At 34.5% G+C, this 139,743-nt stretch overlaps 3 protein-coding genes and 1 long non-coding RNA gene across 5 annotated transcripts; all 4 read right to left on the bottom strand.

Annotated features, from left to right (window-relative positions):
- Positions 1–38,488: 38,488 nt before the first annotated feature.
- LOC101255810 (protein CTR9 homolog) lies at positions 38,489–69,459 on the bottom strand. 2 transcript variants are annotated; one of them, XM_069286950.1, is made up of 24 exons: positions 69,127–69,459; positions 68,479–68,545; positions 68,132–68,326; positions 67,246–67,346; positions 66,745–66,798; positions 66,406–66,526; positions 66,157–66,216; positions 65,615–65,829; positions 65,414–65,498; positions 65,009–65,109; positions 64,754–64,846; positions 62,911–62,979; positions 61,971–62,063; positions 60,337–60,675; positions 58,145–58,225; positions 57,829–57,987; positions 57,500–57,595; positions 42,785–42,886; positions 42,599–42,706; positions 42,285–42,509; positions 40,388–40,654; positions 40,237–40,308; positions 39,293–39,607; positions 38,489–38,979 (listed from the first exon to the last, which is right to left on the bottom strand). In XM_069286950.1, exons 1-24 carry the CDS (start codon positions 69,265–69,267, stop codon positions 38,851–38,853), a joined length of 3,288 nt encoding a protein of 1,095 aa, XP_069143051.1. In that variant the 5' UTR covers positions 69,268–69,459; the 3' UTR covers positions 38,489–38,850. The 2 variants fall into 2 exon arrangements, with proteins under 2 accessions (XP_069143051.1, XP_004243718.1); XM_004243670.5 differs by having other exon boundaries at positions 66,157–66,220; positions 66,410–66,526.
- Positions 69,460–94,232: 24,773 nt separating this feature from the next.
- LOC109120659 (uncharacterized) lies at positions 94,233–96,151 on the bottom strand. The gene is made up of 2 exons (XR_002028120.3): positions 95,945–96,151; positions 94,233–95,321 (listed from the first exon to the last, which is right to left on the bottom strand). It is a non-coding gene; the product is annotated as an uncharacterized lncRNA (long non-coding RNA).
- Positions 96,152–101,358: 5,207 nt separating this feature from the next.
- Positions 101,359–101,805, bottom strand: LOC138337509 (secreted RxLR effector protein 161-like). Its single transcript, XM_069287424.1, has 2 exons — positions 101,639–101,805; positions 101,359–101,533 (listed from the first exon to the last, which is right to left on the bottom strand). The coding sequence occupies exons 1-2, from the start codon at positions 101,803–101,805 to the stop codon at positions 101,359–101,361; spliced, it is 342 nt and encodes a 113-aa protein (XP_069143525.1).
- A 36,524-nt stretch (positions 101,806–138,329) lies between these two features.
- Positions 138,330–138,800, bottom strand: LOC101245563 (uncharacterized). The gene has a single exon (XM_004243892.1). It carries the CDS (start codon positions 138,798–138,800, stop codon positions 138,330–138,332), a length of 471 nt encoding a protein of 156 aa, XP_004243940.1.
- Positions 138,801–139,743: the final 943 nt, after the last annotated feature.

Genomic DNA, 139,743 nt, shown 5'->3' with positions numbered 1-139,743 from the left:
AGGTCCTATTACCCCCCTGAACTTATTTTATATGTATTTTTCTACCCCTTTTTAGCCTACGTGGCACTAGTTCAAAAAAAAGTCAACCATCGTTGGGCCCACAAGATAGTGCCACGTAAGCTAAAAAGGGGTAAAAAATTATTAATAAAATAAGTTCAGGGGGGTAATAAGACCTTAGTATAGTATAAGTGTGTCTCTGAGATTTCGGGCATAGGTTGAGGGGGTACTTGGACATTATCCCAAAAAAAAAACAAATTTCCAGCTTGCTGGAAATGTTGGTCTCGGCCAAAAATTTGAAAAGTGAGTTATGTTGTAAAAATTTTTTAACATTGTAAGGTATTTGGGAAGTGAACCCAAGACCTCACCAAATTCAAATTACATAAAAAGTTCATGAGAAAAACGAAAAGAAAACTAAATGTAGTGAGTGAGGATTGAACCCACAACCTCTTGAATAGATGAGAGAGTTAGGAGAAAAATAAAAAGTGGTTAGTGGGATTGAAACCACAAACTCTTGAATAGTGGTGAAAATTAGGAGAAAAAAAATGAATGAAAATAAATGAGGTGATTGGCATTGAACCCAAAACCTCTTGAATATATGAGAGAGTTAGGAGAAATATAAAAGAGAAAAATAAAATGAGGTGAGTGGGGATTGAACCCACAACCTCTTGGATAAAGCTAAGAGAAAAATTATGAGAAAAAGAATGAGTTTGTGGAGATTGATCCCACAATCTCTTTGCCTTAAACGAGACAGAGAGGAGGTAAAAGAAAAAAAATTCTATGGGGGTGATGGGGATCGACCTAGGGTCCCCAATATTTTAAAAATGCAAGTACCAAGTCCAATATCATATAAAGTGTTGTTCAAAAGATTCTAAATCGGGTTCCCTTGCCCAATTCCATATTGACACATAAGTCGTAGGTGAACAAATATTTCATGAATGTTGCCCCTAAGAGTCAAACTAAATATCTTGTCATACCAACAAGATGCATAAGTCTTGTATTACATAATATTGGGTAAGTATGAGTAACTTAGACGAATTATGAATGAAGCCTCATGGCTTGTACGTATAGATCCATAAGTCTAGCGTACGTTTAAAAATAAGCGAACCTATGATGGATGTAATGATATGATGTGAACCTAGGAGGTTTATGTAGGAGTTTGAAACATACTAAAAAGCCAAGTTCATTGGCATATGACGAAATGAACATTCACGTAAGGGGAGTGTAGAATAATGTAAAGTCAAATCTCAAGAATACTCCAAAAGAAAGTTTTAACAATGAATTCATAGTTAATATGTAAAGAAAAGAGTGACTACATGACTATAGACTAGTGCAAGTTAGATAAGTTGTATCTATGCCTAAAAATCAATGTCACAAAAATGAAATTTCTAAGAGAGTATATATATACTAAACGATAAATAAGCAAAGAAACAGTGGATACGTGATGATAGGCTAGTAAAAGTGAGACAAGATGTATCTACGCCTAGAATCAATGTCCCTCAATTTTAAACTCCAAGAGAGCATATGTATGTTATACGATTAAAAAATAATGAAAGGTGAGTAAAGATGAAACGAAAAGATTTTAAGATAGAACAAGGTGGTACAATGATATGAGGCTAGTGCAACTGAGACAAATTGTACTTACGCCTATATAAGGTCACCAAAAGTACTCACCTAAGAGAGTGTTTAATATTAAGAGACAAGTCTCAGTCACACTCTATATGCAAGTGTAAGGAAAATTCACACTTAATACGTAATGATGAGATGAGAAATCATCTAGTGAGGTATGTTGCCTCATGCTAGAAGCCATCTTCTATGATGTATGAAATGAATGTAATGGAACTTTATACTGAGCATCGATAGCCTAGCTATGAGTTGTGATTCCTTCTTTCGGGAAGGTAGAGGTTCGTGTAATTCTCATGAGATGAGACTATCCATCAAGATGGGTATCGATATCCTTATATCTCCTATTCTTTGAACCTATACTACCAATATAGGGTTCTAACATGGTTCGATTCCCCATATACGCTAGCATATATTGGTTCACTTTGGCCACTGATTCCACCGCTTTTCGGTGTGGGGTTAAACACTTGATTTTACGATACTCACATGATCTATGTCGGTTATGGTTAAAGTTACCATAGAAAGAATGAGGCCATCCTCAAGTAATGCTTATAATAAAATGAACGATACCGAAGGTGTTAGGATAGGATAATCAAGAGGTGAGCTAGACTTAAGTAATGACACTAGGTCATTCTTGGTCATTGCACAGCGAACCCGATGAAAGTCTTAGACTACATCCTAGGTATGACTAGTGTTTACACTAACTTATGAATGAATGAAAATGAAGTATGTGTGAATGGATGAAGCAGACTCTGTGTTTACTAAAGAAGGCTCCCTAGTTGAGATCCCATATGTTGAGCCCTCATTTTGGGAAGTCCTAATGTCAAGTCCATGATTCCAAGGTTTCATGGCATATGGACGAATGATATGAAATATGTTATGTGCTAATAAGCAATATGTTATGTGTTGTGTTCAATATGTTACGTATGATAATGCATGTTACTGTCATAGCACGACTTTCCTAATCCAATTTTGGCAAGTCCACTGACTTGGCTTTCCATAATTCATATCGTTAGGAGAGAGATCTTCTTAATCATGCATGTCCTTAGTGTGTGCTTGCATATATTCATTTTTAGTACAAGTGTGTACAAAACCCATACAACTCTCTACTTTTAGGCACTTATGAATTGACGATGAAGTTATCCGGACGTGGAGCTTTCATCCGAATTCGGTAGGCCCTCATGCTTTTGAGGATGCTTACTATTTTATTCTAGCATTAGACGTAGACATTAGCTAGTGGAGTATGTTCCACTAGTGTTTCTTTCCAACTTATTTTCAGATATAGTATTGGTGCCATCTTGGCAACTCTATGTTATATACAGATATGACTATGTATTTCATTTTATTATCTTGATATTAGATGGTTGTTGTGAAACGCTAATGAGTTTATGTAGATAGTCTTATACGAGTTCAATGCTTCTTATTATGAAGTCTAAGTAAACAAAAAGTTCAAAAAGTATTTCGCTAAAGTTAACTTAGATGATGTAACGATAATATATGTAGGCTTGTCTGCGAGCTCTGATAGGTCAACGATGCCGGTTTCGGCTAGGGTCTAGACTCCGGTCATGACAAGGATCTTCATAGGGGAGACCAGGGAATTGCCCATTAGCATGAACAATTTGAATCGTATTCCGTTTTAATTCGAACCGCACCTTCCCCCCTCCCCCCGTGGAGGTTTCCTAATACTCGATACCAAATTGACTACAACATCACGCACTGGTCTTGCTAGGATGATATGGATATCAGGAGGTACTCTTTGGTCATTAACATTTTCCAGATTATTCGGATCCTAGGATTATTCGCATCTCCCAGATTGTCTTGATGATCATTTCCACGATTTACATGATGTCCTAACCCTAATTACCCATGATTCATTTTTCTTCGCTGATGTAAAACTATTTCAGGTTCGTTGTAAGGATCAACCAGATCTCTTTTTCGAGCCAGACCAGAAATTCAGCTGCCTGCAATAAACAAGATAGAATAAAGTAATTAGTATTTGAGTATTCTAATTGTAGAGTTAAGAAATTGAATATAAATCAATTTCTATGTCTCCAGCAGCGGCGCCAAAAACTTGTTGTTCCCCAGTATAAACGCTAGTGTACATGGTCACGTAAGTAACATAGTTTCTCTTTGAAATGAGTTATCGTTCCCAAAGGACTTATGATTGACTTATATTCACACTTAATTCCACAATTAAAGAGAAAATTAACTACTTCGCGCGTTGAATATGTTATGGTTAACTAAGACTATTATGAACTCAATTTAAATTAAAAAATAGTGAAAGACTTTGATGTGATGTTTAATCCAAGATTAAAGCAATTAAAGAGATACAACATATAAGAAATGTCATGCATCATAAAATTGGCTTCGAAATAACTTCAATTGTCAAATTACTAGTTTATAGGGTTGATAGTATGATTCGAGTCAACCACCTCTTCTAGCCTACCCCAGTTAGCTATCTAACTACATCCTTGAGCGACAATAAGTAGACTAACTGGCGAGCATTTATATTTCCTCATATTTCTTAACCAAGCAAGATGTTCATCTTTTGGACATCACTCCTAAACACTAATCTCCTCCAATTAATGGGCGGACCGAGATTTCTACATTCTCTGGTCTATCTAATCTCTCTTATGGTCAATTGAAGATTTAGACACTAGATATATTCTTAGATGACCAGTCAATAAATTGTAAAACAAGAATATAAAAGTAACTTGAATTGACAACCGAAGATTCATTCATAAAGCTTCAAATACTCAACAATAAAAACGTAGCTATAGCCCCAGAACTAGGGAGTTTACCTACTCATGCTCATAATAATCAAGAAAATGTAATTTTTCATAAACAAATCTGTAAAATAGAAGAATTAGGATGATTACAAACTTGATTATACCCTTGCACACAAAAAAAATGTTGAACCCCCACAATGGCAGTCCTAGGATCTATTTATTGTGGTATATTAAACTTAATACACTCTAATTCAAATTTGAAATCCTAGTTAATGCTTAAAACTTGGAAAAGTCGAAATTCTCTAGAGGAGGTGCAACTCCATCGTGCCTGGCAGAATTTGGACATTTAATACATATTGGCGCGACACGCCACAATCTCACCCAACACCATTTCTGAGCGAAAGGCCTTGGCGCGGCGCGCCTACCAGTGCGTCTCGCCTAAGTACTTCCACACTTAGTATTTTTATTTACACGTCCGACTCTGATAGTATGATTCGGGTGAACCACCTCTTGTCGCCTACCCTGGTCGCTATCTAACTACATCGTTGAGTTCGATAAATAGAATAAAAGGCGAGCATTTAGATTTCTGAGAGATACTGAAATTTCTAACTACATGTGTGTAAGTGCTTAATCAATACAACCACAAATCCAAGTTAATAACTAAAGATAGTCCTTTAACAACACTAAAACATGGGCAGTTATAGACTACATAGGGATATAAATATGCCTAAAATCAAGATTCATAAATTCCAACTCATGTTCAAGAACGAAAACAATTAAATAATAACATTCAAGAACATTCAAAATCCAATCTTTTAGGATGAAATTATGTTGAATCAAACATGCTTTTGCACGTGGGTAAACAAACCAAACGTTATGAAAGACTCACATACCTTTTTAGGAATCACCCCGATAAAATCCATAAGCTAAAATTTTCCGTATTTTATTATGTTTATGTGATGAATGAATGTTAGTGGCTTGTATAGGAGATCTTCGAGGTTAAGTATGTCGTGTCATGACTTAGGGGTGCTCTCAAGACACTAAAGTCTACAATTTCTAAATCTACAAGATGTACTAAGGTGACTATCTGGGAGACTCAGATAGGACAATTTCTATATACCCGTCTAGCTATAACTAGGTGACCAACTAGAGTAGAGACTGACAAAAGGTTCTAAGAGAGATAGTGGAATAACATCAAACTTAGCTGCTATAACAGGTGTTATAAAGGAGAGGGTAGCCCATGGATCTAATAATACATACAAATCAAGGTCAAAGATGTGTAACGTACCAATGAATACACACAGAGAATCCTCCTAATCCTAGCGAGCATGGGAAACATACCATCTATTCTAGCGTTGACCACAACCTGTAGAGTTACCCTATTGAGTCAGGAGACCTGCTAACGTTGTTGATGTTGTAGACCAAGCTCTATCATTATTACCTCTTTGACTCTATCAGTAAGGACAGTCTCTTAACCTTTGACTAGACTGACCAACATCTAAAGAATCATCCATTTTCTGCAAGGCACTTGCTGAGATAGTTCTTACAATACTTACGGTAAGTTGGGTAGGTTTTGGTACTTGAAACACTTCCCTAAGACTTAGTGCATGATGCCCTACCTTGCTGATCATACCTACTCTTGGAGGATGGAACACTAGATGATAAAGGGGTTGGGTTTATACTTCTATTCGCTCTGCGAGCAATTTCCACCATCCTATTTTTGCTAAAAATACTCATAGTTCCTAGTCCTAGATTTCTTGTTCTCCTTAGCATGTTCCCTAAGCTTGTAACCATCAATATGTTGATCATGAGTCATAAGCCTAGAGATGTTCATATCTCTCAGCAAACATAGCATTTGTGCATTATGTCTTCACCAAGTCTGACACTTTATAAAGAAACTTATTCATTTGAGCCCTAGAATCATCAACCATGTGAGAAGCACACCTGGAGAGTCAGATAAACTTGATCCCATACACTTGGACTGTCATATTACCTAGACTCAAATTTATGAACTCCTGTGCTTTTGCATTCCTTAGATCTCTCGCAAAGAACCTGTGCATAAAGATTTCATAGAGAAACCCCAAGTGATAGGATCAACATTAGTACCTCGGTTCTCTTTCCACTAAGTATACCAAATATGAGCCACGTCCTTCAACTAGTTAGATCCCAACTCAACCCGATCATTTCCAGTGACCTGCACCACTTCAAGAATCTTCTTGATATCATCCAAGAAATTTTGGGGATCCTCACTAACCTTCAAACCCATGAACTCTGAAGGATTCATCCAAATGAAATATTGCACTTTAGATGTTGTTGACCCAAAATTAGAATTCGCCAGAACTGGAACCCGGTGATTCTTCTAGTTGGCCACACTCTTAGAAAACATTTGAATTGCATTCCAAAACTTCACATTCGATACTTCTTGGTCAGGGACAAGAGGAGTTGTGTTTGCTTCCTAACATTTTAGTTCCTAGTATTATATCTACGAAGAGGCATGATCTGAAATTTAGAACGTTAAGTTTGAATGGAATTAAACTCACCTTACACACGATAAGAGTAAAAAGAAAATGAAGTTTTTTCCTAAAAAAATTTGTAGACTTCCCCTCATTAGAAGTAGTTCACTTTACACCCATAAAAATAACTCTACTTAGTGAGTCTTTTTATACATCCTACAATACTTAAATCTAGTGCTCTAATACCAAGATCGTCACACCCCGAGGCTAACCCATAGCTAGGATCACGAGTGACCCCAAGATAACCCTACAGGCAAAAATATGAGCATATTAAAGATAAACTAAGAAATAAAAGTGTGCGAAGCTAAATCATAAGATTTACTGAAAATTATGGGGAATACCCATATACTATTTGAATATATAAAATATGAGAGTTTTAATATAGAATATATATAAAATTCAAATACTAAGCTGAATCTAGCTATGTTTGAAATAAGCCTCTCAACTGACTAAAAGTGTTGGGACATGCCCTACCTAAATCTAGAAAAACTAAAACTAAAAGACTGAAAGATATAAAGATAAACATTTCACTACTACTTGAAGAATGAGGACTTACCATGGATATTGTTTTACTGAATATCGGGAATCAATGTATATGTGATATGACTGCGAAAGACCTGAACCTATATCATGAGAAGATGTATCACAGTATGCTTCAATACTTGAAAGGTTCTAAGCATAAGGGATAGAGTAATGCTTAAATTAACATAACTGAATAAGCACTAAAACAAGTATAATATTCTGAACATGATATAGATACAGAATATTGAGCTCAACTTAATACAATGACCAAATTTATAAGTTGTTGAGACTGAATACTTATGATACAGTAAATGAGGGAAATGTAATAGAATTTGACTAAATAGTAGGAGCTATTAATAACCGACAATAAAACCACATGAGCTAAATGTGAATTCCGATGCATACGCCCCATCGGGAGGACCTAATATACACAGACAAGGGTATATAGGTAAGATGGAGTGATCAATAAACTGATGCCCAAAGAGGGTACATACAACCTACGTAGCTAGTAGTTCTTGGACTATATATGGGTACCATGAACCCTAGTCCAACTTGGTATTATGCTACTACCAAGGAATTTAGTGGTTAACCCATTATGGTTGAGTCTTTGTAATGCTAAATAGCTCAAAATTGAACATGCATATTGTGAATGCAACATTAAATTTGGTAAAGATCCATTAATAACTGAGACATGTATAACTAAAATATTTGACCTAGCCTATGTCATTCATGAACATGAGAAATACAAAGTCAGGGTTCTGAAATTAATACAATAAATTGAGTACTAACATGATAACCTAATTCTGAAAATATACATAAGTAATTTATGAAAACTTTTTGAAATTCTAGAAACCCTAAGTGTGTTCATAATAGGGGAATCAAGAAAGTGACTGAATTCTAGGGACCTAATGCGCGAAAGGAACCTCAATTAAATCCCACATACCTAGGGATGAATTCCATTGAGAAATATTTTTATATAGAGGATGGAAGTGGTGGAAACTTTCTGCGTTCTTGAACTAGGGTTCTAGACTTCTTTTCTTCTCTAAAGATCTAATTTCTTTAAGTGTAATTAATTATTTTACTTGGGTAAGTTCTAATTATGTTTCTGGGGAAAAAGTAACCAAATCCAAAAAATTTAGGGTAAAAATGACAAGGTATAGAAGTCTAACATAAAATCGAAATAACCATGACTTAAAGATGCAGACGCGCTGACCATGATATCTACACGAATCGTGAAAGTGACTATGGACCATGAAGTCTGTCGTAAACTATACTTAGTACTAAAAAGTCTAAGGGTCTGGACTCGGCCACTAGCATGGACCTTGTGGAGGACCACAAACCGTGAAGGTCCCCATGGTCCTCACTTGGGATGAGGTCTGGAGGCTTCACTTTTGGAGTCTACTAGTTAGACTCCACTTAAGCTCCCACGCACGTATAATAGACCATAAATTGTGAAAGTGTCTTTTGAGTGGTTTGACAAGGGAGGCCACTATCTAATTTTCACGGGCCCTCCCAGGGTCCGTGTTAAAGACTAAAGACGGTGAAAGTGTTTGTGGTCTTCACACACACCTGGGAAATGTAAGGACAAGTTGGGGGGGGGGGGTAACACTTTGAAAATACAAGACGAGTCTTAGAGATTAACATAGGTTTCACGGGGTCTAAACCCTGTTTTAAGACCTATTTTAGTGAATATAAGTCATTTAGGAAGTTTAAGAACCAAAACATCCAATAACATCCATGACGTTCCAAAACAAGTGTTAAGGGGTACTAGCGTGCCTTAGCCTATTTGACTAGTTTTTATTAGTCGGAAGGGTTTATAACCTATATTTACGATGATTTGTGGTCAAAATTTCTGGGTAAGACTCCCCAAGGACCAACCAAGGTCCCTTGAGGAGGACCCCTACAGGTTGAGTCAATACTGCATGGGCAGTGTGCATCGACGGGACAGGCTACGGTTCATGTGTGGACTGACGGGGCATCGATGCCACCATAATCCCACGCTTAGAAAATTCATGGAAGATCCTTACCTGCATATTCTCTGACCAAATCAACGGATGTACAGCACGGATGCATGCTTGGTCCGTCAGCTGACCTACGATCCGTCGATTGTGGTGTCGTCTGTGACATTGCCAATTTCCCGCACATTTTATGTTAGTCTCAGTTATTTAATTAAGGGGTTATGTGGTTAGTTAGGAGTTTAAGGAAGTCTAATTAAGTTTATTAATCCCCAATATAAATACCCTCAACCCTTATTGATCTAAACACAACTCACTTAATAAACTCTCTTCCTTCTATCTTCTTTCTCTCTCTATTGGAAACCACCATTGAAGACAAGCTAGGGGAGGTTTGGGGGGATGGAAGGGACAAATTAACCAGCAATTCTTAATCAAACATCATGATATGGTATCTAATTCACCTTTGAGATTTTTTCCTCAAAGGTTTCCTTCTAAATGGATTTCAAAAGTTGAGTTTCCATGTGGGTTTCATCCAATTACGATATTGATGTTGTGAATTGAGTTGTTTATGGTTTATATAGGATATAATTGATAAATTAACATGTATTTTAACTTTATTATGATCAATTGTGATGGTTTGGTTCAATTTGAAGATTATGATCCTTAACCCCTAAATATAGCTTTGATCTTGATGTAAATTGGGTTGTGATTGACTCAACTATTAGATGATGTTGTTACACTTATCCTTAACCAATTGGAATGAATTGTTGTCTTTTATGCTATTCTTGAGAAGTGATCTAGGTCATGGAAATTGGCCTAAGAAATCTTGTTTTAAGCATTAATTTGGTATCGGATTATGGTGACGTAACTATTCTAGTATTGTTATCATGTTGATTATTGAAATATGAGGTTGAACATATAAATTGTCTTGAATTGAGGTTTTGTGGTAAGTCCTATATTATAAACATGAAGGAGACTTGGTAAGCCTTGGAATCTTTATCTTTACTTCCAATTGTGATTAATTCTGGTTAAGTCATGATGATATATTGGAGTATGTCTTATATTAGGATGATAGGGTGGTATGATGTTGAATTGAAATGTCTTGACTCTTTTTTGAGGTTGATTAAGGTGTATGTGATATAAGGAAGGTGAGAACTATCAATGTGCCTTGATATGCTATGAAATGCTAATGTGTTAACCTCACTTATATGAATTGTGATGAAAGGACTGTACTCATGCAATTCTTATCAAGATATTTGTTGATGATAATAATACAAGATGTAGACCCTATAATTTAAAATAATCTATGATTGATAATTAAATGCTTAAATACATTTCAATAAAGGAACTTAGCTTAGAACCGAGTGAACTTGACAATGGGAGGTGATGACTTCCCAAAGAGGAAGATTCACCCTATAGTTCTATATGAGATATTGACTTCCCAAAGAGGAATATTCATCCAATGGATTCCCATGAGAGGATGCCAAAACTACCAAGTGGTATCAAGATGGAATATACTATCTCTTAGTTCTTGAACTCTGTTGCCCCCATAGGAAGACTAGCTAGTGGATCAACCTAGAAAGCTACATTTATGTTGGTTTTACTTTGCCCGGTAGACCACCTTCCATCGGTGTAAGGTTTTACAAAACCGGATTCCACACTTAGATCTTGTGGTCTATGTCGGTTAAGGAAAGTGTAACCTAAATTAAAATAAAGAAATGAAGAATAAACTAACTAAGGTGACTTGAGATGTTTAACTTAGCCTAGGTAATGGTATGGGACTCTACCTATGCCTTGCACTAGTTGACGTTGAAGGAAGATTTAGAAAGTTATATCATGCATATATATATATATATATATATATATATATGACAATGATGTATATGATAATAACATGTTGATACTACAATATAAAAGATATTATATGATGTTGGTTATCCTCTTGAACATGTAATGGGTTGTAATATTAAAGTATGATGTTAGGTGTCCTTAAAGGTTATGTTATGTGAAGTTGGGCATTGGTCATAGTTTGTTGTTTAAGTTAGTTGATTGAGTAAGGTTTGGGGGCTTTGTTTGGTCATTTCACTTGTTGACTTGATAAGGATCCATGAGTAGTTGTCTTGCTTTTTGTGATATAATTCACTCTTAACCATGTTTTTGACACTATTCCTTAATGATATGGTGGTAGATCATCATGGGTTCAAGAATGATTGGGATACATATTTACTTGTTTGAGTTAGTAAGCATGTTTTCTTGGTTGGTATGACTTGCTTGATTATGCATGAGACTTTTAAAAGGATAAATTGGCATGTTCTGACTAAATGTCCCTTTTTAGCATGTTTTGATACTATATGTGCATATGATCTCATGCTTAGTACATGCGGAGTACTAACCCCATTTTCTTACCTTTTTCCAAATATTTTAGGTTCCAATTGTTGAAGGCTCATTCAGGACGACTTGATGTAGGCTTGGATATTCTCTATTATCCATGTGGGTAGGTCCTCACTTTCCGAGGATGATTCCAATATCTTGCCTATGAAGTTTCCTTTGTTTTTCTAAGACTTTTATATTCATTCAACTTTCATGTTGTACGACTTGTATAAGCCTATATGTTGCTTCTTTATACTTGATGTAGGGTTATGCCCATATTGTGATGATCGTTTAGATTGTGTGAGATGAGACAATCTTTGAGACTACCTTTCTATCTTATATAGATATGTATGTACAATAAAAGTAGAAGGCTAAGTAACATTCCTATATGAAGTCTCTATGTATACTCGATACGTATATATATTATGTGTATATAGAGGTCTATGTAAACCTCCAAGTCGATGTAATGAAAATTTTTAAATTTTTCCGCATTTTCAACCTATGAATGTAATGACATGAGACTAAGGGGCTAGTCTTAGTCCTCAAAGAGGACGACAGTGCCAGTTACGTCTAGGGGGTAAACCCGGATGTGACAGAGGGTCTACTCGTGTGACACCACGAACTCCACCATAGACAATCGTCGTTACCGTTGCCCGTGAAGGGTCTCTTGGTGTGACTAATGGGTCTTGTGGAGTACGAATACTCACCATGGTCATGTGAACAGACCTTGGTCGCTATCACGGTCCGTGAACCCTACAGTGGTTCACTAATTCAAGTAATTTTTGCAATTTCTTTCTGGGTCTAATTTTCGAGGTGTTACATCAATGGAAGGAGTTATGTAGTAAAAGGGACCTATTTGCGGAATGTTGAGCTACATACCTCTCGTGGATCTTGTTTTAGTGGGTGGTTTCCCACTATAGCGACTCTCAAACACTAGCGGGGTAAGTTGTCTCTATAACGGCGTCATAATAGCGAGATAGGGGTTGCTATAGAGACAGAATAAGGATTTTATGCACAAAACTTCCCAAAACCCTTATTTTTTCCTCTTTGAGTTCTTGATATTTAAAAGGGCTATTGGGTAGTCTTCATATGTTTTCCAGGAAATTTATTGATAAAAGTAGGAATTTGACTCCACAATATTGCAAATTGTTTTTTAAGCCTTAGAAACTAGGTCTTTGCTATGAAGGGAAGGTTTTTGCATGATTTCATGGAGGGAAAGAGCCCTAAGTTAGGTAAAATGATGACATTTTTATTGGGGTTGGGATTTGATTATAAACTAGGAAATTAATAGGACACTAGAGATTGATTATTGTTTGTATTGCTTATTTGAACTAAGAATAAGGTGAGGCACTTCACAAGGGAAAATATGGGCTATTTAGAATTTTCAAGAGGCTTCATTTGGATAACTGATGTTTGTATGTATTTATTTAATTATAAGTGCATGTCTACTGATTTTTAGTATCATATCTTCAATGTGTTATAGGGAGGCATATGAAATCACATTGTGTGTGTACTCTTATGTAATAAACTTGTGCGACTTGGGATTTTTAAGTGGTCTTGTTCATTGTGATTTATGATTATACATGTTTGTTTGTGATTGGTGGTTGGTTCAGGTACCATACTAGTATACAGTGTTGTTGGTTGAATAGAGTACCACAGTGGTACAAGATATATGATTGTACTGGATACCACGCCTCGCATGACACTAACAGTTTTGTTTGGGTTCTGTGAGAGGAATAAGGTGTGTGATAATGGTTCCATGACAGGACCAAGATTTGCATTATGATTATATGGAATATATTTTATGCATTGGTTGATCCATGACATATGATTGTATGTAGTTGGTAATTGTTGATATGTGCATTATTATGTATTATTATTTTGTGGTGAACTATTTACCTTAACAATCATGGATTGGCCGAGTGATCCTATTAGTACACAATTGTTTTTGTACTATTGCTACACTTTGTTCCTTTCTTGTTGAGTGTAGCGAATTGTCAAAAGACTGATCCAAGACCTGAGTGGAGAGACGTTTAATTCCAACAAGAGTAAAGACTGAAAAGAAGTTTGAAAGAATTTTGAGGCTGACATCAAATGTAATAGAATCATAAAAAGTCACAAAGGAATGTGTGACTTCTAACTCTAACAAGACAAAATTTTCAAATCGAAAGACTCGTAACATACATTGACCATGTAAGAGAGCTATTGATCCTATCGAGTCTAAAGAGCATGAAACTTATTTTGACTCTTTCTTACATCAGAGCTAGATGTGGTATCAGGTAGAGTTATGTGACTTACTAAAGCACTAAATTGATTCAACTGATGAACATTTGTACCTTGCTTGCAATCAATGGGCAATCCCTCAAACTATGACTAGTCTTACCACATCCAAAGCAACTACTTGTACCATTCATGCATTATTTTGTATGGTTTTTACCGATCTTCTAACAAGTAGGAAAAGAGTGTCCATTGGAAACACGACCCCTTGACCAAGAGTTTGGTACCCTATTATCACGATCCAAGATTAACCCCAAGACATGACATGGTGCCTAGATTCACGAGTGACATCAATCTATCCACATGGAATATCATGACACTAGGATATCATACAAAATAGAATAACATGGAAAAGTTGAATAGAGTCTCCAATTACTAACATAGCATAAAAGAGAAATTTTAATACAATTACTCATAGAAGAGAAAAATCAGTAACGTATGAAGAAGAAGAACTAGTGTATGCATTTGTTTTATATTTCTTTAAAATTAAATGCGGTCATGCAAGCCCATTTATTAAATAAAAATTCAATGCTTATATCAAGGCCCTAAATAATGACCCAGTACAACAAGCCTTCAAAAGAAAAAGAAAATAAAATGAAGCTACTAAAACTAATCTAGCCCTTGTATCGATAATTCCGCCTCTTCTACTTTCTTGTGAAATCTCAAGCTTGCCAAGACAACAATGGCGATATCGAAGAATGAAATTAGGATTCTATCATTAGATTAGAGAAACACAATACAAATATCTTAGCTTTGATAGAATCCACCTTAAAAATTGAAAACCTCAAACAAATGTCATGACATCTGACTCTCTTAAAAAATACTTCAACTAGAGCAATGTGACTGGTAAGCTTCTTTTAGATTTAATGTGAAAAACTTATCAGATGGGTAATAAATGTTCCAAGACTCGCTTTCTTTTTCGAAGACTAACCATCTCTAATATCTTTTGTCTACAGATGGATCTAAACGGTGATGTCGCTATGAAAGAATATATGTCATGGTAAGTAAGTCATCTACAAGAAACCCTTGTTTATCTCTCATATGTTTCTCTTTTTACCTTTTTCCATATATAATAATTTATATGGAACAATCTGTAACTTCAAGAACTTCAAGATTTTCTCATCAACAATACAAAACTTGCTGAATTAAACATATTGGTGTGTGGGTGAATGAAGCCAACATATTGCTGAATTAAACATATTGATTTGTGAGTGAACTAACCAAACATAGAAAGATCTCACATACCTCGATAGGGATCACCCCCTACGAATTCCACAAGTGAAATCATACATTCTTGAAGAATTCTTTATCTTCCTCTTCCGTTCTCTTTTCTCACAATCCCTAAGTCTTAAATTTTCTAAAACAGAATGTGGACTTGGATTTACCCCTAATAAACCCCTAAAACGAATTAGGAAATACTAAGGTGAAAAGACTACTTTACCTTACTCAAATCCGATTGGATTTCCCTCAGTCCAACAACCCAATTTTCAAAAGGCATATCTCCCTTATAGGACATTGAATATGCGTAAACTTGGCGCCGTTGGTAAGATCGTCCCAAGGGCTTTCCAACCATATAAAAATCCGCCCTAACTCCCCCTGAGCTGGAGTTATTGCCATTTGAAAATGACCAAAATCTCACTTTTATACTTAAATTTTTTTTCAGATTTCCCTATTTATTTCCAAAAATGATTATTCTCTGTTTCTTAGCTCATTATTAGTTATTTCAAGTTACGAGATGGTTTAATTTAAAGGAACATAAATTGTTCCAAAAGCATATTTTTAACATTGATAAAAGAACTAAGATTCATGATTAGTATGACAAATGAGTATGTCATCAATGTTTAAGTAGAATGGCATCAATGTTTATGCAGTATGACCACCTGATCATCAATGATCAAATCACAATATGATTTTAGATATTGTTTTCATGATTACAACCTAAATACTTGTTATTTCAACTTCAAGGGAACTTTAATGGTCCCTAATGTATCATATACATTTTGAATTAATGTTTTGGATGGTATTTTAAATAAAGAATCAAATGGTTTCATATGCATTGATAGTTGATAGCAAAAACAGCATGATTGATGTTTTTGAATGTAATAGTCTCTTTCTTTGTAAAGGGTGACTGAGCAAAGCAAAAAGTAAAGTAATAGTTTCTTTCTTTGTAAAGTGTGATTGAGCATAATTGATATTGATTATTTTGAGAGTAGTATCGAGCACCAAATTGGGTTAGAGTCTATTATAACTCAAAAGTCTCAATGAACTATATAATCAACATAGGATAAGATACAACTGATTCTTTGTGTATCTCCTCACTACCTCTAAGAAGGTCTATTAGATTGACCCATGCTTATCCTACATGGGAGAAGTATTTTATTATTTCTAGGATCATAGTAATGGTTGTAAGGTTAGAGAAACTCCCCACATAGTAAAGTTCATTATTTTCATATTGAATTTACTGCAGATCTTATAGTAATGCCTAAATGGTTTTCACTTCATGAAGTATTGATTCAATTTAGTTTCTTTTAGTCAATTATTTCAGTTATTTGCTTATTCAGTCTTATTACATACTCGTACATTCCATATATTATTGTCATTCGACCTTCATCTTATTGTGATGCAGATAAATGTGTTTAGGATCATCAACAAGATTTTTTGTAGATCATTTTACACTTAATATAATTTGGATGAGACTTCTTACATTCAAGGGGACTTCACATTTATTTTCTTAGTTGTCTTGAGGTACCGTAGATCTTGTCCCGAAATCCATCCTGAGTTATAGAGGCTTCATAGATAGTTATAGTTTATGAACTTCTCATTATGTTCCATTCTGTTTTGAGATCTTGAAAACTATTACTTATACTCTATTTATAGTTGATGAACCTCTCAGTGTGTTCCTTTCTGTTTTGAGATCTTGAAAACTATTACTTATACTTTATTAACTATTTTCAGACATTTAATTGAGTTGATATTAATTATGCATTTTTAAAATTCCTTATTTTCTTGAGTAAGTCTTCTTGGATTTCTCTTGTGGACCAATAATGATTTTCGAATGCCAACCACGACGAGAGTGTACGCTGGGCGTGAAAAGTAATACGTTATCTTTTATTTTTTTATCTTACTTTCTAGGGAGTGAATAGATTGTATTGTTCTAAAACATTTCTTAGACAAACGTAGCGTATGATAAATGGAGGAAGATATTTCAGCACAAAGGAGGTAAAAAATCAAGGATTTTTGGTATGAATTCATCAAGACTCGCTCAGACGGATCCAAAAGCTTAGGGTAAAGTTCATCCTCAATTTCTTAGCACATAGGTAGGTCAGGCATTTTTAACTATGTACATTAGACTTTTTTACATTGCTTGATATTTTTTAGATTGATGAGAAAGTGTATACCTATGCATGCGGGCATGGATTTCGGGTGGTTAAAGTCTGTTGTTTATTATTATTAAAGCGGGATAATATAATGATTAAGAGGTGGTACACTAGTTCTTAATTGCACACTTTAAGTTCCTTTTTAGGGTGGTTTTGTCCTAGTTGTAAGCTTAAGTGTTATGGAAATTTTAGGTTATTAGCTAATTTATGGGGTATGGGGGTAATTTATAAGGAAAAGCAAAATATTAATTCCTGAGATTAGTGTAATTCTCGAAAATGAATGTGTACTCAAAATGGAATCTAGTTCTGGAATATTGATATGTAGGTGATGGCTTGTTTATCTTCTGAAGTATATAGTGTAAGCATGTTAACTGCTTGTTTTATTATTTGTGTGATGCCTATGGGAGAAACAAAAGGCTAATGTGAAATGAATTCAGGTAATAATCTCATGCAATGAACATGCTATATTATTTTGGTTTCAAGTTGATTGTTCATTATGGTAATGATCGTGCATGCTACTTACACTTGATAGCTTGCTCAGGTACCACACCGGTATAGAAAACTAATGTTGACTTAGATACTATATCTAGTTTAAATTATTAATGATTGATCCGTGGTAACCACACCAGTACACTACTAGCTTATGTATGAGTTTCATGAAAGAACTGAACTTACATGTTTGTTATGTAACTGGAGAAAGTTTCTTATTTATGTTATGTTTATAACTAGTTGAAATTTGAGTGGTTTGGTTGGTGTATTTTAATATATAGGGGTGGTTCTTATATAGATCGAAAATGCATGTTGACCACCATAGGTTATGCCTTAGAGGATCCTTGGATTGTTCGGGTTACTTGAAAGATGAAAGGCCTAATTGTATGTATTTTGTGATAATGTGGAACATGTTTCATGTATTAGTTAGATCAAGTTGTCAAGTGGAGTCTTATTTGAGTTGTTTACTTACACGAACGATATATGTTTATTGGAGTGGTCTAGAATATATCTGATAAAGGGTAGGTTTGGAAAACATAGAGAATAAAGAGGCTCAATGTTTAATGGTGGAGTTGGCAGTAGACGAATGTTGGAAGTGGGACTTATATTTACAAGATTATGGGTATTATACATGAGATGGTACAAGGAAAGGGGTAAATATTTGGGGTGGTGTGACTTTCATATTGCATTTTTCCTTTTAAATGTCTACTTTGTATTTGGTTGTGGATTCAGATCAATCGATGATGCCTATCATTAAGTGTTATTTAAACTGATATTTTCTTGCTATGAGACTTTGCATAATCTAGTTGCATTCAATGATGTTTCATAAGTGAATATGATGATGATCTTTGACATCTTCTACTCTACCTTCCTTTTGGTGGGAGTTATATTTCATTTCTTTTTATAAATGTGTACTCTTTGATGTTCTTACACCTTTTTAAACTAATTATTTGGAGTGTTTGTGTGTTTCTTTACAAATAAATTTTGGTTTTGAATCAAGTTAATAGTGATTCCATGATTACATACGATGTTAGATTATGTTTAATTTCTTTTATGATTGTTATGATTAAGTTTGGGGTAAGGATTCCCTATCTACTTGTGAGAGTATATGCATGCCTACATGACATAGTGAATTGGGTCGTGACAGTTTTTCCTTATTAACTATGTTTTCTCAAAATTATTTACTTAGCATGGATAGGATTAAGGTATCTTACATATTCATGACACAAGAAGACTTTGAGGGTATTCATAGTAGATTTCTACTATGATGTTGTAACATCCCGGAAAAATTTTTGAGCTAAGACTTGAACCATCTTTCGTAGTGAGTAAGTTTTAGCCAAGGAATTTAAAATTTGTTTAATATTAAGTTCAATTCACTATATGAATCATCTTGAGTTCTAAAAAAACTAAATTGAAAATAACAAAGATCGAAAAATTTGGAGAGTCAAGCTAAGTATGAGTTTTTGATCAACTTCAAATGACAATAACTCCTTGCACAAGATGAGTTAGTTGTACTAGATATCATATGAAAGATATTTGAATTATCTTTACAAATCAACTGAGTTTTATAATTTTCAAGTTTGGATGAGTGAGATATGACCTTTAGAATTTAGTTTTTCAGTTAAGGAAAGTTAGCCAAAAATAGTAGGGTATTTTGTTTTTTTTCTTTATCTAATTACATTTAATTTGTTTTTAGTTAGGTTTAAAGGGTATAATCCTATTAGATTTAGTTTTATAATATTAATATAACCTAGGGTTTTATTTGAGGGTTCAAGGAGATAACAGAAGATTAAAAAAAAAAGAGAAAGGAGGAGTGTTCATTCAAGAAATTCAAGATTTCACCAAAAACCTAGTTTTTTGAGGTATGTAAGCTTCCATAGTGTTGGGTTTTTTCACCCACATGTCAGTATTGATTTATCCAGCGTAATTTCTTTCTTGAAATTTAAGGATTTAAGTTCTTGATGAGTTCTTGATAAGTGTTCTTGAAGTTTCATTATGTTTTGATGTAAGATTATACTTGGGTCAAATTTAAACGACCATATCTCTTAGAATATTACGAATTACGTGAGCCATAACCTATCCAATCAAAGGTAATTTTGTGTAAATCCAATTTCTAAGTAAAAAATTATAACTATTTCAATAACCTACACAGTGCTTCTATGAATTAGCCGAGGAAATAATATTTAAAATAGTTGTTTTTGTGTTTTTACCTCCAAGAAAACCATACACGAATTTCTTGACTACTAAAAGTCTAAAAACAAAAAGATTTTCATGTTCACTAATGAAAATCATAATCCTTTGGTCATAGAGATTTCAAGAAACTAATTCAAAATTTTAAAGAAAGGATTTTTTGATTGTTTACCTTCAAGCAATGGTTTAAACGCTTATAATCAAGTTCTTCTTCAAGATTCTTCAAGATTATTAAAGATTTTTCAAGATTTTTCAAGAATATTGTTATCCTAGGTAATTAAGTCTATCATAGTGTTGGACTATTTTGTCCTCACGCCCTACATCTACTTTCATATCAGTAAAAGAATAATCTAGGATTCTACTTTTAAGCCTTTTGTGTATTGTTAATTATCTTCTCACTTTCGAAGTTAATGTTTCATCTGCTTTGATAATACTTTTTCTTGACTCGTGTTAAAGCTAAAAGAACAAGAAGTTGTCCCCTTGTTATTATATTTAGCACCTTATTTACATTAGCATGTAAATTAGACTTCTAGGCCAATTTTTGGTACTAGCATAACAAAAATTCAGATAACATGACTTGCAACATTATAACAGCATTCTAAGTCTCTTGGCTAATTAGTTTTACTTAATTTCCTCTAACTTTTTCTTGGTTACTAGTTATACCTTTGATTCTACTACTATATATATGAATACGTAGAATTTTTAGTTGTTTAAAATTATTTTGTATCTGTGCTTTATTTATATTTTCATATTAGTGCATTTCTACTGATTTTTGCTAGAATGTATAATTAGTTTCCTTGTTGAACTTGTCTGCCTCTTTTCTTTACTGCCTAAGACTTGTTTATATTTACTTATTGACTTCTTCAACTTGAATTGCAAATTCTTTATTTCTTTCCTTCTTAAATTCTTACCTTCTTTGTACCTTTATTTCAGCTATTTCTTTATATTGCTTTTTTGCTCCTCTATTTCTACACTTTAATATTTTTTTTCTTTGCCGCAATCTCTCAATTTTATATAGGTTGTTCGCATTCACGTTTAAGAACCTGGTTCACCTAATAGAGTACACATCAGACAACAAGTAGTGAATCGTGTTCACTTTATCAATCGTCAAAATTACTTTATATGTCCACCTACTTCCTAAAATTTATTAGTAAGTATAATATATCTTAGTCTTGCAAGTATTGATTTTTAGCACATTGCAAAACCTTGCTTTTTCCTGTGAGAAATTAGTTTGACAAGAAACGATATTTATTTAACTTGGTTAATGATACATGAACTTACGACTTATCCACTTGCATAAATGAATGCTTATCAGTGTTCAATATTTTACAAATACTAATTTTAAACTATTTTTTCAATTATACAACTAAAATTTCAGGTGTAGTCTTTCTTTAATCTAATAAATTAAAATTAATTTTCACTTCTTCTTACTAAAGATATTTTTCAACCAATATATTGGGAAGATGTAGCCTATAAAGTAATTGGAAAATTAAGGTTTATTTTATAAATTTTGTGAAAGAGAAATTTGAAGAGTGAGAGGAAGTCAAGAAGAACCAAAGATAATGAAAAAAGAAGTGAAAAGGTGTATGTTTACTTCTTTTGTCATTTGAAGTAGTTTACTGCTAGAGATATTTTTTAAAAAAATTTAATATCATTAATTATGTTCTGTTTTTAGAAGCCAATGATTTTTTCTCTTTGATATTTATTTTTGTAGACTGATTTTAAAGTTAAAAGAAAAAGAAGTTAACCATGTGCTATCATATTTAGAACTTGGTTACATTAACATGTAGTTAGACTTCTAAACCAATTTGTGGTAGTAGTATAAATTTTTTTGGATGATCGAACGATTCAAAGTCTCTTAGCTAGTCCGTTTTACTTAATTTCCTCTTTTAACTTTTTCTAGATGATCATTTATACCATTGATTCTACTTCAATAGATATGAATAATTAGAATTTATAGTTGTGTATGAAATTATTTTGTATTTGTGCTCATTAGATAGAGACAAATATATATGAATAAACAACAAAAATAGTAAAAGTAGAATCAAAGGTATAAATGATCTCCCAAAAAAGTAGAATCTTAGAAATAAAAAGTCATGTATTGAGTGATGTAGTACTCATTACGACCAAGTAAATGCTCTATAAAAAAAATCCTTGAGATTCGCATTTGATGAACCATTTTCTTCATAACTTCCTTAGTCAAATACCTCCATTTATTAGCATTCTTTCTCAATACTTCCCCTTTATCATCGGCTCCCGTCACGATCTCAATACAACTCTCAAAATTCATCTCTTTCCATTACCCCCTTCATCGACATTAACTCTAACTCTATTCTTTCAAATATCTTAAACAAGCTTTGCATTAAAATATTGATCATTCTAGATCGGATACACCATGATATCACCCCAAAGCTATGCTCTCCAAATCCTAAATTTCACCCTTAGTGTGTTAGGAAATAACCAACAAAAGGGTATTTCAAAACTTCCACGTATGAGCACCAACTCACTATCTTCCTCTTGTTTTTCCTGCTCCTCTTTCTAACTCAACTTCTCCTTCATCTTTTCTCTGTTTTGCCCTTCCCTTATCACCCACAAAAGATGACCTCATACATTTCAACAATATTGACCAACCTCCTCCCACAATTGACTTGTTCTTGAATAACTAAAATGTAATGTAAGTCATGAAAGCCAATAAATTTATATGATTTTAAATTAATCTCTAGCATATCATCTCCAAAAGAATTATCATCATGAAAATTTGAATGAATTGAAGGTCCAATTCCCATAATAGTCACATTATTTAAAATTCTAAGCATCAAATTCTAAATCATCAAAAGGATTCACAAGATACAGCTTATTCACTATTCACTATCTTAGTTTGCCTCTTCATTGACTCAACTTCCCAATTGTTACTCTCTACATCACCAAACACAAAAAAAAAAAAAAGGAAAATCGATTGGACTAAGTAGTGGAAATCTTGGTAACTCTATTATTATATCATTAGAATCAAAATTTTGAAATAATTCAATTTAGTAAATCTATAATTATAAATACCAAAAATTATGGCTGGATGGATCCAAAATAGCATAATGGGATATAATTACTTTGGTAAATGAACCAAACCTATACATAATAATAGTGTAGATCACATGTGAAAAGGACGTACTATTTTTTGCATTTGATTGGATTAAATTGAAAACAAATTTTGGTCATGATATTCTATAGAATAATAAATAATCCTCTCTTATAACATTATTCTCAGGTCAATGCCAAATCAATCCATCTCTTCAATGTTCCAAACAATTAATTAAATTAAGCATTGAAAAGATTAATTAATTTCTTGAAAAGTTGAAGAGATAGATTAATTTGGCATTGACATGGGAATAGTGCTATAAGATGGGATTTTTCATTCTTCTATAACCTCTCAAGGGTAAGAATTTTATTTTCAATCTAATACAATTAAATGCAAAAAAAAAAAAAAAGTTCCCCTTTTCATATGTTATCCACACTATTATTATTGATTGACCTGGTTTCATGGCCCAAAATTCAATATTCCACTTACTGTATTTTGGATCCAATCAGTCATAGTTTTTTATATTTATTATAATTTTAGATTTACTGATTATTCGGATTATTTCAAGAATTGTAGTTCTAAGAATAAAATAACAGAGTTTCCAAGACTCCTAGCACTAAGTCCTATCGATTTTCCTTCTTTTGTGTTTGATGATGTGGAGAGTAACAATTGGGCAGTTGAGTCTAGAACGGACAAATTGTGACATGAAATAGTGAACAAAATTTAAGAATTCATGTGAACACTTTCGATGATTTGGAATTTGATGCTTTGAGGTTTTTAAAGAATGTGACTATTGTGGGAATAGGGTCTTCAACTCCTTCAAATTTTTTTAAACTAATTCTTTTGAATTCATTATGATAGAGATTATTTCAAAATATGATACGGATTTATTAGATTTAATGAGTAATTAGTTAGTCATTTTACACAAATTTTCATAGTTACTCTAAGATATCAAGTTGATTGATGGAGGAATTTTTTTCAAGGGTTGTTGAAATGTAAAGAGGACTTTTTTTGGGTGATAAGGAAAGGAAGAACTGATGAAAATACAAAGAAAAGTTGAGTTACAAAGATAAAGCGTAAAACCAAGGGAAAATAGTGAGTTGGTACTTGCACATGGAAGTTCTGAAACACCCTTCTCTAGATTATTTTTTGACTCATTATTTGTGGAATTTGACTTCGGAGAGCATAACTTTTAGGGTGCCCGTTGTGGTGTGTCCTGTATAGAATGACCAAGTCTATAATGCAATGTATGTTCAAGGTGTTTGGAAGAACGGATTCAAAGTGAATGTCGGCAAAGTTGGTATGGAGGAAATATATTATTTTCATTTTTTTTATTGCATATCTCATGGTAAAGCTTAAATTTTTTTCACTTCATATTCATGTATTGATTCTTTTGAGTTTATTTCAATAATGTTAGTTCAGTTATTTGCTAACTCATACATATTACATACAGGATTTTCATTAAGATCACTTTACACTTCAGATAGCTTGGGTGAGCCTCCTTGCATTCCGGGGGACTTCACGTTTATGTTCTCGATTGTCTTGAGTTGTTGTAGGTCTTGTTACAATATCCATGTTGAGTAACAGAGGTTTCATAGATAGTTAGAATTGATGAATGTCTCAGTATGTTCCTTTATGTTTTGGGATCTTGAAAACTATTATTGATACTTTATTAAGTATTTTCAGACATTTAATTGAGTTGATATTAATTATGCATTATTAAAATTTCTTATTTTCTTAAGTAAGTCTTCTGCTGAGTAGCTAGCCGGGCTAGTCTTCTGCTAAGTAGCTAGACAGTACAACGGTTCGCTTGGGGATCAATAATAGTTCTTGAGTGCCATCATGGCCAAAGTGCATGCTTGAGGCATGACAACTAATACGTTATCTTTTTTTTCTCCCAATTTATCTAGGGAAAGAATAGATTGGATTGTTTTAAAAACTCTTCTAAATCAATTGTAGCATAGGATAAATGGAGGGAAGATATTTCAACACAAAAGAGGTAGAAACTCAACAATTTTTGGTATGTGTTCATCACGACTCTCTCACATGGAGCCAAAATCTTAGGGTCGAGTTCATCCACAGTTTAGACTTGTTTTCATTGCTTGATATTTTGTAGATTGACGAGAGAGTGCATGTGGGCATGGAGTGCAGGTGGTTAAAGTTTATTGTTTATTATTATTAAGGCGGGATAATATAATGATTAGGAGGTGGTACCTAGTTCTTAATTGCACACTTTAAGTTCCTTGTTGGGGTGGTTTGCTTCTAGTTGTAAGGTTAAGTTTTGTGAAATTTTCAAGTTGTAGCTAATTTTTGGGGTATGGGGTGATTGAGGAAAAGCAGAGTACTATTTCATGAGATTATGGGTAATTCTTGAAAATGAAAGTGTACTCAAAATGGAATCCAATGTTGGTTATTGATATATGTAGGTGATGGTTTGTTTATCTTCTAAAATATGTAGTGTATGCATGTTAACTGCTTGTATTATTATTTGTGTGATGCATATGGGAGAAACTGGAAGGCTAAGTTAAATGAATTCATGTAATAATCACATGCAATGAACATGCTATATTTCTATGGTTTCAAGTTAGTTGTTCATTATGGTTATGATCATGCATGCTACTTATAATTTATGGTTGTCTTAGGTTCCACATCGGTATAGAAAACTAATGTTGACTCAGATACTACGTCTTGTATGAATTATTAATGATTAATTCGGAGTAGCGCGCTAAAACACTTATAGCTTATGTATGGGTTTCATGAAAGAACTAAACTTTCATGTTTGTTACGTAAATGGACCAAATTTCTTATTTATATTATGTTTATCACTAGTTGGACTTTGGGTGGTTGGGTTGGTTTATTAATACATGAGGGGTGGTTCTTATAAAGATCAGAAATGCATCTTGAACACCATAGGTTGTGTCTTAGAGGATCCTTGAATGGTTCAGGTACTTGAAAGATGAGAGGGCCAAGTGTACATATTTTGCGATAATGTGGAACATGTTTCGTGTAGTAGTTACATCCGATTGGTCATTGGAGTCTTGTTCGGAGTTGCTTACTTACATGAACGATATATGTTTGTAGGAGTGGTCTAAAATATATCTGATAAAGGCTTTGAAAAATTAGAGTAGCAAAAGGGTTGAATGTTTAATGGTGGAGCTGGCAGAAGAACAATGTAGGAAGTGGGACTTACATGTACTTGTTTGTGGATATTATAGATGAGATGGTACAAGAATCAATTGCACATTAAGAAAATAACAATTCCAATTACACTAAATAAAACTGCTCACTACCACCAGCCCTTTTTCAGTTTTCATGTGAACCCAAAATATGTCACATAACACAATAAATTGAAAGCTTATAAAATTACCAAAACAGTGAGCACAATCAGAAATAAAATATAAATAAGTTTCACATACAAAAGAAAGTATATATAGTCATAGGTGAAAAAATGCACAGAAACAATAAAAGTAATCGTTCATCTTTTTCGCAAGTAAAATATAAAATAGATTTCACAATAATTTACCTTATTTTCGAGAGAAACAAACTCAATTATTTTACCTTATTTTGTTTACTTTGCTTCAATATTTCAATGGTAGAACAATCGTGTTGATAGCGTGTTGTAAAACTAAACAAACTAATAATATAAAGATAAAGAAAAAAAGAATATAAGACAATAGATATAGAAGATGAAAACAGTAGAAATAGGGAGACAAGAAGATGAGAGTTTTTCTTATTCAAGTATTCACCAAACCTTCAATTCTATAGAGAAAATTAAGGGAAAAGTGTCAAATAAGTATCGTTTTTGTTTTTGATGACAGATTGACCAAGTACTGGTCAAATCCTCTTTAAAATGTAATTAAGTAAATATGGGACCAAATTAATATTTTTAAAACTTTTTAATCTTTTATAAAATACAAAAATGCACACTTTTATAATTCAAATCAAATCATTTAAAAAGAAAAATCTTTTCATATTCCCTCCTCTCTTCTCTATCTTCTTTTCTTCCTCCCTTGGAGAATGTTCTTTTTCTTCCTTAGAAATTCGGAAATCCGTTGTTACTCTTCCTCTCCATTCATTACTCTTCCTCTCCAGTCCTCCATTACTCTCTCATCTTCCTGAACTGTATCCTGTTCGGCTAGAAATGGGTAAGTTATTTTTTTGAAATATTTTACAATGTTCAAAGTTTTTTCTCGGATTAATGAATGATAAAACATTCTATGGATGTAAAAATTGAATAATCGACTTAATGGTGTGTATTATTTATTATTTTTGAAAGAAAATCAGCCAACTCAAAAAATCCTTATTTTGAGGAAATGTATCTTCATGCATTTGTATTTGTAATGTTATCATTCAGTGAAAAGTCATTTTCTGTTGCTGTTGTTGTTCTTTTTCTTGGCCATTTATTTGATATGATTTTAGAAATATAGTGTTGTTCAGGCATCCAAAATATATTTAGTGTATGTTGCCACATTTTAGTGATATGTTGGTCATCTGTTGCCACATAAGATTCAAATGTTGCAAATAATCTGTACAGATGTGTCAACATATGATGCATCTGTTGCTACATAAGATGTATATGTTGCGACAGCAGGTACATATGTGGCAAAATAATGTTAATTTATCGCAAGACTTTTCATCGGTTGCAACATTCTGCTATTATTATTTTATAATGAATTGTAAAATCTCAATATTTTTTTATTTACCTTGTAGATAAAATGATACAAGAAGCTTCATCCATGACAACAACTGAATCTTCTAACATGAAATGCTCTTTTTGTCTATGCTAAGAATGTTAGCAGCAAAATCATTATTTTATTAGTCGTGTTAAAAAACTCACTGATATTTCTAAGGAAATGTCTCATAATATTGATGTGCAAAGATCCACGAAGACTTCACAGCCTTTGAAATGTAGGAGGTTGAAAATATCTATTTCTCAAACACTTTCAGTGATTATTGAGAAGAAAGAAAAGGATAAGAAGGCAAAGGAGGAGAAGGAGAAGGAGGAGAAGGAAAAGGAGAAGAAGGCAAAGGAGAAGAAGGATAAGAAGACAAAAGAGGAGAAGGAGAGGGAGAAGAAGTCAAATAAAGAGAAGGAGAAGGACAAAAAGGCAAAACAGAAAAAGGAGAAGGAGAAGAAGAAGAAGAAGAAGAAGAAGAAGAAGAAGAAGAAGAAGAAGGAAAATGAAGAGAAGGAGAAGAAGAAGAAGGCAAAGGAGATGGAGATGCAGAAGGAGAAGGAGAATGTGAAGCAGAAAGAAAAGGCGAAAGCGAAAAAGAAAGGGAAGAAAGTCGAAGTTGCCAGTTGTGATGTGAAGAGACAATATCCATTTGAAGGTTTTAATATTGAAGGCGATGGTCCAACTAAACTAATGCCATCCTTCTCGCAATGGATAAACGAGGGTCTTTACAAGCATCATACAAAAAAGTAAGTAAAGTAAGGTCGTTCAACTATTATTAGAATTTCTTCTTGTTGTCTAATAAATAATGATTTATAATGATTACACAATTGCAGAGGAAACAAGGAGGATCACTACTTAGCTAATTTCTCAAAACTTGAATTTGACCAACTTGATTTAGTAGTTGCATTTCCAATGAATAAGGAGTTGTTCAACGTACTGTCTCAACCCAATAGGTGCTGGAATAATGAGGTAAATCTATGCCCACTTTTATATGTATTGTTTAGTATATGAATATATACAATTAAATTGATACACTTATTTCATCTATGTGTGCAGTATGTGGATGTCATATTTTACTATTTGCGTAAGAAGTCAAAGCAACAAATTTATTTCAAATATCAATATACCACCACTAGTTGTTTTTCCAAAACATACATTGACAATTCTAGTGAATATGAGGATAAAATCATTGACATAATGAAAGGGTATGCTATATCTTCTGGAAATGCCTTGGCACTTGACGGATGATGTTTATGTCCATGTAAATAGTAATGCGGAATTCCATAGGGTCTTGGCAGTCAATGCATTAAAGGAACGGTGCATAAAAGTGTATGATTCCATGTCCTCAAATAGGTCTAATAGAAAACTATCCTCCGAGATTCAAAAGATGGATACAATATTTCTAAAGTACTTTGATTTGAGTGGATTTTAAGCAAAACGAGCGAACCAACTGGTCAGTTCTTAAATGTTACCAAGAAAAGAACAAATCTCACCCATTCAAAGTCAGTCATGTTACTGGTAATACCCAACAAGAAAGCAGTAGTCTGTAAGTATCACAATATTATTTTGTCTTACGACTATCGAAATGTGAAGTTATTATATTTTTTTATTGATGATATTCCATACAGAGATTGTGAAATTTTTGTTGCTACATATACTGAATATTTGAGTGATGGATTACAAGTACCATCATGTGGAATTAGTGCTGACACCCTTCGCTTGAGATATGCTTCACTCCTATGGAAGTATGCGATTGTAAAGGCTCAAAATGGTTATGTTAGTGACAATGAAGACCCAGAGATGCGTAGAACTAAAAAAAAGCTAAGATCGATGAAAATGTTATGTTTACAACCATTGATTAGATAGGTGGTTATGTATTAAAATGCTTTTTATGATTATTTCAATTTTGTTTAAACAAATGTCAATTATGTTGGAAAAGATTAAAATTATATGTGCCAATAAAGAGAATCATCTATAACAACAGATAGTATATTTGTCGCAACATATGTAATTTTTGTAGTAATAAACATGACAAGATTATATGTGGCAACAGATCGTATATATGTAGCAACATATAGTATATATGTGGCAACATATGTCATAGTTTGAATTGTCCTAATTAAAAAATAAATAAACGGCTTTAATTTTCATTTTCCCCTCTCTCCTCCTCTCTGCTCTCTTCTATAAATGTGTCATTTCGTATTTCAAGATTTATTTATTTATTATACTTATAATTAATTTTAGTTTTCTCCTCTCCTCTCCCTTTGCCAGTACAGTACACTTCTCCTTCTCTCCTCTTCTCTTCTTCTCTTCCTTCTTTCACAGATCATCTTCTACAGCAAAGGCGGTGTTGTGTTGTCCTCATAATTTCTACTTTATCGTTGATATATATCTTATCAGGTAATATTTAATAAGGGTTTGAAATGCATTTGCTTGTTTATCTCTTTATTTCCCTGTTTTGACTTGTGGTTGTAGCTCATTTTGGGGCTTTCAAATTTTTTATTTTTGTGGTTGCAGATACAAATATAATGGCTCCTGTCAAAAGAAAACTTTATATTGATACATCTGACCAAACAAAGATCCAGAACAAGGTTAGGTCTAAAATTACAAGGAAGAGGAACGAAAATACTACACTTATAGAAAATCTTACAACTGAAGCAGTTTCTTCTTCTCAAGCAGAAGTAGAATTTTGCCAAAACGAATATGAACAAAGAAAAGTAGTGGAGGATGAATAAGATAGAAAACAAGAAGGATTTGAGGAACAAGGGAAAATAAATAAAGTTCAGGAAGAAGAAGGAGAAAATACAGAAGTAGTAGTTGTGGAACTACAAGAAAAAATAAATGAAGTTCATGAAGAAGAATAAGAACTTCTTGAAGAGTTCAATGCTAGTGGTGGTGATGGGACTAAAATCATCATTGCAGACACTTTCCATGTGCATATGCAGCCTGATGCTAATGGTAACAGCATTATTAGGTCAGTCCTGGGAAGACCTTTCGTCAAATTCAGGGATATCCTCAAGAGAAATTAATTGGAAGATTTTTTCAGAAATAGTTATTTTGGTCATTTTCTTGATTACCCATTGATCCACTTCCACGTGTTTAAATGACCATCGTGTATGAACTTCTGAAAAGAAAGTTCATTTTTAAAAATCTCAATAAGTAAGATGAGATTCTAATTAATTATTGTGGCATGCTAGTTTTCTTTGGCATAAGAGAGTTCTCCATAGTTACAGGGCTAAAATGTCATCCTCCTGTTGAGCGCATCCCTGAATACATTGTTAAAATAGAACCACGAAGAAAAAAAGTAGTTAAAGAAGTAAAAGAAGCAGGACAACAGTCACTGCCAACTGAGGAGAAAGACTTGATGTCCCTTGTTGGCAAAAGCTTTAAAACTCTGACTTATTAAGTTTGTTGGAATGGGTGGATACACCAAGGAAGCACAAGAAGTCATTGTGCTTACTTTGGTTTACACATAATATACTTTTGCCGAAGGATCCGGGCAACAACATACTTTTAAAGTATGTCAATTTCTGTTTTGATGTTGAAGCTTTCAAGAACTACGTGTGGGGTCATGAGAGCTTGTATATAACTATCAACTACATGTTGAGGCCTTTAGTATAAAAGATCAGTAACTTGTTTGGTTTTCCATGGGCTTTCATGGTAAAGCTGAATCTTTTTAATCCTTTTATATTTATTAAGTAATAATTCAACATTTGATTATTGACAGGTTTTCCTTTTTTACAGGCCTGGGCATTTGAAATTATTCCTTATTTGACCCATAAAGTAATTGAATAAAAAGAGAGATCATCCCCAAGGATGGTGAGATGGTTGATGGCAAGAACAAAAACTACCAAAGAAGGGTATATTTCAGATCTTTTTAACCCTTCTTTTGATGCAGTAAGTTATTATAAGCATATTATAGGCATATGTTGCTACATTTGTGTCACATGTTTCTATAGATTATTCATCTATTGCTACATGTGACACAAATATTGCTATAGACGAATCATGTGTTGCGACATGTGCCAAAAATGTTGCAACAGACGAATCATGTGTTGTGACATGTGCCACAAATGTTGCTACAAATGAGTCATTGTTGTGACATGTGACACATGTTCGCAACACATGATTCGTCTGTAGCAACATTTGTGTCACATATTGCTACAGACGAGTCATGTGTTGCAACATGTGTCACATGTTGCTTCAGATGATTCATCTGTAGCAACATTTGTGACACATGTTACAACAGACAATTCATCTATAGCAACAGATAATTCTTGCGGATGACTCATTTTTACAATTTTAGGTTATCCATCTATGGATTACCCCAACTGAAGAGGAATTGCAAATGTCATATCTAATAACTCTAGGTTTGGTTGAAATCATTTTTAATTCTGTTATGGATAAAGTTAAAATGGTGTTGGCTGGAGCAACAACCATCAAAAGAGAGAGAGTCCTTGATGAAGTCATTAATGAATTAGTTGTTTTTGATGGTACTGTTGTTGATGATGGTGTTGGTGTTGGTATTGATGATGGTGTTGGTGTTGGTGATGCTGGTGTTGCTGGTGCTAGACAACACGAAGGGGCTACCTCTTGTACACGATGTTGTGGCTTTCTCTGTGAGAAGTGTAAGAAACATGATGAAGATTCTATCATGTATCTACAAAAATTGAGTGAAACTGTCAATGAATTAAAAAACAAGAGGGTGTGAAGGGCATTGTATCAAAGAATGTGCGGAATGCATATACTCCAAAGGCCAAGCGGGAAAAAAAATCATTTGTCAAGGCAATGCAAAATTTGAAGAGGAAGATGTTTGGAGAAATTCCAAGGACCGTAATGGAGAAAGTGGTGACGGAGTATAAAAAGTTGTATATTTATAGGCTTCACTTTGTAGCTGAAAAAGAAGCAATAATTAAGGTGACTAGTTCAAAGGAAATTCGAATGAAATACGGCATGCGTGTTTTTACCGGTCAAGATTTCAGGAACATGACAAGTCTAACAGTTTGGTCAGAAGACTGGTAATCCTACTTTTTATATTATTAATTATTTCTTATGTCTTTTCAGTGACTACTCTTCCTAACTATTTGATATTATTTTTTATTTCAGTATATTGACTAAATCCTTAACCTCATGCGTCAGAGGCATTGGAAATACCCAGACTACTATGATCCAAGAGATAGAATCCTTGATCTCAACTTCTATACAAACTTCTACATAGATATAATCAAATTAGCGATGAGGCAACAATGTTAGGTGGTAAAAGCATGAGTCAGTTACTAGATGACTTTGTATGGAATGATGATATGATTGACTATGTTAGGGATATTAGGCCAACTCCTAGAGGCATGGATTGGATTGATGCAAAAAGGATTTTGACAGTTATGAACACGTCGGGTAACAATTTTGCTACTCTCGAGATTTTCTTGCACGAGGGATTGATCAATGTTTATGACTGCAACCTAGTGATTACGAAACATGACAAGTTTTTCACACTCATACAACATGTCTTCGAGTTGCTACCTAAATTTCTAAAGCAAAATGGAATAATAAATCATTTTCCAGAGAATTTGCTCACTCAACCATGGGAATTTAACAGTCGAATAGAATCTACGTTACAAAATGCAAGTGGATCAGTGTGTGGGTCATATTCCGTTGCATTCATTGAGCATTTAATTAGTCGAACAGAATTGCATCAACCCAGTTTACTGTTATGTGACAATCTAATTGAACGGATGCAATATATTTGGGCTTATGGGATAATATCTCAGAGCTTAAAGCCTTGACATTATGCTTATAATTGAAGACAATGTTTAATTTATCAATTATGTTATTTTATTTAATCTTAAAGACAATGTTTATTTTATCAATTTTTCTGTCACAATATTTGGAATATGTCACTACAGATGAATCGTCTATAGCAACATTTGTTACATATGTTGCTATATGTAGCAAAATTTGAGTCATATGTTGCGACAAATGATTTATGTAGCAACATTTGAGTCATATGTTGCTACAGCTGATGCATATATCGCAACATTTGTCCGTCACAATATGTGACAGTTGCTACATATGATTATCTGTAGTAACATTTGACTCATATGTTTCTACAGATCATTTTATGTAGCAAAATTTGAGTCAAATGTTACTATAGCTGATTATATGTTGCAACATATTAGTCATATGTTTCTACAGATGATTTTATGTAGTAACATTTGAGTTATATGTTGCTACAGCTGATTATATGTAGCAACATTCGTCCGTCACAACATGTGGCATATGTTGCTACATAGGATTATTTGTAGCAACATTTGACTCATATGTTTCTACAGATGAATTTATCTAGCAATATTTGAGTCATATGTGTCTACAGCTGATTATAGGTAGCAACATTTGAGTCATATATTTCCACAGATGATTTTATGTAGCAACATTTGAGTAATCTGTTGCTACAGCTGATTATATGTAGCAACATTCGAGTTATATGTTTCTACAGATGATTTATGTAGCAACATTTGAGTCATATGTTGCTACAGCTGATTATATGTAGCATCATTTGTCTGTCACAACATGTGGCATATGTTGCTTCATATGATTATCTGTAGCAACATTTGGCTCATATGTTTCTACAGATGATTTTATGTAGCAACATTTGAGTCATATGTTGCTACAGCTGATTATATGTAGCAACATTTGAGTCATATATTTCTACAGATGATTTTATGTAGCAATATTTGAGTCATATGTTGCTACAACTGATTATATGTAGCAACATTTGAGTCGTATGTTTCTACATATAATTTTATGTAACAACATTTGAGTTATATGTTTCTACAGATGTTTTTATGTAGTAACATTTGAGTCATATGTTGCTACAGCTGATTATGTGTAGCAACATTTGTCCATCACAGCATGTCGCATATGTTGCTACATAGGATTATTTGTAGCAACATTTAACTCATATGTTTCTACAAATGATTTAATCTAGCAATATTTAAGTCATATGTTGCTACAGCTGATTATATGTAGCAACATTTGAGTCATATGTTTCCACAGATGATTTTATGTAGCAACATTTGAGTCATATGTTGCTACAACTGATTATATGTAGCAACATTCGAGTTATATGTTTCTACAGATGATTTATGTAGCAATTTGAGTCATATGTTGCTACAGCTGATTATAAGTAGCAACATTCGTCTGTCACAACATGTGGCATATGTTGCTACATATGATTATCTGTAGCAACATTTGTCTCATATGTTTATACAGATGATTTTATGTAGCAACATTTGAGTCATATGTTGCTACAGCTGATTATATGTAGCAACATTTGAGTCATATATTTCTACAGATGATTTTATGTAGCAATATTTGAGTCATATGTTGCTACAACTGATTATATGTAGCAACATTTGAGTCATATGTTTCTACATATGATTTTATGTAGCAACATTTGAGTCATATGTTGCTACAGCTAATTATATGTAGAAACATTTTGATCATATGTTGCTACGAATGATTATATGTAGCAACATTTGAGTCATATGTTGCTACAACTGAAGCGTATATCACAACACTCGTCCGTCGCGACTACATAATAATTTGTTATTTGATCATGAGTGCAAAACTACGTCTATTTAATTCCACAACTATGATAATTGTATTGGTGGTACACAACTACATAATAATTTTGTATCCTTTACAAAAATTTTCTTGGTATTGCTTTAAAATACAAGAAAAAAAAACAAAGAACAACAACATTAGCTTCCAGAAGCTACAACATTTGGTCCTTTTCTTCTCCTTCATCCCCCATTTGGTGCTTCTTTTGATATGACTTTCATCAACAGTGTCCAACTCCTTAATTTTGTTTGTCAATCGGAGAATAACGAACTTGGATAGTATATCAACATCTTCATAATCCCTCCATCTAAAGAAGTTGCATGAATTCTCTTAAAATACCACAAAGAAATAAATTTTAACAACATAAACTGCATATGTTGGGAATCTAACAACATAAACTGCATATGTTGCTTTTTTCAGATGAAAAATCAAGGAGACACTAATAGACGATTTGATCGATTTAGGAAAGGAAAAATGAAAAGTTGAACCAAATTTTAGTGATTTAGAATATAAATAATCAATAATAATAAGGTATAACATTTGGAACAACGATTTAGAAGGGTGTTATATAAATATCATAAGGATTTACTAGGACAATGTATGATGAACTAGTGAGATGATTGTCTTTATAAATAGGCTAAAGTCATCTATGGCCCCTTAAAGTTGTCTGCATATTTTATTTAGACATCTCAACTGAGGCTAGTACCTATTGAACACCTTACATGTTCAAAAGTGATTTCTATTAGACACAAAAAACTGACATGTCAAAAAGAGTGTATTTCACACTCTTAAAGCGCATGAAGGAATTTTAAAATATATTTTTTCTTTTTCTTTTCAACTTACACCCTAATTAATAAATACTAATAATAATTAATTAATTCAAAACAAAGGAACACTTATGTCTTCTCCCCCATTTATGTGTGTGTGTATATATATATATATATATATATATATATATATATATATATATATATATATATATATATATATATATATATATATATATATATATATATATATATATATATTGAAATTGCGTAAAATAAATATTGCAAATTAACAAGCCATAATGAAAATGATCATAATTTAAAAGTACTAAATTATGTTAAAATAAGTTCAATAAGTATTAGTTCCATGACTAAATATTAAAGGAAATTAAAATTAGATTATGTATTTCAATTGTCTGAACCAATGTAAAATCATTATATTGTCATTCTTAGTGTTAAATTGATTTCCTTTTTGCATTAGTATTAATTTGTTTTTTATTTAAGTTTTATTTTGATTACCAACACCTGTGGATCATAATCTTTATGGAACCATCCAAAATTCTAAGTTTCAAACTTGAAAAAATATACTAAAAGATAAAAACTATGAAAAAATGTAAGAAATATTTAATATCATATCAAAGTAAATATTTTTGTGTAAAATAAAATTTTAAAATTATATATATAATGTCGGGTTAGTTTGGTTTCGGGATGGTTTTTTTAGTTAAAACCAAACCAATCCAAATATAGTTGGGTTTTTTTAACACCAAACCAAGTCAACCAAGTCAAACCAACCACTAGTCGGTCTTTTTTCGGGTTGACTCGATTTGCGATTTGTTTGATTTTCACTTCGATTTTGTACACCCCTAGATTTTGCATATAATGTAGAAGGTTTGACCGTTTGAAAAAGTTTAGAATATTCAATAATGAGAAAATCAAAATACTAAAAGAAGAATAAAAGTAAATATAAAAACAATAATGTTTGTTCATGATAATCATCAAAATATAAAGGGAAAAGGATCTGACATACCCCTCAACTTTGTCATTTGTAGCTGATATACCCCTTGTTATGAAAGTGACTCATATATGCCCTTTCCGTTTTACAAACGGCTCACATATACCCCTTCCTTAATAAAATGGCTCACAATACCCTTCATTCAACAGAAGTTAAAAAAATTAGTTTTAAACTTATATTTATTACTTTAAATTTTTTTAAAAAAGATTATTTAGGGATATTATGATTCTTCTATCAAAGTTCAAGGTATATTTTAATTTTTTTTCATACATATATTATTTTTTAACTTCTTTTATTATAATTATTTGAGTTTCTTATTCTTATTTTATTATTTTTTAATTCCTTAGTTTAAAGAAAAAAAATTTAAACTATTTTTTTGGTCTATATTGTAATTTGTTTTTTGTATTCGAAGAAAAAATTTTGGTCATCTATAATAAGTTTTACAAGAATATTAGTGAAACATAAATAAATTTGATTCTCAAAATAATAATTCTAAATTAGTCATTGAAACAAAAAAAAAAGGTCAAAAAATATGTTTGACGAAGATTAAATTTACTCATACGGGATTATATTTTTTAAAAAAATAATAATAAAAACTTAGATTAAAATTATTATTATTTTCATCTCCGTTAGAGGAAAAGAATATATGTGAACCATTTGTTTATAAGTAGGGGTATATATGAGTCACTTTCATAACAAGGGGTATATCAACCCTAAATGACAAAGTTAAGGTGTATATCAAACTCTTTTCCCAAATATACATAAGGGAACAATACAGATAACAAACATAAAAAATGATGCTACAATTAATTAAACACTAATACATTCTCAATGATCCCTATATTAAATGAGGTGAAATATTATTTATATTTTTTAACGAAAAAATTCTTTCAAATTCATCAAGAACTTTTTATTACTATATATATATATAAAAAAAAAATTAAAGCAATTGCTTTAGTTACTTCGAGATGACCCAACATACGACCATAAGTGTGACATCTATAACTTTGGAATCAAAGAGAGTCCAGAAAATCATAATTATATGAAATACAAAAAGAAACAGACATCTCATTTAGCAAAACTATACATGCACTACATTTTATATTAAAGTGCCGTGAACTTTTAGATATTAGTAATACTAGAGGTTTTAGCACATGCACTAGCATGGTTAAAGACCCTATTGCCCCTCACAATCTTTTTAACATCTTTTCCACAATAATTGTGAAATGTATTTTTGTAATTATATATATTTTATGCAATGAATGTTATTTTTACTACACTAAACAAACAATGCATAAGAAATAGTCTATGTATAACTACTTCCAACATTAATAATACGAACATTATTAATGCAAGCATTACTATTACTAATACACTCAATTTAGCATTTTTCTTGTACACCCCTATCAAACAACCCCATCAAAACAAATGGGTAGCTGTTAAGCTTGTGCATTTACAGTATAGCTGTTTGTCTAGAACTTAAGCTACATTTACCATTTCTTCCTACCAATAACCCAGGCTACCCCAGGAAACAAAAACTATAACGCAGCCAGGCCTAGAAAGAGGCAACAGAAATCCCACTGTGTTTGACACAAAGGTAAGGAATATTGACAATCTTGTCATCAACCAAACTAGGAATTGTTGATGTATTCCATCTTCATTCATCATCATCTGCAGCAACATTTTCTCCATCTTCTCCGTCACTTCCCTGCCTCTGCAATGGCTCGTCCTCATCTGATTCTGACAGTGCCTGCCTTCGCCGACTTGCATTTGATGAAGGTACAACCTTCAGCAATCCAAAAAAAGAGAATCAGTAAACCAAAACAGAATAGATAGGCAAGTGAAAGAGGAGTCACAAGTGTTAATGTTCTTGTTTTTATTGACAGATCAGAATTTCCAAGTACTCAAGTTTAGATAAAAACGAGGAAGTAAATGCCCTTTGCATCCTTTCCAGTTCTACCAAACCACTTAAAGGAAAAAAACAATTGCCCAATAAGATGAACAAGCATACTCCAAACTACCCTCTCCATCCCTTGTACCAAACGTGTAACAGTGGAAAGAGAACATATATACACCCAGAGAAGAGAGATTGAGATTACAGTGTCATCCTCGGCATCGGAATCTTCAAGTCCAGCTGCTGCAAGTAGATCCTGTGGATTATTCTCTGCTTGATCATCATGATCATTTGTTTGATCATAAGATTCTTCATAATTTCTGTTACGGTCAACATCATCCATTTCTTCCTGATCATCCATCTCAGCTTCTGCTTCCTCATATTCGTAATGAGACTTCTTGTCCCTCTTTCTCCGCTTCCCACCTTTCTTCCTCCTCCTCTCACCATGCCCGCCCTCGTCATCTTCATTCTGGGGCCTGTCTTTCCGCTTAGAGGCAGGAGTACTGCTTTTCCATTGTTCCTAGAGGCAAAATATAAGTATTAAACTTAGTGCAACTGAAGTTCCTATTCTTGAAGAACTGAAGAGAGATGAAGAGCAATGATATGTAAACCAACTAAAGTACAATTTTCACATTGCAGTTTAGAGATCAACAACTGTTTCCTAAAACAGATTATATTCTCTTATGCAATTTATCGGCACATATATACTCAATAAAGCACAACTTTCGACCGCTCTGTACACCTTAACAGGTTTATACCTTCCACATAACTGCTATAGCGTCTATTTTAGTATTTTTATCATACATCAAACATTATGCCATCAACTAAACAAATAAATAAACCGGTCAATCCTTTAGTTAATAAAAATAGGGTAAATGCCATTTTTAAAATAATCTTAAACCAACTGATTTCTTTTATCCAAAAGTACTCAGGTGAAAAATTCTATAAAAAAAATTCTATCCCGAAGTGAAAAGCTCAAGGACTAGAACCTGAAATGGTATCCATGTGGAGAAAGTGAGGCTACTAATGTGAAGATAGTATAAATTTTTCTTCTTTTGGATCTCAGAAATTTATTACAGTAACTTCTCTGAGTAAATAGATGATGTGACACTCGCAACAATTGTTATAGCAGTGACTACGAGAATATACCTTAATACGCTCTAAATGCTGCTCTTGCTGCATCACTTGCTTGAGTTCATCCTCTTGTTTTCGTCGCTCAAGCTGTTCCCAAAAGACATGCGAGTAAAAAAGCATGCAGCAAAAGCTATAATCATAAGATGCATTGCTATAAAGAACTAACTTGATATTTTCTCTGTTCCTCGGCTTTTCTACGATTTTCTTCAGCTAATGTGACCTGACGAGCAAGTTCTATTCTCTGCTTATTCTGTTGATCTTCACGCTCAGCTGCCTCGCAATGAACTTTTGCAGCCTCAAGCAAATGCTTGCAGTATCCAACATGAGTTTCGATTTTTTTCTCATCAAATCCATGAACATGAAGATTTGAAGCTGCAGACAATAGACTGAATAAGCGAACTGCATTCTTCAGCTCTGCAACTGTTGCCCTCACCTACACCGTCAAAAAAAGATAACAAACATAAGAACTGGAGTTGCCCCTTTTTCTTTGTTTGTGATCTAATTATAGAATGTATGGTAACATATAGCACCCGAAATTTCAAACTACCTGTAAAGTAAGCAAGCAAATACTCCCTTTGTTTCAATTTGTTTGTCTGGTTTTTTACTTGGCACGTACAGTTCAGGAAAGTACTAAAAAACGGTTGGACCTTGTGTTACACTATAGGTAGGTAAAATGTACTGAAATGTCCTTTACTCTTGTGGCCTTAAACAAGTCATGCGGAAAGTTGCAATTAAAGAGTTTTCAAAAAGGGAAAGAGGCATTTCTTGAAACAGAAAAAAAAGGAAAGACAGCCAAACAAATTGAAAGGGAGGTAGCAATACATTTAGCCGAAGTATCAATATATGAGAACCTAGGTGGTGTCAAGACAACTTGGCATTAATTAACTATTTCCTAAGAGTAAGCAGCTGGACATAATAGACCGTGCAGCAATCACATTACTCCAACCAGGCACAGGTATCCTGACTTGAGAAGGTCTCCCTTCTTGGTTCTCCAACTAAAACTTTAAGAGCTTTGGGTTTAGCTAAGATTCAGCTGTCACAAATATTATTCCGACTCTCTTCCTCGTATTCAACTAGGGTCTATTCTTCTTTCAGATCTTAATATGTACATATCTTTTTAGTAACTGCTTCATTAAACCTAGTAGTGCTACTCCCCCTGCATCTTTTTCAGCTCCACAGACTACAACATACCCAGTGTAATCCCACGAGTGGAGTCTTGGGAGGGTACATAGACCTTAACCCTACTTTGTAAAGGGTGTGGGGTAGAGCGGTTGTTTTCAGTAGACCTTGGCTCGAAAGAAGTGTAATAACAACAACAGATTGTAAGGAATAAAGATGGCAAAGATCAGGATGAACAAAGCATCACATAGTAGTAAAAATGAAGCCTAAGGTATACGCGAATACAAACTAGTACTGCTAAATAATGAAAAGATGAGAAGAGAGAACTAACCCCCCCCCCCCTCAACCATAAAGTACAACAACACTCACCTACTCTCATCCTCGACCTCCATACCTTCCTATCTTGGGTCATCTCCTAAGTAAGCAGAAGATGAGTCATGTCTTGTTTAATTATCCCCCCCCCCCCCCAACCGCATTCTTCTTCGGCCTATGTCTACCTTTCCTCAATCCTGTTATAGACAATCTCTTACACCTCCTATTCACATGCCCAAACCAGCTCAGCCTTGCTTCCCTCATTCTGTCCACCACAAGGCTTCAGCTTCGAATATGCTTATTCAATATAGATATGTGGCACAAATATGTCATTAAAGGCCTATTGAATAGGTATCATATGTGCACACGATGGACTTGCATCGTATCTAGAAAATCATGAATTCATCACAGAACATGAACAAGGAAGAACAGTTAAAAGGAACTAAATCACTCACTATCAGAAAATCATGAAATCATCACAACATATGGTATATATATATATATATTTTAAAATGATCACAAGGAAGAGCAATTAATGGGACTAAAATAAAGGAACCCATCCATTTTAGTTTGACAAAGGAGAGGATGAAAGAGGAAGGAGAGTAAGAAAGGAGAAGATCATTGCAGTGAACCTCATCAACAGTCCGCTTGGTCTTTTGTAACGTTGAGGCTGAAAATTTCTGTAGTGCCACACCAGTGTCAAATCTCAACGTATAATTTGAAGGTGCTAAGTGGATGGCTCTTAATAAAGTCTTTTTACAATCCTGCCACTGTTCAGCTTCATAATGTGTTCTTGCTAAATAAAGAAGCACCTGACTGTCGGTATTATGATAAAATTTCCGCAAGCAATTTTGGTACTGCAAGAATAAGGCATCAACATATTCAGTGCTGTGTAAATATACAACCTGAGAAATAGCTAAAAATTGAAGAGATCACAAGAACATACCATTTTCACTGCCAATGCAAAGTTGCCTTGAGCAAAGTGAACATGTGCAAGATTAATCCACACATCAGGCATCTGGACGAAAACATTTCCACTGGCAGCTTCTTGAACCTACGAGGATTAAGATCCAGCAGATACTTCATAAACTTGGGAGTTTTGCCTCAACCATGTAGAAGTAAGTTAACAGACCTGTGTGAAAAGATCCTTTGAAATATCAAATTGACCTTTTTCTGCCAAAACAACACCAGCACCATTTGCAGCATAGAGATTTGCATTATGCTGGAAGAGAACCTGATTAAATGAAACAGTATTTCTACACATCAGACAACTGAAAATGTTCAACCAAGAGTCTTATCAAAATGCAAACAGAAAAATCCCAAAAAGGAAGTTTGAAGCTTAAACAAAATGAATTCCATTTCAAAAGACTGTACGGCATACAAAACAACTTATGACACGTTAAATAATTTCTTTTGACGTATACAATAATCTCACTAAGAACACCTAGACACATACGCTAAAACAAGAAATCTAACATACACAAATTTAAATTACTCCATTATCTTACTTAACACATTCACAGTAATTTTTTATGGTCTTCCCGTAAAGATACACAAAACTCCATAAGCTTATCTCCAAAAGTTCAAAAGATAATAAAATAAGCAAATAACTGACGAAGTCAATTCACACACTTGATGCACTTTTAAAGACTACATTGGACAAGCAACTTGTGAGAAATCAAGGGACAGAAATTTATTGTTGAGATGTGTTACTTAACTGCCTTAAACAAAGACCTATTTATATACACACCTTACACCGTCCTATATACCTATTTTCAAATGTGGGACACTAAGCATAGCATTTTGTAGACGAATTATCTAACTACCCCTCCTAAGCCTGTGCATATATGTCATTTGTACCAAACAGTTGCAAATGTAACTAATACAAGTCGGGGTGGGCATATTCTAGATACCGAATACCATATCAAAACCAAAATGTTTGATACACAGTTTCGGTATGATGGTGTTTGGTATCCATTTGAATCACGTAAAGTATTTATATAAAAATGCTGAAATACCGAATACCCTGTCGAAGTACATAGTTACATATAAAGTTCATATAGATAAGTATAATTCTAACAAATATATAAAATAGTATAGTATAAAACTAATTATTTAGATGTTAGAACTTTGACTACTCTTATCTCGATTGAATGTCCTTTTTGGGTGATTGATTAACGAAAGGAATTGCTTGTACTTTCTTGTGAATATTCTACATGAGAAAGGTGTAAATATGATATAATTGAGTCATAATTACTAAATTAAATAGTATCTTAATTGTCCTATGTCCTCCTATAAATTACTCTTTCTACAAGCAGATCCATACTAAAAAGAGAAATAGGCTTGAGTTTTAACACCTCAATGATCTATCGTTCATCAAATATAGTAGAACATTGGTGTGGCAGTACAATGCTGGCATTACCATTGATACAATTTTGTTGGATAATATTGATGATGCAAATGAACGGTTAACTGGAGCACCCCAAAATCAGGAAGATGAACAAGTACACGAAGGAGAATGTCTCACTTATGACTTATGGTGATGTTGCTATGGCAAGTAGTGTTGAGGAGAATATTTATTGGTTTTAGGGGGGTTCTTTAAGGGGCAAGGAAAGAGTAGCTACAGGTTGAGGTTCAAGTCCCGATTCAAGTAGAGCCCCTTGTTGATGAGCCCTCTGATGATGGAGAAGATGAGGACCAAGTAGAACCCTTGTTGATGGCACGTCAAGAGTTTGAGGATCTTGTTGAAGAATAGGATTTTGCTCCATTTGTGATTTGGTTATGCATTTGTTTTATATGTTAAAGACTTGTGAGAATTATTGACTATCTATTTCTAGAATATATTATTTACTTTTTAATCTAAGAATTGAAAGATTTGTTTAATATGTTACCTCTATCAAATTCATGTTTATTTATCTATGCATATTTAATATATTTTATATTTATACTAAATAGTGTTTTATATGAAAAAAGTGTGTGCTTCGCTTCAGGCTTCTTGCTTCTGTGAAGCGAGCCCTCGTCACATTTTTCCACTTCTCGCTTCCCAAAACACGGGTAACAATAAATTACACAAAAGTTGGTATAGGCAATACCTAAGAGAAATAAGATGATCAAAAGATGTAAAGTAAGGTCAAGCTCAAATAATCTAACATCAGCTAACATAAGATACGACGAAGGCCAGATGAGTAGCAACAATACCCTTTCTAAACTCAAAAATAACCAAGTAAGACACTCTTGAGAGCACGGGGACGAAAAGGAGTTGCTCGAATGGTAAGCACCCCTCGCTTCCAACTCGAAGGTTGTGAGTTCGAGTCACCAAGGGAGCAAAATGGGTGAGAGCTCCTACGGAGGGGTTAAAAATAATAGCATTGGGAAGTCATAAACAGCTAAACTAGGATAAGTATTCTATGGAATTATTACTACAAAAGAATGAATAGTAACACCAAATTGATTTCATATTTCAGCAAAAACTCGAGTATAGAAAACTTTAAAGGTCTCCAGGTGCATGATAGCTAGCGTGTGCCAGCCATGGGCAGGAGGCCAAAGATCACAAACCTGCCGAACCAACAACCGTTTGCACAGGCCAGTAGGGGGAACATCCAAGGGAAAGAACGTACAAACTCCAGTTAAGGAAAGGATTGTGGAATGGACGGAGAATACAAAATCGCAGGATACTAGATCAACGAGGTCCTGGGCAGATGAAGTCGACCAACAAGATGTGAGGAAATCGGGTACGAAAAGTGCAGGTTCAACTTAAACATGGGAGGACTTTGATATCTCAAAAATAACAAATGTTGGGTTTAAGCTAGAATTTGTTAATCCGAAGAGTATTGGAAACCAATTGATTGGGGAATTGAAATTGAAGATATAAGTACAGAAATAGAATACTGGCAAAACGCAATTGTTTGTTATGTACTTGGAGCGCATCCACCATTTGCAGTGTTGAATGGTTACAATCAACGAATTTGGGGAAACATGGAATAAACAAGATTCACTATGATGAAAAATGGCATTGTGCTAGTGCGATTTGACACTGAGATGGGAAAGTAGAGGTCATTCAGGGAGGCATTTGTCACTTTGACAATAAACCATTAATTGTCAAAGCATCGACACCAGAGATAAATTTCACCAAAGAAGAATTGCAATCAATGCCTATTTGGGTCAAGCTACCGGGATTGGACTTCAAATATTGGAGTGCTAGACTTTTGAGTAATATTGGGAGTTTAGTGGGGAAGGCATTGATGGTAGACAAACACACAAAGAAGAAAATTGGTCTGAATTTTGCTACACTACTTGTGGAAGTGGAAGCAGGGGTTACACTTCCGAATGAGATTGCTTTTAGGAACGACAAGGGTATAGTGATTACTACATATGACTGGAAACCGTCAATTTGTGAACACTGTCATAAATATGGTCATGAAAAATACAATTGTAGGAAACTCAAATTTAATCAGAAAGGTGATATCCAAGGAGGAGGTGATAGGGAAGGAAATACATCAATAAAGGGAGTATCACAGGACAAGCCACATAGGCCAGAGGGGTGAGAAGCAGAACAAAGGCAACACACCGAGATCGAGAGGACAATGGAGGAGGAATGTGATGATAATAGGAGGGCATCTCAAATAGTTGTTGGACCAAAAGACAATCTGGCTCAAATGAAGGAGATAGACTCGAGGAATTAATGGAGGATTGCAAACCATTCAGGTTCAAACGCAGAATATTGGGGGACAATGGACATATGTTGGAAGGTATAAGGAAGGGGGAGACTCAACTATCCCATCTAAGGATGGTTATCATTCTTTGTTGGAATGTGAGGGGCCAACAAGCAGGAGGTAAAACTTCTCCACAATGAGCTGGACGTATGTTTAATTTGTCTTCTAGAGACTCAAATTAAAAGTAATAAGATTAATGGGATAGCTGATAACATGTTTGGAGGGTGGAGATCTTATTCCACCAATCCCATTATAATGGGAGGATTTGGGTTGTATGGAGAGAGGATATATATGAGGTGAGTATAATTAATGAATCTGCGCAAACTGTAACATAAACAGTTGTCGTTCTTCCACAGCAATTGAAGTTTGATATAACTTTTGTCTATGCTTATAATAAAAGGGAGGAGAGAATTGAATTGTGGGAAAGATTACAATACTTAGGGATGGGGTGTACTAAACCTTGGCTAGTTGTTGAAGTTTTAACTATGTTCTGCATATGGAGGATAGGCTGGAAGGGAATATGGTGACCCTAGCTGAGGTTGCGGATTTCCAAGGCTGCTTCGATAGTTGTGGGTTGACTGAACTACCTAGTTCAGGCTGTACATATACTTGGAATGATAACCATGCTACGGGCAGAATCTTTTCGAAAATTGATTAGTCTTTCGTGAATGACGAATGGATGGATATAATGCCTGATTGTAAAACACAATTCTTACAAGCGGGAGTGAGTGATCATAGTCCAATGCATATGAATTTCCTATATGATAATCCGAGGAGAAGGAAGGCTTTCAAATATTGCAATATGTGGAGCTCACCTCCACAATTCAATAAGATTGTGAACAAAGTATTGAATACTCAAGGAGTGGGGTGCTGTATGTACCAAATTGTGACCAAATTAAAGGCTTTGAAGGCTAAACTAAGGGGGCTGCATAATGCACATTTCAACAACCTGATGAATGAAGTGGAAGATGGCAGGAAAAAAATTAAAAATTTGCAAGAGCAGTTGCAAATGGATCCTCTGAATAATGTTTTGCAGGAAAAGGAAAGGAGGCAGGCGAGGGAATTTAAAGGGTTAGCTATCTAGCAGAAATGTTTCTTATGCAAAGAAGCAAGGCAACATGGATTAAACTTGGGGATGAAAACACTAAGTATTTTCATTCGGTGATCAAGCAGAAAAAATTACTTCAAGCAGTTACACAAATCCAAGATGAAGACCAGCAGACACATACAGACCCAGAGAAGATAGCAGAAATCTTTGTGCAATATTACAAGCAATTGTTAGGTTCTACTGGAGATACATATAGGAGGAAGGCTTCACAGTGTTTCTTCGCTGCCGGTAAGAAGCTAACTGTAGACCAACAAGTCCTACTTATCAAAGAGTATACTAGAAAGAAGGTGAAAGAAGCGATTTAATATTAAGCCTACTAAGCCTCCTGGACATGATGGATTTGGGAGTGGTTTCTTGAGAGATTCAAGGGAGACTACTGGTAGCCTGATCACTGATGCAGAGCACAGGAAAGTTGTTGAAGCAATTGAATGCGACTGTGATCACATTAATTCCAAAAATCACGAAGCCTGTAAGAGCTGCCCAATTCCGTCCCATCTCATGATGCCATGTAATGTATAAATGCATATCTAAAATGGTGTATCGCAGGCTTAAAGAGGTGTTGCCTAGTATAATTAGTAATTCACAAGCTGCATTTGTTAAAAGGAGATCCTTGGTACATAATATTCTTATCTGTCATGATTTGATCAGACACTACAGGAGGAAAACTTCCCCGAGATGTTTGATGGAGATTGATTTGAGAAAGGCTTACAATATAGTGAGATGGGAATTCATTGCAGAGATGCTACATGCTTACAAGTTTCCCCCAAAGTTTATTCAAATGGTCATGGAGTGTGTCACAACGACAAAGTTATCGGTTAAAGTAAATGGTGATAATCATGGGTATTTTGAAGGAAGAAGAGGACTACGACAGGGTGATCTATGTCGCCTCTTTTGTTTGTCATGGTGGAGTATTTATCTAGGGTGTTGAACAAAATGGCCTTATTGCCAAACTTCAGATTTCACCCTATGTGTAAGAGACTAAGAATGAAAAGTCTCATCTTTGCAGATGATTTGATGATTTTTTGTAAGGGGAATATCTCTTCTGTACAGATATTTTGATGGAGGCGATGTCACACTTCTCAAACAGTACTGGGCTGGTGGCAAACATTGAAAAGTTGAATTTGTTCATGGCTGGAGTAGATGCTTCAACAAAAGAAAAGTTGTTGAACATGACTGGGTTTTCTGAAGGAAGTTTTCCCATAAGGTATTTGGGGCTACCACTATCACCTAAAAAGTGGAGTAAAATAGAATGTCACCAGCTGTGCTTGAAGATAACAGAGAAAATCCGTGCGGTGTCCACACGACATTTATCATATGCTGGCAGGTTGTTGATCATTAACCGTCTTATTTTCTTTGCATAATTTCTGGGGTGCTGTATTTATTCTGCCCCAAGGTGCTTTGAATGAAGTGGATAGGAAGTGTAGGGAGTTCCTTTGGGGTGGCACTGAGGAAAAAAAAAGTTCCTCTTCTGGCATAATATGTCGACCAAAAAAGCAAGGAGGTTTGAATATTAAGGGTTGTAAGCTGTGGAACATGGCAGCAGTGGGAAAGTTGATATGGCAATTAATGGAGGAGGACATACTATGGGTAAAGTGGGTGAATGAGTTGTATATGAACAACAATGAAACTTTTTGGTCACATGTCCCAAGTCCAAATAGTTGCTGGTAGCCTGGTACTGGAGACAAATAAGAACTACTCAATATCTAGGGGTTACTTGGACCTGCTCTTGAGTTACCAACTGCTGAATTAATATGGAACAAGATTACACTGCCAAAACATAGGTTCATACTACAGATGGCTATGCGTAATCGACTGCTAACCAAGGCGAGAAGGTTGGAACTGGGAATAGGGTGTGATAATAATGTATGTCGTCTATGTGAGGGAGACTGGCTTGACGATGCAACACATATTTTCAGATCGCTTGTGGACACAAGGAGTATGGAAGGCAGTGAAGACTTGGACCGGAATAGATCTATCTAACAAGCACGTGTCTGTGGCTCTATTGAAGATCAAAATGGAACACTGGAGTAGATTTAAAAAGGAGACAATGACAGGTATATATGAAGCTACTATTTATAACATTTGAATCGCTAGAAATCAAAAGATTTTTCGAGGACGAAGTGTAAGTAGAGAGTTTATAATACAGCTTATCCAAAACATAATAAGGGAGAGATCACAGTTGTTTAGATACTCGAAATATGGTAGGAGGAGTGAATAACTGACCTATTCTTTATGTAATTAGGCTTTGCTTTGAGGCTCACTAGACTTAACAATCTGAAAGGAGGTTGAGTCTATGGGTGCTCTTTACTTGTACTTGAATTTGTTTTGGTGGTATGGTAATATTTCACAGTCTATTACCAAAAAAGAAAAAAGAAAACTTTAGAATGTTTTTACATTAATAAAACCCCAATACATCTGGAATATTCATCCATGAAACCAACAAACTAATGAAATCCTAAAGTTGATCCGACTCTACTAGGACCCCAAATATCATAATGAACTCCTAAAGTTGGATTTCCCCTTCCCGTGCTTTTGGAGCCAAAAGCATGAAACTCGAAAGACATTTGGACAAAAGAGAATCTAACCAAATTTTAGTCAATGTTATCAACGATACGCTTAAGCCCTGAAGGAAGCTCAAACATGTTGAGCGCTTCACCTCGCTTAATGTGCGCTTCAGTAAGGTTCAGAGACATACTTTTCCTGGCCATTACCTCTTCCAAGGAGACGACACTAAGCAATTAATATTTCACTTTATGGTAATAATCTTTCAATTTCTTTATTCTCATATTTATCATTCATGCTTATAAATTATTAGTCTTGGGCGAAATATATATATTTGTATTTTTCTCCATTTGCACCTTTTTTCATTAAAGTACATGCTTTATTTGCACTTGAAGCCCCACAAGAACTTGGAGCTTTTTTGCGCTTTTTGCTTTTGATGACACTGATTTTAGCAAACAACCACAATTTTTAAAGCTGACCAGAGGAGAGAATACTATCAGATCTGCCTGAAAAACTTCCCAAAATGACTAAGAAGTTGCTATTTGACTAAAGCAGGCTGAAAGAATTTTTAAACAAGTTGGACAAGGTATAGAAGCTTCATCTGATTCCCCCAGTGTACGTGAAACTCAGAAAAGCCACCGGAAAAGCATGATTAAAATCTACAGAACAATAGATGAGAGATGACTCGGAAATCTTAGACGACCCAAGGAAAAAAGATCAGTTTTGGAAGATGGCCTAGAAAGGTCTCATGCCCCTGGAGCGCGTGTCAGACACGTCGCTGGAGACGGAGGCTCCACCAGCACATGATGGTGAATCTGGCGGATTATTTATCTGGGGTTTTCTCGCTGGAATTTCCTCAAGTAGTGGACCCATTGGAGAAAGAGTGGCATGATCTGCCTGAAAAATCACCAAAAAGAAGGCACAGTGATTGTCCCAGACTTGCTGGCTACTGCACAGCAAGAATTCCTTACCAAGGCTCTGATACCATGTGAGAAATAAAGGCATGGGAAAAACATTATTGAAACATGTTACTTAACTGTCTTACACTAAGCCTTTAATATATACATACATTAAACAACACTAAACACGTATTTTCCAATGTGGAACACTAATCATAGAATTATATGAAGTAACCATCTAATAACCAAAATAAGAATTGGGAAAGGTCACCAGGCCTCATGGACAAACAAATTTGAGAAGTCTATGGGACTTCCAAAGATCCCAAATAGAGAAACTTGAAAATAAAAGCTGGATAATTTGGTAATCATTTCAATGCAATATTAGTCTCATTTTGAGCCTATTGTCCATCTTCCTCTAAGGTATTACAACCTCACTTTAAGCCTATCATCAAAACATATCAGTTAGTATGTGGCTTCAACAGATAGCAACTTACAAAGAATTGGTAAGCACACAAATTATATGGTAAACTGCCGTACATGAGTGAGGCTGGTAGAGGACCTCTACCACCAAACTGTAGGTGGAGGTAGCAGTCATGTGGGAGGGTAAGTGGGAATAGTGTTGATCCTCTTGGGCGGGATTGTTGAGGGTTGGGTGAAACCTGAGATTTGAACTAGTTACTGGGAGAAGAACAATACCTTTATATAAAAGTAAACATAGCATAGTTTTCAAATGCTCCCAGGCACATGTCCTGAGGTAATTCTCTCTCCTACTTCCTAGGGGGGAAGGGTCTCTCTTTCCGGCACTCTCTCGCCAGAACCTTCATTTCCATTCCTTCCCTTTTTTCCCTTTCATTACCTTTCTGAACTATTAGCTTACGTGATAGTTTCCCGAGATTCAGTTCCTTCTTTCAGACTTTGCAATGGGTGATAATAGGATTTATTTCAATGCGGGTTTCAAATCTTTTGACATCACTAAATGGAGCACTGGCAGCTCTGTGTGGTTCGAATGGGTTGAGAGGACTAGAAAGTTGATGAGGAGATCTTCCATGAGCAGCAAAACCATGGAATGGATCTGCTTCACTCTCAGAGAAGCTTCCAGCGATCAGAAGAAAAAAATCAGAAGATGGAAAATTGCAGAAAAAGAGGCGGAGCATTTCTGTACTAGGAAACATAATGAACATGGAAGATTTATAAGTATCATTTCCATCAATAATGGGGGTACGTCCATACTGGTCATTCCAGAATTAGCTTTGAATGCAGGATGGCATGACATAGCATTTAAAATTGAAAGGTTCATTAAATGCTCTAAAAGAATGGAAGTACCAGGACCTCCTAAATTAACTAAAGCCAACTACCCTTATGCAAAGGCAGTTAAGGATAGTAAATGGCAATCAGAGACTATAAACGAGGCAGAGATTACGAACAATGCTAGCATTATTGAAGTCCACACACATGCTGAAGACCAATAGAATGGGCTTCTAGAAAAATGCCTAGTAGTTCATCTAGAAGGACAGATGAAGGAAAAGCCAACTTTGCCTGAGATAAGAAGATGGGCATCAACACTCTGGAAAAAGGCATTTGGAATTAACATCTATGAAATGTATGGAGGTATGTTTCTGTTTGAGTTCCCTAACATTAACATGGCAGAACAAACTCTCCAAGGGCAGTGGAACTAGAAGAATCACAGATTCAATCTTGAATGGTGGAATCCGATGGTGGGTTGTCTCCCCAATAATACTCTGAAGAAGGAAACATGGATCAGAATTGTTGGAATCCCCCTTCATCTATGGTCGGAGAGAGTATTTCAAGAAATCGGAAACTTATGTGGAGGTTGGGTGGCCACAGAGGAGGAAACAGAACTAAGAAATCATATGAAGTGGGCAAGAATTCTGGTTGCCAATGATGGAAGAAACATTCCCAAAGAAGTTTTAATCTCCAGAAATGGAGTAATATTCCACTTTCCAATACGGTTTGAGTGCCAAGTAAGAGTAGAATTACAACCGGAATCTTTGCAAACTGAAAATAGAGTCACCGGATAAGATAGAGCACATGGAGAAGATAGAGCACAGAATTACCCGGTACATGCCTTTACACAACAAGCTGAAGGTGGTAAAGGTTGTGGTAAAGTCAGTAGTAAAGCCTGTGGAAAAGTTCAATCCCAGCAGTTGAAGGATTTTGCATCAGAGGAACAAATGGATACAGCTGTAAAAAGAAGAGAGAGGGGGCCACACGTGGGGCACACATCTCATTTAATTGAGGGAGAAACTTTGGGCCATCAACAGCCCAATAGAAAGAGGAAACTTTACAACAATAGTCCTGATTTTTCAAGTCAAGTCATTTTTAATGACACAACTTGTAAAAGCCCAATACCACACAACAGTGGTAATTTCCCAGAACTCCCAGAGTTGCAATACAATCAAGAAACAGAAAGAACAGCCACACAGAACTTGAATCAAATTGCCATGCAGAGGAGGAGATGGCAAACATGATCGGGGAATCAATTATCAAATCTCAACGCCAATTAATAGAGATTGATGATAATGAACTAAGGGGGAAGATTTCAGGAAAGGAGGATAATGGTTCAATCACTCTCATGAAGGACTGGGAGATTGACGAACCACAACCGCAGCAAATTCTACAGAGAGACTTCAAACTGGGTTCAACAAAACTTGATCAAGTTGGGTAAAGGTTTGGGTGTTGACTTCCAGGGCCATGAAGAGGAGGCCTTGGAGCTACTACTTCAAGTAGACAGCTCAAGACAAGCCGGAAGAATGGAAGTAGAGGCTGTATGTAAGAAAACAAGATGCAGAGGTTCCCAAGAGTTAAAAGGTCTAGTAAGCTTTGATGTGAAACTTAAAAATAGTGGAACCAGGGGTATGGGGAGAAACTTGCTCATTAGTGGTAGATGAAGTTTAAATTGGTTACTTGGAATGTAAGGGGACTGAATAATAAGGATAAGATAAGATTAGTCAAAACTGTTATGGGGGGATGGAATGCAAACATCATTTGTTTGCAAGAAACTAAGTTAGAGGGGGATGTGATAGAGGAGATTAGGCAAATTTGGGGAAGGAGATGGGTTAAATATGCATGTCTGGAAGCTAGTGTGACTAGAAGGGGGAATTTTAATGTTTGTGGGACAGTAGAGTGTGGAAGGGGGATATTCTGGAGACTGGAATCTACACTATAGCTTGCAAATTTGAAGCTCAACTTCAAAACTTCAGTTGTCACATTACAGGGGTGTATGCCCCCAACTGTTATGTAGAAAGAAGGCTTGTTTAGGAGGAAATAGGGGCGATAAGGGGTTTAATAGAAGGGCCTTGGTCTGTGTGTGGAGATTTCAATGTGGTGAGGTTCATCTCAGAGAAGAGAAGCTGTTTGAGAAGAACAAAAGACATGAGAGAATTTTCAGATTTCATAGAAGATCTGAAGTTGCTTGACACTCAACTAGAGGATGGCCAGTATACTTGGTTCAACGGAGACAATCAAAACATTGCCTCCAAAATTGATAGGATTCTGATATCAAAAGAATGGGATGAAAGCTTCAACAACATTAAACAAATAGCATTACAAAGGCTCGGATCAGACCACACTCCTATTGCATTGCTTGGGGGAGTGTGGAACCAAAACAAAAATTATTTCAAGTTTGAAAACTGGTGGTTAGAAACAGAAGGGTTCACAAACAGAATCAAAGAATGGTGGGACACTTTCAGCTTCTCTGGGAGACCGGATTCATACTTGCTTCAAAACCTAAGGCATTAAAAGAAAAGCTTAAGGTCTGGAGCAGGAGTGATCAAGCGAACCTGGGAGCTAAAAGGAGGAACTTACTCAAAGAGCTGGCTGTTTTTGACGAAGCTAGTAAGGGTAGAGCACTAACAGAGGAAGAGGATGAGGTAACAAGGAAGAACTCTAGATTACTAGAGTTCGAGGAATTGCTCAAATATGAAGAAATTTCATGGAGACAAAAATCAAGATCACTATGGTTAAAAAATGGGGAACAAGAACACTAAGTTCTACCACAAATTGGCCAATGCACACAAGCGGTACAACAACATTGATGAACTAGTAATAAAAGGAGAACTAACCCAATATCCTGCAAAAATTGAAGGAGAGATAGTAGACTTCTACAAGAAGCTATATACTGAGACTACTAACTGGAGACCTGCCTATACTGTTGCAAATTGCCCCGGGTAAACAAAGGAGGAAAAGGAGAATCTGCAGAGGAACTTTGAGGAGAGTGAAGTCCTAAAATGTCTGAAAATGTGTGCAATTGATAAAGCACCTGGCCTGATGGATTCACCATGGGTTTTTTCTTAAAATGTTGGGAGGTGGTAAAGGAGGACGTCAAGAAAGCTTTCCAAAACTTCTATGAGCAGGAAGTGTTTGAAAGAAGTTTGAATGCAACATTTATTACTCTCATCCCAAAGAAGAAGGGTGCTAAGGAATTGAGAGATTTCAGACCCATCAGCTTAATAGGCAGCATCTATAAGCTTTGTGCTAAAGTTCTTACAGAGAGAATGAAAGGGGTAATGGCTAAACTTGTGGATTCCCGACAAATGGCTTTTATCCAAGGAAGACAAATCATGGATGCAGTGTTGATAGCTAATGAGGCAGTGGATTCCAGACAAAAGCAAAAGAAACCAGGAATACTTTGTAAGCTAGACATGGAGAAAGCCTATGACCATGTAAATTTGGAATATCTTTTGACCACAATGGGGAGATTGGGAGTCGGGAGGAAGTGGATCCAATGGACCAGACATTGTATCTATGCTGTGAGAATCCCAGTACTTATGACTGGATCCCCTGTTGGTTTCTTTAGTGCAGAGAGGGGACTAAGGCAGGGAGACCCTTTGTCTCCTTTTCTTTTCCTACTTGCTATGGAAGGGCTGAACAATATGATCAAATCAGCTAAAGTGAGGAGATGGCTTAGAGGTTTTGAAGTCAGCAGACTTGAAGTTGATAATGTAGAAATTACCCATCTACAATATGTGGATGACACATTGATATTATGTGATGCTGATGAAGGCCAACTAAAGATGTTGAGGGTGATCCTATTGTTGTTTGAAGGGTTCTCTGGTCTACACTCTATCCAATTAATGAAGTACACAACATGGAAGCTTTAAATGCGGTTCTGGGAGGGGAAATTGGAGCATTGCCTACATCATATCTTGGGATGCCTTTGGGGGCCAAATCTCAGTCATACGAAATCTGGAACAATGTGGTTGAGAAATGTGAAATGAAGTTAGCAAGATGGAAATCACAATATCTCTCCAGGGGTGGCAGGTTGACCTTGATTAATTCTGTTCTTGATTCACTACCAACCTATATGATGTCAGTATTCCCAATTCCCAAAAGTGTAATCACTAGGTTGGATAAAATCAGAAGAAAATTTCTTTGGCAAGGAAACAATGAGAGGAAAGGCTACAACTTGGTTAAATAGGATGCTATGATAGTGGGAAAGAAGCATGGAGGTCTCGGAATAAGGAATTTGTTGAATCAAAGCAAAGCCCTTATGATGAAATGGTTATAGAAGTTCAACAATTGAGAGCAGACCTACTGGAAGAAAGTCATTAAAGCAAAATATGAAGAGGAAGATAACTGGATGACCAAAGAAGTGACTACATTATATCGGGTTAGTGTATGGAGGTCCATTAGATCTCTGTGGTCCGAGTTTAAGGCTAACAGAAGATCAAAGTGAGGAATGGAGAAAAAACAGAATTCTGGAAAGATGTTTGGCATGAAGCAGGTAGGCTAGAGGCCTTGTATCCTGATATATACTCTCTAGTATCTCACCAACAGAAGACTATAGTAGATCACTGGACTCTCAAGGGTGGAACTTCATCTTTAGAAGACAATTAAATGATTGCGAGATTCAAAGGGTAGCAGATCTTTTCAACACCATTGGGCAATTTAATGGACTGGAAGGAGGTCAGGACATTTTGTGGTGGAAAGGCAATCGAAAGGGCAGCTTTAAGGTGGGTTGTGCATACAACTGGTTGAACCACACCAATCAGCCTCAAAGTCACTGGCCATGGAGAGGAATCTGGACGTCAAAAATTCCATCAAAGTGGCATGTTTTGTTTGGTTGTTAGCCAAGGAGGCTGTACTGACTCAAGACAACTTAAAGAAAAGGGGGATACCATTATGTTCTAGATGTTTCTTTTGTGGGAAAACTGTTGAGACAGTTAACCATCTCTTTCTACACTGCAAGATCACAAGTCAACTATGGAGGTTATTCCTGAGTCTTAAGAGTATGTCATGGACCATGCCTGCCAAGATCACAGAAGCAATTCAGAGTTGGGAGGAAGCAGGAAAGCAATCCAAGAATAGAGACAGATGGAGAATTGTCCCAGCTTGCATATGGTGGGCAATATGGAAGGAAAGGAACTCTAGAGCTTTCGATAGTGTTGAGAATAGTATGCAAAAAGTCAAACTAAATTGTCTTATGCTACTATGTTTTTGGTGTAATCAATTATACTCAAATGATACTATCTCCTTAATTAATGTACTAGACTCAATTTAGGAAAAGATAGTAGAATTTGAAGTACATGTTGTAAATACTGATCAGTGTACTGACTTTTGAGGAATAGACAAAGTTACCATTTTCAAAAAAAAAAAAAAAACAATACCTTTGTATATAGTTCCTTAGCCTTCTCTAGATGAGTAGCTTCCAGTTTCGGAGCTCTTTTCTCATTCCGAATCGCCGCAAAGTAATTCCAATTTCCCTTTAAAATACAGGAAAATTTAATAATAAGCCGATGTCCAGGATCTACTATAAGGTTAAATAATAAGGATAAAAATTGTAGTGATAAGTCAATTATCTCTAGAAATCAAGGAACAAGCAAAGACAATAGGGTGACAAGAAAAAACGTGTCCTGATGGGTATCATCCAAATCGCAAACTAATAACAAAAATCATGAGATGAGAAATTTAATCAGCTTCAAACAAACATATGCACCAGACAAAGAGTAGCATAAGAATCATTTCCATCAGTTGCATCCTTAGCAGCCCGAAAAGTTTCTTTTGCCTTAACCCAGTCATCATTCTTAAGTTCCAAATCACCAAGCATTAGCAGTGCATCTGGATACTTCTCATTCACCTTTAGCGCATCACTAATCTGTAAACAGACAACAACTACGCCTTAGTCCCAAAAGAGTTGGGGTGGCATCAACATTTCATGGTCAATGAAAATCGTTTGTAGAAGGGGGTTTTCGGATAATTGAGAGTTAACAGAAGACAGTTTGCAAATATCGATACAAGGAGAGAACAACAACCAACTCATTGCTTAGCTGCACATTATTTCGGGCTTTTGCAATGGACGCCAGCCTCAGATAAGCATCTGCATACTCTGGATACTGAAATTTAGGAAAAGAGGTTACATACGGGATTGCCAAAGATAACATAAAGCCAAAGTGCAAAAAGATGCAACAGTTGTATAAAATCTCCATAAGATTCATGTTATTTGCATCTTCAGACTGACTTTCAAACTGTAAACAGAGGAAATCATTTAATTGATTTTCGGGCAGCAGAATCCCCCTTCAGCCTTCAGTGGTGTTATCTACAGTTAATGAGGCACCATCAACAGAGTTATACACTGCACTGGGCATGAATAGAGTCCCGACTCTTTGGTTTAATTAAGTTCTAGAAAGTTAAAAGGCCCTGATTAGCCCACTATGACTCTACTATATTTATCAATAATCTATTACTGAAAGATCTATTGTTTCAGATAATAATATATAGTAAGATAACAAATATATCCATCGCTATAAAGATCAGCATCTCTGTATTATATAACTCATATCCAAATGTGAACTGACGATTAAAGAGTGTAATCAACAGAATGTTTTCACCCCCTCCCTAAAGTTGTTTTCTGATGATGTCTCTGGGAGAAGTAACCACTCTCCTTCTTTCTTCAATCACTCCATTAGGGATTAAGACAAAGAGGGATTATCTTCCTCTTTATACTATTCTCTGCCTTTTTGTTCCTGATTACGTTAGGCAGGTAGTGGCAAAGAAGCAGCTGAGGTAAAGAAACTTACCCCTTCCATTTAGATAGGGAGATTCTCCGGCTTATTACTATTGACGTCATGCAACCACCCTATATCTACCATCTTTAAAGGATTTCAGAAAGAATTAGACAACAATATGACCAGAAGCATGTGACTATCATTCCATTTTTATTTGGAAATAGGTTCTCATTAAGCTTGCAAGATATAAACATCAATTAACTTTCTAAATAAATTAGTAATAGTTTTTATACAAGAATTGTTAAATAATTCACTTTTTTATGACGACGATTATCAATTTTAAAAAGTTAACTTTTTCATTTCCATCAAAATTGAAAGCAATGTTTGAATTTACCTTTTTTGGCTCAGCAAACAAGAATCTATGATATTCATATTCTTAAATTTTGATCTTCCATTTTACATGTCTTTGATAAATAACTCAATAGCCTTTTGTTTAACAATTTTATACAGCAATGATAGATTAGAAGGGGCAGCGCGGAGCACAAAATACCCCACATTAACATAGGGTCCGGGGAAGGGCCCGCACTAAGGGGTGTGATGTAGGTAATCTATATTGATGCAAGCGTCAACTGTTGATTCCACGGCTCAGACTTTTAACCAATAGACCGTACCGAGATAGCTTTACCGTTGCCCCAAGGCTCCCCGCTCCCCCTTCTATACACCATTTGTAATACTAAAATTAATTCACAAAATTTAAGGAATTCAAATTAATGCTTCCTTTGTTCCAAAAGAATCTGGGATTCCATTACAAGCTTCATTGCATCAAATTTTCAATGTGAATCCCAACACTGGTTTCTTTTGATAAATAAGATTAATTGAGAAACTAGGTAAATTTACTATAAATCACATTTTTTTATAGCTTGAAAGAATCTAACAATTGCTGAAAGAAGTGTAATTTGAATTGAGAACTAAATTAATATGTTGCCCTCGACATTTAGGTAACGACTGATCAAAGTATAACGACATTATCATAATTTCACAGCAAAAGAAAAATAAAAATCTTAAAAAACAAAGAGTTCTTGTTGACCCTAAGCAGTTATTAACCTTTATTCTTAAATGGCAAGTGGCAACATATAATTAAGTAAGCATTCAAATCAACATATAATAATACTATCTTAGTCTTACATTATTTTGACCTTGATGTGACAGGTCATAATTTTTTAATACTTAATCTTTAGATTGAGGTTTTCTTTCTGTCTTTTACCTGTGCAGCTCCTAGCCTCATACTGTTACAATTTTTTCCGCATTGGTAAATACCCAGACCTTTCCAATAACAATCTACGAATGCATATGGAAAAAATTGAAGGGCACTACTTCTTAGGAGTCCAACCATCTTAATCATATAACAACCAAGAACAAAAAAAAATCATCAATATTAGATGTCACCAATAAATCAGTTCTAAGCAATCAGATAGTGCCAACTGGACATTTGTTCATACCTTGAATAAGATATGTCGGTAAAAGATGCTGGCAGTTTCTGTGTCATGCAACTGCTCCAGTAATCTTGCCATGTTAAAGAGTGTCGAAACTTTGTTCCAAGGAAGTTCCACAGTAATTCCTTGTTCCTCAAGTCTATCAAATAGCTGGAAGTCCTTGTATTGTCGAACAGATGCACTGGCATCAATTGGATATTGTGCACTTTTTAACAGATCAGATTGTGTTTCACCATTGCCATATAAAAGCCCTCCAGAAGTTGGATCATTAGACCGTGCTTTAGCATCAAGGAACCTAATCCATATGCCATCACCTAAAGCTTCCTTAAAACTTTGTGTAGCAAGCTGGAAATCATTAATCAGTAAAGGTTAGTGATATACATTATAGAATGCAATGATAATCTAAGGGCATCTCCAACCCTACCCTCTATTTTACTCTCCAAATATAGAGTTTTCTATTCTTTCAGAGAACCAACTCCAATCCAATTCTCTATTTTTCAATTTAAAAGAAGAATATTCTTCTCTCTCCTCAATATAATATTATTATTTCTATTTCATTCTTATGCTCTTATTTCATAATATAAATCATTTCTTCTTTTTGCAAATAATCACCCTAAAATCTATACAATCTTCATGTAATATAAATTTTTATTCTTTTCAAATTCTTCAGTTAAGATAAAATTATATTTTATTCTAGATTTCTAAATAATATAAATTGCAACAAATATTATATATAAATGAACAATACAAATAAAAGTAAAATCATTGACGAAATGCAATTACATAATAAATATTGCATCATTTACATAAATACTCAAATTTCAAGACTATTACGTTGCTTTTATAAACGCTCTATTAATGCATTACGAAGTTCAAATGAGCAAATTTTTTGTCCTTATTTTTATACTGTAGCTAAAAATTGTTTAAATTAACAATTTCATCTTGTATCCAATTATTTCATGCATGTAGCATTTACTTCTCCTATTCCATTTTGAACTATTGCATCAAGTAATTTCACGCTCATTAAAAAGTGTAGTTTAATAATTTATCACTATAACATAAAAGTAGATTGTTTGAAATATCATGTAAATTTTGTGCATTATTCCTAGTGAAAAATAATTATTGCTTTAAAATACATATCTAAAGTGACAATTTTTAAAAAGAATTGTTAATTCAGGATGGAAGTAGTATACTTGTCAACAATATGTTTTAGATGATATATAACTTAAAAATAATTACAAATATTAAAGACTTAATTAATAGTATTATATAATATAAATAATTTTAAATTACATATTTAAAGTGACAATTTTTTAAAATAATGAAATAGAAAAATCGTTAATTCGGAATGGGAGCAGTATACTTATCAATAATATGTTTTTAGATGTTATATTACTTAGAAAATAATTACAAATAATAAAGACTTAATTAATGATATAATAGAAATAATATTAAATTAATCAAAAAGTGAAATAGATAGGTAAGTAGTACATCTCTATAAATGGAGGACACAGAGTAATATGGAGGTGGGTTGGAGAGGGCATTCTATATTTTACCCTCCAAGAGGATGGAGGATAAAATAGAGATGGTCTAAACATGCAAGCAACTTGAAGTCACTGACAAAAAGGAACTTTACAAACCTCAAATTCTTCCCTTTCAAAATGGAGGACGCCAATATTGTTAAGCAACTCTATTGGTACTTCTTCATTTGATTTCTTAAGCAAATTACGCGCCTGCAAAATGAGTTACGTTTTACCTTAAGTGTACAAAAATCTTCTTTGAGAGGTAAAAATATGATGAACAAATTCAAATATGATGATTTGTGTTGTGCAAATTTCACATCCACCTCAGAAACTCATGGCCATCAAAAGCAATTTACAACAGTGATGCTAGACAAAGCAGTAACTACAGCAAGAATTCTGGATTCCCAATGTTGCTGCTACTTACATGTAAGCATGCCATATATGCATCTCATCTATGTGAAACTCTAATACCTTGAGTCAGACTAACAAGTACTTTCAACAACCAACTATTTCATAAACAAGTTAACCAACAACTAACTACTACAGGGAAGAGTTAAAACATCTTGAACATGAAAATAAGACTTATTTATTGAACAGATGGAAGTGAATAGTAGACTTGCAATCCATAAAAAGAAAGAAATTTTAAGAAGCAACAGAGAAACAAGAAGGATGAATGAAATTTGAGCAACTTTAAAATTTTGAAAGACGGAAAATTAGGAATCAAATTTCACGATCAAAAAAAAATTAGGGAGAAAATAATTTCTAACTCTTCCTTTCAATTAAAAATAGATTGATATTGAAGTTAAAGCAAAATAAGATGGATCCTCAAAGTATTGAAGATCAGAAAGACTGGCTAATTTGAGAATATTTCCATTGAGAACACTGATTTTCTTTTTTTTTTCATCAGTAGAATAAGAAACCTCTTATGCTCAACTGAGTTCTACATGCCATCCTCATCATTCCTTCAATAATACAGAAGTACATTCTGCTACCAGGAGCATAAGCAAGTGAATTGACCAAATATACAGAGATATATGGAAATATACAAGGCCCTTACTGTTTTAAAGGCCTCTAAAGCAGCAGCAGGATCATTTGAAATTAACAGTTCTCCTATATCCAAAAAGGCCTGCAATGAAGCATGAAAAAATATAATTAAAGCAGCTACTCAGGAAGAGAATAATATCTCACTTAAGATGTCATGCCATCCTTGGTACAAAATCTTTTGGCGAAGAAAATGATTTTATCAATAGTGGAGAAGTCCCCATAATACGAATAGTACACCAAAAAGTAGAGACATCTAGGTCACCATTGTAGTCTAATTTTTAAATGGATGAATTACACCCCCGTGATACAAGATGGAACAATAGAATTTAACCTTTTCTTTTTGCATTGTAAGTGGACTGAGGAGCTATGGAGAATGTTCATTTGCCTGAAAGGAATTAGGTGGGTGAAACAAGGAAGCATCAAGGAGTTCTAAGTAGCTGGAATAGGGATGGCAATGCTTCAAAGGAGACATGGAAGATTGTCCAAGCATGCATTGGTGGACAATTTGGAAAGAGAGGAACAACAAGAGCTTTGAGAAAACAAGATATTTAGCTAGAACAAAAGACATCTTTGATGTACTAGATTGTCTATAGGCATCAGTTTGATAAAGCTCAAACCTTCTGTAAGATGTAATACTTTTTTGAAGGGGGACTACACTTTTGGTTGTAGTATACATGTGGATATTAATAGACCAAAGTTAACAGCCTCAAAAGATGGAAAAAATGATTAACTTTCAGATATAAAGAGATTACACAATCCCGATAACCAAGTCAAAAAGACCCACTAGACTACCTTCTTGAGGCCTTTTGAAAAATATTTTCTTCAACTAGCACCAACAAAATACACAAGTCAAATTAACCTCTTAACTCTACGTCCAATCAAATATTATCATGTAAAACAAAACAGATGGTCAACTTTCATACAAATTGAGATATTAGAGAAAAAGAAAACTTCCTATACATTGGTAAATTGAATCAAACCAACCCAAAATAGAGGATTTACTATATATGAAAAACTTGAACACTATGAACTCCTACATGAATGTATGGAAAAGAGTATTTTTAGTGTTTCAAAGAACAGGGAAGACAATCCAAAAATTCACCTTACTAGCATTTCTTTCGAAAAATATGGCAAAGTAAAAGTTGTCTCAATAATGATGGGGTGAACGTCAAGTCTTTTGAGGCAATTAGGATATATGGAAATTAATATTCACCAAATATGGTACATAAACAGAAAATTAGAATATTATTAAGACGCAAAAGAGAAAATTTTCCAGTTTTTAAGACGGTACATGTACAAAGCCATTAGTCATGGTGTTACTCACACCACCATTGCATAAGGATTATATAGATATTCAGGTGTTGTAAACCAACAATTTCTTTAAAAAAAACAATTGAGTTCATTTTATAAACAATAACAGCAGGACAATGGTATTACACTTTAAATCACATTCTAACAGATTTATAACTCCCACCCTCTATTGCTCAAGAGACTAGGAGAATTGCATCAGCATCATATGCCCTTTTTTCAGAAACTATAGGAGAACTGCATCAGCATCACATGCCCTTCATTCAGAAAGTATCTTTATTTGTTAATTTTTCTTTTTTTCCCCTATTTTCTTTAGTTCTCTGTTCCTACAAAGGGCTTTCAGAAGATATTATATAAAATAACCGAAAAACAAATGAATCTCCTTTCTATAACAACATATATCCTACATACGTAATCAGCATTTGATAGATTATCCAGCACCGAGCAATCTTATTTATTAGTGGAGGTTCGGTTCGTTAGCTTGTACTTGTTTAGTCATTCAGAGAGTGACTGGCATTTTTTTAGATGCATTATACACATAAAAATACCTGGGGATCACGAGGATCAATTTTTGTGGCTTTCTTCAAATATTCCTGAACCTTCTCTGCCTGGCCAAGCTGCACATAAATGTGTGCAAGAGCCTCCAAAAAAAAAAAAGATAAACTATTCAAATAACAAAAGCAAAATGTTGACAATAGTCAGAACATAAAGCAATGACCATAATAGTTGTCAAGTTTCTTAATAGTAATAAAATGTTGACAATAGTCAGTCTCAACAAAGTACACTATCAAGTATCAACTCACTTTCACTGCCTCGCAACTTTCAGGATGAACCTCCAAGACTTTCTCAAAATTCGCCAACGAACTCCGAAGATCTCCCAACTTCAACTGTACTTGTCCCAATCCTAACTTAGACAAGCAAAGAAAATGGTGAAACAGATAAAAAAGAATGATCTAGTTGGCAAGTTTTGTTTCCCAATTGACAGCCTAAACCTTCTGTTGCACGGTGTTTGGCCATGAAAATTGTGAGTATTTGAAAAAAGTAGTTTTTGTTTTCAATATGGAAAAATAATACTTGAAAATAAGTTGTGTTTGGCCATGAAAACAAATTTGAGTTGTTTTTGAATTTTTGTGATTAAGCTGGAATAAAACAGTTCTTTGGTGTTTTTCAAATATTTAGTGACAGACAGCAGGAAAAAGATCACTTACCATAATAGGGTAATACAAAGTCATGTGGCTTACTGCTTTCTTTCACAGATGCCATGTAGTACATTCCAGCTTTCTCATAGTCGCCCTTAAGTCATGGGAAACAAAATAAATATCATCAGAATAGAGCTTCAAGGGGGAATCATAATCAAGAATCATCAATTACTGCTGCGAAAACTATTAAAGAGCCGTGCATCTTCAGACCTTGCTGTGGTAGGAGCGTGCCAAATTGTAGTATGAATGAGACTTAGTTGGCCCATGAGTGGTTACAGCAAGTGCAGTCTCAGTCAATTGCTCCACAAGGAAATGCTGGCCAGTGAAGAAAAAATGATTGGCCAGATAATTTAGAGCCATTGCACAGTAAGGATATATCTCAAAGGCTCTTTGCATCTTTTCCATTCCTCTCCTAATACCAGAAGCTGTACATACAGTGCTGACATTAAGTTAGACAACAGTACTGCAATAAACTCTATTTTTACATAACTAAAATCAGGATACTAGCAAAACTATAATTCCTGAGAAATCTCAAGTAGAGCTTTTTTAACAAGATAAGTAATATCACAATGACACTTTGCAGATACACGAGTCAGAACTATTTTTCGCTGAAGCAAACTAAATCGTATGGGTCATTTTTTTTCTCTAACTACAGCAATCTGGCTTTTAAGTGTATCGCCTGCCTAGAAGGTGCAGAATTAACTTCAATCACATATACAGACTCGACACATCAATCTAAGGGAAAAGCGTACCTTCATTGTTTTGCAGATCCAGAATTGCTAGTGCCACCAGAGCGTCCACATTTTCTGGATCTAACTATACATTTCGAAGTAGTTACAAGAAAGTCACATCAGTTGAAAATAAAAATAAGGGGGGGTCTGGTGACGAAGCGTCCTACGTTCCCTCAAGGAACGGGGAAGGGCCACACCCCAAAGGGTTGTTCTTCAGTTAAGCCTGACAAAAAAGAATCATAATAAACTTATCAATGCAAAATTTTACACTTGCCTGCAAGACACGACAAAATGCCTGTTTTGCCTTGTCAAATTGGCCCAATTTGTATCTACAGAGACCTATTCCAAGCCTTACTGCAGCAGGACAGTCAGGATACACTTGCAAGGCCCTCTTCCAAATACATATGAACCACAAGAAAAGGCAACATAGAGTCAATATCACTTCTTCTAACAATATCTAGAGAGCTATTTAACATACTACATGCTAGATTAGTTATGATGTTTCCCAACTGGATTTTTTTTTCATTTGGCATGAAGAAGGGGAAGCGACGCCCATTCTCCTATCCAAGGCCAACGACTTAGCCTATAAGTAATGGATCGACGATGAACCTTATATAGCTCCAGTGAATCAGAATATCGTCCACGGCTAAACTGAACACAGGCCTGCAAGATTGGGGTTGCTATGAGAGTCGATACAAAATTATGACACTTTGGAATTAGCATATCCTTAGAAGGATCTTGCAGCGGGGCACAAAAAGCAAAAAAAAATCTTCAAACAATTTCCTATATAAGGAAAAATTACATCATACAATACGTGCAATTGTTCAGCTAACTATCTGTAACATGTTACCATAGTCATCCACTTCACTGTTCTTGTGCAGCAGAGCACATGATATCATTCAAAAGCTGTAGTTCAATTATTATCCTTAACATGTCACCATGGTCATCAACATCACAGTTCTTGAGCAGTAGATTAATTTCACTTCCACCCATATTGAAGGGTTTTAGCAGGTTTATGTTATAAGCTAGGTCGTTCTTTAACTTCATAACGAGTAAAAAATTGACATACTTAATGTTTTTGAAACAACAACAAGCATTGAATAGGCTTACCTGACCCAGGAGAGCAGGAACATTATCACGATCTCCATCAAGTACAATCTTGAAAGCAGCAAATGCCTGTTCTATATCGCCCTTGGCAAGTAAAAGCTGACCTGTAAAGCATGTGAATGCACATCCGATTGGTAAATAATTACTATGATACTATTACACTTTTTTTTTCAGCTTATACAACATTATATTCTAAGGAAGTGTTGGAAAAGTAGGGTTTATTACAAATGTGATGAAAAACTCACTCCCTCAAACACAGGTCAGAAACTCAACAACTATGCTTGGCAGAGCGTACAAGCTCCTAAGAAATTCAGGCAACCCTCTTACAAAAGTTAATAGCAAGGGGGGACTCGATGTTTATTTTTTTTCTTCATCAAAAAAGTTAATGAAGCAATTTTACATGATAACCAATACGTTTTTAGTAAATATCAAGCAACCCTCCTTATCAAAAGAAGTAATTTCAGGCAACTCTTTTTCCAATGTGAATAAAGGGGGAAAATCTGAAGTTTGGAAACCCTGGTTAAATAACATAAATTCAGCCCTTGGAACGTCTGTAGACTTAACCAAACAATAACAACAACAGCATACCCAATGTAATCCCACAAGTGGAGTATAGGGAGCTTGGTGTGTATGCAGCCTTACCCCTACCTTGGTAAGGTAGAGAGGCTGTTTACTTTACCAAAACAATTAAGTAGGATAGTCACATATCTGTGAAATCTTCTATATGTTAGAGCCTTATCAAAAGACATGTCTTATCAGTTACAAGTGTCCAATTAAATATAAATTGCTCCACTTCAGAAAAATGATTTTAAATCTCAACTGCAAAAAGGCATTGATTCACTTGTTTCAAGAAGTAATATCCACAATAGAGAAATGAAATTCTTGTCACCTTTCCCAACCCACGTGGAGGGCTCGTGCATGTCAATTCTGGATGCTTTATTATAATATTGAGTTGCCATTATAAAGTGCTCTTCCTTTTCTCTTTGTTTTGTCTCAATCTTCCCAAGATAACTGTAATATGCACCTAATGCATTTAGAATGGCAATCCTCTCATACCTCACATCTGCATAATATTCATCAATCTCTGCACCATAACAATGTGCAATAGGAATTAGTCTTTTTCAAGAACGAAAGACAGTACATGTTCTCCAACTTTTCAGTGAGAATTGATAAATACCCATTCAATGCACTTAAATGTATCAGAGTCAATCAACTAGTATAAACACAAATAAGTACCTGGGCTAGACCCTTCTTCCAAGATTTGCCGAAACTGATCGACTTTGCCTTGTTTGAAATATTCCCTCTGAGAAAAAACCAGTATATATTTGTAAGGGGAGGAATAGAGAACTTTTACAACAACAACAACATACCCAGTGAAATCCCACAAAGTGGGTTCTAGGGAAGGCCTTACCTCTAGTTCTTGAAGGTAGAGAGGTTGTTTCTAAAAGAAACTCGGCTCAGATGGAAAGGGAAAATAGGAGTGAAGATAAACATAATAACAAATAGAAAAGCAACAAGGTGCGATTACTTAAACATAATAAACATTATATGAGAATATCAAAAAGAGAACTTTTAGAAAAACAACAACCAAATGTTGTAAAACATGAGATTATCATGCATGTTATCATTATAAAATTTGTAAAAAGTACTCTTATATCATCAACCAACACTAAATCATGGGCTCAATAGTTAACCAAACACAAAAACCCGGCTCCTTTATGTATAACCAAACAAAAAACCCTGTCAATGCCCATACATTCGCATTTAAACAGATGTAAAGACATATATCAATAGCAAAATTCAACAACACAAAAAGTTCAAATGAAACTCCAGTAACAAACTAAACAACATAAATCTCATCTGTATATATGAAGTGAAACTTACAGCAATTATAAGCCAGAGATCAAGAGGAGCTTGTTCTGCCTTAAGAATGTCGAGAATGTCAGAAGCATCCCTAGGGAGTTGGTCCAATGCTACCCTAACTTCCTCTTCCGAGTTCTGCACTGGAATGTACACAGACGCCATTGGATTCAAAATTCAACCGGTAACAACACAAAACCCTAGTTTTCTTTGAGAAGAAGAAGGAAAAGAGCTTTCAATTTGGACAAGTTCAAAACTTCAATTTCTGTAAAGAACTGAGCAAAAATGTGTGTGTTCTATTTTATTAACATTAATAATAAGAGGAGCTCTCTAATTAATCAGTATCTGTTTGTAATTAATGATACACAAGACCTGGTTTTGTGTTTTTCTTTTCTGTTTCTCCAGGGCCCGTTTGGACGGATTTAATAAAAGTAGCTTTAAAAAAATAATATTGAAAGTGTTAAAATTTATTTTCAAAATAAGCAGTTATGTGTTTGGATAAAAGTGTTGAAGTTAAAAAAAAAATTTATTGATGTGTTTGACAAAGAAATGCTGAAATACCCTTAAAAATTGTTAACATAATAAAAGTTAATTAATATATATTTTATAGCCATAAATAATTATTTTTTACTATCATTCACATATTTCTTTCTTATCACAAATTATTTATAAGTGGAATATGAACTTATTATAGATTTTAAAGATATATAGTTTGAATAGATCAAAGAATGATTTAAATCTAATTTTATTAGATAAATTTACTGTACAATTTTTCTCTTTTGGTAAAATCTAATTTTATTAGATAAATTTACTATATATTATAAATTATAAATATATTAAAATAGAAATAATTTTCGCTAAATGTTCATAAATTAAAAATAATTTTCAAATTGATAGTCTTTTATGCTTTTAAAAATTAAAGTCAAATCAGAACAAAATTATATTTTAAAAAAAGAGTAAAGAAATGTCTTAATTTATTTTAAAACAATAATGTATTCATTTAATGTATCTATCTCTCTATATATTAGAAATAATTTTCCTTAAATGTTGATGTACCAAAATAATATTCATTTCAATTGATAGACTTTTAAGCTTTTAAAAGAGTAAATTAAATCAGATTAAAGTTATTTATTAAAAAAAAAAAAGGATTAAAAGACATGTCTTTTGATTTATTTTGAACAAAATAATATATTCATCTATTTATTTTTTTGCTAAATATTAATCAAACAAAATATTATTAAAATATTTTTCAACTTTTATGTCTTTAAAAATTTAATTAAGGATGAAATTGTAAAAGAAGGTATATATATATATATATATATATATATATATATATATATATATATATTTAAAATATCCTAATTTACTTTGGATAATAATTTATTGTTAAAGAATGACAAAAGTTCCACATCGGTGGTTAATGAGATGGGTGGACTCGTTATAGGCTTAGGCAATCGTCCTCCCTTTGAGCTAGCAGGGCCCGTCTCCCCCGATGTTGGGACTCCCGAAATCAAAATTGCCTACGCACCAGATGCTAAGCATTGAGCGTGAGGTGGGTGTTAAAGAATAATAAAAGTCTTACATCGATGATCAATGAGATGGGTGAACTCGTTATAAGGTTTGGGCAATCTTCCTTCCTTTGAGCTAGCATTTGGAGTGTGAGTTAGGCCTAAAACCTAATTTCACATTTATTTAATTTGTATAATAAATAAATAATACCAAAGAAATTTCATGAGGTAAAGAAGTATGCTAAAGCGCATTTGTACCCTAATCCAAATTCATAAGAATGAAAAGAAAAGTCTAAGTAGTATTTTGGAGTGTGGCTCTTTAATTTGTAGTTAATAAAATAAAAAATAAGTATCTTTACAAAATAATTCATTTGCTCTATATTATATTTCTATTGTAGAAAGAAGATAATAAAAGTTGATCAAACAAGATAAAGTTCTTGACAAGTATTTTTTATTTTTTTGTTCTTTGCAAATTACAAAAGAGTAAAAAAGGATTAAGGAGATTCTTCCTACTCAGGCTTTTATCCTAAATATTTTATTATGTTGTAGTGTTTAAATTCTTACCTTTTAAGGTGTTGTATCTTTATTTCAAGAGAACGGAAATGAGTTTAAAATATTTTTAAACTATTAGAAACAGCTCAAATTTATCCTTAAACTATATTTCTGCTCAAAATTATCCTTTCCGTCAAAAATTGGGTCAAAAGTACCTTTCTTTTTAACGAAAGTTATGCATGTCAATAGGGTTCCACTGCCACATAGATTAAATCCCTAAATCCAAATTACGCTTTTTCTCCCCCTTATTTTATTATTTTCCCGAAAACGATTTCACCCCTTCTCATTCATTTCGCGACTAGGGTTTTATGATTTTCTTCGTGGCTGAGTTTCAAAGTGGATATTCGTGGTTGTAGATTAGTAAAAAAATATCTTATTTTATGTATGTTATATTGAAATTTGGCATAAGAATAATTTGTTTTGAATTCAGAACTTATGTTATATTTTTACTTTGGAGAAATAATATGATACACCCTTATACTTGTACAAGTTTGTATTGTGGACGCTTCTATTTAATTTTTTTACCGATTGAACTCTTAAACTCAATCAAAAGAAGATTTTTGCACTCCTCCAACCATGTGAGTAGTGCACTCTCTTAAATAGATGACATGTTAAATTCATGTCATTTAAATAATTGACATGTCATAATTATATTCATTAACTATTTTTAAAAACTTATAAATTAAAAACAATAGTTTCAGCAATCTTTTAACGTAGCATTTTAATTAATAATTTAAAAATATATATATATTAATTAAATAATCTTCTTCATTGTTGATAACCTAAGCGTCGTCATCTTCCTCACCATCTACCTCTCCCCATTTCCATAGTGAAACAAAGGACGCCACCATCAAAGGAAGTCGCCCCCCCCCCCCCTCTATACTATCTTCTCACCATCTGCATCTTTGTCGCACACCCTTGTCATTTTCCTTTCCTCATTCTCTCTCACCCTCTACTATCGACGAGCGCACTCATGAAAAAAAAATATGATTTCTTAATTTATTTATTTTTTTCAATTTATTATTTTATTATTTTAATTTCTTAAATTTAAATATTGTATCACTCGCTTGTTGAGGCGTGTGGTCACACACTCTTGCAATTTCAGATATTTTAATACCACGTAAGCTTAGTCAACGGTCATAGGAGTTCAATATATGGTGTTCTACTGAATTTTAAGGGTCCAATTGATAAATGTTTAAGTCGAAGGGTCCATAATACAAACTTGTATGAGTACAAGGGTTCATCAGACCATTTCGTCTTTTACTTTTATTTGTTTTAGTAGTATTGACTTGACACTTCACATTGCAAGTCATTTATTTGTAGTTGGATTTGATATATTATCTTTTTGTCAAATATTTTAATATTTTATGGCATTTTATTTATAATATTAATATTTCTGTCAAAGTATGTATTTCATGATATTCATAGAAATCTTGTACTTTTAGTTTTTATGATTATTTCAATTGAAATATATTATTTTGAAAACTATAAGTCATTTTTTTTCTTCATATATTAGTTAAGAACATGTGTGTATTAGTAATATATTTTCAAAAGACAATATGTATCTTAAATATTTAATTTAATATAATTTATAAAGTTGCTTCTTTTTCTAATATAAAATTTAAAGAATTAACTTTTATTTTTCAAATTAATATAACCTTATGAATTATGATTGCAATCGTGCATGTAGTTACACTATATCAAGCAAACATATCAGTGCAATTACTAGGTTAGTAATTACTATCCTAATAATTAGAGCAGTTCCAATTACCAAATGACTTTTCAAATATACCCTTAATATCCTACTTGACTTGGCTTATATGTTGAAATAATTTAGCAAGTTTAATATTTTTGGACATAACTTATCTTTCAAAAAAAGAAAAGGGGGGGGGGGGGGAGGGAGCGGATAAACTCTTAACAAGAGGGCATAATTGTGACGCTACTGTAGAACATTCACTACTTGAGGTAAAAACTAAGGCTCTATTAATTTCTAAATAAACAATAAATATTTGTATATTATTTGATAATAAAAGAATATTGAAAGAGTAGTTCTGAAAGACTTGGGATGAACAAGTATTAGTGGATAAGTTTGGCATGATGATGACCAAATAATTGAGGATTAACAACAGTTAATGATAAACTAATCATTGAAGGGGGTATAGAATGTAGATAATTGACAGAAGGTTTAATGTTCTGTGTTTTGGTTTTTTCCCCTCTTTTTGGTGGATTGATAGTACTGGTTTGCGTAAGAAACTTGACTTTGAGTTTGCAAATTTTTGTCGAGTTAGCATGTTTGATTCCAATTTTGACATATTGATACGTGTAATTGAATATTAGATACTTTAACGACCCTCCGTGTAATTTTCTTCATTTTTCAATATTTTCTGTATTTTAAGCTTTCTTGTAGTGACGACAAGTCATTTATTAAATGTTAGGACAGATAGTTCGATAGTTAGGTCATTTATTTTTATTTTGTGCAAACTTTCGTATTTTGGAGCCTTTAAAACTAGTCAAAAGTCCAAGAAGATGACCTCAGAAATGCAATTCTAACGATTTTATCGGTTTCGAAAAGAGCTATTTTAGGCTACGGCATGGTTGGTTCATGGCCCCAGACTTCTTGCATGAGTTTTTGTCATTAGATGTTTTAACTTTGAAGCTTAAGTCAAGGATTGACTTTGGTCAACATTCTTGGTGAACGTGCTTGGATGAGATTTTGGTCAGCGTAGTTAGCTCCAGGATGTCTACTTTGATCTAGAATGACTTTTATTACGGTTTCTTAGGCTACCCGTCTCATTATGATCCTTCATATGGTTTTTAGCTTAAAACAAATTTTGGGTGGGGGACCTGCTTTTCATTGAAATGGCCTCGCATGGAAGTTTCGATAGTTCCTATGACACCTCAATAACTAGTATGCTAAACTAGATATTGACGTGAGTATTAGATTCGTAGATATATATTCCCATACTTAAAATGAAGGGTTTAGGGTTAGAACATCAAGGTACTATCCCCTGAGGACCAACCAAGGGTCCTTTGAAAAGTTGCCAAAAATAATACCTACGAAGGGACCCACACCCCATAAGGTGGTCCATGCTCCGTGGGTAAGGGGCTTGTGGATGCCCTATAAGTCTCTGACCACAAACCACGCCCCACCAGGACGGGTCGTGGTCCCACCCATGGTCCATGGGTCGGGAAGTCACGGGTCAGGTCAGGATAAACAATTTTGTTGTTTACTCCTAGGTTAAAAGTACTTGAGAGTTGGTCTTCCCAAAGCCCTCCTTCCGATTTAGTTAGAAATACCAACTCTAAATAGCTTTAGCATTTCATGGACCAAGATCTGCTTTTATTATATGGTCGATACCGATCTACTTTAGTAGATCATATGGATGTAGAAAAAGCAACTAATTTAGGGTGTTTTGGAGTATTAATTAAACATTAAGTGGTATTGTTTTAAACTTATTAGACCATATATAAAAGGTTTTAGACCCCTAAACTAATTCATCCCGCTCATTATTTCCAAAATCAATTCACAAACTCAACTTCCCTAAATATTACTCTTTTTATAACTTCAAGTAAGAAGAAGGAAGTAGGAGGTAGGGTTCAAGGAACAAGGTTTTCTACTCAAATTCATAGGGGATTTGTCATCAAGGTATGATAGCTCTTAATCCATGGATAACCTTCATGCATGGAGCCCCTTCAAAACCCCAAATTCAAAGATAGAAAATCTTCAAAGTTAGGTTTGATTCCGAAGCCATGGGTTCCTTTAAAAACATTTCTAATATTTGAATTATGATATATTAAGTATTGATTGATGATTTCCCTATGTTTTAATGATAAATTCCCCAAGAACTCATAAAATCCCAATACTTTTCAAAGTTGATGATATGATGTGGGTCTTTAATGGTGAAAGGTAAATGTATGAGTTGATGTATGTGGTGATAGATTCACATGAAATTATGATTGAATCCATGTCTAATATAGTTATTCTATATGTGTTGATTGAATATGATCTTTGATCCTTAAATTGTGAAGTATAGATTGTGCTTGTTTATGAGAATTATGTAGATGCTTTAATGATGCTTTGAGCGTAAAGTGTTGCTCATTATGATTACATTGTTGTTGTCGGCTGATTTAAATGTTGTTCTCACATAGTTATGGTTCTAGGGTTGGAAGAGTTTCTCTCACCTAATTAAATCAAAGGCTAAAAATTGTTCATAATTAGAACATGGATGGTGATAGTTGCTCACACATAGTCTATAGAGTTAGTACAATGAATTAACTTTGATTGAATGTCAAGGACATCTTCTATGAAACTTAAGTCGCAGTAGGGACTTAATAACTATTAAGTGGATATTGAAATGAGATCGAGGTTCCCATATAGTTGAGGACGGATTTCCAAAATGGGAACTCTCACCTAGTAGAATTCGATTTTCCCAAATTATGTCTCATGAGATGACCTAGTTTAGTTGGGTGTCTTGTAGCAATCTATATATCCCATAAGTACATGCCCTGTAGGAAAGTTAGCTAGCGAATCCAACTATGCTAACTAACCGGTTCTACCTTAGGCAAGTAAACCAACCGTTAACGATGTGGGTAGCTTCGGGAGGAATCATGTGATAGCTCATATGTTCTCATGTCGGTTAAGGCTATATACCAATTAGAACTAGGTTTATAGTGAACTGAGATGTGCTTGAGAAAGCATCTCCTAGACTTCAAGCCTAATGAACTAAGATATGCTTGAGAAAGCATCTCCTAAAGCTTAAACCTAATGAACTAAGAAAATATCTCTTAGAGTTCAAACATGATGAACTAAGATGTGCTTGGAGAAAATCTCCAAGAGTTCAAATATAACAATGAACTAAAATATACTTTATAAGTATTTCGAAGTGTTCATCATAGTGAGGAACTAATATGTGCTTAAAGGAGTACTTCATAGTGTTCAAGAGTTTTAAGAGAAGATGAAAACGAGTGATGGCCTAGAGTGGTACTTAGAATGGGCGAGATTATGAGGTCTCATTCATTCCATGCACAAGTATGTTTGAGGTCATTCATGAAGTGTTCCGCCTGTGTTGTGATGAGCTTTGTTGTAGCTTAGTGTGAGTTTAAAGGCGTAGTTGATTATGATGACCTAAAAAGGTTTACTTAGCATGGGTGGAATTATAGGATCTTAATCATGCATTGCACAAGTAGACTTTGAGGGTATATGTGAAGTGTTTCCTTTATGTTATGATGATTTATATATGGGCTATGTGTATGAGCATGCTTTCAAATAAATTGTCCCTTTTAGCATGATTTAAAAGTTGTTATGTATGGCTATCATACTTAGTGCATTTTTGTACTAATCCATATTTTTCTACCTTTCCTCTAAGTGTAGTGTTTGGTTCTCAATGAGGTCCTCATTGTGGCTAGAATCTTGGATTCGACTATTCTCCAAGTTTGTTGGTGAGTCATCATGATTCGAGGACAATTGTTATCATTGTAGTTTGTTCTCTTGTATATTCATTTTGCATTATGTTGTAAGTTGTGACCCTCTTTTATTCAAGTATTGTAATATATGTCTATATTGAGACAAGTCTAGACTTTCGCTTGATTTTATAAAGACTTAAATTACATGGAAAAAGTTTCTGCATCAATTCTATCTACTTTATGTTATGATATGCTAAGTGGCTTATGTTAGACTTTTCGGGGTCTAGTACGCCATGTTACATCTAGGGTATACCCCTAGGTCATGACAAACTTGGTAATAAGAGCATAAGGTTCAGAATGATTCTATGATGATGTCTCATAAGCCACGTCTAGTAGAGTCTTGTTTATGATGTGAAGTGTGCCACATTCACGAATAAGAGGCTACAAGATGATTAGGAAACTACACTTCTTTCATTAGTATAAGTCGTGCTACAGTGTTTAAATCTATAATGTCCTTCTTTTAATCCTTTCCCGGTAGTCTACATACTCAAGAAGTTTTCACCGCTGGATTTGAAGGAGACAAGGTTGATCAAGGAGCTTCTCTACAAGCTCCTCAAAATCTGATTGATGAAAAGACTAATGAGAATTTTAGGTTTGGTTTCCAATTATTGCCTCAAGAAGAGATAGAAACTCTGGAATTTTATGGTCGAAGATGGAGGAAAATCCTCAAGAGTTTTGTAGATGAGGTCTCTAAAATGTTGGACTTTGTGGGAGTGACTCCGGTTTAAAAGGAGGAATTGGTAGCCTACTGAGTGAAAGATGTTTCTCAACTTTGGTTTAACCAATGGAATGAAGCAAGGCTACTAGAAGCAGGACTCATAGAGTAGGAAAGTTTTTAAATTGGGTTTCTTGACAGGTTTTGCCCTTTGGAGATGAGGGAGGCTAGGCTACTTGCATCTATTAACCTCTGGCATGGTGGGATGGGTGTTGAGGAATATTCTTGAATGTTCACTAGGTTGTAAAGATATTCTCCACATATATTAGCCGACCCTAGGTGGATAATGAGTAAGTTTGTGTCGGGTGTGTCGACTTGGTGGTGGAAAAATGTCGTAGGGCTATGCTTGATCATGATATGGATATTTCTCGTCTTATGATTTATGCCCAAGGGGTTGATGAAGAGAAACTCAAGGAGAGGTTTTTGGAGAAAAATAGGTTTAGAACAGATGATCTTAATTCCCCTCAAGGAAGGTTTTCTAAATAGTGTCCTTCTAGGATTTCCCCTACGATTAACAAAAAAAGGCTATCCAACCCTAAGTTTCAAGAAAAGTGTAGTAGACCCCTGGTTCTTACTTGTCTTAGGTGTGGAAAGAGGCACAAGAGTGAGTGTCTAACAGGCACAAATGTTTGTTTTGATTGTGGTTAGAGTGGTCACAAAATAAGGGATTGCCTACCGAAGGCAAAAGGAGAGAGGCCACTTCTCTTAGTGGTTCAGATACTAATGCTCCAAAGCAAAGTATATTCTACATTCCTTAGGATAGTGGTGTACAAGAGTATCCTCCTAATATTTCTTACCAGTATGTTGAAAGTTTTTCAATAGATGTAAATGTTTTATTAGATCTCAATGCTATTTGTTAGACTTTGTTTTTATCCTTTGTAGGGTTCAGACGCATTGTTGTTAGACCTCTATTGATTTTAGAACCCAAAATGGCTATTATGAGTTCTTTGTTATGTCGTTGGGATTTCTTGAAAGAAGTGGTACACTTGAGGAATTAGTAGGGGCTTACTCCCGTGGGAGATAGTGTGCTTAGATAGAAAGATAGTTGAGTGTCCCAATATCCTTATCGTTCCTTCTATTCTTATTCTAACTTGAGATTAAAAAGTTCCTCTTGAATGCTTTATGTTTTGGAGTCGTGTGTATTTTAGATACTTTCATGATGTCCTTATGTTATGCAATGTTCTTGAGAAATTCATGTTTAGTAAGAAAATGAGTCTCATGATTTATGTGTTCCTCATGTTGTTGTGCATTTAGCATGAGTTCCATAATTGACTTCATGAGATGAGTTGATGAACATGTTTTAGTATGCTTTTGAGAGTAATTACATATTAGCTTTATAATATTATGTTGAGCATACTTTTAGATGGAGAAGGTAGTTCCTCCTATGAATATGTGAAATGTTGAGATTTCATGATAATGGGTTGTTAGATATAGTTCCTACTTCCTTGTGTTGCAGCGATCATGTTTGATATGCAGTTGAAGTTTCCTCCTTTGAATTTTTCAATATTTTGATATTGCATGCATGATGGGCTGCTAGTCTTCAATTTGAAATTATGTAAGCTGTCTAGATCGTTATTCTAGGACGGATGTTCCCAAGGGGGAGATAATGTAATACTCGAAAATGAGTATGCTAAACTAATGCTTGACGTGATTATTAGAGTCATAGTTATAGATCCCCGTACTTCAAATGATGAATTTAGGGTTTGAACATCAAGGTACGACCCTCGAAGGACCAACCAAGGGCCCTTGAGGAGGACCCTAGGAAAGTTGCCAAAAATAATACCTACGGAGGGACCCACACCCCGTAGAGTGGTCCACGCTCTGTGGGTGAGGGACTCGTGGATGCCCCATAAGTCTCTTACCATGAACTACGCCCCACTAGGACGAGTCATGGTCCCACCCAAGGTCCATAGGTCGGGGAGTCGTGGGTCAGGAATTTTTTTTTTGTTTTTAAGTCTTGAGAATTAAGTCTAGGGGTGTTTTGGGGTTTTAATTAACATTAAGTGGTATCATTTTACACTATATTATACCAACTATAAAAGGTTTTATACCCCTAAACTAATTCATCCCTCTCATAATTTCCAAAATCATTTCATAAACTCAACTTCTCCAAATATTTCTCTCTTTAGAACTTCAAGGAAGAAGAAGGACGAAGTTAGAGCTAGGGGTCAAGGAACAACGTTTCCTACTCAAATTCACATGGGCTTTATGATTAAGGTATGACAGCTCTTCATCCATGGATAACCTTTATCCATGGAGCCCCTTCAAAATCCAATTTTAAAGATAGAAAATCCCCAAAGTTAAGGTTTAACTCCAAAGTCATGGGTTACTTTCGAAAACGTTTCTAATATTTGAGATATATTAAGTATTAATTGATGGGTTTTACTATGTTTGTATGATGAATTTCCCGAGAACCCGTGAAATCCCAATATTTCTCAAAGTTGATATGTTTTGGGTCTTTAATGGTGAAAATTGAATTGTATGAATTGATGTATGTGGTGATAGATTCACATGAACTTATGATTGAATCCATATCTAAAGTAGTAATTCTAGATGTGTTGATTGAATATGATCTTTGATCCTTGAAGAGTAAAATATGAGATTATGCTTGTTTTATGATATCAATGTAGATGATTTTATGATGCTTTAAGTGTGAAGTGTTGTTCATTATGATTAGGTTATTCTTTGGGCTGATTGAAAGGTTGATCTCTGATATACCGTGGTTTCACGGTATTATTAATACTTTTTCCTTAAGTTTAGTGTGTCCAAAAGCCTTGTTGTGCTAATTTTTATATAAGTTTCTCTTTATTTTGCTGGAAATTTGTCCAAAGATGAATGCAGAGATTTTGAGTGAAGAAATGCAGAAGAGACCACCTAAGGAGCTTGTGACGGTCTGTAGGTGGCAGCGTAGTGCATCTGCTGAAGGAAGATGGGGAAGTCTGACCAAGTGGGGGGTTACGAAGCTTGTGACGGTCCGTCGTGTCTATGACGGTCCGTCCTGCAGGTTCGTCATGAAGTTCAGAGAAGTAATCCCAGTACCCATATTCCAAGAGTTGAAGTGTTTTGGAACGAAGACCCTCGACGGACCGTTGTGCCTATGACGGTCCGTCATACCTGCCACCGAGGGTAATGAAGAGAGCAGCAGAAGAAATGCATAAGTATGGGACGACGGATTCCATGACGGTCCGTCGTGACCACGACGATCCGTCGCGAGTTTCGTCGACCCAGCCACGTTTTGACAGATTTCCAGCAAATAGAGTCCTTGTTTAATTAGGTTTTTATTTTCTATAAATAGTTTGAAAAACCTCATTTTTGAGGTGAGACTCCGTATTGATAGACTCTGTATTGTTAGACTCCGTATTGTTAGACATCATATTAGTAGATACTGTATCATTAGACTTTTGAGAATCATTAGACTTTTTGTGAGATTGTTGATTACTTTGAGATTCTTGCAAGTGATTATTGATGATTAATCAAGCAAACTTTCGGATTTTACTCTTTCTCATTGAAGTAAGTACATGAATTCTTATTTAATATATTTGAATATTGTGATTATGACTATGGGTAACTAAACTCCATAACTAGGGTTGTGGGAACCATAGGCAAATAATGAGATAAAACCTAACTAAAATAACGATTCTAGAATAGTGTCTTGCATGTATTAATAATTCTTTCGCTTAGAAGTCTTTTTAACGGATGGCCAACGTTAGAACTCGCCTTAATGCTACTTGCCGGACCAAGGAGGTAGATAATAGGAAAAGAATTATCAACATAGATTTAGTATATACTATCTAATAGGCTAGTATTGATTGGTACGAGGTAATAACTTAGTCAAATATCAAATATGATGCTTAATATGAGGTAAAGATAAGGGTTAGGAAAGCAACACACGTAACCGGATCAAGGTGCGGAGTGAGATTTTCTAGATGCCGGACCAAGGATTTAGAAATACATAACTTATCACTTTGCATGCAAGATACTAGGAAAGAATTGTTATAGTTAGAATTATCAAGTTATGAACCTGTAGGGAACACGTAAACCCTAGTTACTTTGATTAATTGATTAAAATCCAACATTCAAAGCTGTTAAGTGTCTCTTTCAATTTAGGTAGTTATTTTCATTTATTTAGAAATAGAAACCCCCCTTTTATTGTTTTTACTTTCCAAGGAAGTAATTGACTGAACAAAAGTAATAACAGATTGAAGTTAAGTCTAGACTATTTTCCTCGTGGGAACGATCCCAACCTCACTAGTTGGGTTATTTACTTGACACGACAGCTTTACTTTGTATTTGAGAAGTAAGTTTGAACGTATCAAATTTTGACACGACCGCTTTACTTCTTATTTAAGTGTGAAGTGTTGTTCATTATGATTAGGTTATTCTATGGGCTGATTGAAAGGTTGATCTCACATAGTAATGGTTCTAGGGTTGCAAGAGTTCTCCTCACCTAATTGAATCAAAGGCTTAAAAACCTTCATAACTAGAGCATGGATGGTGATAGTTTCTCACCCATGGTCTATAGAGTTAGTGTAGTGAATTAACTTTGATTAATGTTAAGGACATCTTCCATGAAAAGTGAGTCGAAGTAGAGACTTAATAACTATCTTCTAGGATTTAGTCCTAACATTGAGTGGATATTAAAATGAGATGGAGGTTCCCACTTAGTTGAGTTCGGGCTTCCAAAATTGGAACTCTTACCTAGTGGAGTCCGGTTTTACAAAAGTATGTTTCATTAGTTAGAAACCTTCACCTAGTGGAGTTGAGTTTCTAGTAGCATTCTCCGTGTCCCACAACTACGTGCCCCTCAAGAAAGTTATCTACTAGATCCAACTAAGCTGACTAACCGGTCCTACTTTAGGCATGCAAGTAGACCAACCTTGACAGTGTGGACATTGAGATTAATCATGTGATAGCTCACATGTTCTCATGTCGATTAAGGCTATATCCCAACTAGAACTATATTTATAGTGAACTAACATGTTGTCACACCGGGGAGCACCCCTAGACGTAACCGGCGTCGTCGTCCTCTTTGAGGACTAAGACTAGCTTCTAAGCTTACATCATTACATTCATAGGTTAAAAATGCGGAAATTTTTAAAACATTTTCATTACTTCTTCATTAAGATTTACATAGACCTCTACATACACATATTATTTATATAGAGTATACATAGACCCTTCGTAAATGAAGATTACATAGTCTTCTACTTTTATTGCACATAGATATATAAGATATAACATAGTCTTAAATGAATGTCTCATCTCATAACCATCTAACAAGAGTATAACAATTTGGGCCTAGCCCATGCATCAATGTAATAAGAGCCACATATAGGATAGACAATCTTTAGTACTCAAATGAAACGGAAAGAACATAGAAGTCGTAAAACTAGAACAACATCATAAGCTTGATAGTGGCATTGCCCTGGGAAAGTAAGGACCTACCCAACTTGGATGAATGTCTTCCTTAAAAGTCGTCTCAAAATCCCTTCAACGGCCGGAACCTAAAATGTTGGGGAAAAAGGGAGAAAATATGGTTAGTACACCACTTCTACTAAGTATGAGATCATATGCACACATATCGTGAAATCATGCTAAAAAGGGAAAATTCATTAAAATATGCAAATTACTTTGAAAAGCCTTATGCCTATTTAAGAATACCATGCCAATCAATAAGACATATTCATTAAGTCAAAGCATGCACATCACAAGACCAACAATACTTAAGTCTAGTCAAATTAACATGCATATCACATAATTGAACACATAGTCAAGACAAATCTATAACCAAGTTATAATAGCAACAAGCATGGATAAGAGTTCTTTACAACACAACCAAAGCAAGACAATTACCCATGAACCCTTATTAAGTCAACTAGTGCAATGACCAAGCAAAGCCCCATAACCTTACTCAATCAAGTAAACCCAACAAGAACCATGACCAATGTCCAACTTCACATAGTATATCATTAATGGTACGTATCACCATACTTTAGCTATAGAGACCAAACGTAGATTCATAACTGAATCCAACATCATAAGATATCATCAACATTTAATATCATTATATACATATTATTTACATTTATAAGCATATACATATATAAGAACATCCTCCTAATACTTCTCTGAAGGCCAACTAGTGCAATGTATAAGTAGAGTCTCATACCTCTACCTAGACTAAGTCACACCTCTCAAGTTATCTTAGTTAGAGTCCATTCCTTGAGTTCATTTTTATCTTTTGGGAACATCTAGCCTTAACTGACATAGACCACATGAGATAATGTGGAATCCGTTATCATGGAACCGTACACCGAAGAAAGGTGGAAAACTTGCCAAGGTAGTACCAAAACATGAGCATATCAACTACGTGAATCCACTAGCTAGTATTCCTGTGGGGGCAATATAGTTCAAGAACTAGGAGATATAATTGTGACCCTCTTTATGCTACATGCATTATAGTCTCCAATCTCAAGAATACATTAGTGATCCTACCTTTCCTATGTGGGAAGGGACACTCTCTTACACTAGTTCACTCGGTGCTAAGCTAGAGTCCCTTTTGAAATGTCTTTAATGTTTTTATTAATCATCATAGCTTAGTGTAGGTCATAGGGTCTATCCCTTATATAATTTTCATCATCATATCTCAATAAGAACTGAATGAGTATAGCCCTTTCATTACAATTAATATAAGTGAGGTTAGCACATTTACATAATCACATCTTGATAATGCACATTGGTAAGTCATCACCATTCTTATAACATTTACATCGTAGGCAACACCTCAAAAAACCATAGTAAAGACATTTCAATTCAACATCATACCAACCCTATCAATCTTAATACAATATATACTTCAATACAACATCATTACTTAATCACAATTAACCATAATTGAGGTAAATAGTTGAGATCACAAGACTTACCATGTCTCCTTCATAATCCACCATCAAGGTCTTACCATAACCCCTTAACTCAACTCAATAAGGGTGTAATATAATCACATAACAATAACCAAAATGATAACAAAGCCAATTGAATGACTACATCACAATCCATCACTAATTCATAACTTAAGATAAGAAACTTAGATCAAATTCATAATCTACTTCACAACCTTGATCAGTTACTCAAGAACTAGCATGACAGGACTATAATTCATCTCAATCTATTCATAAATTGTCACAATAAAATCATAGGATAGTAATTCACACATTAACCAAAACAAATACATCAATACTAGATAGTTCAATTCAAGATCACAACCTAGGGTTAAGGGAATAGGTCATCTTCTACAAACTAGACTAATCAATCAAGAAATAACATAATTAAGTTACAATACATGTTAATCTATTCATATTATCCAAATTTAATCCCAAAAGAATCAAATTGGAAGATCAATTTTGAGATTGGAAAAGACCCACATGAAAACTCATCTTTTGAAATCAATTCGATTTGGGAATTATGAGGGCTTAGGTTAGTTTAATTAGGTTAGGTTTTTATATAGGTTTTTAATTAACTTAATTAGACCTACCTTAACCCCTAACTTATTAACTAACCCCTAAATTAATTAATTCAAGTCACTTAAAATCGAGCAGCCAATACAGACCCTCACAAACGACACCACGACAAATGTTTCGTTTGTCAATTGACGACCACAGGATCCTCCGTCTTGTTGATCTGTCGTTTTGGTCAGAGACTGGTTAAAACCCAATCTTGGACAAATATTATAAGTGTCCATTAATGTAGGAAATCCCGTCGATTGGAACACGATCCATTGATGGCAAGTTGTTGGAGCATACTACCTTGAGCAACATTCAACCTAAACTCAAGGGTCCTCCTCAAGGGCCCTTGGTTGGTCCTTGGGGATTCGTACCTGGACGTTTCGATCATGAATTAACTCTAATACTTTTTAGACACCCTTCCATGAAAACTCAACCTTTTCTGACTCCTAAAACTTAGTCAAATAGGCTAAGGCACACTAGCACCTCATTGAACTAGTTTCCGGACGTCATGAACGTTCCTTGACGTTTTGATTCCTAAACTTCCTAAATGACCTATATACATTGAAATTGATCTTAAAACAGTGTCTAAACCTTTTTACACCTATGTTAGGCTCTAGCACACGTATTAGACTTTCAAAGTATTACAAATGTGCTTGAGAAAGCATTGATATACTGTAGTTTCACGGTATTTTTAATGCTTTTTTCTTAAGTTTAGTGTGTGCCCAAAAGCCTTTTTTAATTTTTATGTAAGTTTCTATTTATTTGCAGGAAATGTGTCTAAAGATGAACGCGAAAGTTTTTAAGCAAGAAATGCATAAAAGTTACCACCTACGGAGCTTGTGACGGTCTGTCGTGCCTGTGACTGTCCATAGGTGGCATCGTAGTGAAGCTGCTGAAGGAAGATGGGGAAGTCTGACCAAGTGTGGGTTTACGAAGTGCATGATGGACCGTCGTAGCCATGACGGTCCGTCCTGCTGGTTCGTCGTGATGATCATAGAAATAGTCCAGTACCCAAATTTCAAGAGTTTATGTGTTATGGAACGGAGACCCTCGACGGACCGTTGTGCCTGTGACGATCCGTCATACCTGTCATTGAGGGTAATAAAGAGAGAAACAAAAGAATTTGCAAAGTATGGGGCAACGGAGTCCATAACGGTCCGTCGTGACCACGATGACCCGTCACGAGGTCCGTCGACCCAGCCGTGTATTTTTTACAGATTTTCAGCAAATAGAGTCCTTCTTTGATTAGGTTTTTGTTTTTTTAATAAATAGTTCAAAAAACTTCATTTTTGGAGTTAGACTCTCAGATAGTTAGACTCTTGGTTATTAGACACTTTTATGTTAGATTCTTTGTTAAGAGATTATTTCGATTATTAGACTTTGGATTTTTACACTATTCTCTGGAGTTGATTGTTGGTGATTTTGTCGATTAATCAAGTAAATTTCTAGTTTTTATTCTTTCTCATTGAAGTAAGTGCATGAATTCTTATATTATATATATGAATATTGTAATTATGACTATGGGTAACTAAACTCCATAACTAGGGTTGTGGGAACCATGGATGAATAATAAGATAAAATGTAACTAAAATAACAATTCTAGAATAGTGTCTTGCATGTATTGATAATTCTTTCGTTTAGAATTCTTTTAACGGATGACCAACGTTAGAACTCGCCTTAATGCTACTTGCCGGACCAAGGAGGTAGATAATAGGAAAAGAATTATCAACATAGATTTAGTGTATACTATCTAATAGGCTAGTATAGATTGGTACGTGGTAATAACTTCGCCGTCCTTACCTTCAATCCAATCTGATTCTGATTCCGCGGAAAGTCTTTCAAGTTCGGATACGATCTTAGTCAAATATCGAGTACAATGTTTAGTATGAGGTAAAGATAAGGGTTAGTATAGCAATATACGTAGCCGGACCAAGGTGCAGAGTGAAATTTTCTAGATGCCGGACCAAGGATTTAGAAATACATAACTTATCACTTTGCATGCAAGATACTAGGAAAGAATTGTTATAGTTAGAATTATCAAGTTAGAAACTTTTGGGGAACACGTAAACCCTACTTACTTTTATTAATTGATTATACTCCAACATTTGAATCTGTTAGGTGTCTACTTTAATTTAGTTAGTTATTTTCATTCATTTAGAAATAAAACCTCCCCTTTTATTGTATTTGTTTTCTAAGGAAATAATTGACTAAATAAAAGTAATAATAGATTGAAGTTAAGTCTGAACCATTTTCCTCGTGAAAACGATCCCAACCTTATTAGTTGGGCTCTTTACTTGATACGACCGCTTTACTTCTTATTTGAGAAGTAAGTTTGAGTGTCTCAAGCATCTCCTTGAGTTCAAACCTAATGAACTACTATGTGCTTGAGAAAGCATCTCGTAGATTTTAAACTTAATAAACTAAGATGTGCTTGATAAAGCATCTACTAAAGTTCAAATCTTATGAACTAATATGTGCTTGAAGAAATTTCTCCTAGAGATCAAAATATAACAATGAACTAAGATGTACTTAGGAAGTAATTTGAAGTGTTCATCATAGTGAGGAACTAAGATGTGCTTAAAGGAGTACTTCATAGTTTTCAAGAGTTTGAAAAGAAGATCAACATGAATGATGGCCTAAAGTGGTACTTAGTATGAGTGATATTATGGGGTCTTATTCATGCCTTACACAAGTATGCTTGAGGTCATTCATGAAGTGTTTCCTTTGTGTTGTGATGAGCTTTGTTGTAGCTTAGTATGATTTTAAAGCCTTAGCTCATGATGATGACCTAAAGAGGTTTACTTAGCATGGGTGGGATTATGACATCTTAACCATGCATCACAAAAGTAGACTTTGAGTGTATAAGTGAAGTGTTCCTCTTCTTCTATGATGATTTATACATAGGTTATGTGTACGAGTTATGTTTTCCAACTATCTAAGATGATTTTTGAACTTCGTACAATGCATGCTTTCAACTAAATTGTCCCTTTTAGCATGTTTTAAAAGTTGTTATGCATGAGTATCATATTTGGTGCATTTTTGTACTAACCCATATTTTCCTACGTTTTCTCCAAGTGTAGGGTTCGGTTCTCAAGGCAGTCCTCATTATGGCTAGAAGCTTGGATCGACTATTCTCCAAGTTTGTTGGTGAATCCTATGATTCGAGGAAGGTTGTTATCGCTGTAGTTTCTTCTCTTGTATTTTTACTTCGAATTATTTTTGTAAGGGTTGTGACCCTATTTGATTCAAGGATTGTAATAGATGGTTATATTGAGACAAGTCTAGACTTCCGCTTTCTTTTTTTATAAATACTTCAATTGTATGGAAAAAGTTTTAAGAATTTCGTATCATTTCTATGTAGTTTATGTTATGATATGCTAAGTGGCTTGCGTTAGGCCTTTCGGGGTCTAGTACGCCATGTTACAAGGAGGGTATACCCCTGAGTCATGACAATTCTATTGAGTTTGAAATGTCGAATTTAGTGTGGTAATATATCTGATTTGATTTTGTTGAGTCCTGAATGAATTATGAGGATTTTTTTGGAGAATTTGAAATTTTTTTTTGGAGTTGTTAGTGCGAGACCTTTAGCGATCAAAATTCAGTATTTTAGCAACCACATATAGCTTTTAGCGACCAGAATCGCTGATATTTAAATAGAGAAATATCAGCTTCAACCCTCTTTATAAAACTTTTATATTTCGCGTAAGAAAGCTCACTTTTGATTGAATGAAGTTGCATTTCGTCTGAAATTGGCGTGACTACCTGTGGGACTCATTGAGGATGTATGTAAGTTGACGTATTTAGGTTATTTCTTCCCCTAAGGTGCTGCCTATGTCCTTTAATGGTGTTTTTCTTTTGGTTCATTGCATTAATTACTTTAGCCCATTTTCGAGAGCAGATTGTGGCAGATTTTTAGGCACAAGATCCTTGGGCTATGAACGTTCTGACAGAGTGAATTTTAAAATTCTTGGTGTGGACCCATATTTTTGTTTAGATTCTATTTTGGTCTATTTCCAGTTGTGGTTATTTCTATGACAAAATGTCCATAATGACGTTGTCATCAATAATTTTATAGTTTTGTTGTGTTAGAAGGCGTTCCAAATGTTGATAGCTCATGTGTGGTGGATTCAAAGTGATCGTGTTTGGCTTTGAGGTAGGCTTCGATCTACTTTCTTGATTCAACTTTCTTATTTATATATCCTAGTATAAATTTCATATAATTTTGGTCGGTATTTACTAGGTATTTAGGCTTTGTCTTGTTATTTCATCCTTTCTTGATTCCGTAAGAGCGTTGAGATTATTGTAATTTAGGTTGTGGTTTTGCTTGTGGTGTAGATGATCTTGATTATCTTTGTTAGGTCTAATTCATGGTGGCTTTAACTATGCTGAACATTAGATTCTTTAGGTTGTGTTTTATCGCCTCGTTATAGTTTGCTCCAACTTGGGCTTGTTTCATGTCCCTTAAGATGATGCTGGTGACCTTGGTGGTTCATCATAGTTGTGGGTTGGTTCTAGTTGTGCTTAATTTGGGACTAGAGCGGTGTGATTGGGGTAGGGGGGTCGTCCCTTGAGTTCCCTTTCTAATTATTGATTTTAAATCTCTTTTTGATCCCTTTACTTGTTGATTAGCGGTGGGCATGTTACATCCTTATTGAGATTATGATTGTACAGTAGGAACCGAGACTATATGTGAGGACCCGTTGGATTCTAGGTTAGTACTCTGTGTCTTGGTAGTGTGGTTTCATTGACTGTATAATTATTTGATTTTGAGTGCCTTGTTTGAATGATGGTGATGGCATACATTACATTGTTTGTGCATTTTTACCGATTATGGTGCCATCCCAACTCATGCATTGATATAATTATCATTCATGATAAAATACTGGTTCACTCATCGTTTTTTCTAAATTTTATGGGGGTCATACCATCTAGATGACTTGATGTTTTAGAAAATAAAAGACTTAAGTTTCGAAAATCAACTTAACTTAAGTTTATAGAAAAATGATGAGAGTCTCCACTTAACTTTTGTAAATAAATTAAGAAAACTTAAGATTTTCAAAAAGATTTTAAAATAAAGAAAAAATCATTTGAAAACTAAAGAGGGCTCGGGGTTCAATTTACATTTTGAGAAGGTTAGGCGCTAGAAATGTCCGCTAATGTGCGTTTGACCAATGACTTGACTAAAAGCATTGACTAATTTTGAAAATATTAATTAAGTAAGAAAACCCATTTTTATTCGGAGGGAAATATACTTAAAGGGATAATTTTAAATAAAACAACTCGTATATTAACAAAACAACTAATAAATAAAAATAAGTAATAAATAAAATATTGATTTGAACATAAAAGAGGAAATGACGTTCTTTTGAGAATTTAATTAAATAAAATCAATTTAAATAAAAGGTTAGTTAATATTGTTATACCCCTTTTTAACTCGAGGTCCAAACAATGTACAACATATTGGTGATTCTTAAGATATTTTAAAAAGTCACCACCTAATTATGTTAAAGGTGAATTAGGACACATTTTATTAAAGTTATGCTAAATTAACTCTATATTAAGGTCTACTTAACCTTGTGTGATTCTAAGGGTTATGATTTATCCTAAAGGGAAGGGGTAATACATCTTTTAAAATATGTTTAAAACGATTAATCAGTCAAACTTAGATTAATTAATTTTAAAAGAATGATATGAGTGCTAAAGATTAAATAATTGAGTAACGAAGTTGGAAACCATTTTTTATTTTAAAAACTTCTTTGCAATTGTGTTAGAATGAAAAAGATTTAAGAAAGAGTAAATTGTTTAGATAAATTTAGACATTCATGATCCATGGTTAAAAAGATAATCAAGTTGGATATTTTCTTATTGATTGAAAAAATGCTCCCTTTAGAAAAAAGTTTTAGAAAAATAAGAGTTTAGAACGGAATATATTATTTGTGAAAGAAATTGTCAAGTTTGAACAAAATTTAATAAATCTAGTGGGTTTTAAAATAAGGCAAAATGAAGTGTTTAAATAGAATTTGCCAAATGAAGTTTATAAAAGTTAAAGTACTTTGGGAAAATTGTATATATGTCACGACCCAAAATGATTCGCGAGTGGCACCCACACTTATCCTACTATGTGAGCGAACCAACAAATCTAAACCTTAACATTTACCACCATTTCAAGCATAATGAACAAAATATAAAGCGGAAGACACAAAATCTTATTAATATAACCAGTACATAAGCTTCTAAAAGTTTATCAACTATTATTCCCAAAACCTGGAAGTCATCACACCAAGAACATCTATCCTCAAATTTCTAATTCTAAGAGTATTTAAGAAACTAAAATAAGTAAAGAGATGGTCCATGTCCGAACTTCAAGACATCAAGACATGAAGGAAAGAATCCAGTCCGAGCTAGGAATAATAGCTCACCCTGAAATCTGATATGCTGAAGACTGGCTAGAGTTGCGGACGAGTCGAAGTCGATGGTACGTTTGCTGCACTCCATAAATAACAAAGAGAAAAATACAAGTAGGGGTCAGTACAAGGAACACGTACTGAGTAGGTATCATCGGCCAATTCAAAATAGAAAGCAATATACATCGAGAAATAATATAAAATCAACTACAATACTCAACAGGTGGCAACAACAAGTACAAGAACCATTGGCAACAACACCAAGCACACCTATGAGGACTCAAGCCTCCACACCATACTCATTTGGGAAAAAGATTCTTTAAGTTTGAGTATATTACCATAATTCAAGATTCATTCTCTTTATTCCTCTTGTGTCGGAACGTGACACTCCGATTCCCTAATACTACGTGTCGGTTCGTGACACCCGATCCCCTAATACTACGTGTCGATTCGTGACACCCGATCCCCTAATACTATGTGTCGGTTCGTGACACCCGATCCCCTAATACTACGTGTCGGTTCGTGACACCCGATCTCCTAATACTACGTGTCGGTTCGTGACACCCGATCCCCTAATACTATGTGTCGGTTCGTGACACCCGATCCATTAACCTCATTCTTTTAGTTCATCAAGCCTTCCTTTATATCAAGGCATCATCATTAATAGAGTGGATTTAAGGTTTTTAAGATTTCACAGTATCATCATTATAATCCATCACCATTTACATAATCACAACATGCAACAACACAATTAAGCATATAGAAGACTTTACAATACCACCCAATACATATCAATCGCTATTTAGAGTTTACTATGAAATAGCATAAACCATAACCTACCTCCACCGAAGAATCTTGATCAAGTAAGCTACTTCCCAACGCCTTTTTGCTTTCCTCTTCGTTCTCTCTCTCTCACTCGTTCTCCTCTCTCTGTCTTTTTTTTTTCTTCTCCAGATTCTTTTTCTTTTACCCTAATTATCATATACTTCATTATGATAAAAGTAACCCATTATCTATTTCAAGGTTACCTCCTTTAACCCCCAAGTAAATAAGTTATTAAACTTACCCACTAATTTCATACAGTTTGTCATAAATAGTCCAAAACACCCCTTAAAACTTTTAGCAGAAATCCGACCCAGTCGAGGTTACGCCGCTCGTGACGGTCCCTCGTGCCTGCGACGGTCCGTCCTGCAGGGTCGTCACAGAGTTCAGAGACTCAACTTCAGTAAAAAAGTTTGTGACGGCCCGTCGTATCTACGACGGTCCGTGCTGCAATTTCGTCGCGAAGTTCAGAGAGTTGATTCCCCGTACCCAAATTTCAAAGTTTAAGTGTTTTGGCACGAAGACACTCGATGGTCCGTCATGACCATGACGGTCCATCGTGTGATCCGTCGACACAGTCAGTTATTATCATAAGTAATTCTACTACTCGAAATGACTAAACAGGTTGTTACTATATAATAGCAAATTATTAATTCATATTAATGATATAAATATACTTTGATCTAATTGTACCTTATAATAAACTATTGCTATTTTCGCCTCTCTCCCTAGTGGAATCTTGCTCGCCACTCTCGCTTTTTATACAAAATACAAATGTATAAATGTGTTTGTGTTCGTATAAAGCGAGAGAAAATTTTATATATACATATATTTTTGCTCCCCTCTCACAGATCTCGCTCGCCACTCTCCCAAATCTTGCTCGCCACCCTCGCCTCTCTCTCTTATACAAACAGAAACGAAATGTATAACTTACGTTTTTGTTTATATAAAGCGAGAGAAAAATGTGCATACACATGCAAATATATATATATATATATATATATATATATACACACACACACACACACACACATACATTCATCCTATACATTTATAAATATAATATATATATATATATTTTCTACCACTTTTGTTTTGACTTTTTCTCTTTCTCGTTTTATACATACACAGATTACACAATTGATATTTTTGTATACACCTGCTTTCTTTTGTATATGTATAGTAAATTATACAGCTGTTTTGTTTGTATATGTAATTATACATCTGTTTTTTTATATGCATAACGAAATATACATATTTATGTTTGTTATGAAGTGCAATTATGCAAACTATAACTATAACATACAAATATAATTTTTATGTTTGCTAAATGTGAAAATTATTGTAGGTCTGTTTCTAACTAAAGATATGATTTTTATGTTTGCTAAATGTGAAAGTTATTGTAGTTTTGTTTCTAACTAAAGGTATCCAAACCCAAACATAAACATCTATGTTTAGTTAACTATTATGAATCCAAACTAGATATATCAAAATCACACAAGCAAACAAAAACACGTAAACAAATAATGCAAAAATGTAAGTAGCTATAAGTGACTCCAATATAGGATCACTTGTTTTGCTTGCAATTTCGAACGGTAAAAGATGAAAGGAAGACTCCACGTGCGGGTATGAGGATAATGTTGAGTCTATGAGACTCGATAACTTGCTAGAGTCTTGCATCAAAAGACTCCATTTTGTTCCAAAGTTCATGCAAATAATGAGAGGCTAAAAAGATTACTGAGATAATCAACGTTAAAGTGATATCGAATAAACTAAGCCAAGTGAAAACATACAATAAATGTACTATTTACCATTCTGTGATTAACGACTTGTTAACCGAATTCAAAGCAAATAAGCTACAACACCAAACTAAAATTCTCAAGTTCATTTTATTTAAGCTACAAGAAAATTACTTTTACGACAAAAAGAAACCAAATCATGATCCTTCAATATTCTTACACAATCATTATTAGATAAAACAAAACTTGTGCAGCTGCATCCACTAAATGGAGAATAGGAGAGGGGCTTAAACTCAAGTCCATATGTAGTAAAAATAGAGCAGAATGAAAGAAGCATTAATGTCATAATATGTTTACACTTTATTGCAATGTATACGCCCAAAAATCAGTCAAGGACTAGGTCCTTGACTCAGCAAGAACAATAACTAAACATATGCGTATACTTATTTTGATAGGACTAGGTCCTCAACACAGTTACAATAACACACAGTTTAATAGGTGCTGAAAATAAAGATTGAACAAACAATTTTACGTGAAAACCTCCTTACTCAAGACAGTAAAATCATGACCTATCTCAACAAGAACTTTCAAACTGCTTCACTAATCTTCTCAAAGAAAAAGTAAAAACCAGTTTACTAGAGGAGATTAGCCTGCTAACCTCCACCCTAAGCAATACGTCCTACCACTTAGATGAGCCAGAGCAGATACCACACTGCCCACTAAGCTACCTACCTCTAGATAACTTAGACTTCGACTAAGAAGATACAACACTGCCCACTAAATCACCTACCACTAGACGACTTAGAATTTTGGTAGAACAGAATGAAGATCTAATTCATTTATAGATTAGGAATAGATTTACAATAAAAGACACGAGACACAAAGCTTAAAATACAACAAAGACTCTTCAGTACTCCATCTAGTCCTTTGTTGATATGAGCAATGTTCTTCTTTGAAGATGACCTTCTTTTCAAGCTTGTGAATTTTTAGAAAAATCCAGGTTTAGTTTGCCAAGTCTTAAGTTTTTGTTTGTTGGAAAGAGATAATATAAATCACCACAAACTCTTGAGACAATCCCATTGCTGAAGGTCTGCTATTAGTAAAGTTGTACACCTACAGTAGCAGCCTTTCTGACAACTATCTTGTCACCTTTTCACGCAAGCAATCTTGCCCCAGATCCTTTGCAAACTTCTTTATGAGTTGTTGAAAGGTTTGCTGACTGACTTTTTTCTTTGTATGAACGAGTTTATTTGTTGTTTATCATGTTGACTAACTCAACCATAAAGTGTTTATTGATCATTGGACAAACAACTGGATCCATTTTGATTGGTGTAGTACACTGATGTTTCACCAACCTCCTGACGCGGACAACTTTTATAGTTGTACCCCATTTTACATCTGATGGAGAGAACTCTGGTAGGGACCAGGTCCCTTCATTTGTGAGACACTGAAACAGGCAATTTCGTCCGTTTTTTCTACTGACGTAGGACACTGCACTTTTCACCTACCACCTGAATATAACACATTTCACTACCTTATTCTCAAGTACACAATAAATGGATAAAACTAACTTCTTTAAACACACTTTCACATAACAAAACAAAGGCTGCATATGTTTGACAATATAAAGGCACCAAATGAACAATTAACTAACTAATAACCAAAAATTGATTTCGTGTGAAACTTAAAATGGAACCGTTGTTTAGTTCACACCGTCTAAAACATGACAAGTAGTTTCAACTGGCAAAGAAGACGTGCAAACAAAAATCACCTTGGCTCTCGAAGCGTAAATTTCGAAGAACATTCATGCACACAAAGAAATTTACAGATTTTATATTTTGCAGGTATTAGGATATAAGAGTGAATCTACTTATAGTAACTTTACAATCAACGTATTATTTTTAAGGAAAAACACAAAATCTGCAACTTATTTATCAACCAAAACAAAACAAATTAAGTCATGTAAGCACGTATTTCTGGTCATAAAACTAAAAATTCTTTTAGATTCAAAACGTATGAAACATAAAGGGAGCACAACTAAACTAAGCAAGATCAGTCTCAACATACAAATTTTTAGAGCAACATAACACTCCAATCACAGTAACAAAACAGAGGAAAAAGAAAAGAATGTTACCTATTGTAGGGCAGTGAATAGGGCTGTTGCGATCAAATGTCCATCGAACAATAACGAACTCGAGCAAATTTGAAACTTGAATTTCGTTCAATATCGAAAAAAGGAATCAAAGCCAATATTTTAGAGAAAAAAAATATTAGTTAAACAATAGTATGGGGCAATGGAAAAGCTTCTTAAAAAATGAATGCCAAGGCTTCTATGGAGACTGAAAATCTGCCTTATGTCAAGACTGTTTATTTATAGGAGAAGAATGATATGGTTAGAGATTTTTCCAAAACCGAGTTAAGAGACGTGTTTGAATTTTGAACGTTGCGTGATTGACATGAAAATAGGGCAGTTGAACTTTGTTCATGTCTGACAAGTTTGTTGCGTTCCTGAAATGGCGGAATGAGAGAGACATGGGAGTTCTGGCCCTAGCTTCCCCATAGAAAAAATTAGCAAATTAGTCAAACTCCCTAACATAATTATTAAAAACATCTATACTTTAAAATAATTAGAGAAATTGTCAATATGTCAATATTTTACCAAATAAAATGTATCTAATATAATTAATTTTCTTTCTTCTTATTTCTCAAATCAGACCCCACATTCCATTAATTTTACTCCCCAATACGTGTGAAGAAAGAAGAAAAAAACTCTCATTACTCACTTTCCCCTCTTTCTAGGTTCTTACTCTCAATTTCTCCCTTCTCTTTCTTGAGTTTTTCACCATTGTTCTCTTCTTTCCTTGTGAAAATCACATCTTTTATTTTCTTTCAATTTATTCAACAAATCTCTCTATTCTTTCAAAATATTGTCCACCCAATGATAAAAGTAAATACATTGTTGTATTTTTTGAGATTTCCCTCTATTATGTAAAGACACTATTAGTAAAATATAAATAAATTTTTTGCGTGCCTGAAGATTTCAAAATACTTGTTGAAGACCGAGAACAATTTCGTATGTTGAAGACCAAGAACAATTTTCTATTAGTTTGTTTTGTATTTATAATTTTTTTCTCGAAATTTTGTATCCTTTCTCAAGTAATATTCAAATTAGTATGTATGCTATTAATATTTGTATTCATTCAAAATATCATGTTATATAGTTCATGAATCTTGTATTTGTTCCTAATTGAATCCATCCCAAATGTATACAAACTAGATATGTATTTTATTTATATGAAGAACAACTTCCTATTAGTTTCTTTTGTTTTTTTATAAAAAAAATTCAGAATTTCATATCCTTTCTCGATTTGTATTTAAAATCATATGCATACAATTAATATTTGTATTCATTCAAAAAAACATGTTGCATAGTTTATACATTTGGTATTTGTTCCAAAATTGTATTTATTCTAAAGGTATGTCAACTGGTTATATATTTTATTTAAGAATGATTACAACAAATATTAATTTATTTTTTTTCAATTTTATATTTCATTCTCACTTTTTCATCATACTAATTTTTTTTTGTATTTTTGTATATTACTATACAAAATTCTAAATAAAAACTAGAATAAATAGAAATATAAATAAAATACATGTTGAAATGAATATAAAATGCAAGATTTTTGAAGAAAAAAATAAATAGAAGGGGAAAGAATATATTAATACAAATATGTTTCTTAAATAAATATAGATTCATTTGGCATACCTATTGAAATGAATACAAACTAATAAAAAAAATACAACATAAAACTACAATGAATATAAATAGAATACATAGTGGAACGAATACAATTTAAAAAAGGTAAAAATTCTGGAGAAAAAAGAGGAACAAATTTTGAGTTTTATTTGAAAATGTAAATAATTTATTCTTTAAATAAAAACAAATAATAAAAACATAAATAAGATACATAACAAAGTAAAATTTTGACATTTTTACAAAATATTAAAAATCTCGCTAACGAGCCATCTTATTGTTAAAATGTTGACATTTTGAAAAATTTCCTTCTGGATATGATGGAAGTTGGATGAAAAGTAAGTCATGTTTGGGCTTAGCTCTTGAGTTGTTGCGTTTTAGAGGCTTTGGGCAGACTTGGTGGCCAATTGGCTGAAATATTTGATCTTTTCCTTTCTACTTTAAATTATTTTGGGCTTCTAACTTAACGTTTAATACAATATATATGTATTATGGGATTATAACTTAATAATTTACATGATAAAATATCAATATTAAGACTTTATGCTAATGTAAAATACATGTACAAAATATCGACTTATAATTATTTTAATAAATGTAAAAAGAATTGAAATAAAATGACGACAATCGATTATTTGAGAAAAAAAGAGGTGTAAAAGGTGATAATAATCATTTCAATAATAAAACGTATCATTTTAGTAGATAAATACTCATAGTAGTAAAAATAGTTGTGAAAAAGATTATTTTATACATCATTCATTTAGATTCTCGAAAATAATAAATTAGAAGAAAGGAGGGTCAAAATTGTGTAAACAAATACAACAAATAAATAAAGGAAAATTTTCAAAATAACCATATTTTAGTATTTAATAGGATCTCTTATCAACACTTTTAGTATTTATTTGAAATGACAATATTTTGATTTGCTATAAGACTGACTTTTGTATTTATTTAATTAAAAAGAATACAATATCCTTAACATCAGAATGGAGAAAATCATGGGAGAAGATATTTCAAAAAAAGATAAAAATCGTTTAAATCTATAATTAATATTTAGTTACAATTGGAAAAAAATAAAGTTTCACCTCTCTCTTATTTTTTCAAACACCTTTCACTATTGTTCTACATATTTTCAATATCCATTTTCGAATTCTATTGAAATTGAATTTAAGTTTTCTTTGATTTTTGCCACTTTTCGTTGGATAGTTTGTTTTTGAATTAATCAATTGTTATTCAGATCCTATTACCAATTTTCGTTTCTCCATTGATAATTCTCATTCTTCATAGAAGTATAGTCGATTGATCATCATTATGGACAAGTCTTGTGCAAGAATTTTTACTTTTATTTGTCAGAAGTCATGGATCAATTGTGAAAAAAAGTTCATCATCTTTCTCTCCTAAAAAATACAAAATTGCATAACGATCAAAATTATGTGCATCATCGTTAAAATTCAAAATTGTATCTGTTCATCATCGTTTTTCTTGAAAAATTCAAAATTGTTGATAGATGTGGGAAGCAATTTTGAAATACAAAAGTGAAGCAATTCATCGTCAGTGTTCCTACAAAACTCGAAATCGATGATTGATCAAAGAAATTAATTGAAATATACAATAAAAAATCACATTTATTTCTCAAGATATGATCATCTCGTATTATCTCAAATAATTCATCAAAATTAGTGGTGATGCAGCATGAGAGTAGATTTTTGAAATTTTATTCAAAAACAATTTTATTGCTGCAATATTGTATATTGAATGATTGGAATACTAATTAGTTTGGATACAAGTTTGATGATATTGTGTATTAGATTATTAGAATATAAATTTATTTTGAATATAATTTTGATGATGTTATTCCTATTCGATATTGAATGATTGTAGTATAAATTTGATTGGAATACAAAATTTTCAACAATTATAGACAACAACTTATAGAATAAAATTTTTAAAATACAATTTTTGGAATACAAATCAGGTTAGAATACAATTTTTTCTTAAATTGAAAGTTACAAATAAAAGTGAATAATGAATTTAATCAAAAGTTAGAAAACATCTTTTTGAATACAATTTTCGAAATACAACTTTTAAATATAAAATCATTTTAGAATATATTTTTTTGTTTATCAAAAGCTACAAATAAAATTAGACGAGTACAAATAATTGATATGAAATATACAAAATACATTTATTTTGAATACAAATATAGTTGATAACTGAATTTAAACATAGCATACAAAATAATTAATTTGAATGCACATGGATACAATATGCTTAAATATATATAATATTGCTGAAAAATATAATTAAAATATAAAAAATACAATATATATACTAATATGAATAAGTTAGAATATACATCATTTTAGTCGTCTATAATTTCATTTAAATAAATACAATATTCTGAAAATACAATTGACATATAAAACATACAACTGACAATAATAATATGAACATAATTAAGTATGAAATTAAATATAATAAATATTTACTAAAATTGAAAAAATGTAAACACCAAAATACAAAACCTACCCAAATTGTAATGAGATCTACTTAAAAAATCATACTCAAAAGGAAATTTACTAAATAAATAATTCTGAAGTTGAATAAATTTGGACACAAAAATACATAAATGGTCAAATAAAATACAAATCAAAACTAAAATTTTTTGATATCAACCCAATAAATAAAAATCAAAAGAAAGTTATCCAATTAAATGAAAATATGATGCAAATATTTTATTTGATCTTTTTCCATTTTAATAAAAAATAAGAAAGAATTTGAAAGAATAAGAAGAGAAATAAAATTAATGAATACAGAGAAAGTGGAATTGATGAGGAGTGACATTATATGTATTTTAGGAGGATAATTATAAATATATAATTTGGTATAAAAACAATCTATGAGAGAGAACATATGATTAATGTGAAATAAATTAGGAACTAAACTAGGATACAATATATTTTTTAAGATATTGCTGTAGTGACATCTTTAATAATTACTTTAAAGTGTTGTTGTTTTTATCAATTGTGTTTGTTTTATGAAACATAAAATAAGAAGAAGAAAGTAGAGAGAAGAAAAGAGAAAGACTTATTATTTCTCTTGATGAATGATTTTACAATGAGAAGCAACCCTCTATTTATAGGGAAAATCTAGCTTGGTCCCTAAGTATGACTCTTAACCATATCCTAAAAGGACTACACATGATAGACATTCACTATAATACAAATATTTTATAATACTCCCCCTGAATGTCTAATTCATAGATGAAGTGCCTAGTCAAAAACCTTACTAAAAAAACTTTAAGAAAAAAGTAACTCTAGTAAAAGAAAAGAGTACACATATCTATTAATACGTATCTATGCTGCCTCGTTAAAAACCTTACAAGGAAAATTCAGTAGGACAAAACCTCGTAAGGGAAAAAGAGTACAACGCGTATTAACTCCACCTAATGAGAACATCAATCCAGAGACTTGAATCTTCGCATTCCAAGCTTGTGCACCATCTTCCTGAAAGTTGCATTTAGTAGAGACTTGGTGAATAGATCAACCACATTGTCACTTGAACGAATCTGTTGCACATTTATATCACCATTCTTTTGAAGTTCATGTGTATAGAAACGCTTTGGTGAAATGTGCTTTGTTCTATCTCCTTTTATGAATCATCCCTTAAGTTGTGCTATGCATGCTGCATTATCTTCATATACAGTGTTGGGTACTTTATCACTTTCCAAATCACATATATCTCGAATGAGATGTATCATAGACCTTAACCACACACATTCTCTACTTTCTTCATGAATAACTATTAATTATCTCAGCATAATTAGACGAAGTGGCTACGATGGACTGCTTTTTAGATCTCCAAGATATGACAGTTCCCCCACATATAAACAAATAGCCTGTTTGAGATCGAGCTTTGTGTGGATCAGATAAATATTCTGCATCAGCATGACCAACAAGATTGGGGCTACAATTATTAGAATAAAATAAGCCCATATCAGTTGTCCCTATAAGATATCGCAAAATGTGTTTGATCCCATTTCAATGTCTCCTAGTAGGAGTAGAATCATACCTTGCTAACAAATTAACAACAAAACCTATATCAGGCCTTGTAGTATTAACAAGATACAGTAGTGCACCGATTGCACTAAGATATGGTACTTCTGAACCAAGAATTTCCTCATCCTTTTCTTGAGGTCGGAATGGATCCTTATTCACATCAAGTGAACGAACAACCATCGGAGTACTTAATGAATGCGCTTCATCCATACAAAATCTTTCCAACACTTTTTTTTGTGTAGGCAGATCGATGAACAAAAATACCATTTGTCAAATGCTCAATTTGCAAATCAAGACATAATTTTTTCCTTCCTGGATATTTCATCTCAAATTCATTTTTTAAATAATCAATTGTCTTTTGAATCTCTATTTGAGTTTCAATAAGATTTTTGTCATCAACATAAATAGCAAGTACAATAAATTCTGATTTGTTTTCTTTATAAAGACACATGGAGAAATTGCATCATTTGTATAACCTTCCTTAATTAAATACTCAGTAAGACGATTATACCACATGCGTCCAGATTGCTTCAAACCATATTATTATCTTTGAGTTACATTATTTATGCATCGCAAATCCTTCGGATATTTTCATGTATTTTTCATTATCAAGTGATCCATAAAGGTAGGTTGTAACCACATCCATCAAATACATTTCAAGTTGCTCATGGATTGCGAAACTAATGAGATAACGCAATGTTATTGCATCCATAACAGGTGAGTATGTCTCTTCATAATCGACGTTATGCCTTTGAGAAAATCCTTGTGCCATCTTTATACCTTTGTATTTCATTTTTGTCATTTCTTTCTCGCACAAAAATTCATCTGCAAACAACATGTTTAATACCATTAGGTGTCTGAACTATAGGTCCAAAAACTTCAGGCTTGGCAAGTGAATTCAACTCTTATTGAATTGTTTCTTGCTATTTTGGCCAATCATTTCTTTGTCGACATTATATAAGATATTAAGGTTCAAGATCCTCATTATCTTGCATGATATTTGTTGCAACATTATATGCAAAGTCATAATCAACCACTTTTTCTGATCAATTCAGATTAGTTTCAACATCTCTTAAATTTATGGATAGTTCATTATTTCCTTGAGTTTCAAGTTCATTGATTCTTTCATTACTCAAATATTGAACTTTCATATGAAATTCTTTCATAGTGTCATCTTGACATTTAATCTTTTTTTTCAAGGATTTTGATCCTTAGAACTAAATAGTCTACCACACTTAAGGTGTGCTTTTAACTCATTAGCTATGAAACTAGTGGATGGTCATATAGGGACATCAATTTGAATCGGGACATTCTCTGCAGGAATATGTGATTTAGCAGTCCTTTTCAAATCTGTAAATGCGTATTGGATTTGATTTGTAATTTTCTGCAGATGAATAATCTTTTGTACTTCTTGCTCACAAATAGAAGAATATAGATCAAGATGAGATAATGATAAATTTTTCCACAAAATTTCTCATTTTATTTCACTATTCTCTCCCCCAAATTTTGGAAAAACTATCTCATCAAACCGACAATCTGCAAATCGAGCAGTAAATATGTCTCCAGTCAATAATTCAAGATAGCAAATAATAAAGGGTGATTCAAACCCAACATATATTCCTATCCTTCTTTGAGGGCCCATCTTAATGCGGTTTGGTGGTGTCACATGCACATGTACAACACATCCAAATATTCTTAGGTGGGATGTATTAGGTTCTTGATTCATAACCAATTGCAATAGAGAAACCTTATGATAGTTTGTCGGACTGAGACGAATAAGTGTTGCAGCATGCAAAAATGCATGTCCCCACACAGAAGTGGGCAACCTAGTTTTCATAAGCAATAGTCTTGCTATTAATCGTAGATGTTTAATCAATGAATCAGCGAGACCATTCTTATTATGAACATGAGAAACAAATTGTTCAATTCTCATCCCAATTGCTAAACAATAATCATTAAATGATTGGGATGAAAACACTACAACATTATCAAGACGAATGGACTTAATCTGATTATCAGGAAAGTGTGCCCTTAACCTTATTATTTGTGTCAATAATTTTGCAAATGTCAAGTTACGAGATGACAATAGTCACACATGAGACATATAGAAGAAGCATCTATTAGAACCATAAAGTATCTAAATGACCCACTAGGTGGGTGAATGATCCACAAATATCCCCAAATATACGTTTGAAGAACGTAGGGGACTTAATCTCAACTTTCATTGGTGATGGTCTCACAATTAACTTGCCTTGATAACAAGCAGTACAAGAAAATTCACCATTTAAAGGAACTTTTAGGTCCTTTAATGGATGTCAATTCAAATTTTATATAATTCGTCTCATCATTATAGACCGAGAATGTATCAGATGATCATTCCAAAGTACAAATGTATTGGACTCAGTAAATTTCTTATTTACTATAAAATGTGCCTCAATTGCACTAGTTTTTGTCCAATACAAGCCAGAAGATAAAGTAGGGAACTTTATTGTAACACATGTCTGCCCAGAGACATTCTTGGTGATACAAAGATATTCAAGATTTATTTCATCCATTGATTGGATATGATAACCATTTCCACGGATATATTTAAAACTCAACAAGTTTCTCTCAGATTGGAGAAAACATAGCATTTTAAATGATGAGTTTAGTTCCCTTGGGCAAAATTATAATGTCTCTTCCAAAACCCTCAATCACATTAGTACTACCGAAAATTGTAGTAACATTTATTTTGCCCATACTTAAATGAGAAAAATATTTTTTATTTTTAAATATCTATGTGTTATACGAGAATCAATCAGACAAATGTCTTCATATTTCAATAGTATGTTTTTAGAATTATCTATATCTTCTCATGAAATGACATACACAAAATAAATATATATTAAATATTAGTGTTATCAAATGGGTATAATGTATTCAATGTAATAAACTAATAATAAATATTAGAAATTGAGCCTTAATTTATTGCTTCCTCTAAGTCAAAAATGAGTTGTTAGGAAAAAATAAAATACAAATCATTATTTAGTCCTAGTTAATAACAGACTGCATGTTTTTAACATTAGATCGAGTTAAAGACCTAATATAATACAAACACATGATATAGTTTAGTATTTGACTAACACTATCATATTAGAATCATATAAATAAATCAATGAAAATTATATATTGTTTAATTGAGATGGAACAAACTAATAAACTACAAAAATATGATTAAACTAATTTAAAAGACTAATACTCATGAAAACAACTATTATTACATGAAATTTATAATAACTACTACCATTAAAAAATCACTCTTCCATGTTCACAGAATCATCACCAATTAAGTGATCTATCTTTCCTTCAGGATGTGCAAAAAAATCTGCTACATCCAAGTGTGTGATGTCAACTTGATTTTCAGAGATAAAATTTATTTCGATATTTTTCTCTTTCTTTTTTTAGCGATTCTTGATAAAGCTCAAGCAAGTATTTGGAAGTACGACAATCACATGCAATAATGACCTCTTCCACCACATAAAAACAACTTTCCCTAGTTGCTTCACGTTTCCCATCCTTTCTTTTTTTCCTTTTGATTGTGATTTTTATTTGATGAATGATTAACACCAGAAAAAAAATTATGTTCTTGACTATAATCATGTTCACGATCACGTCCACGTCCACGATCACGATTAGGGCCGCAACCTTTTCCACGCTTAACATGATGAACATATGCCTCATTCACTTCAAGAAGTAGTTCAGATCAGGTAAATCGATTCTCATGATTTTACATTAATAAATAATTATTTTGCTCAGCCACAAGAAGATGATAAATTAGTTCAGAATACTTTTAAGGCCTTTCTCTCGATATTGTTCGAGGCATGAAAAGTGGAGAATGTTTTATCCATCATATAAATATCACTAACCATTTCTCCACATAATTTTAATTGAGAAGTGATTCTAAATATGGTAGAATTATACTTATGTATAGACTTAAAGTCTTGTAGCCTTAGATGCATCCAATCTATCGTGCCTTTGGATTATAACCATCTTCAAGTGGTCATATCTTTATTTTAGGCTTTTCCACAAAACAAGTGGATCCTTAACTGTCAGATATTCAAATTTCAGAATCTCGTCAAGATGATGATGCAAGAATATCATTACTCGTGCACAGTTTTGTTTTGATGCATTATTTTGATTTTTATGGTATCTCCAAGACCCATTGTATCAAAGTGGATTTTAGCATTCAACACCCATGAAAGGTAGTTTCTGCCCAAACTTTGGAGGGCAAAAAACTCTAGTTTCATAAGATTGACCATTAAAATTAAAAAAAAAGAATAAATAATACCTTATTAATTCTTCAAACCTATTTTCACTTTTTGAGAAAGTAGAATCTCGTGCTGATAACGTGTTATGAAACTATAGAATAAGAAGAAGAAAATACAGAGAAGAGAAGAGAAGACTTATTATTTCTCTTGATGATTGATTTTATATTGAAAAGGAGCCCTCTATTTATAGGGGAAATCTAATTTGGTCCCAAGTAGGACTCTTAATCATATCCTAGAAGCACTCCACATGATAGACATTCACTATAATACAAATACTTTATAACAGTTTGAAATTTTGACTACTTACCTAAACAAACAAAGTAAAGGAAGAATAATAAATTTGAGCCATTTTGACTAAATTCCCAAATCTGATGGGCTCAAGTTCTGTCGTAACACTAAAATGGAAAAATCACTTGAGTATTTCATATTTGAAAAATATTTACTATCTATAACAACATAATTTTTTTATTCATATACGACAAATTTTTGAATTAAAATCACTACGGTACAGTCCACAAATATCAGACACTCTAATTAATTTTATGCAAGATTCTCTCCCGACAACCCTTAACATCAATTTTTTCGAAATTGGCTTAATAGTTTCCATCCAATCTTTTCACCTACTATTTTCATCCAAATAACAATTTTTAAATATGCATATGGTCAAAAGAAATTTTTTTTATAAAAATAAGTGGAGAAGAATATAACTCAATTTTTTTACAAAATTGTGTCGGTAAGCAGAGGTTTCAAATCATTAAAACTACAGTAACAAGTTCATCATTGATTGTCAATTAAAAAGATTTTAGGCTTTGCATTCATTAGTTGGAGATTGAAAATAATGTTTGAAGTTTATACCTTAATTTTAAGGGGATTGGTTAAGTTTAGAATAAAATTTAAGAGAAATATTAGGCTAAAGGTTGAAAAAGATGTAGTTTCCAATTTGTATCGAAATTGTATTAAAATTGAATTATATTTGTTGCATAATTGTACTAAAATTGTATTGAAATCATGAACAAAACATTTATAATATATATTGCAGACATTCCCATAACTTACTTATAATACATTCACAATAAATTTTTAATATGCAAACATCATTATTTTTCGTAGTGATATAAATCAAATCATTTATAGGCCATATAATTAGTGATACCAACCAAATATTAGGTAAACACTTATAATACATGTACACTATATTTTTAATACATATTGCAAACATCACTCATGTTCGTAGTGATACAAATCAAAATAATTTATAAAATACATAATACATGTTTTATTCATAAATAATATAAGTTTAATTGAGTCTATAGATCATTATCTTATCTTTTGTTAGTTACATTTTTCATCATTCTTAATTCTCTCTTCTAATTCAACTTTAATATTGTGTAATATACTTTTAATGGTAATTTAATTTATTTTGTATATTATTTGGTTGATTTGTTACTATTAGATTGATATTCATTATTGATGCAAGTTTAATTCACTCCATAGATCAATGTATATTCTTTCAGTAGTTGCGTTTTTCGTTCATTCTTAATTCTCTCTTCTAATTTAACTTTAATACTGTGTAATACACTTTTAATTTAAATTTAGTTCATTTAATAGTTTTTTCGGTTGACTTGTTACTATTGGATTAATTGTTTAATTAATTATTGAGACAAGTTTATTTCACTATATATATCATGATATGTTTTTTCATTACTTGCATTTTTCTTTCATTCTTAATTCTCTCTTCTAATTCAATTTTAATATTGTGTAATACACTTTTAGTGTAAATTTAATTTATTTTGCAATTTATTTGGGTGATTTGTTACTATTTGATAAGTTGTTTAATTCATTATTGATACACTTCGTTGTATTCACTCTATAGATCGACGTATAATCTTAACAAGTTACATTTTTTTGTTCATACTTAATTCTCTATTCTAATTCAACTTAATATTTGTGTAATACACTTTTAATACAAGTTTAATTCATTTTGCAGTTTATCAGTTGATTTGTTAGTATTAGATTGCTTGTTAAGTTCATTATTGTTTCAAGTTTATTTAGTTTACAGATCATAAAATGTTATTTCATTTGCTACATTTTGCATTCATGTTTAATCTTCTTCTAATCGACTTTAATATATGTGTAATATATTTTCAATTCAGATTAAATTCATTTTGCAATATTTTTTTCATCTAAGTTTAATTTATTTTACATTTTATTATGTCTTTCTATTTGTTATGACTAGATGACTTGTCTAATTAACTACTGCTACAAGCTTTATTCAATCTACAAATCATTAACTACTATACTGAAGGAAATAGAGAGAGAGAAAGAAAGAAAGAAAGAAAGAGCAACCAAAAGAGAAGAAAAACCAACATAAAGCAAGGGAGAAAGAGCAATAGAAAAAAAGCAAGGGAGAGAGAGAGAACAATAGAAATAAAAAAAAAGAGAAAGAGCGACGAATTTAAAAAGGTGATAGAAAAAGGAGAAAGAGGCGAGAGAGAAAGATAATTCTAATAAAATACATAGTGTTGTTATATGGATTAATTAAGTAATTTACTTCCTTTTATATAAATAATTATTGTATTAAAATATATATATTATTAATTATTACCATTTATAGAAATATAAGGTATATATTAGATTTCTCTCTAATTCTCTGGCTCTTTCTTTTTCTTTTTTTTTTCATATTCTCTCTCTTGTACATTCTCTTTCTGGACTATGCATTTAAATCATTTCATTTGTTATATGTCGTTTCTAAAATTCTGAAGGAAACCATGGAATAGTTTCCTGTAAACTCCTTCAATCAAAACAAAATATAATTGTGTAACAGTTTGTTTAAGATGAATAAAATGCATATTTTTTTGTTCTTTAGAAAAATGTTTAAGCTTTTTTAAAGGGTGAAGAACTAGAATTTGCAGTGTCATATGTAGGGAAGTTAAGGATATTTTCATAGACCGAAGATTTAAGTCTGCTTAGTTTGTTAGAAAATTCAGATAGTTTTTTATCAGTGCTTTGACATTGGCGTCGATTTCATTCTAGTGACAGTTATTTTAACAATTGTGTTATATGACGATTTGAATATATGAAGATATGAAGAGATGACGACATAATTTTTAAAAATTGTACTAAAATTAAATGTTGTATGCAATATGTATTAAATGTGTATTGTGTCTGAAAGAATTTGTATCAACAATGAATTTCACAAGTAATTTAATCGTATCAAATCAACCAATTAATTACAAAATGAATTAAAATTGTATTTAAAAGTGTATCTTACAAATATTAAACAAGTAAAAAATTGAATTAAATTTTCTTTAAAATTATATTTGTCATGACCCGAGTCTACACCCTGGACGTGGTTGGCACTCAGGGACCATTGTTGGTCCTCAAGTGAACCCTCATCTTGGCTGAATACAAGCGGAAGACTAACTTAGCGTTCAAAAACATAAAATTGAAAGAAAAATTTAATAAACTCAACTTTACAAAGCTTTAACTCAAAAGAAAACTCTGATTAAAAATAATTATATTCAACTTGCTATTAAACATTCAACTTAAGTCTTTATAATATTTAATAAATAGATGACACATACTTCTCAACAACACTGTCTATGTATGAGCCTTTAACTGATAAAGATGGAAGTCAAAAAAAGACCACGACATCCTAATAGCTGAAGCGAACTCTTGGACGTATCAACCAAGCTCTGTTAAAGATCCTAAATACCTGTGTCTGCATCATGAGAAGATGCAGGACAAATGGCTCAGTACATGGAATGTACGAGCATGTAAGGGGAATTCTAAAACATAACATAAGCTTGAACTTGATAAAAATTAAAACATACTTACGTTTTTTCAAACTTAATTTACTCGAGGAATATTAAAGGATACTCAAAACTAATCAAACTTACTCAACTCAGAAGTACTCAAGTATAAGATACTCAACTCAAAAATTAGATCTCTAACTCAAAGATTAGATATTCAACTCAAAGATATGATATTTGACTCTGGGTACTCAACTTTGGATACCCAACTTAATGTAAAGCAAGATAATGCATGCAATATATACAAAGCTTTATAAGACATTAAAAGCAACTTAGTTATTCGAAGAAAATACAATAACAAACTCAAATTTACTCATATAATAAAGTAATATAGTTTTTGTGAAAATTTTTCTAACCGAAAACCATCAGTTAAGAGCTATTGTGATGATACAACACTTTACCTCACGCTGCCAAAGACCATTCTATGACTTTCCATCAATAGGAACTAACTTAACTTAGTGGATCCAATAGTCTATTGTGAAAAGGATTCTCTAAAAAGTATGACCCTTTTCTAGCCGTGGTCGCTACATGGTTTTATGGAGATGTGAGTTATCTGAACTCATACTCGCCCCCAATTCAGTGCTTAATACTACTCCCAAAAATATACTAGAACTTATGTATTTTTAAAAAACATACTTCGTCTGTGATTTGAGATTAGTGCTCAAAAACTTAGCTTAACGGCTATGTTGGAAATCTCAGTTTTCCTTCTTGCTTTATTTAGAAAGCTATTACTCTTTTCTATAAACTAGACTGAATGATCTTTGAAAATCTCAGTTTCTTTCTTATTTAAATGTGAAAACATTATAAATCTCTTTGGGAATACTTAGTCCCCATATACTTCTTTGAAGAAATGACTTCAATTATTACTTTTTACTCTATACTCAACTTTAACTTTAAGTCTTTAAAATAAAGTAAAAATGTTTATGGATAATTTCATGATGTTCATTCTGGAGGGTTCATGCAGAATTATGAGCATGAACTACTCAAATCAAGGACTTCATAGGTAACATGTAATAGTGTCATGATTGTGAGTAAAATCTCATAGGGGATTAGGAACTCAATACTCAAGACTTATAGCTTGAAGATGGTAATGATACTCAAATTTATGGAGTCCATGAGAAATTTATGGGTATGAATGAATTAACTAGAAAGTTTTCAAAACTACATAAAACTCATGTATTTGACTCTTCTCATTCTATTACTTACTTCCTCAAATCTTAGTTCAAATTAATGATGGATATCAAAGAATTCACAATTGAACTTAAATGCTTTCTTGAACTCTACTCTTAACTTTTTCTTGAATGTGAATTATGAATTTAAGAGTTATGGTTTATGATATGAAGGACCTAGGTGATACTGTAGAATCATGAATACATTCTCCTCACTCTCACGCTCACTTTCTTGAGTCTTGAAAAAAGTTACTGGAAGCTAAGAAGGCTCCTCAAAAGAACTCAAAGGGACTCTCTCAAAAGGTTCAAAAGAACTCTCAAAACTTAACTCTTAACTTTTACTTGAATTTGAATTATTAATTCAAGGTTATGATTCTTGTTATGAATGATTTCAAAGTGTTTAGAATCAAAAGGAGTTAAGATACTCTTTAAATAAGGTCAAACGGGACAAGCGATAGAAAAGGAGTGGGGGAAGGTGACCCTGGCGTGGGGCTCCAACCCTTAACTTTAGAGACAATATTTGGGTGCACTGCAGGCGCGCTGCCCCAACCCCTTGGGCGCATCTTGGGTGCGCCGCACCAACATCTCCCTAGACAAAGTTTCGACGAATTTTGCCTCTTGTTTTCTAACCCTAAATTGCATTTAATCGATTTATTTTTCAAGTGTTCCTTAGATTCAATAACCAAGCCTAACTACACACTAATACACTCAAAACAACACTCAGAAAAATCACTTTCATATCAAGAATCGTCAAAATCCCAACAAGACAAGATGTATAATGAACCTCAAGAAAACCTATCAAGAACATAAATTGTTCAACTTTTTGAGAATGAAAGTACGTTGAAGATAAAAAGTTTAGCGTGTGGGTGAACTAACCCAAAACTATGGAAGCTTACGTACCTCTTAGGGATTAAACCCCTGACGAAATTCCTCAACAAGACACATGAATCTCGATGAACGCTTGATCCTCTCCTATTTTCTCCTCTTTCCTTTTCTTTTCTCTAAACTAATATCCTAGGCATATATTAGGATTATAAAAATCAAACTAATAGGATTATACTCGTAAAACCTTACTAAAAACAAACTAAATCTGATTGGATAAGGAAAAGACCAAAATACCCCTCATTATTTTTGGCTATGTAACGACCTGTTTAGTCGTTTTGAGCAACAAACTTCAATTCTGGAAAAACTAGCTGAGGCGACGGACCAAACGACGATCCGTCATGGGCACGACGGACCGTTGCAGGGTCTCGTTTCAAAACACTTAGAAATCTGAAATTGGGTACTGAAAATCGACTCTCTGAACTTCGTGACGGAATGGCATGACGGACCGTCACAGGCGTGACGGACCGTCATAGATTGTTCAGTGGAAATTGACTCTCTGACTCTTGCGACGACCTGCAGGACGGACCGTCGCAGGCACGACGGCCCGTCACAGGTTGCGCAAATCCCAGGTAGAATCGGATTTCCTTACACGTTTTAAGGGACGTTTTTGGACTAATCCTTCCTTAATTATAGATTTTGTGGGTTTATATTAATAACTCAAATTCTTGGGGGTTAAAAGAGGTAACCCTAAGTTAATTAGTGGGGTATTATTGCCATCTTTTATTCTTAATTATATACTAATTAGGGTAAAAGAAAGAGGGTTTGAATAAGAAAATAGAAATAACAAGAAGGGAGAGAGAGAAACGATCGAGAAGAAGAGGAAAACAATAAAGCTTGGGAAAATTCTTGCTTGATTCAATTCTTCGGTGGAGGTAGGTTATGGTTTTCATGCTTCATAAGTAAACTCTTAATAGTGAATGATATGTATTGGTAGTATTATAAACCCTACTAAATGCTTAATGGTATGTTTGCATGAATATGAATATGTGATTGTGATAAGATAAGCATGACGAAAATATTGAATCCCAAATCTTGAAAAGAAACTTTAATATACATTATTAATGATGATGCCTTGGTATAGAAGAAGGCTTGGTGAATTAAAGTAATGGGATTGATGATGCCTTGGAATAGAGAAGGCTTGATGATTTACAGAATGATATTAGTGGATCGGAGTGTCACGTACCGACACATGTAGGGGATCGGAGTGTCACGTTCCGACACATGTAGGGGATCGGAGTGTCACGTTCCGACACATAGAATTAGGGGATCGGAGTGTCACGTTCCGACACATAGAATTAGTGGATCGGAGTGTCACGTTCCGACACATAGAATTAGGGGGTCGGAATGTCACGTTCCGACACATAGAATTAGTGGATCGGAGTGTCACGTTCCGACACATAGAATTAGGGGATCGGAGTGTCACGTTCCGACACATAGTATTAGTGGATCGGAGTGTCACGTACCGACACATAGTAGTAGGGGATCGGAGTGTCACGTACCGACACAAGAGGAGGAAAGATAATGAATCTTGAAAGATGATAATATACTTAATTCCCAAATGAGTGTGGTGTTGAGGCTTGAGCCCTCATGGATGAACTTGATGGTACTTATTGATGATTATAATACTTGTTGTTGCTACATGTTGAGTTTTATAGTTGATTTACGATAATATTGATATATACTGTTCCCTATTTTGAGTTGGCCGATGATATCTACTCAGTACCCGTGTTTTGTACTGACCCCTACTTTTATGTTTTTCTTCTTGTTATTTGTGGAGTGCAGCAAACGTGCCGTCATCTTCGACTCAACAGTAACTCAAGCCAGTCTTCGTCACACCGGATCTTCAGGGTGAGCTAACGCTTCTAGCTTGGACTGGATCTTCTCCTTCATGTCTTGATGCCTTGAACTTCTGGCATGGACTAGCTTCTTATGTATTTTTAGCTTCTTAGAAACTCTTAGAATTAGTAGTTTAAAGTAGATGTTCTTGTGATGATGACTTCCAGGTTTTGGGAATAATAGATGTTGAATATTGATAGTTATTGAATTGGTTTTTATTAATGAGTTTAAGTCTTCCGCATTACTTTCTGTTGTTATTATATTGAAATATTAAGGTTTAGATTGGTTTGTTCGCTCATATAGGAGGGTAAGTGTGGGTGCCAGTCGCGATCCGATTTGGGTCGTGACAGGCTAACTTTTCTTAACTGGACAACCTAACTTCAAAAGGCCGTATCTCACTCGTCCGAACTCAAAACTTAGCAAACTTGGCGGAGTTTGAAATATAATTCAAAGATATTTCCTAAGGTATCTTGTAGAACATCTTATTTATCACGTTCTAGGAGTTATGGTCATTTGAGATTGACCCAAAACTTATACTTAGCTTAACTCTTCAAATTTCAGATTTTTGTTATTTTTATTTTTTTTCTTTCTAGAACTCAAGGTGCTACATCTAGTTACATGAACTTAATATTAATGAAGTTTTATATCCCTTGGCAAAAACATACTCACTACGAAGGATTGTTCAAGTCTTAGCTCAAAAATTCTCTGGAGTGTTACAATATGACAAAATATTAAAGTTGAAGTAGAAGAGAGAATTCATTCTATATTAACGTAGAATTAGAAGAGAGAATTAAGAACGAATGTAAAATGTAACTAATGTAAGGCAAAACAATCATCTATAAATTGAATTAAACCATATTATTCATGAATAAAAAATGTCTTACATGTGTCTTATAAATTATATTTGATTTTTATCACTAAAAACGTAAGCGATATTTGCAGTATGTATCAAAAATTTTTAATGCATGGATTATAAGTGCGTTACCTAAATAGTTTTAGTTGATATCGTTAAAAATGGAGTGAAGTTTGCAATATGTATTATAATTGTAGGATATATTGTTCATGACATCAATTCTAAACTTAATCAAACTTTCTTAAAAGAAGATATTTTTCAATGATTTATAATAAATTTTAACATAAATTTAATTCATTTGTAACCTAATAGTACCAAATAATAAACTACAAATGAATTAAATTTGCATTAAAAGTTTATTATACAATATTAAAGTTGAATTAGAATAGAAAAATAAGAATAAATGAAAAGCGTTACTAACGAAAGACAAGACAATAATTTATAGACTGAATTAAATTTGTATTATTAATGAATAAAACATGTATTTTATGTATCTTATAAATTATTTTAATTTGTATCACTAAGAACATGATTGATGCTTGCAATATATATTAAAAATGTGGTGTGCATATATTATAAGTCTCTCACCTAAATCGTTTGTCTGGTATGACTAAGAAGAGAGTAAAGTTTGTAATATGTATTAGAAATGTATTGTTCATGAATAAAACTTATATTATATGTGTCTTATCAATTAATTTGATTTGTATCACTAACAAAATGAGTGGCGGTTGCAATATGTATTATAAATGGACTGCTCATGAATAAAACTTATATTATATATGTCTTATAAATTATTTTAATTTATCACTAGGAAAATGAACGAAGGTTTCAATATGTATTAACAATGTAATGTGATTGTCTATAAATGTATTATTAGTTTGTTATCTAAATTATTCTTGTTGGTATCACTACGAAAGGAGTGAAGTCTGCAGTATGTGTTATACATGTACTATTCGTGAAAAATATGTATTACATATATCTTATAAATTATTTAATTTGTATCAGTAAGAAAAAGAGTGATGTTTGCAACACTTACTAAAAATGTATTGTTCCTATACTATTTTCACAACCTAACCCACCAGGCCTTCTAACACATAAGAAGGAGAACCCTCATACCCCAAAGGTTTATACATGTGGAAAATTAACGAAACATAGATATGATATAGATAAAATATTTATAACAAAATCCTTTTCACGAACTAGTTAGTACTTATAAAGTAATTAACAACCCCAAGGATCTAGTCTAACAGATAAAAGAGCTACTAAGAATAATGACTGGACCATAATAATAAAAGAATATAATTCCCACCATGCAGAAAGAAGAGTCGAAGCTTCTAGAGGATTTCTTCTTCTTCACCTAATAATACATCATCAATCCTGCATCTAGACTATGTCAAAAAGACATAGCAAAAGTAGTATCAGTACAACCATACGTACTGGTAAGCATCATTGGTAAGCCCAACGCCCACCTCATAATATACGAAAAAAAATAATAGGATCATGTAAGTATCACTCGTTTCTCAACACTTTCTCTTTCTTAGAACACCTCCAACTTATACCAATACTTTGACTACTAACCATTTTCTTTCCCAACCGCCAACACTTCTAGTTCTATTAAATTATAGCCTAAACATGCTAACACATTGGATAATCCAAACACCGCTAATATCTTTTTTACCAATCGATCTTGTAACATTCTTAAAGTATTTTTACCTCATCTACCCCAACCTGTAAATTTTCTCCTTACCTCAATCTCTAGACCTATCTCAATTATCGTTGTGAACTTACCCAAACAAACACCTCGACAAATCACCCTTTCCGAAAAGTACACCTCATAAGATATCTACACATCACCCCACACTCACCTACATACACATGGTTCCACCTACATTAAGTGATGACTACATGGTTTATGGAGAATTGAGTTAATATGAACCCGCATCCCCATGTCGGTGCTCAATACCACTACAAAAAATATACTGAGCTCATATGTTTTAAAAACAACTTCTTGCTTTGGGTTGAGATAAATACGCAACACTTTGCTTAAAAGCTCTCTTGGAATCGATGATCCCTTTTCTTGCTCAAAACTCTTTGGGAAATCTCAGTTTCCTCTTAAACTTAAATAGGAAAACATTTATAATTTCCTTGGGATTACATAATTTCCTATAGCTTTTGAGAAATGAACTCAACTCTTTACTCTAAGCTTAACTTGAATCTTTTAGTCTTAAAACAAAGTTAAAGCATTTGTAAAAGACGTTGAAAACTTTGATGAATTTCACTTGACTTTACTCTTGACTTTGATCTTAACTCTTACTTGAATTGACTCTTAAATGATCCTTGAATTGAAGTATGGATTGAAGGATTGTGATTTGATTTTATAAATACCACATGATGTTTAGGAATGATTCCGAATAGCTAGACTTGAGAAAAGTTATGAAATCACCATTTTGGAACAAGTCTTTGATGTGGAGATGTTATTAAATAGTTATTCATGAAATTAAAATTTGAGATAGTGGAGTCCGCGTCTTGTCCACGATGCGGAGCAGATTTTACCCACTAGGGAAGCAAGTCCACGAGGCGACTTGTTTCATGGATCCTGCTTGACCTTTTCCTTTTTCATTTTCTAGTCCCAATTGACCTAAACTCGAATATTTTCCTCAAATTCATTTTAAATCCAGATACCCAACATTAGTATTCACGAACCTAACTGAAAGAAACTCTAAAACTAAACTTAACGATCTCAAGAACTCCACAATTCAACCTAATTCAAGAACAACATTCAATTTCACGAATTCATGTCAAGAACATCAACTTTTAAACTCTTTAAGGACGAATTGCACTGAACTAAACATGTTTGGCACGTGGGTGAATGAACCAAATGCTATGAGAGACTCACATACCTTGTAGGATTAAAATCTTTAAGAAATGCGCAATCCAAACCGATCGTTCTTGAAAATTCTTGCTTTTCCTCTTCTTCTTTTTTTGGTGCGTTCTTTCTCCAAAAGCCCTAAATCTATTTCTCAAACGTGTAGACTGAACTAATTCAGTTTTTGACCCCAATTAATTTACTCTAAATGAATTTAATTAATTGAGTAATGAACATACCAAATTACACTTTTAATTTTCGGATTGGACATTTCTTTAATCCAACAACCTAACTTTTAAAGGTCATAACTCACTCATCCAAACTTAAAATTTTGCAAACTCAACGGCATTGGAAAGATTTTTCCGAGGGCTTTCTAACCATATATCTGGATGTATGTCTAACTAATACTGTGCTAGAAGTTATGATCATTTGAAGTTGATTAAAAACTTACTTTAACTTACTAAATTTCCAAATTTTCAATTTATTTCTAAAAATAACTATTTCCAATTTCTAAACTACCTTTTAGTTTCTTTTAATTGTTAGATGTTCCAATATCTCCCCTTTGTGTATATTCGTCCTTGAATGAGATTATTCTTACTAGGCTAGGGGTGGTAACATTAAACATCCACCAAGCAAAATGTAACAAACAACATGCTCACTCGTAATTTAAAGAGTTCTAAGAAGAAAACTAGTACCTTGATCTGCATTTTCTCCGGATTCAAAGAGATGTGGGTATCTCCTCTTCATATCCTCGTTGGCTTCCCAAATATCTTGTTCAACAAATTGGTTCTTCCAAAGGACTTTGATTGAACACCACTTCTTTTGTTCTCAATTTGCAAACTTGGCAATCTAGAATCTGAACATGAATATTCTCATAAGATAGACTATCCTTGATCCCAATACTTTTGGTTGGTATTATCAAAGATTAATCGCCCATGCACTTTTTCAATATGGAGACATGACACATTGGATGAACCTCTACTAACTCTTGTGGTAGCTCCAACTCAAAAGCTACTTTGCCAATCCTCTTGGCTATGAGATAATGTATAATATACCGGGGGAGAAGTTTCCCCTTCTTACCAAACCTCATAACTCCCTTCATGGGTGAAACTTTTAGATAAACCCAATCATCTATCTCGAAGTCTAACGGCCTTCTCCTAACATCAATATAGGATTTTTGAAGACTTTCCGTCATTTTCAACCTCTCTTGAATCAGCTTAACTTTCTCCATAGATTGGTGTACTGAATAAGGTCCTATCTACCCTACTTCACTAACTTTAAACCATCTAATATGAGATCTACATATTCTCCCATAAAGATGTTGTTGTAAGCAAACTCAATTAGAGGTAGGTGAACATCCCAATTACCTTTGAAATCGATCATTCATGCCCTCAACATATCTTCTATTGTCTGAATGGTATGCTCTGCTTGCCATCTATCTAAGGATGAAAGATAGTACTCAAGTTCACCTTTGAATCCAAGCCTTTTTGAAAAGATTTCCAAAACTATGCAGTAAATTGGGAACCTCTATCTGAAATAATGGAGTCAGGGACTCCATAAAGCCTTGCCACCTCCTGAATATATAACATGGCATAATCTTCTGCTGAATGAGTAGTCTTTATCGACAAAAAATGGGTTGATTTTGTCAGTATGTCGACAATTACCAATATAGAATCATGCTTCATGTGAGATCTGGGCAAACCTGTGATGAAATCCATATTCATAATCTACCACTCTCACTCCTGAAGTTATATATTCTGAGTCAAACCTCCAGGACTTTGGTGCTCTATTTTAACTTGTTGGAAATTCGGGCACTTGGCAACAAATTCAACTATGTCCTTCTTTATACAATTCCACTATTATACCTCTCTTAAATTGTGGTACATCTTTGTGGAACCTGGATAAATGGAATATCTGGACCTATGATCTTTATCCATGATCCTCTCTTGGAGTCTATCCTCTATAGGTACAAACAATCTACCTTGATATCTCAATACACCATCTCCCCCTTGTTAAAAAGCTAATACTTTTTGATTCTGAACATTTTCCTTCAATTCAAGCAAAACGGGATCTTGGTCTTGCTTTTATTTTACCTCTGACACTAATGATGACTCAGCTCCATTCATCACTACTATTCCTCCTTCTGTGGAATTCATAAGTCTGACTCCCAGGCATGCAAGTCTGTGCACATCTTTGGCTAACTCCCTCTTTTCTTCCTCAACATGGGAGATACTACCCATATATAACCTGCCTAAAGCATTAGCAACCACATTAGCCTTACCTGGGTGGTAAATAATACTCGTATCATAATCCCTGAGTAATTCTTACCACCTCCTTTGTATGAGATTAGGATATTTCTGGGTGAACAAGTATTGTAAGCTCTTATGATCAGTGAATATATCGACATGAACACCAGAGAAATAGTGACGTCATATCTTCAAAGTAAAAACTACAACAGTCAACTCTAAGTCATGGGTTGGACAGTTCTTTTCATTAACTTTCAATTGTATGGAGGCATAGGCTATAACTTATCAATTATGAATTAAGACACAAACCAAACCAACCCTAGATACATCACAATACAGCACAAAACCTTGAGTACCTTCTGATAAAGTTAAAACAGGGGCAGTATTCAACATCTTCTTAATTTCCTCAAAGATTTTCTCGGAAGCTTCAAACCATTAAAACTTTACTATTTTTTGAGTAAAATTCGTCAAAGGGGACGAAATGGATTAGAAACCCTCTACATATCTTCTATAATAGCCAGTCAAACCCTAGAAACTCCTAATATTAGTTGGACATGTGGGCTTAGGCCAATTTTGCATTGCCTCAATTTTACGATTATATACTCTAATGCTATCACCGAAAACTATGTAGCCCAATAACGCCATAGACTCAAGCCAAAACTCACACTTAGAGAACTTGGCATACAACTCTCTATCTTTTAATTTCTGTAGAATTATTTTGAGATGACTAGCATGATCCTCTTCATTCCTTGAATTAATTAGTATGTCACCAATAAAGACGACAACAAACATATCTAAATAAGGTTTGAAGACTCTATTCATAAGATCCATGAATGTTGCTGGAATATTGGTCAACCCAAAAGGACATGACCAAAAACTCATAATGCCCATATCTGGTTCTGAAAGTTTTCTTTGGAATATCACATTCTCTTACTCTTAACTGATATAGAAAAACAGATGGCACCCTGAAGTTGATCGAATAAATCATCTATCCTTGGAAGAGGAAACTTGTTCTTGATGGTAACTTTGTTAAACTGACAATAATATATACACATCCTAAGAGAACCTTCTTTGTTCCTTATAAATAAGACCGGAGCGCCCCAAGGTGAGACACTTGGTTGAATGAATCCTTTCTAAAAAAGATATTTCAAATGCTCTTTTAACTTTGTGCCATTTGGAATGGCGGAATAGAAATAGGAGGAGTATTTGGAATGATGTCAATGACGAAGTCTATTTCTCTCTCAGGAGGGACTTCGGTTAGGTCATCAGGAAAGACTTCTGGAAACTCTTTTACTATTGGAACTAACTGAATAGGAGGTACCTAAACACTTGAGTCATTAACTTGGCCTAACTGATAGATACAACCCTTTGAAACTAAATTTATTTCCTTAAGGTAGGAAATGAAATGACCCTTAGGCACTGCTAAACTACTACTCCACTTTGTGACTGGCTTATTAGGAATCTATAACTTGACAACTCGAGTTCTATAATATATTGATGCATAATAGGCATGGAGCTAGTCCATACCTAAATGACACTGAAATCTACTATGTCTAACTCTACTAAATTAGCCATGGTGCTTTTTTCATTGATGGAAACAAGACAATCATGATAGAATCTTTATACTAGAATAGATTTCCAACAAGTGTAGAAACACAAAATCGTTCACAAAGTTTCTCAGGAATAACATCAAAATTTATTTGCAATATAAGGGGTCACAAAAGAAAAACTTGCTCTTGGGTCTAGCAAAACATAAACATCAAAGAAAATTCTTTGATCTTACCAGTGACAACATCTGGGGAATTCTATTGCTTTTGGCGACTCATAATTGCATCGAGGCATTTTGCTCCTCCGACAGTACCGGAAGTATCTCCTCTAGGTGCAACCTTGTATGGTGGAGCAACTGATAAAGATTGGTCTCTATGGCCCGGATATCCACCACCTTGCTTGTTCTTAGGACAATTTTTCATGAAGTGACCCTCTTGCCCACACTTGAACAACCTGTCTGGCCATCACGACACTTACTTGGGTGGGTTCTACCACACCTAGCATATGCAAAGCCCAACAACCTCCTTATGCTACACTGATTTGGGATCGTGCTGGTCTAGCTCTAAAGTTTTGTGAATTCTGGCCATTATACACTTTTGTTTTTGGGTGCAGGTGCACTAACAGATGATGGTGCATGTCCTTTTTGCTTTTGAAAGGATGGATGATTCACATTACCCTTCTGCTACCTAGACTTATTCCCTGTCTTATCTTTCTTACTTCTAAACTCTTCCCTGCCCCTCGGCTTCTCTTCCTCAACTTTCTGCACATAAACCATCGACGTTGATATGTCTATGGCACCTATCAACATCGCTGTCCTGGCCTCTTTGCTTGTTAGACGACCCAATCCATCAAGAAACAAGCTCCTTCTACTCATCATTCCCTTAACCATTTCTTGAGTATAACGGGATATTTGGGTGAATTTCAACCCATATTCATGCACACTTAGAGAATCCTACTTAAATGTTATCATGTACCTTAGCCTCCTCCAACTCTCGAGGAAAGAAACGCCCCAAGAAAGCTTCCTCAAAATAGGCCCAACTCGTAGGTGGTACATCCTCCGCTTTACCCTCTTTCCACTAATCAAACCAAGTCCTAGCAACATTCTTCATCTGATATGAAGCTAGCTCGACTCTAGCAATATTAGCAATATACTCATTGAACACCTTTTTCAACTCATCAATGAAGTTCTCTGGATCCTTAGTAGTGGTCGAACTAGTAAAACTCGGAGGGTTCATCCTCAAGAGCTCACGAATCCTTGAAGTTTCAGCTTCTTCTTGTCGAGCTCCTCTCTGCTGCCCATCTTGATTAGTCACAACTTGACTGAGCACCCTTATATCCTCACGGAACTCAACATTGGTAACTTCCCCTTGGAGTTGCACTTCAAGTGCCTTAGGTACCCCTTGTTCCTCTACATATCTCCTAGCTGGATGACCTTTCGCTGCTCTTCGTGGAGGCATGGTTATCTGAAAATACACGCAATCATAAATTAGAAAGAAACTTCTTAGAGATCAAAATCTAATGCACAAAAGCAATGTGAAAGACGTGAGCAAATACCCAAATGTTGCAGCTTCATAATTATAGATGTGGAGCACTTCGCACCGATAAATAGGACTCTACAAACACAACTTCATAAAATCCCTAGGACTCTTGAACTCTGTGCTCTGCTACCAAGTTTGTTATGTCTCGAGTCTACACAAGGGACGTGGATGGAACTCGAAGACCATTATTGGTCTTGAGAACACCCTTGCCCTGACTGACTTTACTCAGTGGAATATTCTAACATTATTATAATGATCAAATGGACTTACTAAAATAACTAAGTAATATAACTTAGAATGTGAAAATAAATAACATTCAACTTGGACAAAAATGGCAACCTAAGTCTTTAACATAGAACAATAATGTAAGACAAATGAACTACAAACTGTGTATGAAGCCTCTAAACAACTGAGACGGATGTTGGACAATCCCACAACATTCTAATGAACTAGACTAGAAAGCAAATAAAAGGATCCTCCGGAAGGCAAGGCGGCTCACCAAAAAACTCTTTAGTTCTCAAGATGGATCAATGAGGCGCTGGACGCTGATCCTGGTTACCTGCGTCTGCATTATAATATGATGTAGGCCAACTGAAATCAATACATTGAATGCACGAGTATGCATGTTCCCTTTTATTGCTCAAAACTCTTTTGGAAATCTCAGTTTCCTCTTGTCTTAAATGTGAAAACATTTATAAATTTCTTGGCATACTTAGTTTCCTATAGCTTTTGTGAAATGAACTTAACTCCTTACTTTCCTATAGCTTTTGTGAAATGAACTCAACTCTTTACTCTTACCTTAACTTGAAACTTTTAGTCTTAAAACAAAGTTACAATATTTGTAAAAGACGTTGAAAACTTTGATGAACTTCACTTGACTTGACTCTTGACTTTGATCTTAGATCTTCCTTGAATTGACTTTTAATTAACCCTTGAATTGAAGTACAGATTCAAGTATTTTTATTTGTGTTTGGAAAGACCCCATGATGTTTAGGAATGATTATGAATAGCTAAGCTTGAGAAAAGTTACGAAATCACCATTCTGGGACAAGTCTGCGACACAGAGATGTTCCTAAATAATTATTCATAGAATTAAAAGTCCTGTCAGCAACGCAGAAGATTTTTTCTCACTGGGGGACAAGTCTGTGACATGGACTATTTTCATGGACCCTGCTTGACTTTTTTCCTTCTTTGTTCTCCAGCCCCAATTCTCCTAGATTCGAATATTTTCCTGAAATTCATTTTATATCCCGATACCCAGCATTAGTAACATGAACCTAACTCAAAGAAACTCTAAAACTCAACTTAAAGATTTCAAGAACTCCACAATTCAACCCAATTCAAGAACAATATTCAATTTCAAGAATTCATATCAAGAACATCAACTTTCAAACTCTTTGAGGACGAATTGCGCTAAAATAAACATGTTTGGCACTTGGGTGAATGAACCCAATGCTATGAGAGACTCACATACCTTGTAGGATCAAAATCTTGAAGAAATCGTCAATCCAAACTGATCGTTTTTGGAAATTCTTATTTTTCTCTTCTATTTTTCTTGCATTTTTTCTCCAAAAGCCCTAGCTCTATTTCTCAAATGCGTAGACTGAACTAATTTAGTTTTTGATGCCTAACTTACTAAAAATGAATTTAATTAATTGGGTAAGAAAAATTCTTACCCTTTTAATTTCTTGATTGGACATTTTCTTAATCCAACGACTCAATTTTCAAAGGCCACAACTCATTCATTGAAACTCAAAATTTCACAAACTCGGCAATGTTGGAAATACTGTTCCAAGGGATTTCCTACCATATATGGAAGTACACCTAAATCATCCGGATATAGAAATTATGAGAGTTTGAAATTGATCAAAAATTCAGTTTAACTTACTTACCAAATTTCTAGATTTTTAATTTGTTTTCAAAAATAACTATTTCCATTTTCTAAACTTCCTTCTAGTTTCTTTTTAGCTGCGAGATGTTACAGTGGCAATCTGATCCCAAGTTGTGCAGAACGTGGCAATCCGACTAATATTTATGCCGAAATGTGGCAATTCAATCTAAGTTAACTTGTCAAAATGTGGCAATCCGATCTCATCAACACACCACAATTGCATACACAAGTACATTATCAATATCATAAATTTACATGATGATTCATGACTACATCATTCATCTATGTCAATTACAAGCAAGAACATGCATACATCACACAAGCATGAAATCACAACCATCACCTAAGGGTCTTGTCTGAATTTTTATAACTCAAGAGACCAAGTTCATCCATAATTCTTCCTTAGGGTTTTAAACCTAAATTACTAACATTCATCAACTTGTTACTTCGATAGGTCCAACCTAGCATGGATAAAAATTTATTCCCCTTATACCAGATACAGTGGTTCAGTGAAAGAATTCTACTCAAGAAAACAACCAAGAAAGCATGACCAACCACCAATTCTCTACATTAAGCACTAACCCCAAATATGTTGCATTATAGAAATTTTCCACAAAATTTACTCGGTGCACGAAGGTCTAGCGCATATCTCCTACGATTTATTTCGAATACAATAAGGTAAGCACAAATTTAAAACTACTCAATGCATAAAAACCTAACCTACATGGGTGCCAAGCAATTTCACGGAGTTGATTCCTTTTCTAGCTTTTTAGGATTCGCTACGGTGAATTTGGTTATGATATCGAAGGATTGCACCATCCTCATGCTAGAAGGCTCATTCACACTTTCCCAAACTTGGAATAACTTTTCTGAGGTTTTTAGGGTTATTTACGACATATGAGTTAGTTTTAGAAAGGTGGAAAATAAGGATTTCTCCAATTTACGGATTGTGCTTCGCCGATCCCGCTGCAGCGGGGTAAGTTTCCGCTGCAGCGGCGCTGCTCCAGCGGCATTTTTCCCGATGTATCAGGACAGGGTACAGATTTTGCGGATTTTTTCCCTTGTTAATTAACAACGGTCTGGATTGTTACAATTATAAATGTATTATAAGTGTGTTATTTATGTTATTTTGGTTGACATCATTATAAAAAGTGATGTTTGTGATATGTATTATAAATGTATTGTTCATGATTTCAATACAATTTTAATATAATTATGAAACATATCTAATGCCACTTGATACAATTGCGATAAAATTCTATAAACTTAACATTTTTTGAGTTTCAGTCTAATATTTCTAAAAAGTCAATTATAAACTTACCCAAACCCTCTTAAAATTATTTCAAACGGCATTTTCAATTATTTGTAGGTACAACCTATTCAAACTAATCACAAATTTGTATAATTTAAAATTCACAATTTGAAGCTTTATAATGACTATTAGTGGTGAACTCTTGTTACTGCAATTTTAGAGGTTTGAAATTTCTGTTTGAAAACATGATTTTGTATAAATTATTGTCTTTATATTCCTCTTTTCGTCGTATTTTCAAATAAGAAGAAGATATTTTTATAAAAAAAAAAGAAGAAGAAGAAGAAGAAGAAGGAAAGGAAGATAAATAATGAGAGAAAAAGAGATGAAGAAGAAAGAATAAAAAAGAAGGGGAGAAAGAGGAAAAAAGGCAGAGAAAGAGGCAAGTCACTGTACAATTTTCTTAATTCCAAAAAGTGTTATATTTAGTTAGAAAAATTATTTTGCCATAGATAATAAATATTTTTTTAAATAACATATTTATGTGATTTACCCTTGTTATGTATGGTTATAAATGATACTAATTAAAGAATATATTTAAAATAAGTAAATATTTTTTAAAAGGAATGTACTTTGGTAATTAATCCTACTAAAATTATCAAAAAATATGGGTATTGCCCATTTTTGCCTGAACCTGCGAAAACAAAAATGATTGGGCGTTAGCCCATTTTCTTTCAAACTATGTATACGTTGAATGTATATCTATGTATATAAGCAGTGTCTTGGCTCAGTTTTGTGCATATTGGATTGTATACCAAACTTACACAACCCACTTCGACTCTTACAACATGTATTTGTGTTTTTGGCCACATATTTATGGCACAAAACCTTAATAATAGTGTATATTTCTATATACAACATGTATACAACCTATTTTGGATTTTCCAGGAGACTTGCACCTGCCCTTACCCTGTAAATTTGCCTCCCAAAATCCGAATACGAATAAAGAGGGGGTCAATCGATGTAGAAAAATTCAGCCTATATGGCTCATTTCAAGGATGCAAGAGAAAGAAAGAGTCTACCACAGACTCGGAATCCTAACACTGGAATATTGAAAGTCTAAGCATAGAGAGAACCTGGAATATCTATTCCTGGGAAGTGATACTAGAACAACAAGCCGAATACCAGTGACTTCACACAACCAGAGTTTCACCAAATTCTAATGTAACAAACTCGAATTCCACTATGTTAATTAGAATTGTGTTTGCTATAGTCAAACTACAGAAATGCAATAGAAATATTGAAATAACAAATAACTAACAATAGAGATAAGAATGGGGATGAGAAGATTAGATTCTAGAAGAAGAAGAGAGGACAACCTTTTTTGTTCCATATGGATAAACCACTCTTTCCAACTCATTTTCTCTTCTAACCAAATACTGATTGGGTCGGGATCCCAAATAAGACACTCCAACATTTTACTAGGCCCAATAATTCCAAATAAATTAGCTCTATGAATTCTAGTCCATAGGCCCTTACATATCTAACTCTGTTCACAACAATACTCTCACCTTCAATGAGAAATGGTTCAAGTAGAACAATGTCAACAATAACAGAATATCACTCTCATAAGGTGAAACATACTTCTTCCCATCAATTCCATTAAAGAGTAGTGTTATAACAATTCCATAACTAAGAGGTAACCAACCACACATGCTTTGTTTTGTTTTCCAATCCATAGTGTTGATTTGAAATCAGTTGTTTTTCAAACACCTCAAAGAATGTAGTACCATAAGTGTATTGTGAAAAATCACAATGATAAGAGTAGTGTACCAAGAAATAAACAAAGGAAAAGTTCTAGCCTTCCAAACAACAATCAAAAGAACAATTATTTTTGCATCAACTGAATTTGTTGTTGGCAAGTAATTGCCTGCTCCAGTATCAAAAATTCGCACTCCAATGGTTAACATCACAAAACTTGAATGAAATATGTCATGCAATTTCACTCTCCCAAACCCACCGAAAAGCTAGCTGAGTCAAAACAAGGAAAGTCACTTTAGAGACAAGAGGTTTGGTAGTGTACAGTCCTTCATATTTGTAACGATGGAAGTAAGACAAGATTAGTATAATGCTAGATGAACAAAAACTACAGAGATATTTGGCAGCGGCGCCAAAATTTGATACGCTCAAACTTACTTCTCAAATAAGAAGTAAAGCGGTCGTGTCAAGTAAATAACCCAACTAGTGAGGTTGGATCGTTCCCACGAGGAAAATAGTTTAGATTTAACTTCAATTTATTACTACTATTGTTCAGTCAATTGCTTCCTTGGAAAGAAAAAATGATAAAAATGGGGGTTTCTATTCCTAAATAAATGAAAATAACTAGCGAAATAAAAGGATACAACTAACAGCTTCAATGTTGGAGTTAAATCAAATAATCAAAGTAACTAGGGTTTACGTGTTCTCCACAGGTTCATAACTTGATAAGTCTAACTATAATAATTCTTTCCTAGTATCTTGCATGCAAAGTGATAAGTTATGTATTTCTAAATCCTTGGTCCGGCATCTAGAAAATTTCACTCCGCACCTTGGTCCGGCTACGTGTGTTGCTATCCTAACCCTTATCTTTACCTCATATTAAGCATCGTATTCGATATTGACTAAGTTATTACTTCGTACCAATCAATACTAGCCGATTAGATAGTATACAATAAATCTATGTTGATAATTCTTTTCCTATTATCTACCTCCTTGGTCCGGCAAGCAGCATTAAGGCAATTTCTAACGTTGGTCATCCGTTAAAAAGACTTCTGAACAAAAGAATTATCAATACATGCAAGACACTATTCTATAATTGTTATTTTAGTTAGGTTTTACCTTATTATTAGCCTATGGTTCCCACAACTCTAGTTATGGAGTTAAGTTACCCATAGTCATAATTAAAATATTCAAATATGTGATATAAGAATTCATGCACTTACTTCGATGAGAAATAGTAAAATCTGAAAGTTCACTTGATTAATCAGCAAAAGTCAGCAACAATCAATGATAAAAGTCTCAAGATAATCAATAATCTCTCAAAGAGTCTACAAAATAATCAAGAGTCTCCCAATATTTAAAGGTCTAACAATGATCCAGAGTCTAACTTAAAAACGAGGTTTTCGGACTATTTATAGAAAATAAAAACCTAATTAAACAAGGACTCTATTTGATGGAAATCTGTCAAAAATGCGGCTGGAACATCGCGACGGATTGTCGTGGTCATGACGGACCTTCATGGACTTCGTCCTCCCATACTTGATGAAATTTCTTCTGCTGCTCTCTTCATTACCCTCGACGGCAGGTATGATGGATTGTTACGAGCACGATGGTCCGTCGAGGGTCTCCGTTCCAAAACACTTGAACTCTTGGAATATGGGTACTGGGGCTACTTCTCTGATCTTCATGACGAACCGTCATGGCTACGACGGTCCATCACGTTTTTTGTAACCCCACACTTGGTCAGACTTCCCCATCTTCCTTCAGAAGCTACACTACGTTGCCAGCTATGGACCGTCACAAGCATGACGGACCATCACAAGCTCCGTAGGTGGTCTCTTCTGCATTTCTTCGCTCAAAAATCTCCGCATTCATCTTTGGACAGATTTCCTGCAAATAAGGAGAAAATTATATAAAAATTAGCACAAAAAGGCTTTTGGACACAATAAACTTAAGGAAAAAGTATTATTAATACCATGAAACCACAGTATATCAACACCCTCAACTTAAATTAGTTGTTTGTCCTCAAGCGACGCACTATGACTCAATACACAATCTTTGTACAATAGTATCCATGTTTTATCCTTTGCAATCATTTGGATATCAATCCTGATTACTCTCATCATATTTATGCATGCTATCACAATTAGGCTTGAATTATGTGGAATCAGACCATGACACAAACTCACCCTGCACTAACACCCATCCTCTTCAATTTCTCACCGAGGTGCTAATATTTCCGGTAATGCAACTAGTGTCCTCACTACAAAACAAAATCCTCATTTTTCACACAATGATTTCAGTTTGAGTATAAGGATTACTTTTCAACACTCACTCTCAGAACAAATTCACACTCATTCATACCTATTTCCATAAGCTTGCCCTTATTTTCACTACTTTAAGTTTGCTATACAACCCTTAGGATCACGATAGGACATTCTAAGCTTGTAACATAGGCTCAGGGTCAGGTAGGGTATATTTAGGTATACTTTAGTGACTTTTTGCCCCTCCTTGACATATCGGCTAAACATACCATTTTCTATCATTTTATTTTTCTCAGTTTCCCACATTCTTTCACCTTGCTATTTTCCCTTTTTTGTTCATTTGTGTAAGTGACTCTCTTCTTTTCTTGCTTGTATTTATATATATATATATATATATATATATATATATATATTTTCATTATTACTTTTCTTTCAACTAATTTTTGAGTCACTTTACTTTTGTTCTTTCTCTCTCTTTATTCTTTCAACCCCACTTTCCAGAGCATTCCTTATAATAGTCACCCTCAACTCATGGCTTTTCCATGAGTCAAAGTACACAATACCCAAAGTTGGGTTAGGGCCATAAAAAGGTTGTTTACTGCATTAGCCACCCTCAACTTATGCTTTTGGCATAAGTTGAGGTGCACATGTCCAAGGAGGGACCAGGGCCAACACATTATTCCCAGAAAAGATCAGTTGGAGTGAGAAAGAAAGGTCTAATTTAAGCTCAAATCATTTGGATCAAAGAAGGATAAATTTCATTTGGTTTTCTTTTATTTAGGCTAAAAATGGTCTATATTGAATAATGGCCTATGATCCTTTCCTAATTGTCTATTACATCTTACTTTTAGCAGGACTAACCAGGCAAGTTCTAGCTCAGTACAAATAGTGGACTATTCAAATCTTCCTCACACTCACTTGACATCTCATCACTCTACCAGATTATCAGACACCTAGTTCGAATTTTAGACTTAGGGTCATGCAGTGGTGTACCTCTATGTCATGCTTAGAGCCACACATTTATCAATTACTATGCTTAGTCATGCATCATTTTCTATTTTATCAGGATATCATTTTAGCCATCATGCTTCAAAATTAAACTATGTACACAAGATATAGACATGCCGGTTCAACGGAAAAAGTAATCAGTCTATTGGGGAAAAAGAACACAGGCAAGAAAACCCCAAAAGAGGATATTGAATTGGGATACTCAGACTTCACCCTAGCACTCACTGTCCATTTACCCCACCCCCAACGAAAGACATGCAATTGTCCCCTATGCATAAAAAAATTTTAAATACTAGAGTGGTAGGTGAAGCAAACCTGGGGCGCAAAGCGCTGACGATCAGCAAGCTGGTGGGTCCGGTTCCCCAGAACCCACTACCTTTGTAATCTGGACATCCTCAGTGGTGTCATCAGCATCAACATCACTATCAGTAGTGCCTCCCGCTATCTCCACAGTTCTAGAGCTAGACGCCCCAGCAGCTAACTCTTCTACTCTCATCTGACGCGCCTCCTCTTCAGCAAGCGAGGCTTTCCTCGCCCATCACACGACGCTCCTTCTTCCGTCCTCGTGCCTCATACTCCTCTCGACCCCTACGCCTCTTAGCATGCTCTCGAGGGGGAGGTGGTGGAATCTCTGAAATGATGAATAGGGCCACCATCACTATGTCTTCCGCAGGCTCTACAGAAGGGGCCTTAGACTCAGGCACCCTAGCCTCTAAGATCATACCAATATCTGCGCGAAGACTGTCGTCCGCAGCCTGAAGGGTCGACACATCTACCGGAGGGGTTGGACGGGTCAGCACTCGCAACTTTAAGGCGTCCAAGCGTTGATGAACCTCATTGATCTTCCGCTCTGTGTGCTGGACCATTCTCCACTCCAAGCGCTCTTCTGCCTCGGTAATAGACCTCTACATCTAAGGCTGGATATAATGTAGAAGTGTAGCCATTTGCGCCTCTAATTTCTGGACCCTAGCAAGCGGGACCAGAGCGGGTAAAGGGGCTGAGCGAGAGGAGCTCGAGGCGGTGCTACTACCTGGGATAGACTCGGCCGGGGTAGTGTCAGTGGAAGCCGCCTGCGTAGCCGTGCGGGCCTATGCTACCGTATCAGCCAGATTGTCACCAAGTGGAGACAGCTCTGGACGGGGCCCTCTGCGTGGAGCCAACTCATTGGCCTCATATCTGATGAGGCCGATATCATCAGTGCCCAGAGGGGTCTTGAGCTGATCAACGTGCCATATAGGAACACCTGCAGATCTGCATAGATAAAATATCATGCATGGGAAAGGGTAAGTAGTTGTGACCTTAAAATCCCTCTTGTGCATGACCGCCTGTAGAAGCCACGCAAAATCCACCTCGAACCCGGCTATCATTGCCGCCATCAGTACTGCTCGATCCCATGTGACGATATTATCAGCGGCTGTAGGGGAAAGGCAGTGGCGGACAATCAACTACAAAAACATCGCCGTGAAAGTCAGGTTGGCCTTCTTGATGGCCCCCTTCGGCTCAGTCACCCATTCGGCACCCTCTCCATCAACAGACAAGTGCAGGGACGTCCACCTCTTGGTGGTCTCTCTCAGCGATGGCTCACACAGAAATTGGCCATCTTTCACAATCTGCCATCGGTAGTCAAACTCGGCAGTGAGAGGGGTCCGATTAGCATCAACATTCTCGCCGTATAAAAATCGGCGGATAGCAGGTAGGGAGATATCAACCGGAATGCCACGTACTCGGACCTTCTCCAGTGGGGATGTTTGGCGGGGGCAACCCGCCTATCAATCTGCGATTGGAGAGTCGCTACATAGGATGCGTAGAACTCTCGGACCAGCTCTTCACTATAACATCCCAACGGATGTGCTGTACACTCCAGTCGATATCTGGTGAAGAGAATGTGGATCTCAGGCATCATCGGGAGACTTCCCGTGAGGACCCGCCGCTCCAATGTAAGTGTCCGAGTCATAAATCCTTTGTCATTCAGGAACTTTGCATTGGAATAGACTTGAAACTGCCCGTTGACACACCACCGATTGGGATGGTCAGTAACCGGGGTGAGAGCACGAGCTGGTGAACCGTGTGAGGATTCCAAACTGTCAGCCTCATCAGACGAGCCCGACGCTACAGCGGTGGCGGGTGCGGGAACCTCAGCAGATCCAGAGGCTTTCTCCGACCACGAAACTCCTAAAGAGCCAGACACTCTTTCTTCATTAGTGGCTGACCCAGAAGGTGTGCCGGTCAGTGTGCGCTCCTCATTAGAGTGGGAGGCAGTGACTACGCCGGATTCCACCTTTTTGGTTGTGGCTCTGGCAGCACATGCAGTACGGGATGGGGTGGAAGAGCCTGGGGGAACGTACTCGGGGTCACGCTCATCATCAGAGCCAATGACCAGGCGGGCCGACGGGGTAACTAACTTTGATCTCCCGCGTGCATAGACTCGATCATGTTTTGGTGCCATAGTAGATAGTACCTTTAAAGGATCAATATTAGTACTAGAAGGAGCAAACAAGAAAAGCAAAACCACACAAAATAAATAAATAAATAAAATTTAAAATACAATTACATTGCTATAGTAACAGTGAAACACAACAAACTAGGTGACGGTTCATCGTGAGTACGACGGACCGTCATGGGGTCCGCCATGTCTTACTTAGACTATGTTTATATGGAGAACGCTGAAGGAGAGTCTCTGCCAAGTATGATGGTATGTGCAGGACGGACCGTCATAGGTACGACGGTCCGTCGTAGGTGTCAGTCAGAGGACACTTGGAAAAAAATATGGAGACCCTTAGGAGAGGGATCTTTGACCATCGAAACGGTCATGCAGGACAGACCGTCACAGGTACAATGATACGTCGTAGGTGTCCGTCAGAGGACACTTTAAAGAAATATGGAGACACTAGGAAAGGTGTCTCTGACCGTCATGACGGTCTTGCAGGATGGATCGTCGAGGGTATGACGCTCCGTCGTAGTTGACCGTTTGAGAACACTTAGAAAAATAGAGAGAAACCCTTAGGAAAAGGGTCTCTTACAACCATAACGGTTGTGTAGGACGGACCGTCGTAGGTATGATGGTCTGTTGCATGTGTCCGTTGAAGGACACTTAGAAAAAATGAGAGACCCTTAAGAATAGGGTCTCTGACAACTAGAACAGTTGTGCAGGATGGACTGTCGCGGGAAAAACGGTCCGTCGCATGTGGCCGTCGGTGGACACTTGGAGAAACATTTGACAGTGGAGTATTAGGGTGGTTGGAACGAACCCAACGATGGTCCGTCGTGAATACGATGGTCCGTCATCGGGGTCTCGTTCTGTAACTCAGTGACAGAACTGGAGATGCCCCATTCATCCCCTGTAACCCAAATCGAATTGGTAGTTTTTTGACCTACATTTGTCTAACCCAAATACCTAGTAAACTAGCAATGCTAAGGAGGTATGGGTGTTCTTGAATACTCTTTGAAATTTTCTAAATTGTCAAAATATGCTCCTTCTTTGGTCGCGTACCCTAGAAGATGAAATGAACCACTTTGTGACAGGAGTATCAGATGATTTGCAAGAGGAGTGTCATTTAGATATGCTTCATGACAATATGGCCATTTTTTGTCTCATGGTTCATGCTCAACAAGTAGAAGAGGCAAGGGCTAAGAGAAAGAGTAGAGATGCCATGAGGGCAGGATCTTTTGATGGTGGTTCTTCAAAGGAAAGGCTTGAGATTCAAGCAAACCTAGGTTTAAGAGGGTGTCTAATCAAGTTCCTTCTATGTTTCCAAAGGATAGGAATGATAGGGTGTCTAACCCTAAGCCTAAAAAGGGAAAGATTAATAGTTCACCAACTGAGAAGCCAACTTGTGGAAAGTGTGACAAGAAGCATTATGGTGATTGTTTTAAAGGGACAGATAATTTTTTTGGTTGTGGAAAAAGTGGGAACAAGGGTAGAGATTGCCTAATTGAGGGGTAAAGACAAGGGTAGTCGTCAAGCTCAAGCAAGTAGTTCAAATGAGGCTCCTAAGAAGAATTGTTTCTATGTTCTCCGCTCTAGGGGTGAGTAAGAGACTTCTCCCGATGTGGTTACTGGTATTTTGAAACTCTTATCGATTGATGTATATGTTTTACTTGATCTAGGTGCAACATTATATTTTGTTACTCCCTTGATAGCTGAAAATTTGAAATATTATCCGACATTCTTAATGAACCTTTTATGGTGTCTACCCCGGTGGGTGAGTCGGTTGTTGCAAAGAGGATGTATAGAAATTGGCCTATAATGTTTCCTAATAAAGTTACTTATGTTGAACTAGTAGAACTTGATATGTTTGATTTTGATGTCATATTGGGTATATATTGGTTGCATGCTTGCTTTGCCTCTATAGATTGTACAACGAGGGTGGTGAAGTTTAGCTTTCCAAATGAACCTGTTATAGAGTGGAAGGGGGGAAACTCTATTCCTAAAGGTCGTATCATTTCTTGTTTGAAAGATTGTAAAATGATCACTAGAGGGTGTTTATACCATATTGTAAGAGTCCAAGATTTAGACTCTAAAATTCCTCCCATTGAGTCGATCCTCGTAGTAAGGGAATTTTTGGAAGTTTTTCCCAATGGTCTTCTCGGTATTCCTCCCGAACGGGAAATTGATTTTGGTATCGACTTGTTACCAGATACAAATCCCATTTCAATTCCTCCTTATCAGATGGCTCCGACCGAATTGAAACAGTTAAAGGCTCAACTCAAGGATTTACTAGACAAGGGTTTCATTCAACCTAGAATTTCTCTATTGGGTGCTCCCGTTTTGTTTGTGAATAAGAAGGATGTGTCCCTTAGAATGTGCATTTATTATCCCTAACTCAATAAAGTTACTATTAAGAACAAGTATCCTCTCCCTCGGATTGATAACTTGTTTGATCAACTCTAAGGGGCAAGCTACTTTTCTAAGATTGACTTAAGATTGGGGTATTATCAACTTAGGGTGAGAGGTGAGGATATACCAAAAATGGGATTTCGGACTAGATATGGTCACTATGAGTTCTTAGTAATGTCTTTTGGTCTCACTAATTCCCCAGCAGTATTTATGGATCTCATAAATAAGGTATTTCGAAGTTACCTAGATTTATTTGTCATTGTCTTCATTAATGACATCTTGGTATATTCGAAAAATGAGGGTGATGATATAAACCATTTGAGGGTGGTGTTACAAGTGCTTAAGGAGAACCAATTATTTGCCAAGTATATCAAGTGTGAGTTTTGATTGAGGTCGGTGGCGTTTCTTGGTCATATCATCTCTAGTGAGGGAGTTGAGGTTGATCGAAGAAAAACAGAGGAGGTGCGAAATTGGCCTGGAGCAATGACTCTAACCGACATTAGAAGTTTCTTGGGTCTAGAAGGTTATTACGGAGGTTTGTGCTTGGTTTTGCATCCATTGCATATCCCTTGACTACTTTGATCAAAATAAGAAAAATTTGAGTGGTCGGAGGCATGTGAGAGAAGCTTCCCAATTTTAAAGGATAGGCTTACTTCCGCTTCGGTGTTGACTTTCCTAGAGGGTACAAAGGGCTTCATTGTGTATTGTGATGTATCCCAAATGGGTTTAGGGTGTGTGCTTATGCAACATGGGAAAGTGGTAGCCTATGCTTCTTGACAACTTAAGGTGCATAAGAGAAACTATCCAACTCATGATGTTGAGTTAGTGACCATGGTTTTTGCCTTTAAATATAGAGGCATTACTTGTATGGTTTCCATGTTGATGTATATACCGACCACAAAAGACTCCAGTATGTGTTTTCTCAAAAAGAGTTGAATCTCCGACAAATAAGGTGGTCGGGATAGTTGAAGGATTACTACATAAGTGTTCTATATCACCCCGGCAAGGCCAATGTGGTTACGGATGCTCTAAGATGTTTATCATGGATAGTGTGTCTCATGTAGATGAACCCAAGAAAGACCTAGTGAAAGATGTTCATAGGTTGGCTAGATTAGGTGTAAGGTTGGAAGATTCTCCGAATAGTGGTCTAATAGTCTGTCATAATTTCGAGTCATCTTTGGTAGTTGAGGTGAAGTCCAAACAACACCTTGATCAATCATTGATGGAGTTGAAGGAATTGATTCTTTGCAATCTTAATGATTCATTCTCCTTAGGGGTGATGGTGTCTTGAGGTGTCAAGGAAGGTTGTGTGTTCCTAATATAGATGGTTTGAGGAACCAGATTCTTGAGGAAGCTCATGGGTCTCATTACTCCATTCATCCGGGTTCGACTAAGATACACCATGACCTTAGGGAAGTATTTTGGTAGGAGGGTTTGAAAAAGGACACAACGGAGTTTGTTGCTAAGTGTCCCAATTGCCAACACGTGAAAGCCGGACATCAAAAGTCGAGTGGCTTACTACAAGAAATCCAAGTTCCTACTTATAAATGGAAAGACATCAATATGGATATTGTAGTGGGTTTTCCTCGAAATGAAAGGCAATATGACTCTATATGGTGGTTGTGGATAGGGTGACCAAGTCCACTCATTTCATTCCCGTCAAGTCTACCTATATGGCGGAACATTATGCAAGGATCTTCAAAGATGAGATTGTGTCGCCATGGTATTCCATTATCCATCATATCGGATAGAGGTGCACAATTCACATCTAGGTTTTGGAGGTCATTCCAAGAAGGGTAGGGTACTAAGGTGAAGTTAAGCACCACTTTTCATCCCCAAGCGGATGGTCAAGCGGATCATGCTATTAAAACTCTTGAGGATATGCTTAGAGCTTGTATTATTGATTCTAAGGTGAATTGGTATAAGTATTTGCATTTAAAAGAGTTTGCTTATAATAATAGTTTTCATTCATCCATATCCATGGATCCTTATGAAGACTTGTATGGTAGGAGGTGTAGGTCTCCTATTGGATGGTTTGAAGTGGGTGAGTCTTTGATTCTTGGTCCCGATTTGATTTATAAGACTTTGGAGAAGGTTCATATCATAAGGAACCGGTTGCAAACATCCTATAGTCGGCAAAAATCTTATACAGATCATAGAACAAGAGACTTAGAGTTTGAGAAGGTGATAAAGTATATTTGAATATTTCACGGATGAAAGGGGTGGTTAAATTTGGAAAGAAAGGGAAGTTGAGTTTTAGTTATCTGGGTCCCTATTAAATATTGCAAAGGGTTGGAAAGGTTGCCTATGAATTGAAACTTCTTAGTGAATTGGTTTCGGTTCATATGGTTTTCCATGTTTCCATGCTTAAGAAGTGCGCCGATGATCCCGAGTCTATTCTTCCTATTTAGGGTCTTGGTGTGAAGGATAACCTTTCCTATGGGGAAGTACCGGTTCAAATTCTTGATAGGCAAGTAATGAAATTGAGGAATAAAGAGGTGGATTCCGTAAAGGTGTTATGAAAGAATCACCTAGTTGACGGTGCAACATGGGAGGTCGAGGACGACATGAAGTCCCGTTACCCTCATCTATTTGATGACTAAGTGCAGCCCTGTCTGGTGGGGTGACTGATGAAGATTAAGCTCTATTGCCTAAATTTTCACCACCTTGGCTATTCTCATGCCATTCCCTCATAAAATGACCCACTTGACCACACTTGAAGCAACCTTCCCGGCCATCACGACATCTGTGAATTTGGTTCATTGTAATCACCTCTGTTTCTGGGCGTAGGTACACTAGCAGATGATGGTGCATACCCCTTTGACTTCTGAAATTGTGGCCAATTTGAACCACTTTTCTGTTGTCCAGACACTTCTTGTTTCTATACTCCTCTCTATCCCTAAGCTTTTCCTCTTCAACTTGCTGCACATAGACCATTAGCCTGGATATGTCCATGTCGCCAATCAATTTCGCAGCCCTACCTTCTTTACTTGAAGCACGAACCAAACCGGCAACAAACAAGCTCATTCTTCCCCTTATATCCTTTACCATATCCAGAGCATAGCGGGAAAGTTGGGTAAACTTCAACCCATACTCAAGAACACTCATGGAGTCGTCTCAAAGTGAGGAACTCCCATACCTTTGCTTTCTTCAGTTCTCAAGGAAATAACCTCCCCAAAAAGGTTTCTTCGAAACAATCCCAACTCGGAAGTGATGCATCCTCGACTCTGTTCTCCTTCCATTTATAAAACCAGGTTCTAGCCATACTCTTTAGTATATAAGCAACCAATTCAACCCTCTCATATTAACCACATGCATTACCTCAAATACTTTCTTCAATTCTTTCTACAAAGTTTTCTAGATCCTCGGTAGTGCTTGATCCGGTGAAGCTAGAAGGATTCATTCTCTGAACTCACGAACCCTCGAGGTGTCAGCCCCTTCTTGTCGAGCTCCTCTCTGTTGACCGACTTAGTTGGTTACTACTTGACTTAACATCCGGATAGCTTCCACGAATTCGGCATTTGTAACCTCTCCTTGGGGCTGCACATCTGGTGAATTTGGAACTTCTTGTTCCTCAATATTTCTCCGGGCTAGTCGACTTTTGACTGCTCTTCAAGGAAGTATGATGATCTGAAAATACGCATAAGAAAGAATTGGAGAGAGACTTTTAAAGATAAATTCTATGCACGAAAAAATATGAAAGAAGTGAAACATTCCTAAATGTTATTGTCACATCCGAGTTTACCCCCCAGACGTAACCGGCATTATCGTCCTCTTTGAGAACTAAGGCTAGCGTCTTAGCTTACATCATTACATTCATAGGTCAAATTTAGTGGAAATCTTAATCCTTTTATTTACTTCTACTTGGAGGTTTACATAAACCTCTACATACATATAGTATATATATATATATATATATATATATATATATATATATATATATCGAGTATACATAGACCCTTCGTAAAGGAAGATTACTTAGTCTTCTACTTTTATTACACATAAATATATATAGAAGATAACATAGTCATAATAATCGTCTCATCTCATA

The sequence above is a fragment of the Solanum lycopersicum genome, chromosome 7, assembly GCF_036512215.1.
Source record: "Solanum lycopersicum chromosome 7, SLM_r2.1".
NCBI classification, from domain to species: Eukaryota; Viridiplantae; Streptophyta; class Magnoliopsida; order Solanales; family Solanaceae; genus Solanum; species Solanum lycopersicum.
The sequence above is the reverse complement of the archived record's forward strand: the minus strand, read 5'-3'. Positions and strand labels throughout refer to the sequence as shown.

Excerpts from the sequence above, each read along its gene's own strand:
- LOC138337509 (XM_069287424.1), bottom strand. The coding sequence starts at position 101,805 with ATGGTTGTTCGTTCACTTGATGTGAATAAGGATCCATTCCGACCTCAA. Across the intron at positions 101,534-101,638 it reads GTTGTTAATTTGTTAGCAAG|CCCCAATCTTGTTGGTCATG; the intron begins GTATGATTCTAC and ends TAATAATTGTAG.
- LOC101245563 (XM_004243892.1), bottom strand. The coding sequence starts at position 138,800 with ATGAGTGTTCTTGAGTATGGGTTGAAGTTTACCCAACTTTCCCGCTAT.
- LOC101255810 (XM_069286950.1), bottom strand. The coding sequence starts at position 69,267 with ATGGCGTCTGTGTACATTCCAGTGCAGAACTCGGAAGAGGAAGTTAGG. Across the intron at positions 68,546-69,126 it reads ATCTCTGGCTTATAATTGCT|AGGGAATATTTCAAACAAGG; the intron begins GTAAGTTTCACT and ends GTTTTTTCTCAG. Across the intron at positions 42,707-42,784 it reads CAAAGGATCTTTTCACACAG|GTTCAAGAAGCTGCCAGTGG; the intron begins GTCTGTTAACTT and ends TAATCCTCGTAG.